The sequence below is a fragment of the Triturus cristatus genome, chromosome 8 (assembly GCF_964204655.1).
Source record: "Triturus cristatus chromosome 8, aTriCri1.1, whole genome shotgun sequence".
Lineage (NCBI taxonomy): Eukaryota > Metazoa > Chordata > Amphibia > Caudata > Salamandridae > Triturus > Triturus cristatus.
This window is the reverse complement of record NC_140591.1, coordinates 850,249,910-850,394,088: the sequence shown is the minus strand read 5'-3', so window position 1 is coordinate 850,394,088 and position 144,179 is coordinate 850,249,910. Positions and strand designations below refer to the sequence as shown.

The window sequence follows — 144,179 nt, the reverse complement described above, 5'->3', positions numbered from 1 at the left end:
GTCCCGCTACCCCGTCCCTACCAAAGACTTTGAGACTCTTGCGGATCCCTCGATCCCCCCTTGTATATATCGATAACCGTAACTTCCTAAATGCTGATAAAGAATTGCTCGTCTTGATAAACATCCTCGAGTCCTGTGTGGTGGTGTTACTGTGCTAGTACGGAATAGGAGAAGGACCTCTCCTAGGAGGCTTCTCAGCAGCGCTCGGCTACTTCGTGCAGTGTGGGGGCCCCTCTGGGTTGTCTCTCTGACTCCCCCGAGGTCCGCCTTCCAACACTCGGTATGGCAACAGCTGTATGATGGATACCGCTCATGATTAATACCTAGCCCTGCTGAGACAGTCCCTCTATAGGCAAGTGCAATAGACGCCCGCACATGGCCGGGGAGTTGATACGTGGGCTACCTCCTCCGCACCTACCCCTTCATTGCATTCGCCCACCAACTCATTAGATCAACCAAACAAACCTTCATCCAGTGGAAGATCACCTCCAACTCCAGCATCTCAAAGGAACTCTTCTGCATCATCCAAGAATTCACCAAACCCCCCCATCGAGGCCACGGACATCACCCCCTCCCAGGACGTCTGCAACAAGTTCAGCTCCAACTTCCATCTGAAAATCAAGTCCCTCTACGACAACATCAATGAACAGACACCGGACTCCGAAACCACTCCCCCTCCAACAATGCCAGCCAACCCACCATCTCCTTCTGGACCCCAGCCACCACTGAAGACACCAAATCGACCATGAAAAGCATACACTCAGGAGCACCCACGGACCCCTGCCCTCCGCACATCTTCTATAGAGCTGCTGCACTCATCGCACCGGAACTACGACGCACCATCAACACCACCTTCGAAACCGGCACCTTCCCTAATGACTGGAAATGTGCAGAAGTCAAGCGCCTGCTCAAAAGTCCCTCAGCAGACCATTTGGACCTCAAGAACTACCAACCCATCTCCCTCCTCCCCTCCGCAACCAAAGTCACTCAGAAGACCCTCAACCCCAACTAACGAAATTCATCAACGAGAACTCCATCCTCGACCCCTCCCAATCCGGATTCTGCTGCAACTACAGCACCGAGAGCGCTCTACTCGCCGCCAGAGATGACATCCGGACCCTCCTCGACCAAGGTCATACCGCAGCCCTGATCCTACTCGACCTCTTGGCAGCCTTCGACACGTCTCCCACCGCACACTCGCCGCCAGACTCCATGACGCCGGCATACAGGGAACCTACCTCAAATGACTCCGCTTCTTCCTCACCGGCACAACCCAAAGAATCAGACTGCCACCCTTCCTCTCTGAACCCACAGACATCAACTGCGGAGTACCCCAAGGATCATCACTTAGCCCAATGCTCTTCAACATCTACATGGCCCCGCTTCCTGCCATCGTCAGACAGCATGGACTCAACATAGTCTCCTACGCCGATGACACCCAGATCATCCTCCCACTCACCAAGGATCCCATCACCATCAGACTCAGCTTCCAGGAAGGAATGAAGGATGTTTCATGCTGGATGAGCAGCAGCTGCCTGAAGCTCAACTCGAAGAAGACAGGGGTCCTCGTCCTCAGACCCTCTGCCACCACATGGGACAACACCTGGTGGCCCACCACCCTCGGAAGCCCCCCCACCTCCACGGACCATTCCTGGAACCTCGGCATCACACTTGACTCCTCCCTCGCTATGACCTGGCAATTCAACACCGTCACCTCCACCTGCTTCAACACCCTCAGCATCCTTCTCAAGACCTTCAAATGGACACACACACTTATAACCAGCAGACTGGACTACGGAAACACCCTCTAAGCCGGAATCAACAAGTCTCTGCTCTGCAAACTCCAGATCACACAGAACACTGGTGCCAGATTCGTCCTCGGCATCCCTCGACATGAACACATCACCCAACAACTGCAAGACCTCCACTGACTCCCCGTCGAGAAGAGGGTCACCTTCAAGATACTCACCCATGCCTACAAATGCCTCCACAACACCTGACCCCAATACATCAACGAAAGAATTTCCTTCCACGTACTCAAGAGAAACCTCTCAGCCGCAGGACCTCGCGCTCACCAAAACCCCACGTATCCACAGAGCCAGAATGGGTGGAAGAGCCTTCTCCCACATCGCGGCCAAGACCTGGACCCAGCTCTGGATCAACATCAGGCACGTCCCCTCTCTGAACATGTTCAGGAAGACCTTCAAGATCTGGCTCTTCAACTGAACGGATCTGCTTATCCCCCCCAGCACCTTGAGACCCTCATGGGTGAGTAGAGCGCATGACAATTCCCTGATTGAATGATGCCCTGGGTACCACTGGTACCATATACTAGGAACTTATATGGGGGTGGGGTATAGTCCTTGTTAATTGGGATTTCCAACTCACACATAACAGGTTTAGGGAGCGAGAACTGGCACTGGGGGTCTTGACAGCAGACTCCAGTGCACTATCAGAGTCATAATCATTGAGGCAAAATGTGGGGAGACCATACAAAAAGGGCACTTTCCTACAGGAGATTCTTCAGCTTTAATGTCCCTTGTACTGTTCCTGGGGGCCAGCCAACTGACCCTTGGAGTCATTGATTTGGTCTGGGGCTGGAGAGCGCCTTTTCCCCGAACCAGGAGCCACAGGCACAGTCCTAACTTCACTAGCCCAGAAGCACAGCAGGTGCAGTCCAGCAGATGGCGCAGCCTCTCTTTGTGCAGTCCAGGGGCAGCAGGGCAGTCTTTCTTCAGTCCTTGTTCCAATTCTGACATGATCCGAAGTTCAGGGTCTCATGTTTAACTCAGGAAGGAACCCTGAGGGGAAAATGCAGTCACTATCCAATTAGTTGCCAGGTCCCCTCCCTCTTGGTGATGATTTTCCAGTAATGCATGGCATCTGGCAGTCCTAGATTGCACAATTCCTGCCACTCTCAAGATGTCTGAACCGACTGTGAGGAGCTTGGTAAACCACTCTAGAGGTGTGGCTACCTGTGGGCTACACGCACATAGGAAAACCAGTGTTGGCACTGGTCCTCCTGCTCTGGCCCTGTCTCTAGCCTGTCCATTTAAACAAAGGGCAGCCCCTCAGGAGTGTTATCTTCATTTGCCCACCAGTCGACTTCGTTTTTAAAGATCGCCTTTTGGGCTAATACCCTGAGTGACTGCCTGCAAGGGAGAGGTGACACCTCTTCCTGCCGTGGGCTGCTATTGTTTACTAGCCTGGGAGTTGTTCACAAGACTCTCCAGGTGGGCAGAACGCTGTTTGTAGGCCAGTGCCCGTGTGAGGCCATTAGATCAGCTGGGCTACGGAGTGGCAATTTTCTAAAAGTTGGTTTACTTTAATAGTGATATTAAATTTGACCTGGGCATTAGGTTGGGTTTAATGCCGTGATTAATTTGATACCTTACATGCTTAGGTAGTCGCATTCAGCAGTTGGCCAGACTGGGCTGCCAGCAAGCAAACCTGTGTTAGATAATTGGGTTACTTACTGTTCCACAACCAAACAAAAATCTGAGGCGGTTTGCTGCAACGACATATATAAACATACATGTCCCACTTAATATACAGCTCACTGCTGTAGGGCTCTATAGGTGTTCCTTGGGGGAGACTTACATATATTGTTCGGGAAAAGGGTTGCTTTGCCATTAATGGTACTGGCAAAGTCGAACTGGCAGTGTGACAACTGCCCTTCCAGTCTGCAGTGGCAGGTTGGGAGCCATTTTGTACTTTGGCACATAGAGGGTGGCACAATCAGTTCTGCAGCCCTAGGTGGACACTCTGCCTTACATGCCCTTGGTACAATATAATAGGGACTTATAAGTAAGTCAGTACTTGCCAACTGGAGACAGCCTATTCAACATACACTTTGTAATGAATATAAACACTTGCACTGAGGTCTGGTTAGCAGGTCTCAGTGCACCCTCAGAGTCGCAAAATTAGCTGCTAGAAGTCCAAATGGGGCAAAAAGTGGGAGGATCTGCAAAAAGCCTGTTTCCTTATACATGTTATAACCCCTACATAATCTTTCCTGGTATGTTTCTAGTGAACAATTGTGGAGCCATTAGTGTAATAGATGTCTTTCCTAACTTTCTGGATAGAACTTTTAGTAGTTGGATGTATCTCCTTTTCTGTGTGATAGGAAGACCAACTTCCTGTTGTAGTTTTGGAAATGTTTTTGTGCAATCTTAGGAGAGGAAATCGTTAATGTGTTGTAGCTTATGCAACTTCTAAGTCGACCAGTTGATTTTCTCCCCTCCTATTGTAATGTTTACATGAAGCCATAAGGGTGCTTTAGAATAGAGGCGGTATGGGACTTTTAGGACACTATAGGCTTATTTCATGCATGTAGAGAATTGTATGTGATAGGATTGGTTGAATGAGGTGATTTGCGACTGATTCATGTAGTGCACTGCAAGATTGCCTTGTGTATTTAAAGATATTTTTCAAGTGCAATCCAAGAAGGTGTACTCCTTGTCCATCATATATAGTGAATGAGTAAGCTGTTGTTTCAGCCAGTATATTTCTATATGTGCTAGGTGTAGGCCTCCCTGCTCAGCAGTTGTGTATACTTTGGAACCCTTCAGGCTTGGGCTACCCTTTCTGCATATGAACTGCGAGATGTTGTGTGTAATATCCTTAAAAAGGAGTTTGGGTATGAGAATTGGTGACATACCAAAGATGTAATCAAACTCAGATATTTTATTAATTTTAATGATTATTACTCTACCCCACAATAAGAGGTTCAAAGTTGCCCATTACGGAACATTTTGATTCATTCTATCCATATTTAGACAAACATTATCCTGTAACATGTTTCGTAACCACTGTTTTATGTACAACCCCAAATACTTCAGTTTGTTATTTACCTCAGGAACACCTTTGTGGTGGTCTAGTTAGTGGTATGGCATCCCACTTAGATCAAACTATTTCATAGGCTGAGAATTTGGAAAATGAGTTTAATTGGGTTACTAATGACAAAGTTGAAGTGAATGGGTGGGAGAAAGTTAGCAGGATGTGATCTGCATAGCAGAGGTCCTTCATTTCCCCTGCCATCGCCACCATACCGTTGATCTGTTTGTTATCCTGGATGGCAATCGCCAGGGGTTCTAATTCTAAGAGGGACAGTGATGGTTACAGGGGGCAACCATGTGAGATTCCACAATGTATCTAAATGTAGAGAAAGCTGAATCCACCACAATAGACCAATGCCGTGGGATTATGGTACATTCCCTTAGTTAATGTTAAGAAAGTCTTTCCAATGCGCATCCTTTCCATTGTTCGAAATAAGTAGTTCCGGTCCACCTGATCAAACACCTTCTCGGCATCCACAGAGAGAAGAACTTTATAATCCTGGTCGTCCGTCACCTTCCAGGGAAATTGGGAGAGTGTGTGAAAATGGTTAGTAGAGAAGCGTCTCAGTACAAAACCCATATGCGAGGGATAGATCAGTAAAGACATAACCTTTTTAAATCAGTTGGCTAGTACCTTGCCTAGAATCTTTACATCTGCATTTATATGCCATATAGGTCTGTAACTTGGGCATTCTAAGGGATCCTTTACCAGTTTTGAGGTGACTGATATAATAACTCTGATAAAATTGTCATTCAAGAAACCCTTTCTCAGGGGTTCATTAAATGCCAAGGCTAGGATGGAAATATTCAGTGGTTTAATTGTCGAATAAAATATGACAGGAAAGTCATCTTCTCCAGGTCCTTCAAGGTTGCCATGTCAGCTTCACAATATCATCGGAGGTTATTTTCCCTTTCAACAAGTCAGACTTGGCTTGTGTGAGTTTGAGCATCTGTATCTGATCCGTCAGTCTGTTCAACTATTAGTGGGAAGTTGTCGGATGTATATAAAGTCTAGTAGTACTTCTGGAATGATGTTGTGATATAAGCTAGATTCATGAGGAGGACCTTACTGTGTCACAAACAACCAGAATGGCTCAATGAGGAATCAATTTGTTGTAGCTGTCAGGCCAGTAATTGTCCATTTTACTTCTCTTGTTCATAGTGTCTCTGACAGATTTAATTTTAGTGGTCAGGAGTGGCCCGCACGTTGTCCTATGTGGGGGAGTGTAGGACTTGGCCTTCATGGCTAAAGTTCCCTAAAACGTTTTGCTTTCCCCCTAGACCGTTTTCCTGACATAGACTTGCCAAGCTAGATGCTTTGGGTGCTTTGCCACTGCTGATCAGTGTCAAAGTACAAGTGCTCCCTGTGTAAAGTGCAATGGCAATTGGTTGGCCATGATTGGTATGTTTGCCTTACTAGTAAAGTCCCTAGTGATGTGCACTGTGTGTGCAAGGGCTAGTAATGCAAAGGCGCGCAGAGAAGGAAGCTAGGCCTTCAGTGTGCTCAGTTAGCATGTTGTCCATACAAGTGTAACCACTTGTCAGGCCTTACTTTCCCTTTTGCGTATACCATGGGAACCCCTGTGGTAGGTCCCGGGTAACCCCTGGGCAGGGTGCAGTGTAAGTAAAAGGCAGGACATATACTGAGGTGTGTGTTATGTCCTGACAGTGAAAAACACTCAATTTTGTTTTTCACTGGTGAAAGGCCATTCTACCCATAGGACAGAATGGGGGAGGCTGGTTATTTTGTTTTGTTAGCCTAGTTTCCTATAAGTTTAAAATGGAGAGGTTAAGTTTAGTATGTATGAACTCAGTGTCATAACACATGTTTCTGTGAAAGTGGTTTTGTCACTGTGTGTTCAGAAACCACTCTTTTAGAAAGTGGCTGAGTTTTGTGCTTTAAGCATTTTTGTGTGCCTGCTGATTGTGGATTGACTTTCTGGATCTGAGAGGTGCAAGGAGGTGGGAGAGGTCTTGAGAGGGAGAGGGTTGAGATGGCACCAGGCTGCCCTGCATCTGGAGAGTAGGGGGTGGAGAAGCCCAGGAGGTGAAAAGGCCTGGGCTGGTGCTATAAACCAATTCACCCATCTCCTGCTGAGTGATTGAGGATCCAGATCCCCAGTATCAAAGGCAGAAAGGGGACACTGGGAGGGAGACACCCAGAACTGATTTAGGCAGGGGTCAGGGACCCCTGAGCACATACAAACTTCAAAGACTTTTAGGGGTATAACTATGAGAGCTGAGGCCCCTGAACGTTAGAATAGAAATGGATTGAGACTGAAAAGGCTTAGACCCATTTCGTGGTCAAGAGGAACCTCTGCTAAGGAAGGAACAACTGAAGAGACTGCTGGGAGGGATCAATCCCTGCTTCGTGATCTGGGGATGGTCTGCAGTTTGCTGTTTTAACCAAGGACGAGGCTGTTGGGACTGTGCTTCGTGCGCCTGGGTCCCCCTGCTTGAAGAAGACTGTGCTTTGTGCTGTGTCTTGTAACCTCAAGGGCCCGAGGTGAGCTGGCTCCCTGTTTGGAAACACAGGAACATAAAAGTTTCCGCAGAAGTTTCAAGTTACGCGGTGGGCGCGTGTTGTGGCAGCTTGAGAACCTTGGAAGGTGTGCCCTGTGATCTTGGACACATGGAAGAAAAGTGAGACTCGGACGTGCTGGGTGTGTGTTGCGTTGCACAGGAGGGGCTGGTGAAGAGCGCCTTTTCATCAAGTGCACTGGAGGAGAAGTGAGTCTCAGACGCGCAGGGTGCGTGTCGTGATGCACTGCAGGCGTTGGTGAGGAGCGCCTAGTCATTGAGTGCACCGGAGGTGAACTGAGACTCGGAGGCGCAGGGTGCGTGACGTGGTGCACAGGAGGCATTGGTGAGGAGCGCCTGGTCAATGTGTGCATTGAAGGTGAGGAGAGTCTCGGATGCGCTGGGTGCGTGTCAGGGTGCACCGGAGGCGCTGGTGAAGAGCACCTGGTCATCGAGTGCACCGGAGGAGAAGTGAGGCTCGGACACGGTGAGCGTGTCGAAGTGTGGCCGGAGGCGTTGGTGAAGAGCGCCTGTATATCCGAGCTCCGGAGTTGGAGTAAGTCTCAGTGAAGCAGTGTGCGTGCTTTGGTGCAACCTGGGAGTGTGGAGGTGATCGAATGATCATCGCGCGCATCGAAAGAAAGTGAGTCTTTGCAGCGCGGTGTGCGTGTCTTGGTGCCAATTGAGACCGCAAGAAGGAGTGACATATCAACAAGGAGCTACAGGGGAAAAGTACAAGATTGGGTCATCCCCCAATCAAATCAGTTTTCCAACAAATAGACCCAATCTACTTAGTACAGAAATACTTTCTACACTGTGTAAAGAAGGAATTGAGAAGTATCAAATTAACTTCTTCTAACCCACTCCCCACCATATAGACTTGTGAGGTGGGTTCCTTTTTTTTTTTTTTTATATATATTTATTAATTTCGCCATTGCACAGTTAGCACATATCATCGCACAATCTCCAATAGTACATTTAGATTCTTATAAGATATTACATATCAGAACGTTTCCAAAAAAAAAAAGAAGAAAAATAACATTCATCAAAGCATCCTACTTATTTCAATGGATTAATATCATCACAAGTTTCAACACCAGATGCCTCAAATTCATCCCAGCTCTCCTGAATTAACCTCTCAAACCCAGGCCCTCTTTCCATTTTATAATGGGGTCCCATATCCTTAACCCCAATTTTCTCCCTGTTCTGCCTTTCCGGGCATATATTTTTTTTTCCAGATTTTAAGTAGATAACAGGTTAGCGAGCCAGACTTGCATTACTGGGGGGTTTTTATCCAGCCAGGCCCTGGCTATGCAGAGCCTAAAGACTGCCATTGCGACAAAAATAAACTCCCTCTGAATAATATTGGTATCTGTGACTATCCCTAACAATATTTCTGGGGGATTTAAGGTAATCTGGATATTCAGGGAGGCATCAAGAAACTTCTCTATATCTTTTAACACTGTTTGTATTTGCGGGCAAACAGCAAATATATGGATTAGGTCTGCATCAGGGGAACTACATCTTGGGCATGTGGTACCTATGGTACCCCCCCATTTTGCTATCTTTGCTGGTGTGAAATATAGCGAGTAGAGGGTTTAATACTGCTGTGATTGCAGCGGCACTGAGCAGAGGAGAGTGCGCCCTAGGTCCAGTGACTCTTTAAACCAGCTAGCCTCACCTGCCAGCTTATCTGCCCACTTTTCACTATACTTATCCATATCATCTGGTTTTCCTGCTAACAGATTCGCGTAGAAACTCCTAATAGAGCAGTCCCCCCTAACCTTATTTTCTCCAGTATTTCTACCTTACCAAACCCGATCCTCCCACCCTGCTTATTCCCCAGAAAACTTCTTAACTGCAAAAATTTTAAAAAATCCCTCCTGTCTAATACAAAACTGTTCACTAAATCCATAAATTGAAAGACCTCCTCCGTATTCCTCAGATCCCCAATCTGTACTACCCCCTTCTCCATCCAGCCCGCCATTGTGGTATCCCAGAAAATCTGCATTGGGAGGGAGACATTTTTATACAACCTGGTGTATCTGTTATATCGGCCCAGACCAATTTTTTTCCTCACTGCATTCCAGATCTTAATTGCGGCTTGGACTGTCTTAAACCTGGTTCTTTTGTAATATGCAAAGTCAATACATTTAAGAAAAGAATTCTCCACCTCTGGTCCCAACACTATGGAGTATATCCTAGATGAATCATTTAGTGTTCTAACATCCAAACCGCCCCCGCCTATCAGCCCACGCATATATTGCAGTGCAGATGCCCAGTAATATAGTCTGAAATCAGGGGCTTCCCAGCCTCCTCTCTCTCTATGCAGAGACATGAAACGATATGCCCTGCGGGTCTTGCCATGGGCCCAAATAAATCTATTTAACATATTCTCAAGATCTTTAAACCATTTCACCTCAAACCATAGCGGTATTGTCCTATAGAAATACAAAAATTTTGGCAATATTAGCATTTTTATAACATTGGTGCAGCCCACTAGTGACAAATGCATATTATTCATTCGATCCAGATCTGTCTTAACTTTTAGCATCAGGGGCGCCAGGTTCTTCTGTATCAGTGAGTCTAAATCCGCTGTAATTGCAACCCCCGGATATACCGCTGAATCGATGACTCTTTGATCATTGAAAACAATATGATGGTTACATATTATTTGCGTTTTGGAGCTATTTAGACTGTACCCCGATATTTGCCCAAATCTTTGTGCTTCGGACTCAATTTCTCCTATGGCCATGCTGGGGTTGGGTGTCAAAATGGCCACGTCGTCGGCATAGGTTAAGGACTTTACCTCACATCCATTCAACCTTATTGGAGGAATCCTTACATTGCCCTCTATTTTCCTTATCAATGGATCCAGGTAAAGAGCAAATAGTAATGGGGAAGATGGGCAGCCCTGTCTAGTCCCTCTCCCAATGCTAACTGCTGCCGATTTACCCCTATTAACTCTAATCCTTCCTGACGGATTCTTATACAGAGTCTGCATTGCGGTTATAAAACTATTCCCCAATCCATTCCACTTTAGTGTTTGCCATAAGTATTCCCAGGAGACCCTATCGAACGCCTTTTCGGCGTCTAAGAAGAGTGCCGCAATAGGGTCCCCCAGGACACCCGCCGCATCAAAGGCTGTAATCACCTGTCTAATATGTTGTGTAGTGCCTTTGCCTGGAATAAACCCATGCTGAGTATGACTTACTAATCCCTCTATTACCTCTGCAAGTCTTATTGCTAGTATCTTGGAATACACCTTAGTATCTGCGTTCATCAGTGTAATAGGCCTATATGACCCTGGGAGTGTCGAATTTTTTCCTTTTTTTAAGATAACAATAATATCCGCTTCCCCCCATGATTCAGGGATCTTGTCCCCCTTCTGCGCTTCCAGCATGACATAAAACATGTCCATTCCCATGGCTTGATAAAACACTTTATAAAACTCCACCGGGAGCTGGTCTGGACCGGCTGCTTTACCTGATGGTAACATACTTAATGCCGTGAGAAATTCCTCCAGACTAAAGGGGGAATCCAACCTATCCTTTTCTTCCCTAGATATACCCGGAGGAATGATATCACTAAGATAGCTTTGAACCTCACTTATAGATCCTCCCCTACCCCTGGTATATAACTCTTCATAAAACTGCCTAAACACTTCCCTTACTTCAGTCATTTCAGTGACCCTAATTCCATTCCCGTCTGTAATCTCCTCAATATCTGATGCTACTAGTCTGGTGCGTACTGCTAATAAGTGGCCTACCTTCTCGCTTAGTTCGTAAGCAACTTCCCTCTTAGTTAGGTAATTCTCTGCTGCTTTTTTTGAGATGCTTTCTGCCGCCTCCGCCCTAAGAGCCACTATTTTTAATAAATGATCTTCTATTGGTGCCTTATCTCTTATATCCCGGACCAGTTCCTCCTCTATCCTTAACAGCTTTTGGTAAACCTCCTTAATTTTAAGTCTTGTCTTTTTCTGGGATGAAAACACATAGCTCATCGTCTCGCCCCGTACCCCGGCCTTAAAGGCATCCCATACTACTCCCGGGGGAGCCGTACCTTTATTAATTTCCCAATAGGCCCTGATCCAATCAGTCATGTAGACCCTGTATCCTTCATCCTTCAAAAGGGCTCTATCAAATGTCCACTGCATATCTTTTCGCTGTGTCTGACCCATTCTAATAGTTAAAATCAGAGGGCTATGGTCCGAAACAATTCGAGGTTGTTTTTCTATTTGTGCCTCTGACATCAGGGGAGTTGAAATCAAAAAGTAGTCCAATCTGACAAGTACCTTATGGGGGGCCGAATAGAAGGTACTACCATCGATACCTGGGTTCAACTTAATCCACGGATCCACTAAAGAATTATTTGACACCATATCTGACAATGCCCTATGGGTTCTCTTTTTTCTCCCTGCGTAGATCCTCCCCGACTGTACAAATGAACTACTGGGATCATGAATATTAAAGTCCCCACAGCATATAATTGGTTCGGGCCATAGTGCCAACTCAGTGTCTAAAAATTGGAAAAGTTCGGGGTCATCTTCTGTCGAACCATACACAGAAACTATGGTACATTTTTCCCCCTTAAAATTTATTTCCACTATTACCCACCTTCCCCATTGATCTTCCATTTTCCTTATCACCTCCACGTCAGTGGATCTCCCTAGTACAGCCACCCCCCTATGCTTCGTCCCTTGCTTAGTATTTGCTAACACGGCAAACCCTAGGTGGTCCATAAGATAGCCCTTAGAAGCTTCAACGTGTGTTTCTTGGAGGCAAACCAAATCCAACTTAAGTGTCCTAAGTAATGCCGCCACCCTAAGTCTTTTACCCGGGTCGTTGAGTCCACAGATATTAATAGTAGCGATCCTACAAGTCATTAAAATACATCATAGGTTTTGTCCAACTCTGCATACCTTGCTCGATCTATCACTTTGCTTTGAAAGTGTATCTGATAGTTATCACGTAACCTCCCCCTTATGTCTAGTACGTATTGTATAATGTGAACTCCCTGCGCGATAGACTGTGCTCTCCTGTGCTGCTTCTTAGACCCTACCTCACCTTTTTTTTTCGTTTTTCCCCCCCTAGTCCCCCTGACTCCACCCTGCCCTCCCTCTGTCCTCTGCCCCCCTCCCCCCCTTTACTGGCAAATAGATCCGTGAGACCTATGTGAAGCCGCAATAGCTTGCGGGGATCGCTCCTCACTCTCCCCCCTACACCTGACCCCCCATGCATCATATACCCCTCCTCTATGTCTTTATCTTAACTATTTCACTTTTTGTGTGTGCTATCCCCTTAATAATAATCCAGTCAGCGATATACCTATATCTAAAGTCTTCCTCTACCAGTGCATACACCCCGCTCCATCGCGTTCCAAGCCCTTGGCATTTAACATTTCTATATTTCTCAACCCCCTTTCTGTGATTTAATCTCCTCTAAAAACTGTTGGGCCTTGATCTCGGAAAGGAAGATATTCGTTCTACCCTTGGAAACCACCTTTAGCCTTGCGGGAAATAAGAGAAACGCCTCAGACCCTAGGGCCTGAAAAGGTTTGGTAAGCTGTCTGAGTCTCCATCTTCTCTCTACCGTTACGTGGCAGAAGTCTGGCCTGGCGAAGAAGATGGTTCCCTCAAAGGACCTTTTCCTGTCAGGTCTAGCCTTATCCATAATTTCCTCCCTGAGCAGGTAATTCCCAACATATATCAAGATGGCTCTAGGAAATGCCAGTTGACCTGCCTGCCCCTCGCCCCCTTGGCCTTTTCTGATGGTAAAGGGGAATCTGTGGGCTCGTTGAATCTCTCTTTCCCACTCCCACTGTGATTCAGGGAAAGCACCTCTCAACAAGTTAACCACAAAGTGCATAATGTCATCTCCCTTTTTTCCTTCCGCCACACCCAAAATGCGAATGTTGTTCCGCCTCTGACGGTTTTTGAACTCCTCCAACTTCCATTGCAAGTCGCTAGTCAGTTTTTCCTGCTCCAGTTTGAAATCCTTCCATGCCCCAAAGTCATCCTCTAGTTTTCCAGTCCGCTCCTCCACCTCAGTCACCCTCTCGACGACACCTTCATAGAGTTTATTGACCTTCTTGAGGGTATTGTGGATTTTTTTTGTGGCTTGTCTAGCCCTTCGACTTTCTGACCTTGCTTCCCCTTGCATCTGCTTAAGTGTGGTGCAAATCATGTCGAAGGGGGCCAGATACTGCGTAGGGATGGGGGTATTATCTAAGGGCTGTGAGTTACCCTCCTCTAAGTAAGATTGCGACGTTGCAGAATAGTCCCAATCTAGCTTCTTCCCCCCTACTGTAGGTGATTCCGATCTTCCACCGTGCCTTCTGCCCTTTACCCTTCTCTTTTTCTGCGTGGTCTCTTTCATAGATGAGTTTGATCCAGAGCTTGTTTCTCCATCTAACTCCCCCTCCTCTGAGGTGTCGTCGCTTGACTGGGTGGTATCCGTGTCTTCATTCACTGAGAAAAAACATTCCCCATCGGCTGAGGCTCCCTCTCTCTTCTCCGGCCCCAAAGTTTTGTTATCTGCGACCAACGCGGCACTTTTTCCTGCTGAGTGAAGATTGGTGGCATCATTGTTTGTTTCTTTTCCCCTTTTACTGCCCATCTCAGCTTCTAGTTGTATAAGCGCCTCCATCATGTCTGCGCTTCCAGCTGCCCCGGGTGTATATGACCCCCCAATTGAGTCCGGTATTGAGTTCTTACTAGGCCCCTTTGTCACTTTCAGCCCACTGTTGTTAAGGGATATGGGTTGCATTACCTTAATCGCTGTGGCTCCTGCGTTACCTTCTGTGCTACCTGCGCCACCGCCATAGCTACTGGCGAGTGCTGCTGCCAAGACTCGGGGTTGCCTAGCGACGGATGCCTCCGCGCCGGGAGCGTCTACCGTTGCGTCCTCGAGGAGGTTCATACTCCCGGATTGCTCTGTGTCCGGCTGGGGACTTTTTCTGGATGTGAACACCTCCTTCAGGGTAGGCTGCCTTAATGTCGCTTCTTTTCCTTTGGTTACACCTTGGCTTGCTCCTGTAGACGTGTCTTTGATTAAATGATCCGGGTCTTGCCCGGAACGGGGTCGATCGGTGTTTTCTGCTGACGCTGAGTCTGGTTTTGAACGTACCTCAGCGTTCTCCGCTTTCTCCGCTGCCTCTGGTTTTGCCGTTTTCTCAAATCTCTTCGTCCTTTGAGCAGGTATTACTTTCCGTACGGCACCTAACCCCCGCTGTTGTGATCCCGGGGGTAGATCATTGCCGCTTCTTTTTGGATCTGCATGAATGCCTCTGTCACCCGTCTCTCGCTGATTTGTTGGTATATCCTGCTGCGTTTTTGTTTTATCCTTCTCCTTATCTTTGTTGGCTTTCGTTAATCGTGCCGGCATCCTCGTCAGTTGTGCACGGACCGCAGCTTCCCACTTAGTTAATCTTAGGAAAAACCGGGTGATTTGGGCTTTAGAAGTAGGGTATTTTGTACAAATCCTGGTTAGTCCTGCCTGCAGCCAGATAGTCAAATCCATAGGAGAAGTATATAGTCTTTATACAACAGCCATCAGGGTATCTCGGGGAGAGAGATCTGGAGCGACTTCTCACCACAACCTCACGGCGGCCATCTTGCCATCAAGGTCCTGTGAGGTGGGTTCCTAATTCACCAGAGTCTGTACTGATATAAAATCTGCAAGAACCCTAGACCAATGTAGCAGTCACTGTGTTCAAAAAATCAATATGTGAAAAACCAGTATAATCACAGGGATACACAACCCACACCGTGAATATCAGTGAAAAATGTGTGCAAAACAAGGTAGAACCTCACGTGCGCAACACCACAGCGGGCTGACACTGGTTAGATCATCACCAGTACTGCCACGTTTCTCATCATAGGTTACTACCTTGGGCAAAAAAAAACGGGCAAATATACCAGAAAAAAATAATAATCAAAAAGGTGAAAATATGTGAACATCACACACCATAGTCCCGAATTAAAATTGATAGAGAGCCATGGCCACCATCATTTTATTCTTAGCTCATGGGTCAATTCAAAGATAAAAAGTGCTGTATTTTAACAGACAGAAAGCCATTAAGTCGACATGTTTCATTGCCTTACTCTTATGGCAATTTCTTCAGGGCAACAGGACTTCATTGACCTTATCAGCACACTTGCAATGAACTATTTGTGACTGCAAAAAACAAAAGAAAAGGGTTCTTGCCATTATGCACTGAGCGCCAAAACAGAATACCTCACGGCCACAATATTCAACCATTCACACATGTATAAAAACAACAACCACATAGGTTATCATTACCCTTTGTCAGCCAAGGTTTTTCATACCAGCTCGACACCGTGTCAAACAGGCACTGTGAATTTTTCAGTGATCCTGTATTTCACAAGCCCTCTTGTACTTTGGGCATTCTGTGGAGAAATTAATTAAAATCAGAAACCAACCCTATAACAAACGTATCAAAGAAGGTATCAGAAAGTCAATGACACGGGGAGCGTTTCACGTTTTAACATCCCCTTTGTTACTCAAGCATAGTAGCTAGGTGTATTCAAGCCAATCTCAACTTCGTGTTCCTTATCTGTTTCGAGATATACTCATACAAGTTACACTACCTAACGATGTCCCAGTAACTCTTATCGGACACTCTATTCCAAGGCAATGTTCTACGAAAACCATGTGGCCCCAGCTCACACTAAAGTGCATACTAGCCATAAACGCAAAGGTACCCATTCCTACATCACTCCCCACCATTACGTCTCACCGCAAAGCACTCGCGTCCCGAGCTTCGTCTCAGCCGCATCGGGATTCCCGTGCGTCCACCCAATATACACGCCGGTTCCTACGTGACGCACGTTTGTTTCTAAAAAATCACGTGATGTATGGGGCAAGGAGAGGTGCCATCTTGGAGTGAGCAGTTATTCAGTGCCCTTCCAGAAAACCACGGGCGCAGACCCAACCATCAGGAGATCCTACCCTCAAAATGTACCCATTTGTTGGTGTAAAAAAGATTTTTTCAATATACCAGGTGATTTACACCCATCCACCTCATATAAATGATATCATTGATTACCCCAGAAAAACCATTCACGCAAGCATGTTTGTTTCTAAAAAATCATGTGATGTATGGAGCAACGAGAGGCGCCTTGTTGGAGTGAGCAGTGATTCAATGCCTTTCCAGATAACAACTGGAAGCGGTATATTGACGATGTTCTTTGTATCTGGGCAGGCACTGAGGATGAGTTGTTGCTGGTATATTTGCCCAGTTTTTTTTGCCCAAGGTAGTAACCTATGATGAGAAACGTGGCAGTACTGGTGATGATCTAACCAGTGTCAGCCCGCTGTGGTGTTGCGCACGTGAGGTTCTACCTTGTTTTGCACACATTTTTCACTGATATTCACGGTGTGGGTTGTGTATCCCTGTGATTATACTGGTTTTTCACATATTGATTTTTTGAACACAGTGACTGCTACATTGGTTTAGGGTTCTTGCAGATTTTATATCAGTACAGACTCTGGTGAATTAGGAACCCACCTCACAAGTCTATAGGGTGGGGAGTGGGTTAGAAGAAGTTAATTTGATACTTCTCAATTCCTTCTTTACACAGTGTAGAAAGTATTTCTGTACTAAGTAGATTGGGTCTATTTGTTGGAAAACTGATTTGAGTGGGGGATGACCCAATCTTGTACTTTTCCCCTGTAGCTCCTTGTTGATATGTCATGTTAAGTACGGCGGCTCAGCCGTGAAAGCATTTAACGGTCCTTGAAAATTTGTTGGGACTTGTTTGCAGTTGTGTACTGTGTGGCCAAAACGGAATTTATTGACCCACAATCTTGGGTTTGAGGATTTTTTAAGTTGCAAAGGGTACAAGTTCATTAGCTTTGAGCCTCCTGTGTGGAGAGGTTTCATAGGTGATCCAACATGGATAGACACTGCCTAGCGTTCACAGATGAACAAATAGCTGCAATTTTATCTGGTCCGTCACTGTTCCCAGACACACCCCTTGCGAATTCCACCACTGCAAGGGAAGAATGGGAGAAGTTGAGCACACTTAAAAAGAAGCAAATCAGAATAGCCCTTCACGGGGCACTGATGACAGAGTATTTAAGAGCAGGGGCTGCCCCTGCGAGCCTTCTTGTACGAATTGAACCACGTATTTTTCTTGAGGACAACCAGTTCCAGATTGATTGGAGTTACATCGCAAATAAGTGCACCCGTGACTGGTTGATTTTAATTATCAATACGGCTAAGAGACTTAGTGAGGACCTCTTAAAAGAGATCTTGGAATTGGAAGAGAGTATTAAGAGGGATACCACACTTACTGACACAAAGGAGCAGTTATCTAGAATCCAGGAGGATCTCTCTGATTATAAAAACTACATGATAAATCAAAAAATAAGGGGTCTGAAATGCAATTTAGAACGCTTCACCCAGGAATGGGCATTCCCATATGTGGAAGACAGTTATTACCAGCAAAGAACTGATGTAAGACCCTGTGGTGGGTCCGCCAGGCGAGGCAGACAGCCCTTTAAACGATCACCCTACAATTGGACTTTCGACAACACATTTTCTGAAGAAGACGAGGTTAGTGGACCAAGTGGGCAGGGTGACAAGACCAACAGGGTAAGATTTAATCAACCTGAGCAATCTAATGAAGATCTAGGTTTACTCTTGAGGTCTTTTTTAGGACAAAATCAGAGAGGACACAGAGGGAGGGGAGACCAGAGGGGCAGAGGCCAGGCTCGACTCAATCAAGATCAAACTTGGCAAGGGTTTTATCCTCGAATAACACGGTGTCGAGGACGGAATCAACTCTGAATGACATTGTAGTGAATTTATCTGACTATAATTTGTCAGACGATGAAAGACGAGTTTTGAATAAAGGTTTGGGATTTGTGCCTACTCCGTTACATGACAAATTCAAATGCCGTATTGAACTTCACGAAACAATGAGGAAGATTAAAATCAAAAAATTATTTGCCAATAAGATACAGGACCCCCCTTCTCTGTTTTCTTCTGATTTACGTTGCCCCTCACATTTTTGTCCCCCATCAGCAAGTTTGGGTCCAGAGGTGGCGGTCTTTGAGAATAAAATTCTTCATGAAATTAACACTCTGGAAAATAAGAATGAGAATCATATTTTTAACAATATGAGTAAAAAAGACTGGGCAGCGGTTAAAAGTTTGCAGGACAACCCCCTTGTTACTATAAAATCTGTGGACAAGGGTTGTGCGATAGTCCTAATGAACACTAGGGATTATGAAGGAGAGGTCTTGAGACTTTTGAATAAACGTTAAAATTACCAACCCTTGACTCGTGATCCTCTGAATGAACTCCTGGTGATCATTAAGACTATGGTATCCGCGGCGAAAGAAAAGAAATGGATTACTGCAAAAGAAGCTGAATTTCTCGGGAATGTCAAATCTAGGACACCGGCATTCTATATTCTACCGAAAATTCACAAGGCCGCTAGGCCACCTCCTGGCCGTCCTATAGTCTCGAGAGTACAATCAGTCCTCAAGCCTCTCTCGCAATTTGCGGATTTTTTTCTGAGAGAGTCAGTCATCAAACAAACCTCCTTTGTGCAGGATACTAGAGATATTCTGAATGTACTAGAAACTGTGAGTTTTGACATACAATCTGAATTTTTTGTGACTATTGACATCGAGTCATTATACACTTGTATCCCCCAGGATGCGACGCTGGTGGCAGCAGCTCGTGCTCTGGAGGAACAAGAGTGGTTCTACGACACACCACAGTCGTTTGTATTACAATGCATTGAGATCGCACTAACTAGGAACTATTTTTGTTATAAAAATGATCTGTTCCTACAAGTCTCTGGTACTTCAATGGGCGCAACCTTTGCGCCCAGTCTGGCCTGCATATATGTGGCCAGTTTGAAGAACATCACATTTACCATCATGCTAATCCCTTCCAGAGAAATATTCTCCTCTGGAAGCGGTATATTGACGATGTTCTTTGTATCTGGGCAGGCACTGAGGATGAGTTGTTGCTCTTTCTGAACCGGTTGAACACATTAGATGCGAGCCTGAGATTTACTTGGACACACAGCCGCCAGTCTGTCACCTATTTGGATCTTGATATCCGTGCTGAACAGGGCCAATTGAGAACCACGGTGCATCAAAAAAACACTGATAGGAATTCCCTGTTACTGTTCAATTCCTTCCATCCACGGTCCCTCAAAGATAATTTGCCAGTGGGTCAATTCCTCCATTACAGGAGAAATTGTTCTTCCACAGCTGATTTTATGCAACAATCTGAGGGTCTGTGTGATAAATTGATTCAAAGACAATATCCTAAAATGGTGGTAAAAAATGCGAGAAAAAGAGCCGTGAACACACCACGCAGAGCATTATTGGATAAGAATCAAAAATCAAAAAGTGACTGTCTACCAGTTGTTATGACATATGATCCGTTAGCAAGCAAACTTAGACAACTGATGCGTAAAAACTGGAATCTGCTGTCTACAGCAGATTTCAAGATGCCGACCCCCAGGTTCGCATTTAAAAGAGCAGGCAACTTGAAGGATAAACTAGTGCACTCTTGTGCAAGAGTTGAACAACCCACATCTACATTACCTGCAGGCCATTACCCGTGTGGGTCATGCTCTGTATGTGGATTGACTTCCAAATCTGACAGAGTAACATTGACGGATGGTAGAATATGGCTTTTGACTCAGTTCACCAATTGTAACACAGCCAACGTTATTTATCGTATCACGTATAGATGCGGGCTGCATTACATTGGTTTGACTTTGAGGAAAGCTAAGATACGAATTCAGGAACATCTAAGCACTATTAGGATAGGGAAACTGACTACAAGATTCGTGCAGCATTTTGTTACTGAGAAACCTGATGCTAGATCTTTGACTTGGACAGTGTTGGAGAGAATTAAGGGTGAGGTTTCAAACATGGATACATTACTAGCTAATAAGGAAGCGCGCTGGATCTTTTCTGAAAGAGTTGATAAAATCGGATTAAATGACTGTATTGAATGGAATAGAATTTCCCTGTGAGGCTGGTTGCTGCTTCTTTGTGTCAGCATGACCTTTCTATGTGCTTTGAAATGAGCCCAGTTGCGATATCGAAAAAATGCTGCCCATTTATCACGATGGCACAGATAATTGGCAGGTGAGAGAGAAAGACATCTCAATAAAGTGTATTCCAAGGTTCATAGTGGAAAGTAATTTCCATTTCCAGAATTGGGGGGTCTGGTTTTAATTCCCTTCATGAGTTGAGATCTTGTTGAGTCTACTTGTGGACCTTTCCCCAATCCACGAATGGTTTGTCTGGGGCAATCAAGAATACCATTTATATGAGGTGGACGGGTGTAAATCACCTGGTATATTGAAAAAAACATTTTTACACCAACAAATGGGTACATTGTGAGGGTAGGATCTCCTGATGGCCGGGTTTGTGCCCGTTGTTATCTGGAAAGGCATTGAATCACTGCTCACTCCAACATGGCGCCTCTCGTTGCTCCATACATCACGTGATTTTTTAGAAACAAACATGCTTGCGTGAATGGTTTTTCTGGGGTTATCAATGAAGACTCCGGCTTCCAACAGGGAGTTTAAGTAACTAGTAGTCAGTGTTCAAAATTCGGTCTCTAGGTGGATTTGGGTGCAGTTGGCCTGTGTTTGTGCCAGTGCTAAGCCCCACATAAACAAAACCTCTAATGGTGGCCTTTCCCGCTCTCCATAGCCTATGTTCGGACAGAACGGAGTTCTAGTTCTCCTTTAAGTATTGATCCATGTAGTGTACTCCACCTGGAATCACTTGGGGCTGCATGACGCTTTCAAGGCACTCCGTGTCCACCAAGGCCTTTCTTGGCTCTCAGTTTACTGACACTTGTCGATGATAGGGGAGGGGAGGAGTTCATGCGCTATTGGTGCACAGTAAAGAGATCTTGTTAACCTTATCTCCATGGATACTTCCTTTTGGGAACACAGACGAGTAATGTGCCCAAACATACCACAGTGAAAGCACTGCGGTCCAGGACTCGAAGGAGGTTGTGTTGGTAGGGGCGGGGTCCAGGCATTAAGGTTACAGTTTCAGTCTTTTTTAGAGGTGGGACTTTGTGAGGTATTGATACTGCTTCCCCTGAATATTTCAGTTGTTTCTTCTCGTCCTTTTTGTGTGAACCCACTTTTTTTATGGATGACTGAAGGGTCAATAGGTATTGCTCTAAGTAAACTTTCTCCAATATTTCCTCTTTCGTAGAGGTAGGCGGCTTCCACCATCTTTCTCCCATGTCTCGCACCCTGTAATACAGGTCTCTTGGGGTTACTTGGGTTCCTCTCTGATTTGTCGGAGTCAAATCCTATAGGTTTCTTCGTCCACTCCCATTCGTTCCAGTATGCTTTTCTTGACCTCCTCGTATGGGGTCAGCTCAAAAGGATTAGCTGATTTATATGTGGCTTGGAGGTCTCCAGAGAGAAGAGGGCTGAGATATTGTCCCCATTTATCAAGAGGCCAGGCTACAGCTCTTGCCATTCGCTCAAAGTTTGGAAAAAATAAAAACAAATCTGGGTCTTCCCCATTTCTGCATAACCACCGAGAGAGTGGTGTGGCTTCCTTGCTGACTGAGTGTTTCGGCCAACTTGCCTATCACAGTCTCTTGGTTTTGGCTTTGTTCTGTAAGAGTTTTATGTAACTTTCTCGGTCTCTTCAGCCATGGCTAGGAATTTGTCCATTATTTTACCTAGTTTCTCCTGGTTTTCTGCCATTTTATACATAACAGCTTCCATATTGCCCGGATCCCATTTCTGACACTATCGGTATGACGGATAAGCGGAAACAGAATCTATGAGGCTTGATATGTTTCTCAATTTTTGCGCTCTTTATTGGGGGGATGAGGTGCACAAGCCAGGAATGACACTTAAAATCTTGCCTTTTGCACAATCACTCCCTTTTTCTTCTTCTTTTCTGGGGACAATTGCAGAAGTGAAAGGAGGGAGGAAAAGAAGAATTCTCTCAGTGCAATGTGGAATAGCGAAAATAAATAATAATAATAATAATAAAGGAAATATGACCCACCTTTACTTGGCAGCTGGTATCTTTGCCCTCAAACCTTAGATAAGCTATTGTGTATCTTGTATTTTAATACTTTGACTTGCTACCACATCTGGCAGTTCTGAATCAACACAATGTCGGACAGATTTAACCTAATACAAGCTCTCTCTCTCTCTGCAGGGTATAACTTTCTTTGCTGCGTGGTTTTCCCTCCCTTCCCCTGCTCGATGCACTCACCACCGATGCTGCAACTCGCTCACAGGCCTCTCCTGGGGGGTCCACCACTCCTCGCTCCAGTCCTCGGGAGTTTCAGCGCTGTCCTCCGGATCTCCAGTCCCGGCGTCCTTGCTCGCCTCTCCTGTCTCTCGGGTTGGAATCTTCTTCGAGCTATTCCTTCCGGCATCCACCAACTCTGCCCTCTGTTTTCTCGTTCCACCTCCCCTGTCCGGATCACGTCCTTTTTTCCAGGATAGGGTTTCCCTGATTGGTAGAGGGTTTGGTTGGGTTTGCCTTCTTCCTGCATGGGAGAATTCGTCATCATCAATTTAACCAGCAGCAGGAGGACGGGGTCATGAGAGGTGAGTGAGAGAGTTCAATGGGTGGCATGCCCCGGTCTTCCCCACAGGGCATTGATGCTAAACCAGAGGTGAGGCCTTTCAGTGTATACTCCAGTCGCAACATAACCTCCAATGGAACTGTAAATCTAAAAGATAAGCTAAGATAAGCACCTGAAAAGTTCCCTACAGAGGCATTGATCAAGTCTTAAGGGGTGATGTGGACTTGTCCCTCGCAGCCGTTGGTTTCCTTGATCATGGTTTACTTGCCTGTGACCACTTCTACGTGACTGTCTCCCATCGTCTGCATTGCCTGGTCACCCTCAGTCCTTGTGTATAGGCTGTTCCTTCATCTAACTTATTTAAAATGGATTCCAATACTCCTGGGCCAAAGTAGTCCGTTGTGTGAGATTGAAACCTAATCATCAAGACTGAAGTCTCTTAAACACTGCATTTAATGTCTTTCTTCGCAATCCAGGACGTGTTCTAAGAAATGTTTCGTATTGACGTTCGTAGAAGTGGAAAAGTCCACCATCAGGATAACTTGCCTGTTATTCATATTGATAAGTACCAGGTGTCTTCGTCATTAGGATAATCTGACTTGACTGGTTGGGTCTTACACAGCTGTGGAAATGTGCTTCTTAATGAGCGAACCAGTGCAGGGGTCACCCTTCTCTGTCCACGGGTCCTTAAACCAACAAAATAGAGATTGGCACTGAAGCTGGAATTCAAATAACAAGTTTATTAATCACTCATGAGTGAGACTACATCCACACAGCACTCTCAAGTGCTGCCTGAGGTAGTACATTGAAGTCACAGAACACAGGCCTTAGGCCTTATATACAGCTTTTTCTGCACTGGTAAGCATGTGGATACAAATAGAAGGTATAGGCCTACACAGGAATAGTTACCAACAAACATGGGCAGATGGGAAATCACTTAGTCAGCAAAGTGGGAGGGGGAGCAGGAGTGCTTATGGCAGTACTAAGAGATTGACAGTTGAGTCTAAGACCAGGTGTTCTGGCAGCTACAAACTCTTTATCATGCATATTGCTTTTAGCTGAGTCAGGAAGTCAACTAAAATAGACAGCACAGGCAGGGAAAAAGGCGAGCAGCAGAGGATGGGAGAACTACAAAGCCAACAAAATGGATGCCATAACCAAGATGGCTTCAGCTTATGCTAACAGAAATTATTTCAGATTTCCACACAGCAGGCAAGGATATGTTGGGAATGTGTACTTTGGGAGGTAGTGCAGGATTGGACTTGGTATGCCCTGTGAAACTGTAATAGTGGAAAGAATGTAGTATTCAGCAGGGTTTGGATTGGGGTGCCCACAAAGGCTACTGTGTCGTCATTTTGGGCATGTGATCCTTATGTTGTCTTATTGGTTCCAGTCCTCAAGGCCTATAGTTCTTTTATGTAGAGGCCCTCTATCTAGACCCCATTCTGGTTGGTTATCCATGCGGTTTTCCACCTCCGATATCCACCTCCCACAGTCGAGAGTTGCTTTTAGAAAGTGAGAATGTCCCCTCACAGGGATTGTAATTATGTTGTTGTAGTAACGGCTGAGTTCACAGTAGTGCTGGAACTCTTAATACCCACCTGTTCTTTCATGAGAATTGTTAGGGCAAAGTCGGGACGTTCAGGAGAATTCACCATGCCAGATCATGTAGACTTCTCTTGTGGTCAATTAGCCATGGCTTCCAAAAAATGAGAGCTGTCATACAGGCTTGGCCTTCAACATGATAGTGTTGGAGTACCCAAATGGGAGGGGTCTGCGGTTTCAGTGGGTCCTGGAGCCCAGCGATCTAGGAAGGATGGGGTTATGATTAATGGCATTGGGCTTGAAGTACGGCCCATGGCTAAAGAGACTTCTCTAGCCGATGCCTACCGGAAGAAATCATAGTCATTTTAATAGTCTAGGTACTTAAGCAGACTGGTATTATCCCCAAACTCAGTAACCTGGCTATGGAGTTTGTACTGTGTAGTTTCTGCAGTATGTATTCCTCCTCAAGGGTTAATGTTTGTTGATGCAGCACAGGGATTGTCTGCACTGGCCTATCCGAGGTCGCCTGGTTGAAGTAATCATACAAAGGCATCACCATGTCTTTTTTATGTTCATACCGGTGCTGGTCATTTGTCCGGTATCCTCAGAGCACTGTAGCATTGATTGTCAGCTGCAAGGCACAGGGTGTGTCACAAAGTTTTGAATTCAGCAAAGTACATCACATCATATTATCGAGACCTGGGCTAGGTCAACACTATCTTATTCTCATATGGGCCTGTGGCGGTGAAGGTCATAACTCTAACTATTGGCACAGTTATAGAAGATCTCTATGATTTATGTAGTTTGTAGCACAAATAACCCTTAAGAAAAGCATCTGGTAATGGATGTTCCTTGCCATGACTAATAAGGTTTTTCTAAGATGGCGGCTGGATTGTTAGTTTTCTTTTTATGGCAGTGTTCGAAGTTTTGAAATGGTAGCTCCAGTTCCAATCACCTGTACTACGGTTATCCGCTGTGCTCCCGCTTCTGTTCTTTGACTCTATTCTCTTTCTGCCTGTGGTGAATAATGCAGAGAAATATGCAAGGGGTCTCCTGCTGTCAGCAGCAGGATGAGTGCGGCGTCTTACCGTGTTGATGCAGTGATGGTTGAGTCTTGCGGAGTGGAACATGATGAGTGGTGCTTAATCTAGCAGCTTCCGTAAAGCTTTCCTCGCTTTTGCTGCAAGCATTTTCAGCCATCTCCAGGCCCTGACAGTTGGGTAGTTAGGCTGTGTAGTATCTGGGCAATGCAACGTTCCTCCAGGGTCAACATTACTTTCTGTAGGGCATCAGTGGATCATGTTGATTTTCCCATTCCAGTCCTACTGCCAGAAAAAAAAAATCACAAAAGAGGCCTGCAGCCCAACTTCCTCACTGGAGCTCTAGAGATGTGCAGCCATGCTTGCCTGCACCAAACCTCACCTCCCCCTCCCGAGGTGCCAGTTTTATCAGAAGACATGGGACGTAGGAAATTAGTGACTCCTCGCATTTTCCAGCATTTTCCTTCATAAAAATGTGCCAGAAATTAGTTTTTAGCCAAATTTTAAGGTTTGCAAAGACTTCTGGGCAAGAAAACTTCATGAGAGCCACACAAGTCATGCTACCCTGAGCTTTTGAGAGTGTCTAGCTTTTAGAAATGTGTGGGTTTGGTAGGTTTCCCTGGGTTCCAGCTGAGCTAGGGCCCAAAATCCACAGCTTCCTAAAATGCAAAAAATGGGTCGGCTTTGATCTATTCAGGTTGCGTTTCAGCCCTTTTCCTGATGTGGGCGCTAGGACCACCCACACAAGAGAGGTACCATTTTTATTGGGAGGCGATAGGGGAAGACGGGACACAATGGCAGGAAATGTATAGCTTCCTGCAGATTTCAGAACTTTCCCTCACAGAAATGTGAGGTAAATGTGTGTTTTAGCCAAAGTTTGGCATGCAAGAGCTTCTGGGTAAGAAAACCTCCTGAGAGCCATGCAAGTCACACCAACCTGATCTCCACCAGGTTTCTAGTTTTTAGAAATGTGCGGGTTTTTTAAAGCTTCCTAAGGTGTTGCTGAGCTAGGGCCCAAAATCCATACTTTCCAAAATGTAAAAAAGGGTCAGTTTTGAGTCAAATAATTTGATCAATGGTGCATTACAGTTCCTCTCATCACAGGTACTAGGCCCAACCACACCAATTAAACGCTGGGTTGTAGCAAACGTGGAGCTCCCAACTGATTTATGAACTTTCCCTCACAGAAATGTGAGAAAAATGTGTTTTTGGCCTAGTTTTAAGGTTTGCAAGAACTTCTCTGTACAAAAACCTTGCGAGAACCCTACAGGTCGCACCAACCTAGACACCCTGGGTGTGCAGTTTTCAGAAATGTCTGGGAATGGTAGGTTTCCTTGGATGCAGGCTGAGCTAGTGCCCAAAATACACAGCTACTCACAAAAAATGGATTCTGCTGGTTGAAATAAGTTGTCTCCAGCTCGTACTTCAGGGTTCTTTGTGTCACAGGCGCTAGATTCCGCAACACAAGTTAGGTACCGGTTTTAAATCTGCAGAAGTATGGGCACACAGAATAGCACTTGGATCTCTATGCATGTGTGGCTTCCAAACATAAGCCACTGTGCAAGGAAAGACATTTTGCAAAATGCCATCTGACTCATGATAAAAATGGGTAACCCCAAATACAGACTGTACAAATATCTACAGAACCTAAACTCTAACTTGTGAACATTTCAGAAATACCTAGTTTTCATTCTTTATATTTTATCATATGAATTGCTGTATAGTTCTTAAATAATTAAAAATCATTATAAGGTGCAGCTCAGTTTTCGAAGGATCTGTCGGACGTTAACTGTATATTCCTTTTGTAAAAGTCCATTGTGACAAGAATTTACAGATAAAAATGATGTCACAAATGTTTTTTCCAACTAATTTCCCCCCCTTGCTGAATCTAGAATTCTTCTACTTTTCAAGAATGGTATTGGGTCGCATCGTCGTTTTCATTGGGAGCTGGAAAAGAAGTGCTGCTGCCGGGAAGATGCGAAGTGTCCGAAGAGATCCAAGCCTGGATTGAAGATGTGAAGAACCTGAAAGCAGAGGGGACAGAGTCTGGGTCACTTGTCAGTGACCAGGGGCACGATAGACGAATGCCCACCGATGTCGGGTGTTTCAGGTGAAGACGGTGAAGCTTGACTCTTCAGCCACGAGGACCAGGAGGCGTCGAGGATGACCAGGAGCTGATTTGAGCTGTCTCACGAAGGATGTCGAGTGCTGCAGCGTTGGTTCCCGGATTGGACACAACAAGCCTTGGCAACAGCAAACCCCGCAGAAAGGAGAAAGATGCTTCGGTGCAGACCAGCAAGTTCTGAGGGACTCACCACTTGGTGGGGAGTCAGGGCACGTCTGGAGCAACCAGGGAAGCCCAAGGAAAATCAAATTTGCCTTCTCAGAGACCCACCAGTCGACGGACCAGGGATCGCGAAAGAGCTTTGAGAGGAAACACAAAATGGCGGCCGACGGGTCACTCGGGTTGACTAGGCCGACAATCTTCGGTGGATTCTCTCCTCGAGGTGGGGGCTACAAGTAACCCCAAGCACGACTTCAAGAGACGTCGAGAAGTCAATGCACTTGCAAAAGTGCGTGGTGACCAGGAGTTCCGGTTCCACGCTACTCACGAGGGCTGCGGTTCTCAGCTTTGCTGGGGACTCGGATCGGCCTCTGAGAAGTCTGGAAATCCTCTTCCTGGGCTGCAAAAACTTCGGAGTCTGGCGGGAGCTTCGGAGATGCAGGCCGGCAAAATGCTTTGTTGGTGCCTGCCAAGCAGGGGAGTCCCTCCTTGACTCCAAGTGAGATTGCTTCAGTCCTTTAGTCTTTTGTAGAGTGTCGAAGTTCCAGGATTCAGCTTCAGAATTTCGTCCAGTGATATCTAAAGTCCTGTTGCCAGGGGTTCCTAACTTATAACTAAGGAAGGGGTTGGACTAGCTCTAGGGACCCACCTATGGGAGGGTTTGGAATGAGGGGTGGCTACACCCATCTCCTTTGTCCAGTTTCTCGCCAGAGCAGGGGCTGGAAGCCCCTGAACCGGTTTGAGCTGGACTATGCACAGGGACACCAAATGTGCCCCCAGTGAAGGACTTCAAAGCACTCTGAGAGTGCTCCCACCCAGCCCCAATACACATCATCCTGTCTGGGAGGTGGTTACACCTTCCTGTGACAGGAATCCTATTGTCAAGGCCTCCCCTGCTGGAGTTTCGGTCAGCAGGAGGAGGCCAGACCCGTGTCTGTGGCTGCAGCATCCATTTTGTGATGCCATGGCTCTGTTAAGTTTCTACCGGGTATACTAGTACTGCCATTTCTCTCCCTCTAGAAGGGTGGGATCATATCCTCACATCAGGAATTGATGTGGGGGGTATGATTCCAAGGTGTTTGACACCAAACACAACATGTTTCTGTGCAGCCAGTCCAAAGTTAGCATTAAACGTTTTAGTTATAATGCACTTAAGAGTATATGGTCAGGCTGCACCACTGACAACCCCGGAGAAGAAATTCCGAAGGCTGCAGAGGGGCTCTGCTCATGCTTGGGCACCCTCTCACATTTAACCAAGCATCCTGCCTTCAAGATTGATAAGGCCTGCCATAGGGGTGACTGATAGGTTACTATATGCAGTGATAGGTGAGGTATAGTAAGGGGTGCATGCAACACCTTACCCAGGCTGCAGTAGCAGACCTGTGGTGTCATTTTAGAGGGCTTTCAAGGGGTGGAACAATAAATGCTTCAGCCCCGGGTAGGCCTCTGGGGTACCTATGCCCTGGGTACATAGTATACCATATACTAGGGACTCACAAGGGTACCCCAGAATCCAATCTGGAGTGTACCTAAAGTACATGCAATCAATTTAGAGAGGAAGCAGCTAGGCTGGAGCCATGAATAGCAGGGTCCCAGCCAGACTAAAATCGAAAAACAGTGAAACACCAGCAAAAAGTGGGGGTAACCATAAGAGGCAGATCCTACTCTCCTACAACATACTCATTGATTCTGCCTCCTAATCCAAAATGATCCTAGAATCTTATTGATTGTGGAGAGGCAGTTGGCACTCTAGGTATCGGTAGTACGAGGAAGGGTAGGTGGGAATTCCTGCCAGAGTGGTCAGTTCTGAAGACGTCTGCATGCCTACTGTACTGCTCTATGTCTGAACATTTTCAAAGTAGACAGTTTCTCACAACCAGAGTACAACATATTCTATTTCAGTCTTTCCAGGCCTTAAGAAATCAATAGTTTTGTTTTCCTTTGGTGGTTTCAATGCTAACAGAAAGCTGCCATGTTCTTTACAGAAAGCCCATGTTTTGCATTATTTTATAATATTTTAAGTGTGACGGCTTATGTGCATCAACCTCAGTATACACTATACCACTTATCCAATCGGTATTTGCAGATTAATGCCTGTATGTGGTATTACTAAGTTGAATATCCCTACTACTAAAAGTGATCTTCCAGAAGCTATCTGGGTAGTTTGATAAACCAGATGCTTTGACCACCACTGTGCATATTTGTTTGATTTTTTTCTGCTTAGGCAACATCACCGATTACAGGCCTGCATTCATTAGTGATAGAACTATTTTGTGCCAGTGATTTTGGCCACCCAGGTTAATCTAGCAGCTACTAAAGGTGTATTTTGAATAAAGAAGTATTCTTGCTGAACACCAAATGGCACAAATTAAAAAGCTGGGGAACCATGAGACACTGCACTCTACACCACACCACTCTTCTTCACTCTACGCTAGTCTGTGCCTCTCCATGCTACTCTACTCTGCGTCACTCTCCTCTATGCCACAAACTTTTAGCCATGCTGAACAGGAGCCAAGCTGGTGTGGAATATGGCCAAACTACATTGGCAAAGCCGTTAGCTTTTGCGTAGCCTAGACCAGGGGTCTCCAACCTTTTCTGTATTGAGAGCTACTTCTGAGCCAGGAAAAACCTCATGGGCCACTAGCATATTTTAGCATTGTAAAATAGTGACCAGATATGACTAAACATAAGCAAGATTATAAGTAGTGACCACCGAAGCAATACAGGTGCGTTACCACAAGAAATACCAGGATAAATGTTATTAGTATTAAATGCCTCTCCCTCATTAATGAAATAACAGTCAAAGCATCACATGCACTCCAGTACAAAGAACATAACCACAGCAATAGGTCACACCAACTCAGCTTGAACTATTGTTCAAATATCAATTATCAGGCATTGCCATTTGTATGCGATTGGCGGCCACCAGTGCCAGGGATGCCTACATGTTGGCCAGTCATCATGGCTTCCAGAATGACACAGCTAGACCAAGATTGCCCAAAATGGTCAAGGATAACACTTATTATGCCAAATGCACTATTATACATGAACTAACACAATTGTGCCACAGAGAAACCCGTTATGATGGGAGGGCGGGTAGCTTGTACTTCCGTTGTCTTGACACCAGGTAGCAATACTGTTTATTATGGAGGACACAATGTCACACACACAGACACGCATACATGTGCACACATGCCAATACACACTCAGATGGGGTGTCAGCTGTGTAACCATACCCTGTTCTTCTCCCCTCTTTGACTGATCATGCACCAAAATAAAATAAAAAATTCACTCCGACTCCTGTCGTCTGACACTTCAATGGGCCAGTACCAGCTACTGCTCAGGCTACTACTGTCACTCTTCTTTCATGGCCCATGCTTCACACACAGTGTGTGACTGATAGAGCAGGGCCTACACATGTTCAATCTCCTTGGAACTTAGCTAGAATGAACCTGGAGACAGATGGTGAATTTACAGACCCCATAAACTGGCAGTGTGTGTATCTGATTATCATGAGGCGTATCACTGGTTCGCCTGGCTGTCACTCTAAGGGTCTTGAGATTAGCAGTATTGTCTTCTTTAGAATACACAGATTCTCTGCATTAGATGCTTGGCTACACCCCTGAAAGCTACTTTGAGGGGGCTGGTGAACTACCAGTAGCTCCTGAGCTACTCGTTGGAGACACCGGGCCTAGACCTATTGGCTTTGCCAATGCTTTTTTTTTTTTGGTCCAACGTCTGCACACAATGGAGAGGCACGCAAGGAGCAGTGACATGATCTTCCTTGCACAGCGTTTGCACTGTGCTAGTCTACTTAATCATTCTACCCCTGGCTGCATACATTTCAAGAGTGCTTGTCAGGTCATTTTCTTTTGTCCTGCACACCGTGGAGAGGCAAGCAAGGAACAGTGACATCTGAACATGTACCAGCAAGACGTAACGTATACATGGCGCTGACACACCTGCTGCACTCAACAATTTCCATACATCGATTTGAAGTGAAACCCCTACATGAAGATTAAAAGTAACACGTGGCATGTAGACAGATAAGGAGATTATTTCTTCTTTTATTGAAAGTTAGTGTCCATTTTGTTTACAATCACTACACCATTAACAATGTTCCGTACTGTCATTCATGAGCACTATGGCATAACGAAAGCACTCCGCACTTAGGGCGCCTTTTGACCTGTGCTTTCTAACAGAAAATAACTGTGCCAGCTCGAGGAGCAATTGAAAGAAATGAAATGTGTTGCCATTGCTGATATTTGCTTTGCAGACAGCTGTCTCCGGCATATTAGGAGATAGCACGGATTTTCCTCATTTTGTAACTTTGCACAATATTTACATACCTTTCACCTACTCTGACACCACTCACTCACCAATTACTCTGCAGTCACCCGCACATTGTGCTGGCAGTTGGATATTACTCATTAACCACTCACACAGTGCTGACTGCACTCACACAGCATTGACATACCTCGCACCCTCCAGCCACACCTCTCACCATGCACTTACATTATTGACATACCGCTCACCCTATACTAGCACACCTCTTACCTTGTACAGGGTACCATCTCTCACCCTGTACACTCACACAAATCACATTTTGTGCTAAACAAACATCAATCACCATGCCTTGAGGCACTTTTACCCTGCACTCAGACACTTTTCAACCTTCATTCATGCACCACTCACTCTACACAGAGAGCACTTACCTCCACCTCTTATTATTAATCCCATAGGTGAAAACTAATGGGTTTTTTTGTTGCAGTTTTAAATAACGCAAACTGGAGCCACAGGTATCTGAGCACTTTACATGAGCAACAGTCGCATTACAGACTGACACATTCATTTTAGGCTGGGAGGGGTTAGGTGATTGTCCCAGAATCACAGGACGTTTGAACTTCTCACCAGACTCGAACCTGGTTACCCAGTTTCAAAATCGGCCACCCCAGCAGTTAAGCCACACCCTCTCCAATGATTAATACTGTGAGAAGTTGGCCTGGCATATGCTGGTCACTAGTTATAGTGGCCACCTTGCACCAGTCCAATTCGACTCTTAAGGTGATAGGTTTAAAAGACAACCTTTAAAGAAAGCTATCCTAGTGGTAGCTGTGGAGAGCAGCCTTCAGGCTAAGTCTTGAAGGAGTGTTAAGCTTATTGTTTTACCATAGATAACCTCTTGAATGACCAAATGAAAGAGTAGTCCACACAGGTATATATATAAAATATATGTATTTATTCTAAACAGAATCCCACAAGTCTCTTTATGAGGCTAGAGGTAAAGTTACAATTCAAACAAGCATTTATAGATACAATAAATAGCACTGGAATCACAGGGCTCCAGGGGGGGACCAAACCATATATTTCAAAAATGGTATAAGAACCACGACAATTCTACAGACAATGCCTAGGGCATTTAGGATCGCTGGCCCCTTAAGAATCCACCCCAGGTTATGAGGAAGGGGACCCACGGGAGGCGCGTGCAGTGGAAATAGCTGCTATTCGGGATCTCTATTAAAGCCTATGGAGAATGCCGCGGTTTGATTTAAACAGATTAAAGACACTTCTAGCAGGAGTTCAAAGTTAAAAACTTAGAGTTAAGCTTTTGAGGAGCCCACTACCACGGGAGTACCGAGGTACCACTGTTACCTGCCCCAGGGAAGCTGGGTGCATAGGTCGTTTTCGATGTCGGGTCGCGGGCTGATTTTCAATGGGAAAATGTACAAAACTGCTGCTAGCCAAAAGCGTGAAGATTGAAGTTGTAGATCTTCTAGAGAAGAACCTGAAAGCAGAGGGGACAGAGTCTGGGTCACGGCACAGTGACCAGGAGCTCAAGGAAAAGAGCCCTTCAATGTCGGGTGCTTCAAGTGGAAAAGGTGTAGCTTGAATCTGCAGCCACGGGCTCCGGGAGGCTTCAATGAAGGCCAGCTTCTGGAGGGCGACTGTCCCACGATGGATGAGGGTCGCTGCGGTGTTAGTGTCCGGATTGGATCCACTAAGCCTTGGCAACCGCAACCCATGCAAGGTGAACAAATCAGCTACTGGTGCAGACCCACGAGGTCTGTGAGAGGTCTCCTTCGAGGAGACTGTAGAGCAGGCCTGGAGCAACCGGGGGAACTCTTAAAAGTAAGGATTGTCCTCCGCCAGGGCCCACAAGTCGAGAGACAAGGGACCGCGGAAGGCAGCAATTTGGAGTACGTAAAAGGGTGCCCACGGGCCACCGGAGTGAGCTAGGGCGCTGATCTTTGGCACAGTTGCTGCTGAGAGGTTGGCTCAATATTGGGCCAAAGCACAACTTCCCCACTGGTCAAGGTCGTGTGCTACGCAAGAGGTGGCCGGTGTCCTGGGGTATCGGGGATCTCGGCACCCACGCGGTCCACGGTGCTCAGACTTGCTGGGCACGCTCACTGGCCTCTGGGATGCTAGGAAACCCACCTCAAGGTTGAGAGGAGTCGTCGATGTCCAAAGGAGCAGCGAAGTTCCAACCGGGTCACTTGCAGTGTTTCAGGTGCCTGCCAAGCAGGGGGGTAACTCCTTTACCCCAAGGGAGATTTCTTCAGTCAGCTGGGCAGCAGCTCGTCGAAGGTCAAGTCTGTGAATTCCAAGATTAATCTGATTCTCCGGGGACACGTTATTCACCTTTATCCACAAGATTAGGGGAGTGTCCAGATCAGTGTCCACCAATGGTAGTTGAGGCGGGAAAGGGTGGCTACACCCTCTCCCCTTTGTGTGTTTCCCGTCTGGGCGAGGGGCAGGATGCCCCTGAACCGGTTCCAGGCGGTGTATGCAGAATGTAGGCGCTGTAGCAGCCTACGTGCAACTCTGAAAGGTATCCTATGGTGCACCCACCCAGTTCCAATCCACATAGCCTGTCTGGGAAGGTGCTGGCACCTCCCTGCAACAGGATCCCTATTGTCCAGCTGCCGAGGCTGGGATTTTCCCCAGCAACAGGCAGCCAGAGTCGTGTGGGTGGCGAGTAGCATCCATTTTGTGATACGTGTGCACTTTTAAATTGGTGTCTAAATTCTGCCACTTTTCCCATATCGCCCCTCTAGCAGGGGGGAATCATGCCCTCATGCCCATGACTGGACTGGGGGTATGATTCCTACATGTTTGACATCAAACACGATATGGTTCTGTGTAGACATTCTCAAGTTATCACGCTATCGCGATATACTTATAATGCGGTTAAGAGTATGGTATGGCTACACTACAAACAACCCAGCAATGGTTTTACGTGGGTTGCAGAGGGGCCATACTCAGGTAGGGGTCCCCCCTCACAGATATCCCAGCACCCTGTCTTGTAGGATTAGCAAGGCCTGCTTGAGGGGTGACCAAATGAGAATACAGGTGTTGTACATAGGTGGGATACAGGGTACCTGTATCTCTGTAAGGGGGTGCAAGCACCACCTTACCCAGTCTACAGTAGTGGTCTGGTGGTGTCATTTGGTATGGCTGTCCCAGGGTGGCACAGTAAGTGCTGAAGCCCTTGGTAGGCCTCTGAGGGACCCATGCCCTGGGTACCTAGGGTACCATTTACAAGGGGCTGGTAGGGTGTCCTCAGTATCCAATTGGAATGTACCTAGGGTACTCATATCCTTTTTAGGGAGGAAGCAGATGGGCTGTGGTCCTGGATAGCAGGATCCCAGCCAGACTAGTCAAAAACCATCCAAATACCAGGCAAAAAGTTGGGGGCAACCATATAGTCAGATTCCACCTTCCTACATAACCCCCCCCCCCAAACGAAAGGAGATAAGGCTAACCTTGTCCAGATAAGCCTTTATTTCCTGAGTGGCCATATGAGGAAGAACCTGCACTAGCATGGTTGCTCCCTGTCTCATGGTCCACTTGGGAAATCCTACCCCAAGGGGTTTTAGAGTTTCTCCAAAGTCTAGGGAAATTACCTGTATTGGGTTTTGGTACAGAAGCAGGCTGGTGGGGTGTCTGAGTCTGGAAGTGAGGCCCTATCTGGGGTGGTCTCAACCTCCTCAGGTCACTGGTCACCATGGAAACCTTTCTGTCCATGACTGTGTCATATCTGGCCCTAAGGGTCAACCTCTGGCTGCCTACAGCTGGGGGTTGGGTCCCTCTGGTTGGAATGGTGGAGGGCACTGGATGGTTTGGGGCAACTATGCTCCAGGTTTCCCTGTGCCCCACAAAGTCCATCTGGGGGGTACCTGCACCTAGGGATAAAGGGGATCCCTCAGTTTGTGGAGGAGTGATCACCTGGCTAGAACTACTCTGCTGGGTGTCCCTAATCTGCTGATGAGGGGGTTCCTCTGGACAGGGGCCCATTAAGGGTCAACTGACCTCCCTGACCTCTGCAGCCCTGGGCTGACTGAGGCAGGGTAGAGAGGGGCAGGATACCTGCTCCAGACTGGATACCACCTTGGAAGGATCCCCTGCCATCAGAGCTGTGGCCAGGGAAGGCCTGGCCACCTCTGGGGCAGTTACTTCACAAGGGGCAGGATCAGTTCCCTTAGAAAGCCGACTCTTACCTTTAGCCTGGTGGGGGAGGACTGTTCCTCTTCCCCTATGCTCTCTGTTTGGGTAGAGTGATCCATAGTTTCAGGCTTCACTCCCTTTAATTTCTCCAGGGGTGGAGGTGAGGCCCTCAGGGTCCCATCCACTCTCTCAGGGATGCCTAACATTCTTAAATGGGCATTGTGGTCTACCTCAGCCCAGGCTGAGATTTCCAGGTCATTCCCCAGTAGACAATCTACAGGCAAGGTTGGGGACACTGCCACTCTCTTTGGGCCAGTGACCCCTCCCCAGCTGAGATTTACCACTGCCATGGGATGATCTGTCCTAACTCCATCAATATTGGTCACCTGGTAGCTAAACTCAGGTAAAAGCTGTTCTATGGGCACTAGTCTCTTTGTCACCATGGTGACACTAGCCTCTGTAGGCCACAGCCTTCTGACCATTGATCATGGGCTCTTGTCTGTACCTGCCCAAGATACTGGGACTCATGGTAAAGTTGGCAAACCCCATGCCACCATCACAGACTAGAGTTGCTTGAGTAGGGGACCTGGTTAGGCCAGAGTCCACCTGAGTTCCCCAAGAAAGCCCAACTAAATTTTTGGGTGCACTCCCACCACCTGGGGGATTACTACTAGTAGTAACAGGAGGTGTTGGAGCTGCAATAGGAGGAACATTTTCTTTATTGCCATTCTTTGGACAACTGGAGTCAGTTTTCCAGTGGCCATGTTGCTTACACACATGGCAATATGGTTTCTTATTGGTAGAGGAAAGATTTTGGGACCCACCCCCAGAACTGGATTTTTGGGGCCCTTCAGGGGATTTTTCTGTTTTGTTATCCCCACCTTTCTCTTTGGGCTTTGTGGAATCTTTCTTCTGGTCACCACCTTGGTTCTTGGGCCTAATCCTGGCTCTGACCCATTTGTCTGCCTTCTTACCCAATTCTTGGGGAGAGGTCAGATCAGAGTCCACCAGGTACTGGTGTAAGAGTTGGTTTTGACAATTATTAAGAATCTGCTCCCTCATTATGAGATTATACAATCCTTGGTAATCATTTACTTTACTGCCATTCAACCAACCTTCCAGAGCCCTGGTAGCACAATCCAGAAAGTCTACCCAATCTTGATCCTGTGCTTTCTGGGTGTCTCTGAACTTTAATCTATATTGATCGGTGGTTAAGCCAAACCCATCTATCAAAGCATCTCTCAAGATATAATAATCATCTGCATCCTCTTCTCTGACAGAAAGGAGCTTGTCTCTACCTTTGTCTGCAAAGGATAGCCATACGATTGCTGCCCACTGCTCTACTGGGACCCTCTGAACTTTACAGGCCCTCTCAAGTGCAGTGATCCATTTGTGGATATCATCCCCTGACTGATAGGGGGGCACAATCTTATGTAGGTTCCTACTGTCAGGAGCATTCTCTCTAACTCTAGGGGTATTACTGCCACCAGGGGTCTCTAGACCCCACTTTCTTGAAGCTTTCTGACGCTCCAGGGATTCCCTGTCCAATGCTAACTGTTCTCTCCTGAGCTGTAGTTTAGCCTGCTCAAACTGGATCAGTCTGCATTTCCTCTCTTGGGAGGATTCTCTTCTCTGGGAAGAGGCAGAGGTCCCTTTGGATCTCTCAGAATGGTTGGACCCCACTGAGGGGGATCTGTTCCTTCTGTTTGGATCCACCATTCTCCCTTTAGGGATGGAGAGAGTGCCTCTTGGGCCATCACCTCCATGTTGTGAATGGTTTTGTCCTTCCAGGTCAAGTTCATCTTCCTCTTCCTGGTCCTCATCAGAGTCCACCCCAGGGGTGTCCTCTTCTGGGGGTTGCCCACCCAACCCGTCTACCCCATCAGACATTATAGACTGCTTAAAGTCTGCTATGAGCAGGATTTCCCTGAGACGTTGAGTATTGGCACCTTTGTTTGTCTTAAATTGCCTAGTGGTGCACATCTCCCTAAGCTCAGCAAAGGAGAGATGATCATATTTGTCGACTGGGACCCTCTGGGGTCCTTCCAGAGCCTTATGGGCACCTGAACTTAAAGACATTTCTAGTGTAGTGGTACTGGTGTATCTACCTACACTAGGTGTGGCCTACTGAACCCTTTCTTGAGTTGTAGTCAAGGTGTGCTAAACCCTCTACACACAACTCCTAAGTTCAGTAGAACTTATTATATTCTAAGCTTGAATTTATATGTACCTTTAGTACCAAGTGGCTTCACTTTAGAAATTCAATTTGTTATCTGGTAAAACAATGGCAAGCTTGAATCCAACCGCTGCACACCAATGTGAGAAGTTGGCCTGGCATATGCTGGTCACTAGTTATAGTGGCCACCTTGCACCAGTCCAATTCGACTCTTAAGGTGATAGGTTTAAAAGACAACCTTTAAAGAAAGCTATCCTAGTGGTAGCTGTGGAGAGCAGCCTTCAGGCTACGTCTTGGAGTGTTAAGCTTATTGTTTTACCATAGATAACCTCTTGAATGACCAAATGAAAGAGTAGTCCACACAGGTATATATATAAAATATATGTATTTATTCTAAACAGAATCCCACAAGTCTCTTTATGAGGCTAGAGGTAAAGTTACAATTCAAACAAGCATTTATAGATACAATAAATAGCACTGGAATCACAGGCCCCAGGGGGGGCCAAACCATATATTTAAAAAATGGTATAAGAACCACAACAATTCTACAGACAATGCCTAGGGCATTTAGGATCGCTGGCCCCTTAAGAATCCACCCCAGGTTATGAGGAAGGGGACCCACAGGAGGCGCGTGCAGTGGAAATAGCTGCTATCGGGATCTCTATTAAAGCCTATGGAGAATGTCGCGGTTTGATTTAAACAGATTAAAGACACTTCTAGCAGGAGTTCAAAGTTAAAAACATAGAGTTAAGCTTTTGAGGAGCCCACTACCACGGGAGTACCGAGGTACCACTGTTAACTGCCCCAGGGAAGCCGGGTGCATAGGTCGTTTTCGATGTCGGGTCGCGGGCTGATTTTCAATGGGAAAATGTACAAAACTGCTGCTAGCCAAAAGCGTCGATGATGCTGTGAAGATTGAAGTTGTAGATCTTCTAGAGAAGAACCTGAAAGCAGAGGGGACAGAGTCTGGGTCACGGCACAGCGACCAGGGAGCTCAAGGAAAAGAGCCCTTCAATGTCGGGTTCTTCAAGTGGAAAAGTGTAGTTTGGATCTGCAGCCACGGGCTCCGGGAGGCTTCAAGGAAGGCCAGCTTCTGGAGGGGGACTGTCCCACGACGGATGAGGGTCGCTGCGGTGTTAGTGTCCGGATTGGATCCACTAAGCCTTGGCAACCGCAACCCACGCAAGATGAACAAATCAGCTACTGGTGCAGACCCACGAGGTCTGTGAGAGGTCTCCTTCGAGGAGACTGCAGAGCAGGTCTGGAGCAACCAGGGGAACTCTTAAAAGTAAGGACTGTCCTCCGCCAGGGCCCACAAGTCGAGAGACAAGGGACCGCGGAAGGCAGCAATTTGGAGTGCGTAAAAGGGTGCCCACGGGCCACCGGAGTGAGCTAGGGCGCTGATCTTTGGCACAGTTGCCGCTGAGAGGTTGGCTCAATATTGGGCCAAAGCACAACTTCCCCACTGGTCAGGGTCGTGTGCTACGCAAGAGGTGGCCGGTGTACTGGGGTATCGGGGATCTAGGCACCCACGCGGTCCACGGTGCTCAGACTTGCTGGGCACGCTCACTGGCCTCTGGGATGCTAGAAAACCCACCTCAAGGTTGAGAGGAGTCGTCGATGTCCGAAGGAGCAGCGAAGTTCCAACCGGGTCACTTGCAGTGTTTCAGGTGCTTGCCAAGCAGGGGGGTAACTCCTTTACCCCAAGGGAGATTTCTTCAGTCAGCTGGGCAGCAGCTCGTCGAAGGTCAAGTCTGTGAAGTCCAAGATGAATCTGATTCTCCGGGGACACGTTATTCACCTTTATCCACAAGATTAGGGGAGTGTCCAGATCAGTGTCCACCAATGGTGGTTGAGGCGGGAAAGGGTGGCTACACCCTCTCACCTTTGTGTGTTACCTGCGTGGGCGAGGGGCAGGATGCCCCTGAACCGGTTCCAGGCGGTGTATGCAGAATGTAGGCGCTGTAGCAGCCCACGTGCAACTCTGAAAGGTATCCTATGGTGCACCCACCCAGTTCCAATCCACGTAGCCTGTCTGGGAAGGTGCAGGCACCTCCCTGCAACAGGATCCCTATTGTCCAGCTGCCGAGGCTGGGATTTTCCCCAGCAACAGGCTGCCAGAGTCGTGTGGGTGGCGAGTAGCATCCATTTTGTGATACGTGTGCACTTTTAAATTGGTGTCTAAATTCTGCCGCTTTTCCCATATCGCCCCTCTAGCAGGGGGGAATCATGCCCTCATGCCCATGACTGGACTGGGGGTATGATTCCTACATGTTTGACACCAAACACGATATGGTTCTGTGTAGCCATTCTCAAGTCATCACGCTATTGCGATATACTTATAATGCGGTTAAGAGTATGGTATGGCTACACTTCAAACAACCCAGCAATTGTTTTACGAGGGTTGCAGAGGGGCCCTACTCAGGTAGGGGTCCCCCCTCACACATATCCCAGCACCCTGCCTTGTAGGATTAGCAAGGCCTGCTTGAGGGGTGACCAATGAGAATACATGTGTTGTACATAGGTGGGATACACGGTACCTGTATCCCTGTAAGGGGGTGCAAGCACCACCTTACCCAGTCTACAGTAGTGGTCTGGTGGTGTCATTTGGTATGGCTGTCCCAGGGTGGTACAATAAGTGCTGCAGCCCCTGGTAGGCTTCTGAGGGACCCATGCCCTGGGTACCTAGGGTACCATTTACAAGGGGCTGGTAGGGTGTCCTCAGTATCCAATTGGAATGTACCTAGGGTACTCACATCATTTTTAGGGAGGAAGCAGATAGGCCTGGGTCCTGGATAGCAGGATCCCAGCCAGACTAGTCAAAAACCATCCAAATACCAGGCAAAAAGTTGGGGGCAACCATATAGTCAGATTCCACCTTCCTACAAATACAATACTGTTATGTTATGTTAATTAGTCTTCTAACGCGCACAGCTACTCCAAGGAGTGTCCCGGCGTGAGCATAGAGAAACTGAGAGCATAACCAAAACTCAGAGAAAAAGATAAGTTTTTAACAACTTTTTAAAAACCACCGGATCTTCAACACTGCGAAGCGCCAGCGGTAGGGCATTCCAAGCCTGGGTCGCCAGAACGGCGAGGGAACCACCACCTAGTCGATGCCGGCAGAAGCGGGGAACCTTTGCCAACCTGAGAGCGGAGGAACGCAATAGCCTCCCTGGGACATAAAAGGAGAACCGTTTCTGCAGATAGAGTGGCCCCAGGCCGTGTAGACCACGATGGGCAATAGTGAGAGATTTAAACTTCACCCGAGCCATCATAGGAAGCCAGTGGAGAGAGCGTAGATAACCTTGCATGCTATTCCTTAAGGGAATTTCTCCCAAAAAAGAAGCAGCCGCATTCTGCACCACTTGAAGTTTATTAACAGAATATGCCGGGATCCCCACATACAGCGCATTGGCATAGTCCAGGCGGGAGAGAATGAGCACACGGACCACTGACTCTTTCGCCATCTGAGGAAGGAGTGGTAGAAATCTTCTCAGGACTCTAAGGAGGCCAAAACAGCATCCCGCGAGTCTCTTTACTTGAGTTGTAAAAGAGAGATTATTTTCAAACCACACTCCGAGGTTCTTAGCAACGCAGCTGCTGGACGATGGAGGCGGGGACTAAGATGGCCAAATCGTATCTTTAAAACCAGGGGAGAAATTACCGTACAAAAGTATCTTCATTGCATTTTAATTGGGCATTCGCAAGCCACTTGAATGCAGAAGACAGGCAGAACTGAACAGAGGCCACGGCTTCCTCATTTTTATTCCAGGTAAATAGTAGCTGGGTGTCATCGGCATATGCGATCACCTTAGCCCCCAAATCCTCCGCCAATGTGACTAGAGGAGTAAGATAGATGTTAAACAAAAGGGGGCTATGGGATGATCCCTGTGGCACCCCAGTGGAGACCGACCGAGATGAAGATGCAGCTGGAGGAAGCCAGACTTGCTGAACCCGGCCCTCCAAAAAGGACTTAATCCAACCCCAGGCTGATCCAGAGACGCCAATCTCTGCAAGTCGGTCAAGCAAGAAAGAATGGGGAATCGTATCAAATGCAGCCGACAGGTCGAGCAGCACTAAGGCTGCTCTCCCGCCGGCATCAAGGCATTCTTGAATCGCCTCAGTCACTTCTACCAACGCCCCATTGGTACTGTAAGAGGAACGAAAGCCCGACTGGGCTGGATGCAAGATCTCCTCTCTCTCCACAAACTCAGTCAGTTGTCTGTTCACTACCTTCTCACAAACCTTGGCAAGGCTAGGAAGAAGAGAAATGGGCCTATAATTCCCAGGAATCAAGGGATTGAGGGCAGGTTTTTTCAATAGGGGAAGAATTTTTGCCTGCTTCCAAACACTAGGGACACAAGCATCCAGCAAGGAACGATTAATAATACCATTAACCTCAAAGTTGACAACCTCCGCTACTGACGCCAATAGTCTTGCAGGGCAGGGGTCAACAGGTGAACCAGATTTCAGTCCCTTCAAAATCCTCAAAGTACAAGACAAGTCGACGGGGAAAAATTAGCCAGAGAGTGACTAGGGGAGATAGAATCGGAAATGGATGACCAGGGATTGGATGAAGGCAATATGAAACTATCTTCAATCCCTCGAATTTTATCCAAAAAGAAATTAGATAAAGTATCACACCAGGCATCCGTCGCTGGCCGGGAGCTACCGATGATACAATAATACCTTACTAATGCTTGTTTGATGGATTGCTGTTTGGAATAGCAATGATGGAGAAAGCACAATCCTCGTCTTGTGTTCTTAACAGAATCAAAAATTATTTTGCGCATATGCTAGATAACGTCATTTTCGGAACGGCGGTCCTTGTATGATAACCCGTTAACGTCATAATACACTCTCTATTACAGTTGGCTTGAAACGGACTGGCCCGCCACTTGGTCATTACTGAGGCTGAAAAGCAGACGCTTCGTGCTCGCGGGCAAAATAAATATTTGAATACTGTCAAAGCCACTTGCGTAGTCGCTAGGGTTTAAGTTTATTACAAAGGCTCATTTACCGTGAGATATTTAGTGGGTAAAGTACAGAGTTCCAGCAGCACTTCCGTGGTGGTCACTGAACTACAGTTGTTATTGGGTCAGGCGGAAGTTCACTTTAAAGTCTCAATCTCTTTCATTTGGTTTCTGAACGTTGGATTTGCCTGATTCGAAGATGACTGCCGAACAGGACGACGTGCAGTACCGCATGCGCCGTTGTAGGTGCGCACTGTAGCACAGCCAGCAGTCCACGCTTCTTCCACTTTGACAGCTCCCAGTTCATACAGCAGGTTCGCTCAGTCCAGCTGCGTAGTTCTTGCCTGTCGTGCGGTGGTAAGACTGTACTCTTTTTGTCATGTGCCTCCTGCGGGTGGGCGCCTCCAGGGCGCTGCAGCCCTTCTATTCCCGGAGTCTCTGTGGAGGCCCTTGGTTTGCTGTACACACCTCCCGATGCTGGCCCGTACGACCCCCGGTGTCTTCCCGGCGGGGTCTCTGCACTGTGGAGGGGTCAAGAATCGACGGTGCTGGACCCGGCAGAGGTTGCTGGGTCCTGACAGGGGCAGCCTTTTTGCTCGGGGGTGCACTGTTAGGAGGCGGGCTGCGACGAGCACATATGGCCCGACTGGAGAGTCCTGGAGAGGAGGAGAGGCTGCTCGAGCGCATGTCTGGTTTCATGGCTCCGCCGGTGTCCCCTCTGAACACCCTTCTTAGCGCCCCTCGGGACATGAAGACTCGAATGGAGTTGTTGATCCTGGATACCCAGGCCGAGGTGTGCCGAGCCCTCCAGGAGGCGGACGGCGGGACTGACTTCACCGTGCACCGCTGGCAGCGGGAAGAAGGTAAGCGGGCAATGGAGTTATCTCCTGCATGCCCTTTTTGTTAGCTCGCGCAGGGGCGTAGGAGACACTAAAATTCTGGGGGGGACAGGGACAACCTTGTGCACTTTCCAGTGACCCTATACAAATCGCTGCCCGTTAAATACAATCGCATACTTTAGAAGTGAAATATTGAGAAAAGCAGGCATGTAGTCACAGTTTGCATGTATGCTTTATTGTTATTTACATTCATATAGTAATGAGACCAAATGTTTAAAAAATACATATATATGAATCTTGCATCTTAATGCACAAAGCAAACAAAGGCCGCTGACTTAGGGTGGGGGCGTCGTGTTTGCAAGTGCATTAGGGTTTGAAAAGTACCTGCTGCTGCATTCCTGGTCTCCAGCAATTTTCAGGCAACAATAAAAATGTGAAGATAACTTTGGTGATTAATGTTCTTTTTTTGAGAGAGATCGAAGGCTTGTCTAGTGAAAGTTTTAATTCAATAGGTCAGTGAGTTACGGCTTTTGTCTGGGATATTCTTTTGGTATTTGAAGTTTATAAGTTAAAATCCTAACATTGAACAGTGAGCTATTAACCGTCATCAAAGAGCTGCATAAAAACTTCAATGTATAGATTAGAACGTTATGATTTTTCCCCAGTCTTTCCCTATCCTAATGTTGGAAAATGGGTTCATTAGGATAGAAATCAATTCTGATTATTGAAGAGAACCCCCCAACCATGGTGTTATGTTTTACATTCTGAGTTTGTGTTTCTCTAGTGTTGCAAAGCTGCCCTGGGCACTCCCCAACTTTTTGCTGACTGGTACTGGTGGTACCTGACTGACTGACCCTGGCCTCTGCCTAAACAGCCAGTGCTATTCTGAAAGAGGCACTTAAAAATACAGTGAAAACACCTACATACACTAGGGTGCACTATGGGTTAGGGTACCCCTATGATTGGCATGACGTCTCCTATAAGGCCCTAGTACATAATAGGGCAGGGGGATTAGAACTTCTTTTAAGTCCCTAGAATATAATAAGGCATGGCAGTTTAGAGGCCAGCAGCCCTTTCTGCGCTTGCATGTGTGCACTGCTGAAGCCTGAGGTCAGTTTAAAAGTAGCCCTGTGTTATAGGGCTGCTTTTAAAATGCAAATTGTGCCCAAACTCGAATTTTGGGTTTGGGGAACTTACAAATTGATCAACTACAATGTTGGGGCAAAATTAAGTGGAAAAATGTTTTCCACTTAACTATGGCTGTATCATATTTGCCACATAATACATCATCTGCTGCATAATCTAACGATTTCCTCCAAAACAATTTTGTAGCTCAAACGGATCCCAAATTACTAAAAGAAATGTGACTTGTGTTGCTGTGAAGTTTAGGGCCCTTTGCAAAGGTTAGTAAAGAAAACAATTCCTAAGAAATCAATTGGTCCCAGACACTCCTAATGACACTCAAATTAATACCTGTAGGAGAGTGTAGTATGCAATCAATTCATACAACCAAAAATGTATAATGTAAAGGCACATTCAACAGGGAAATCTCATAGATAAGAGGCCAACCAAAGTCAATTAAATTGCAAACATCAATTTATTTCCCGCTGAATCATATTCATAAAATGCAAACTTAGGGGCTGACTACGATGGCAGGCGGACTTCAGTACCACCGCCATCGAATCGGGGAATGGGACCGCTGGCCTTCAAGGTGGAGGCCCCACGATAGGCATTACAATGCGACTGCCACTACGGTGTTCGCAGTGCCTATCTTTTACATTGCAGCAGGTGCTGCTGGCTGCATCATCCGCCGCAAAGTAAAAAAAAAAAAGGAACATGTTAAATATATCGGTGCCTGCCACATGGTGCAGTGATATGTTGTGGGGCATCATAGATGCCCCCCAGGACCCATGTCTGAGGGCCAGGGGTAAAGGGGCCTGCTACGGGCCCCCAATGTCCCTTTCGCCAGCATTTCCATGGCAGGTGAACCGCCATTGATAAGCTGGCGGGTAAGGGACATCGTAATCCCTGCTGCGGTGCATGGTAGGCACCACCAGCATTGTAGGAACAACGAGCCCCTCCACCACACCGGCGGGCTCAAGAAGCCCGTCGGGTGCGTGGTGGTTGGTCTTTCCGACCGCCAGGTAACCACCCGCCATTGTAATATGGTGGGCTGTGATGCAGTCACCAATGGCGGTGGGACCGCCACCGACTGGGTGACGTGGCGGTCCCACTGCCATTATAATCACCTCCTAAGTTTGGTGTGCATGCAAATCCTACATTGCCAACCCCTGGCAAGTTGCACTGCTAGTGCTGGAAAAAGGCCAATGGGTGAGGTGAACTGGCCTCAAGGGTCTTGTGACCTCAGTGACAGATTCACTGTCGATCTAGGATGTGCTTCTTCATATGCCTGCCCGTAAGACTGGAAGTGAACTGCAGTATGGATTGTGGTGGACAGGTCCACCTGCGGGTGCTAAGACACCTGGGCTTCTAAGGTCTATCGGGCCTTCTAAGGTGTAGCATCGGAATAAGCTCTGTCAGGAGTGTGGTATGGTGAACTGGTCATGAAGGTCTGAACATGGTTCTCCAGTTCCAAATTCAGCAGCTCTGGCCAGAGTGCCACATTCTCTCCCACACTGAACACCATACTGCCCCACTGAGAGAAACTCGCACTGCCTTCAGCACAACTCAATTGTGCTGCGACTAAATTCAAATTATGCACTAGACAACAGTAAAATGCTGCCTGAAAAAAAATGAATAACACCCTGGAAAAAGCAAACACTCATAGGGAATGCAAGAATAAGCAAAGCATGTGAACTGTAATCAGAAAAAAACATGGTTACCTTAACGGTTTTAAACTCATTATTCAGAAATCAGTAAGTGATTTTGCCTGAAAAGTTCAAGACATGGCTACAGGACCAGGAAGGGACCCCTTTCAATGTCCATTGCTTATATCCTTTCAAAATGTATGCAGTTTGGTTTAAAAAAGACCACACCCCCAAACACAGAGCCGCATTTTATGAGCTAAAATAATTAAAAAGTTGAAAACGATCATATTAAACGTTTCCACTCTACCCATCAACCAGGTATTGCAGTCCCGCGCACTTACCCACCCTGGGAAAACAATGTTCAAAGAAAGAAGAAAAAAATAAAGTAGCGCTTTCACTGGCAAACTCTGTAAAGTGGCGCTAATGTGTGTGGGTGTAAATAACAGTCTGGCCTGTCTGCTGTCCACTCTGTATTGCTTTATTTAGGTATTTAACTATTTTTTCCTCTCCATTCCGAGGTTTTTCTTTTCAATAGAAAACGGTCAGAAAATGAGGACATTTACAGCCAAAGTGTTCAGCCTTTTTTGGATCAATTTCACAGGGGAACAAATAAAGAAAAGGAGAGGCAAGAGAGAGTACCTTAAGAGCTGCCTCTTGAAATCAGCACGTAAGCAGGAGCGAGACAGAGACAGAAAGAGATGGAGGAATAAAGAGAGGAGGGCAGCCGCCAGAGGCAGATCAGGAGTAGTGGACACGGTCCTTGCCATGAAGGAAGAGACAGCGTTTATTTTTTCTCCGTTCTCTGCCCTTCCCAGAACGGCTGAGCCTTCCTGCAGCATAACAAAAGGCAGAGGGCGGGTGGCCTCTGACGCCAGGCAGGTCAAGTGCAGGGCCATTAGGTAGCGCTTTCGCGTGCTAATGGCCCTGCGATAACAGAAGGGAGAGGGGAAATTCCTTTGTCCCCTCGTCCCCCCCACCCTTGTCCCCCGTGTCCCCCCCACTCCAAAATCTGGGGGGGATATATCCCCCGCGTCCCCCACACTTCCTACGCCCATGAGCTCGCGCCTGTGTCTCCGTAGTGTCTCAGAAATATCCCCACACTCTAATTCTAATTTCTAACCCCCAATCTATGCCCAAACATCTGTTTCTCACACTCTGCTCTCACATCAGTAGTTTTATTCCCATGCCTGCGCTCACTTCTGTATTTTCACTTTCCAGTCTTACCTCGCCGACCCATCTTTCCTTCTTCCAGTGTCGCCTCCTGTCCCTTTACTCCTTACTGTCCAAGTGCCATACGAACCATCCTCTTTCCTATCCACTTGGTATTTAGTGTTCACATCCATACAACCCTCTCTCATACCATCCTGAGTATTCCCTGACCATGCTAGGCAACCCTTGTAACACGAGCTACAGATCCCTTCACATTGTCCCCTCGGTCGTTTCATCACTAACTTTTTCAGGCATTGTTTCGAAACCTTCCGATGGGATTCTGACATTCTATTTCTTCCTCTCTGAATATCTCTAATGTAATGCTTGTCAGCTCTCTGAAGTACCTAAAAGGTTGCACATAGCACGTTACGAAACTCTTAAATAAACTGTGGAATCCAGGCAGGTTGAAGCCCCAGATCGATGCCATTGTTTCAACAGCAATATAACTCCGAAGTGAAGCATGATTCACTAGTGTGTAAGGCATTATCACCGAGTGAATGTTCACGATTCATAAGCACCTACCTTCCCAAGGCCAGTTTTATTCTAAATGCAACAGTATGCAATGCTCCTATCCTAGACCATTACCTAACAGATATCAGCATCTAAAATACCATGCACAAGCAGGTATCTGCAGTGTCCCAGTGTGTAATGCATAATAACACATTTCAGCTTTCGTTTTTCGGCCTCACCAGGACGAAGTCTACATAGGATCATGTGAAAAATATCCAAAGCCATTCATGATGCGGGTAATCGCTGCATTCCTTAATATCTATTCCTGCCATTTCCTGTGTGTAAGGGTACTGGTGATTTCTCTTATGTGTGTGTGACTGGAGGAAAAGTAACTGTGCAGTGCAGGCTGAAACACTTCAACACTTTATACGCTTGATTCCACTGGATGCACCTTTACAGCTTTGTTTTCGCTAAATCAATTTGTAATGAAATTTAAAGGATGCCCATTGGTTGGCTAGTACATTATAAGAACTGAATAATTAACACAAAGACATGTTGATATAATCCACCAGTAACTATATCGCTAACATGTTCACTTCTCAATTTCCATATTCCACTATACTAGTTCACCACTAATCCTTTATGGGTTCGAGTAGCGTGCTACTCTCCAATGAAGCGTTTCAACACCCCATCAGGGTTACCAGCGCTATATAAATGCAAACCTTTTTCCCTTTCCTACCCCTTCCCAACACTTCTCAATCCAAATAACTAACATATCCACCTGTGGTAAATAATTTAATTACCGGAACTTAATTTGATGCGGAAAATCTATAATAATAGCTCAGTAAAATAAGAGGCAGAATCCGTGGTATTAGAGGTTCGGAACGGGCTTTATTCCAAAATCAATTCGAATTGATGGACTCCATATTCCATCACCACGAAGGTTCAGGAAGTGAAGGACCATACTTTATTGACAAGCAATCATTTTTATACAATAGGCATTACAGTGAAACAGATGCAGGAGGCGTAACAGTTGATAACAAAGATAAAAACATACATGCGTAACTAAAATAGGTGTAACTGGGCGTAACTTAAAGAACGTCATCAGGTATGATGTCACAATAGGGTGGTTTCATGAAAGAATTTCGCAATGTCAGCAGAAATACTTGGCAGAGATGCGCGCGCAGCAGCATGACGTGTGATAGACGTGCAACTAGGGGGTGAAGGGGACTTGACATTTAGCTCTACATGTGGAGACAGAAGTCTGGGGTTATGTCAACCTAATCCCAAATCATATCTAACATCCTATGTTTAAAGAACTGTGTTATCCAAAAAGAGAGGTCTCTTAGGATAGAATCTTATTCTATACTGACTATACTGACTGTTAGTGCGTGTACAAGCGTCTAAGTGTCTACACTAGATGCGAGGGCAGAAATCTTCCATAGTAACAGGGCTATGAATTACTTGCATAAAGACAGAGAAGCCGGGCCTTTTGCTCGGTAGCTGGAAGAATGTTTACTTAAACTACTAGACAGGAATGCATTGGGTGGGGAGCGGAGCAGAGCAGATAATCTTGAAGGTGAAATACAGTTTTTGGCAAGCAGACAGGTCGAGTCAGGCACCGTTAGCCGCGCAGGGAGTAGGACAAAGTTCATGGATACAGATGCGAGCTCAGACTGGAGCTTTCAGAGGCAGAAGGCAGGAAAAGGCTTAATGGCAGAATCAGGGCCTACTCGCCTGGACTGTAAAATGGGATAAATGAACCATATAAAGCCGGTGGCCTTTCATACATAGGAATAGAATATCCGGCCCATTCATGGCGGATCTGAAAGAGGACATGTTGACGGTGGACGCACATGTGTTTGCGTCTTCATAACTGGGACTGGAGGAAACATACATGTACTTGTGATTTATACATGAAACCGTTGGGGTCCAAGATAGGGGACATAACTGACCATAAAAATCCATATTTCCACATTCCCTCCTTGTCCCCTACTTGCCCTTAAGAGATATCAATCTTCATTAATCCGTTGATCTGTTCATATAGCATCATTTGTTCTTCTTTCTTCTTCCGGGATGAATGAAATCTTGGTGGTGGAATACACGATGTGGCACACAGACCACAAATCGCTGGTCCACATTGTAGGCATAAGCAGCAACTGAATAGTATGAGAAAGCCAATACCTAGGAAGGATAGGACCCTCCATCCAAAGGTAGATAATACACTCCAAAACCAACCGGACCAAGTCCAAGTGCCTGGATTCTGGTGTATCTGGCTTACAATCTTATGAAGACGAGTTATGGCTTTATATACAGATGGCGAATTTTCTGGTATGAAAATGCAACAACTTGATCCGATGACCCTACAAGCTCCGCCCCTATCGGCCAGAATGACGTCAAGGACAAGACGATTTTGAAGCACAACAATCCGCATAGCAGACTGCTCTTCTGTTAAATTGCCTAAGGCGGAAATAGTTTCGTTCACTACTGCTTCAAGGGTTCTGGTTAATCTACGTATCAGTTTACTATTGGTAACTGTACCTATATAGGGAAAGAGACCTTTATTGAAATCTGTGTATTTTTCCCATGCTGTTTCAGTGTAATCGACGATTGGGAGATCTCTCCGTTCTCTATTGTGTACTAGATGAGTATTTCTATGATAATCAGGAGGAGCTAGGAAAACAGGTGGCAAAAGGAATCCGATGTAACAGGTACCATCCCAATCTAGAGGCAAACGTATATATGCAGTCTGACCACATATGAAGTAGGAATGGCGAGAAGCTCTAAATGTAGATTTGCCTTGATCACTGAATTCTATTACAGTGGTGCATTTACTATGGCCCATGTGTATGGAGCCATTCTTTTTTATACACAATTCACCTTTAACTGGAAATACTGACATAGCGGGCAAAATTGGTGCAGCTTCAGATTCAACATTCAGGATCATGAGATTAAGCGTGAAATTCCCTAATCCATATACCTCATTTTCTAGATCAGTTCCTGTTCTTTTGGGAAGTCCCTCCTTGTTAGGGTAGCAGACTTTAAGCAAAACTAAGTTCAGGTTTCCCCATACCCAGTTGTCTTGATAAGTTACTGAGTTTGAATCGAGGGAATTAATTAAACTAAACCATGCTCCACAGGAGCCATTGTGTGTGAACGGATATGGAAAGAGAGGCAGAATTCCCTTATAGTTCTGATAGGGAGGGAGTCGGCCACATATCCAACAATTTGTAGCATTGCTAACCTGATGGGAATGATGTAACATACTAATAAAAGTGTTATTGCGCAGCGCAAATCTATAGGACAACTCATGCGGGGGTAATTCACTAAAAGAATGTTCAGCAGTAACATTGTAAACATGTTTAGAGATAGGATAATATATGTGCAACAATATACTTGCAGCGATTATTAAAAGACTTAAGAAAAACAAAATTAATAACGTCACTGTGCAATGACTACGCAGTGATTTACAGTACGCATGTTGTTTCAACTTCATCTTTCCGTTTCTTTCTCTATTCAGGTCTAAGGGATACATGTCAGAGACAAATTCGACCGATTCACCTTGGAGAGGACTTAAACAATCAAATTGTCTGACTTGTTAGACCTCAATTTTAGTCTATATTGTTCCTTGTCATTCAGTTCAACCAAAGGAAGCTTTGAGTCAATCGGTGAAGACACGCGAGGTGTGTCGTTTACATCGGACGGTAGTCCATGAAATTTCTTGATATGACTTGAATGTATCCAGCCTTTGCGACCTTCGATCTTCACGGCTGTCCTCGTGGTTAACAGTACGAGTTGAGGCGATTTCCACCTAGGATCCAGCTGAGATTTCCGGTCAAAGTTCCTCACTAACACCAAGTCCCCGGGAATTACGTCATGGGGTTTCACCTCGGTGTTGTCGGGAAAAGCTGCAGCTACCTGTGAACGACAAGATTGTAGTGCAGACATCAAGGAAGCCAGGTAATCTGTCAGCATATTACAGTCAACATCAGTTATTTTGCGTGGTATAGGCGTCCCCCACATATTTGGTGGTCTACCGAAGATCACCTCATAAGGGGATAGCCCTGTTCGAGAGTGCGCTACCATTCTCATGTAAAAGAGTGCAACTGGTAAGGCTACTACCCAGTCGACACCTTTCTCTCTACATATTTTGGACAATCTAATTTTCAGGGTTTGATTATGTCGTTCCACGAGGCCTGCGGCCTCGGGGTGTCGGACACAGTGAAATCTCCACTGATAGCCTAACAAAAGTGAAACGTGTTTCATTAGTTCGGATGAGAACGGCTGGCCGTTATCTGAGTAGACAACACGTGGTAAACCGTACCGTGGGAAGAATTCTCGAACCAACTGTTTGGCCGTAGTCGGGGCAGTGTAATCTGAAACCGGGTATGCCTCTGTCCAACGGGAAAGAGCACAGACAACTACGAGAACATATTTGAATCCTCGACATCGTTCCATCTGGATATAATCCATCTGGAGGACTTCAAAAGGGTGATCAGGAGGTTGAAATCCACCCTGTTCTACGGGAATGCTTTTACCTGGGTTAAACTGACAGCAGATCATACAGGTACGGACCTTTTGTTTGGCTGCTGCTCGTAAATGTTTGTTGAACCAAATGTGTTGAATGCTGTCTAGCATAGCTTTTTCTCCTAGGTGCGCTGGACTATGTACAGTATTAATGATAACTTGGACCATTGAATCAGGAAGGAACCACACAGATTTTTCCTTCGTCATCCATCCTTGATCCGTTTGGATCCCTCCTAATTCAGTCCATTTCTTTATTTCATCTGGTGTAGCATGTGTCTGTATGTCAATTGCGTCAAGAGCGGGATCTTTAACCATCATGCAATGTGTTGGTGTCGGAACTATTGTCTTTGTCATGTCAGATGTGTGAGTTTGAGCAGTCTGTTTAGCTGTTCTGTCAGCTAGATCATTGCCTTGGGAAATGATATCAGTAACTTTCGTATGAGCTTTACATTTCATAATTGATATTGCAGTGGGTAGATGTATTGCATCTAATAAGGCATGAATGAGGGGTCCGTGCTGAATGTGGGCACCGTGAGAAGTTAAATAACCTCTCTCTCGCCACAGCACGCCGAAGTCATGTACAACTCCGAATGCATAACGTGAATCCGTGTATATGTTGACTTTTTTATTTGTGGCTTGAATACAGGCTTGTGTCAGAGCGATGAGCTCTGCTGCTTGAGCTGACAAGATATTTATGCAATTTGTTTCAATGATTTCAGTGTCTGTTGTGACTGCGTAAGCGGCTACTAACTCTCCTGTACTTGTTCTCATACATGAACCATCTACATACAACGTCAGGTCTGGGTCTGACAATGGGACGTCTGTCAAGTCTTGTCTGGGTTTCGTCGTGATAGTAATAACTTCAATACAATCATGTGCTAGTGGGTCTGTTCCGTTTACTGGTAACAGTGTGGCAGGATTCAATGTACTACAACGTCTGATTTCTATGTGTGGCTGAAACAATGTTAATTCGTAACCAGTGAGTCTTGCTATAGTCAAGTGTTGTGTTTGTGTGCGGTTCAAGAGAACCTCTACTGCATGTGGTACTTGTACCGTCAATTGGTGTCCTAACACTATGGCATCGCTTTGTCGGATTGCTAAAGCTGTCGCTGCCACTGATTTCAGGCACGCAGGCAGAGCCTGAGCTACGGGATCTAATGTACTAGAAAAATAAGCACATGGTTTGTGTGATCCTGCTTGTTCCTGTGTGAGTACTGACAAAGCAGTACCTTCGCGTTCTGTAACAAAGAGTGTAAACTGTTTATTATAACATGGTGTTGCTAAAACGGGTGCTTGACATAAAGCTTTCTTTAGGCTTTCAAAAGCTTGTGTATGTTCCTGAGTCCAAGGGAGAACAGTCGATGTGGCTGCCTCCTGTGTTGTCAACTGAATGAGTGGTTTTGCTAGAAATGCATACTGAGGGATCCACTGCCTACAATATGAAGTGAGGCCTATAAAAGCCCGCACCTCCTTTTGTGTCTTGGGTATTGGCATGTTGGCAATTAACTGGATGCGATCGGGTGTAAGCTGCCTTCCCTCCTTGGACAGCGAGTGACCAAGGTAAACAACTCGCTGGACACAGAATTGCAGCTTAGAAGGGGACACCTTGTGCCCCTTTTCGGCCAAGAATTGTAAAACCGTCAGTGAGGCTTTTTCACATTCAGGTTCGCTTCTAGCGGTGATCAACAGATCGTCGACATATTGAAGCAGGGCAGTGTTGACTGGCATGTGTATACTGTCAAGTTCTCGTTTCAGTGCTTGGCTATAGATGCTGGGGCTTTCTGTGAATCCTTGAGGTGCGCGTGTGAATTTAAAGCTTCGTCCATTTAAACTAAATCCGAACAAGTATTGGCTTTCCGGATCTATTGGGACGCTGAAAAAGGCATTCTTGAGATCAATTACAGTAAAGAATGTTGCTTCGGAATCAATGGCTGTCAGTAATGAAGAAATGTCTGGGACTACGGGGTATTGTGGTACAATACATTTATTTAATTCGCGCAGATCAATAACCAATCGATATACTGGCGGGCTTTTGGATCAGTTCGTTTAAGAATCGGAATTATCGGTGAATTACATACATTGGATTCTGTTTCCACAACCACTCCTTGGGTAATAAGCTCGTCAATGATTTGCAGTAAAGCCACTACAGCATCTGGGGGTAACTTGTATTGTCGCATTCGTGGTAGTACCACTCCTGCCTTTAGTGTGACTCGATATGGTGTAATGTTCATGCAACCAACATCTGTAGGGCCTTGTGCCCATAAATGTGTGGGTAAAGTCTGCAGTCGGTCATCCATGTCTCGGGACACATAGTGCCCTTTGAAATCACGTAAGAACAATCTTACTCCTTCCGGAGAACAACATATTATAGCTCCTAGAGCTTTCAAAGTTTTTATACCTAACAGGTTTTCTGGACATGATTTAGTAAGCAATAAATCTGTAGTTCGTGTCAAGGGACCAATCGTAAGGGGAAGAGGCTGTGATACCTCGTTAATGATAGGTTTTCCTGAAAAGCCAAGGGAAATATTCTGTGAGCCTGAGAGGGGTGCCCCTGGAACTTCACTACGTTTTATGGTTGTTCGGCTTGCCCCTGTATCAAGTAAAAATTTTCTATCTTGGCCTAATAGTTCACTGTGTACATAAGGTCCTTCTTGATCTACAGGGACCTCGATAAGGGGTAAGCCAACTTCCCTCTCTAGGCTGTTTCATGAGTATCGTTGATAATCAGGATAGTCATACTGTGCGGTCTGGTACATCTGTTGTGTCGTTGTCTGTGTGGCAGCAATAGGCTGCGATGGTGGAGCTGTCATAGATTGTTGCGGAGCTGGCATGGACTGTGCATGCTGCGGAGCTCCTTGTTGGTTCTGATCCTGTCTAAGGGGCCGTGGTCTTTCTTTTGTATTACCTATGGCGATATTATGTTTTAAAACTGGACAATCGTGTACATAATGACCTGGCTGTTTACAATAGTTGCATGTCCCTTTTACAGGACCTGTTGAAACACTGGACTGTGTCATACCCTTTTTATGACCGTCAGCTGGAACTGTCTGGGAAACTAGCATTTTCATTTTCGTGTCCTTCATGCGTCTTTGTTCATGTTCTTGTTCCTCTCTAATTCTATTGTGATGGTACTGTAGCATTTGTAACATTTGTGACGGAGTGTTACCTTGCCATGTGCTCTCGAATTTCAATACTCTATTCTTAACTTGGGGCAAGGAATTTTCAACTAATTTTGTCACAAACAGATGTGGATACGATTCGCTACTTGCTTTTATTCCACTATTTATACCAAAACATTTTTCGAATCGGGCATAGAAATCACTAGTGTCCTCATCGTGCTTTTGTTTACAGGCTGAGATTGCACCCCAGTCTTCCTTTTTCGTAGTTAATAAACGTGGCAGTACCTGTACTAGTAAACCTGGTAGTGTTTTGGTCTTTTCCCCAAGCCCTGAACCTGGACCTCGAGCCTTTTCTTCGTTTTCTAATGCTGTCCAATCTATCTTTTGGTCTCCCACCTCCCAATCCTTTTCCTTGAGTTTTTCGTAAATGCCCGCAGGCATTAATACCTTCAATATTGTCATAATGTCGGGATAGGTATACTCTCCCATGAGCAACATGTCTTTAATTTCACGGTGGAAACCCGCTGGGTCTTTGTTATGACTGGGTACCACTTTCTTCATTTCTAATAGTTCTATTTTAGATATGGGTGTGTATACAAACACACGTTTAAACTGATTGTCATCACCTTTTATCGGGTGCACTTCGCGTAAGGGATTCTGTCTATCCATGTAATACGTCGTTCTTTCCTTGATGGGCAGTGAGACATGTTCGGGACATACAAAAAGAATGTACTGCTTTCTGGATTCTAGTATTTCTCTAATTAACTCAGTACCTGAACCTCTCCATTTATTCGTGAGTAATTCAGTCAATATATCAGGTAATGGACCAGGATCGGAGTGTTGGCTTTTATATAATATAAGTAGTTGTTGAACCATATTGATACCAGCTAAACGCTGTTCATCTGGGGTGAGGTTCAAAAACGTGTGCGCTAATGTATCATCACTATGTTTTCCGGGACTATCAACCCAATGAACGGCTGACCTGGCTAATTCTTGTTCGTCCATAGAATCGAGTATATGATAACCCCTTCGTTCTCGGAGTAATTTGTCAGCGGCTTGGAACGAATGTTCGGGGGACCTTATATTTATTATAGGGGTTTGGAAATTTCTGCTATTATCTGGACGTATCGGACGTATCGGATCAGTGAAACATCTAGTATTATTGCAAGATCTTCCTCTACCTACATAGGCCATGGTTTCTAACTGTCCTGTGGGCAGTTCTAATTCTTCCTCCTCCTCGGTTTGTTCAGGCTCGTCTACTGCTAATCTTTCTTCGTGTATTCGTTCTACTTCTTTGCGGATCTTTCGGCACATAGCTACTATACATGATCGTTTATCATGTCTCCCCTCTGATATATTCCGACTCCGTGGTAAGAATTTGCATTTCTTCCGGATTTACCCCTGGTCGGTCTTGATTTCTGATCACACAGTTTATGAGGAAACGTAACAGTTCCCCCTGTATCTCCACTTTCTGGTACTCCAAGGCTCTATTAATACTTTCAGAATCTCGTCCTGACTGGACAAAGTGATATATATTTTCTAAATGTGTAGTCATTCCTGGTAGTCTCCCTAAATATATTGCAGCTCGTCGGATACGTAATGATGCCAGCAGCATTTCGTCCCCTTTTCCGGGCACAGGGTCATATCTACAATCTATTAGGAGTTCCTTAAGCATGTCGGGAGTTACTAGTTTGGGCGTACGTTGGTGGGCTAATTCTTGAAAGGAAAGTTTATTCACTCTGGGTGGCGTGGAAAAAATGTTTGCTGTACCTCCCGTAGCACCACCTGGGGTGCTGGATGTGAAAGGATTCGTTGAACGTGATATAGCAACCATAGGTGTGGATACAGATGTAGAAACAGATGTGCTTGCCGGAACTTGTGTCGGAGTTTGCTGTTGCGGAGGTACAGACGGAGGAGGGTCTTGGCGTTGAACCCCCTCGACAGGCGGTCTGTGTGGCGCAGTATTAGCATACTCGGGAGCTGCGTCGTCTAAATAAGAGGAAAGAAAAACATCTTCTGCGGTTCTGGGATGCCCTTTGGGATGTACTTTTATCGGAAACAATGGGGGTGGCAAGTCTTTTGGTATCTCCGGAGTAGCCTTAGGTAATCCTTCGGCCAGAAGAGGATACATACCATTCATAAGGGCATTTCTTTGTCTGTCTATTTGTTCTGATTTTACTCGAGTACCTTCTTCAATTAATAGATTTTCTCGAACTTTATTTGAATTTTCCTTACTCTTCTCTTCCTGTCTGAGCGCTTTTTCTGTACGTCTATATGATTCTTTACGCCATAATTCAATGGCATCTTTCTGTGATTGTCTAGCTTTCTTTTTCCATAATTCTTCCTCTACTTTCATGATGCAATCTGCATCCCAGGTCCCAGCTGCGGGCCACCTCTGACTTTCTGGTAATTCCTTGGTGTAGTCTACCCATAAATCAAGAAATAATATGGCGTCTAGGCCATGTTTATGATACATGAAGTACCCTGGAGTGTCCCTAGGAGGAATGGGAACAGCTTCTTCGAGTACCCCTTTTCTAGTTTTTATCTGTCTTAATTTCGAAAAGAGCGGCATATTGAGAACTGATCTGATACCTAATTCTGAACACGTTTAATACAACAAAACACAATAATGAACAGTCATTCACACCACAATATGCAGAACGTATTTAAAACATTTTAACATTTAACATTTAATGAACAACAATGATGGTCCTTTAGGGGACTAGTCACTAAACATAATACTCGACACTAACTAGGTAATTCTGGATTAGATACTAGACATACTTGATATACTGCTAAACAGTACAGATACACTGCTGAAACAGTGCAGACCGGATTTGTGTACCCAAACCCGTCTTGACCGGCACAACCTATGTGCACGTCAGAACGCCTCCCCGACAATGGTACTCACCGGGTAGCTCGGAACGGAAAGCCTCGGAACTGAACTGAACTGGACTCGGACCGGACTGGACTCGACTCGACACTTCGGAACTTCGGAACTGTTGGGCCTCTGTATACCTCGGATCTTGCTCTCTCAGCTAGGCTCTGGTCGGGATACTTCGCACTTCTCACCGCCTCGTCTGGGTGTTGATCGCAGCCTCAGTTACCCCCGCTCGGCAGGAGGGAGATACAGGAAATCCTGTGGGTACGCGTTGTTGTCCGTCCAGCTGTGACAGGAGACCGGGCCTGCAACGCACCTCCGGCGCGTGAGATGAGAAAGTGTCCCTATTCGGGCGCCATATATGTGGTAAATAATTTAATTACCGGGACTTAATTTGATGCGGAAAATCTATAATAATAGCTCAGTAAAATAAGAGGCAGAATCCGTGGTATTAGAGGTTCGGAACGGGCTTTATTCCAAAATCAATTCGAATTGATGGACTCCATATTCCATCACCACGAAGGTTCAGGAAGTGAAGGACCATACTTTATTGACAAGCAATCATTTTTATACAATAGGCATTAAAGTGAAACAGATGCAGGAGGCGTAACAGTTGATAACAAAGATAAAAACATACATGCGTAACTAAAATAGGTGTAACTGGGCGTAACTTAAAGAACGTCATCAGGTATGATGTCACAATAGGGTGGTTTCATGAAAGAATTTCGCAATGTCAGCAGAAATACTTGGCAGAGATGCGCGCGCAGCAGCATGACGTGTGATAGACGTGCAACTAGGGGGTGAAGGGGACTTGACATTTAGCTCTACATGTGGAGACAGAAGTCTGGGGTTATGTCAACCTAATCCCAAATCATATCTAACATCCTATGTTTAAAGAACTGTGTTATCCAAAAAGAGAGGTCTCTTAGGATAGAATCTTATTCTATACTGACTATACTGACTGTTAGTGCGTGTACAAGCGTCTAAGTGTCTACACTAGATGCGAGGGCAGAAATCTTCCATAGTAACAGGGCTATGAATTACTTGCATAAAGACAGAGAAGCCGGGCCTTTTGCTCGGTAGCTGGAAGAATGTTTACTTAAACTACTAGACAGGAATGCATTGGGTGGGGAGCGGAGCAGAGCAGATAATCTTGAAGGTGAAATACAGTTTTTGGCAAGCAGACAGGTCGAGTCAGGCACCGTTAGCCGCGCAGGGAGTAGGACAAAGTTCATGGATACAGATGCGAGCTCAGACTGGAGCTTTCAGAGGCAGAAGGCAGGAAAAGGCTTAATGGCAGAATCAGGGCCTACTCGCCTGGACTGTAAAATGGGATAAATGAACCATATAAAGCCGGTGGCCTTTCATACATAGGAATAGAATATCCGGCCCATTCATGGCGGATCTGAAAGAGGACATGTTGACGGTGGACGCACATGTGTTTGCGTCTTCATAACTGGGACTGGAGGAAACATACATGTACTTGTGATTTATACATGAAACCGTTGGGGTCCAAGATAGGGGACATAACTGACCATAAAAATCCATATTTCCACACACCACTCAAATTACTTTCATATTTCGCCATACTAATTCAACAGTAATGCTTATGGGTTCCAGACTAGCGTGCTACTCGCCAATAAAGCGCTTTGAAACCCCATCAAGGGGTAACCAGCGCTATAAAAAATACAAACCTCTTTCCCCCTTCGATCCCACAACCTACCCTTCTCTGTCCAAATAACTGAATAACATATCCACCACTCAAATTACTTCATACGTCACTAAACTAATTTTCAACAATCATCCTTTATGGGTTCCGGAGTAGCGTCCTACTCGCCAGAAAAGCGCATCAACATCCATCAGGGGTAACAGGTTCTACATGAATGCAAACCTTTCTTCCCTTTTTTCCATCCGCTACCCTTCTCACTGTAAATAACTGACTAATATCCACCATTCAAATTACTTTCATATTTCACCATACTAATTCAGCACTAATCCTTAATGGGTTTCCGTAGTAGCGTGCTTCAACACCCCATCAGGGGTAGCAAGCGCTATATAAATACAAACTTTTTTTCCTCTGCTATCCTTCAGAATCCAAATAACTGACTAACCTATCCACCACTTAAAATTTACTTGCATGTTTCACTATGCTAATTCAATACTAATTCTCTATGGGTCCCGGAGTAGCATGCTACTCGCCAAAAAGCGCCTTGACACCTCGTCTGGGGTAGTAAGCGCTATATAAATGCAATTACAATACAATACACACATTACTTAGATTAAATGCCCTTGACCTTTCCCTCAGGGGACTACATCTCTTTGATTATACCTTATGTATGCAGTATCCCCAACATTCTAGTATGTGCTGCACTAATCCTAGCTGTTCTTTAGGCCAGCGTCCACAGTGCCCCACTGTGTCCAGCTCTCTACTTGATCCTTTGTTGGAAAACACCACAGTAACCATTGACGTCTTGCAACCACTGTGGTACTTTCATGTCCTTTTTACATACAATATGTGTGATTATAGGAAGCTGTATGATGTTACAGATGTCTACCTGTGAGACTCTGCTGCTTCTTCTCTTTGGGCAGATTAAAGACAAAGGACACCAAAGGCAAGAGAAAGTGGTCCCAGGTTTGAGTGGGACAAGGAGTAGGAGCTGGGTTTTGGGTGATCAGAGTTTGAGCTGGTCTTTGGTAAAATGTTGGTGAATTTTATGAGTGAATCTTTTACTTTTTTTTAACAAGGTTTCTCATTCCTAGGACTCAGGCGACAAAGCTCTCACTGTTAGTGCATTGTGGGAGGGACCTTTCTCCGTATGACTAGAGCCTGAAATAGTCCCTACCTTTAGATATAAGCATGAGGCCAAACAATAACGACTTTCTTTCACCAGAATGTGGGATTTTAACACTATATTTAGAATGCATGAATACAATTAAATTAGTAATAAACAAATGTCAGCTTTGCTAAAAGGAATAGATTATCTGGCCGGATATAACCACACGAATCATAAAATGATATTGCTAATGTACACAGTGTAAATCCACAGTCATATGAAGGCTTTCAGAGAGTAATAGGATGCATTTAAAATGTGCCAAAGGAGTTGTGTATGTTAAGTGTCCTGGACTTTGAGTTGTTATCGTGAAGCTCTTTCGAGTCTTATTTAAACACAGTTAAACGGAAGATAGCACCACAGAACTAATACTAAGGCAAAAGCACATTCTTCATGCATGTATGTTTCTGGTTAAAATGTACCCAGTGACTCAGTTACTTAATACCGTTTGTTAATTTGTTGGCCGCTCGGATAATCCCCGAGTGAACTGTTATGTTTTATGAAGGAAATAGAAATGTGCCTAACTGGTGTGTGCTAACATGTGAACTGTTTGTTCTCTACTAAGTAACTACATGACTTTGGTGCCATTTGAAGCAAAATTTGTGATTGAAGCATAGTTTTCAAAGGAAAAAACCAAGCCAAATATCATTCAGCAGATATTGCTGTGGAATGACATCACATTAAAATAAATATGGTTCTGATTACAGCCCTCATTGTTAGTATACTCGGAGATTTGACTCCTCAACCAATACAAATAATGAAAAAAACATTGTAGCCAGTTCACATTCTTTTTTTAAACAATATGCATAAATCAGGTCAAATATTTCCACTTATTGAAAGAAGAAATATTTTGAATCCAGTAACTCATTTAAAACAATTTAAATTTCAGGTACAGTACATATAGATATATGCTTTGAAAATCAAACTATCTTCATGATGCGCAAAGTAATGATGCACAAGTACATACCAAATACCAGTCAAAGCTCAGCGGTTTCACACATTTCAAAATCCAGACTATATCAAAAAGCTTTAATTCAACCTGTGAGACTAGTGTTAGGTAATGGCACAATATAGAGTTGGTTTCAACAATTGGTGGCCAAACCAGTTTATATCTCCTAAACAGACCTTTATTTGATAGCAAGCATGGCTTATTCACAGGGCCATTGCAGGTTCAATTGCTAGAAATCCAGCATCATTTGCACAGCTGTTCAACCATTCATCTTCTGAATTGACTCCTCACTGCAAGTATTAGTGGAAGAAGAAATCCCTTTTTTCGGAGTAGGCAACGTTTGGATGCGCAATAAGGAGCTTAACCTCTTCTATGCCCATGACGAGATAGTCTCGTCATGGACCCCGCCCGCTAATACAATGCCCGGCACAGGAGGGGGAAAGGGCGGGGCACTCAAGGGGTTAAGAATCGGTTATTCATATATTGGTTTAGCCTGTGTACCCTAACTGCAGCTTAGAACATGTTTTCCTCCATACATTATGTTGAAGGACTATCTCAGTCCTAGCCAATAACAGTACCATCAGTTTGAAGTTGGCACTTAGTTGTTTTGGGCTCATTCGCAAAAGTAATCTGTAATGATTACCTACATCATAAATACTTAAGTTGAAGACAACTGGAGCTGGAACAAGTAAACCACTGGCACTACTGGTTTCTAAACATTAAATTAATTAGCTAATTGCACGTTTCAACACAACTTAAACAAAAATACGTTTTGATGGCGGCATGCAGTTTAAAAAAATCTTCGCTTGCATGCGTACCATATAATAGAAACCTTTGCTGGATTTTTATACAACTAATACAGGGGTATATATATCGAATTATGAATAGGACGAGATGTTTAAGAAATTCAGTCAAATCCACTTGTTCCATTTAGAGCCATGCAGTGAGGTGACGGATCATAGCAGCTTTCTCGTTAACTGATGGGTATGATAATAGCTTCTCTGATCACACCAAGGCTCATATTAAGTCAGGATTTGGATTCTAGCAAGGCTTTGATTCTGACTTTTTTCTGATTTAAACTGTAATCTCAATATACCAGTGCTTTAGATGTGTAGGATCTCAGAAATTTTACAGGCTCAGTAAATGCAGAGGCTCTGGTTTAGGAATGGGATCACTTTAGGCCAGATATCTTATCATGGTAGGGGTCTAAAATATTCAAGTTTTTTTCCTTATACCGGAAATCTGGTAATAGCATAGTTCGGAATATATCATTTTTCTATTTGTACCATTGCTTTTTTACTTGTTTAAGTTTCCAATAAATTGCTTTTATTTCCCGAAATTTACTTTAAATATAACCAGAATATACTTGATATCCAGTGCCCCTGTTCCCAGCTGAAGATTAATTCTACCGCTCAAAGTCTGACCTTCTTTACTTGACCATATTATTAGTGGTTGCTGGAAAATTCCTCTTTATTGGCAGAGTTCACGGAGTTCTGTCTACTCTGTGTTCCACTTGGAATGTCGAGTTCTGGCAAAAAAAATGCCAACCGCCATGCAGCAGATTTTTTTCTCGCGCTTGGCTTGCCAATATTAAGTTGGTGAGCGCAAGCGAGAAGTTCCATCCCCTAGTGCGATTCGTCGTGCGCTAGAACGCCTCTCGGCGAGATTTCCCAATGCAGGCGGTCGCGGCAGTTGGCGACCGTTTGCGTTGAGAAAGCTGCCGCTTGAGTAGAAAATGAGCACGAGCGGCAGAAAGAAGCAGCACCCTCTGGAGCGCTGCATGGTGCCATTCGCTCTGATTTTACAGTGCAGAACATGTTCCCCTAGTTTATTTTGGGGCAGAGAGCTTGAAGAAGCTAATTTTTTTCAAGGTGCAGATAAAAATTGCCTCTGATTGGGATCTAAATGTTTAGGCTTTTTTTATCTTTCTTGAATAAATTGTTAAAGCAATGGGCAAAAGTGAGGGACAATGGATTTAGGTGAATCTGTAGCTGCATTATTTACACCAAAGAAGTTACTACATTTGCCACATGATATGCAGATTTCACCCAAAAATGTTTTTCTATCTTCTGTGGATAAAAATGATATTGACAAAATGTGCAGTATCATTTCCATTTTTTTGCTCCATAATTTGGTCCTCCATGTTGCATAATCGGAGTAACCCTGACAGTGTTAAAGTTCTGTAGAACGGCTTGAGGGCTGTCATGATTATGAAATCTGTATTTCAGAGGCACCCATGAAATAGTTACCGTATTTCACAGTTCCCTGTGAAATATGGCATTTTACACCACTGGAATTTGTGCAATAAAACCACCAAAACACGTAATCTATTGTGATACAATTTTTGCCGTAGCTGGCAATCTTCTGTTTTACGACCTCTAACATAGTTAACTGTCAACCAAAGGTTTGTGCTGCAGGTGGTTGAGTCTGCTTGTCCACAGCACAAAATAAACATGACTTATTATTGTGGAACTAAACTACATGTCCTGGGCAACTGGTGATAAGATTTCACCAGTCCTGCAAATATATTCACCTGCAATCGAGCCCTATTTATGTGACTAAACACAACCTCCTTTTTAGATTTCATTGTTATTAACTCCATTGTTTGTTTAAATATTTCCATCCCATAGGTGTAATTCCCCTCTCAAATGTATCGCTCAAACACTGGTATCTCCCTATGAATTCACATTGGGCGGCATTATCACCCAATAAATATTGCTATAACTGTTTTTGTTTGCAATTGATCTTTCTAGGTGGTGGAGGCATCAGCTGTGTGCTTCAGGATGGAAATGTTTTTGAAAAGGCTGGCGTCAATGTCTCTGTAGTTCATGGATATCTTTCAGAGGAAGCCATTCAACAGATGAAAAGCCGTGGGAAATCGCTCAAAACAAAAGACGGTAAAGTATACGAAGTGTAAACATTTATGGCTTACAAATTTGGGAAACAAATTAGACCCATGACCCCAATAACGATTTTTAGCTTTTCCTTTCTCCCTGTGACTTATGCAAAGGATTCTGCTACTTGCAAAATATCCCAATTTACATGGGATTTATTCTTTATTTACTCGCTAATGGTATTTTTAAAACATCCTGCTGAGACTGTCTTGGAATGCTTTGGGAGGGGCAGTCATCATGCTTGTTTCACGCATAATTTCTTTAGTAGTGTCATAAAAGCAGTTGTACTCTAGGATGATCGCAATACTCCTTGAAGCCGCTGATGGAAAAGCATTAACTCGGACCAAAATGGGTATGAACAGTTTGTTGGCTAAGGAGTAAGGTCAGATGGGTTCTTTGCATATTAAAGTGTATGTGTCTGTGTTAATGCATTGAGGAGTCTAGAGCAATGTCTACTTATTTAACTGCTTTCTAGTAATATATTATCCTATATTATGGAGAACATAGAACAAATACATTTAGTAGCAGACATTTTCTCTTACAAATGGTGAAAACAATGAAGCTTTAACAACAAAGTCAGAGTAGGTAGGTGGCTGGGAAAAAGAAGCTTCTCAAAAGAGAGGAGACTAGGTTGTAATTACAGATTGCCAGCTAGAATAATCTAGGGTATGATCCACGGTTCCATTGGCTGAGTAAAGTAGGCGGGCCTACATGCTTTTCTGGAGTTCAATCAATATTTGTATATTTTCTTGGGAGAAGGCAGGTTGTTCCACAGTGAATATCTCTGTATAGCTGAGTGGCAAAAATGTTGTAATTGACTGATCTCATGCTCCTTGAAAGCTAATATAACTGCTGGGCCCTGGAGAGGGACCCTAGTGCATGGATTTTGAATGCTTTGTGGACCAGAGACTGTATTTTGAACTGTGATCTTTGACGAGAAGACAGTATGGCAGTTTGAGAATGGACTACACACACGCACAGACACACACCACCACCTCCACTCCCCCTTCCTGGCACCTTTGGAGTTCTGTGAGATCTATGTTTGTTTTTTGTCGATGGTTTAGCAGTACTCCAGTTGATTGGTGACCACCATGATAACCAGCATTGTTTTGTGAAGAAGGAACAACATGCGGTTAACTGTTTGGAAGGGCGGGGTTTATTATGAGTGGTGGTTGCTGCTCGCACAGCCTTCTGGTATCGGTAGTGCCCCAGTCTTACTTCCGTGAGTTGTTGTGCATCGCGGCAGAAATAAAACGAATAGAAGTCCAAGTGGATATATAACGGTCAGCCAGGGCCGTGGGAGGAGCCCTGCTGGTGGAGCGGACCCGAGGTAACGCCATCGGCGGGATCTACAATCGGGACAGGAGTTGCTGATGGAAGCGGGTACGTGTCTGCTGGGTGAAAGAAGGTGATAACAGCTACCCACTTGGACTTCTATTCGTTTTATTTCTGCCGCGATGCACAACAACTCACGGAAGTAAGACTGGGGCACTACCGATACCAGAAGGCTGTGCGAGCAGCAACGCCCACTTGAGCAGGTGTCAGAAGGTTTATTAGGAGTGCCTCGCAAACTGGTTGTGCACGCTGGCAGTTGTCATGCCTTTTGAGGAAGTGCTACGGCACGAAACGCGTCAGGCTGGACATTTAGACTAAGCTGTACCCCTCCTTTTTCCCTGCAGCAAGCTTCCATTAAAACATTGAGCATATTCTTCCTGTGTGGGCTCTCCCGTTTCGTGGCAACTTTATGATGGATATATATATATATATATATATATATATCAGCTCGGCGGGGAATGTCCACAAGATAAACCGCACTCAGCAACGAGAAGCTTTCCCCAAAGCTTTATTAACAGGTACGAACAGTCGATATCACCAGAAAAATGTTAAGGCATCAGGCCGCAGTCCGACGCGTTTCGAGTTGCCTCTTCTTCCAAGGAGATGCAGCCTTCAAGCGCTTAAATGACTCCGCCTCTTAAGTAGTGCTTCTATCGCCTGCCGAAATCGGCACACTGTATGTATGGCGTTGCATTATGGGAGACAGAGTCATAAATAATGTCCACAGATGGAAGCGCTTGTAATTACTTGCCAATAGAAAGCTCCACATGAGCCCCAGCGAGCTCGACTGTTCTTAATCCTTTTCTCGTTGTTCCACAAGCTGAGCCCTCTATTCAAAAAGGCCCGTGGCCCCCCAACAAGGGGTGGTGCAGGTTCAGCGGCAGGACGGCCGCTAAATACATCAGCTCGGCGGGGAATGTCCACAAGATAAACCGCACTCAGCAACGAGAAGCTTTCCCCAAAGCTTTATTAACAGGTACGAACAGTCGATATCACCAGAAAAATGTTAAGGCATCAGGCCGCAGTCCGACGCGTTTCGAGTTGCCTCTTCTTCCAAGGAGATGCAGCCTTCAAGCGCTTAAATGACTCCGCCTCTTAAGTAGTGCTTCTATCGCCTGCCGAAATCGGCACACTGTATGTATGGCGTTGCATTATGGGAGACAGAGTCATAAATAATGTCCACATGGATATATATATAGTCTCTCTCCCACCCCTCACCCTCCAGGTTAAGGGTGGGCGAAGACTTAAGCCATCTTGTAAATACCAAACGTGGGTAGGGTAACGCTAGTACGTCTGGTCTAGGTAGTACAGGGAGCACTCTAGTACGTCCGGTCTAGGTAGTACATGGAGCAGAACTCAAAATTGTCGAATCTAAATCTAGACAACTTCATTGACAATTCTGAGCTTTGTTCCTCATCCAACCTACACTGATTTTACCAGTATTAGACTTTGGCTCACAAAGACCTTCTTGCCTCTGACACTCAAACTATCTCTCGGTTTTCTGATTAATTCTGTAATACCACTTACAGGACCCTGGAATATACTTCTGAATCCATGGGTAAATTTGCCCTGTAAAAATCCCCAGGCTTGTGCACCGCTGGTGGCAAAACACGCATTGGCTGGCTCTGTTTAACTAACTTTTTGTAGCTGTCAAAAATGGCTGACCAACATTAAGGATTACAAGAATAAATTGCCAGCCAGATTAAGAAAGCTATTAATGCTTTGCTTCAATTTAACAAAATAACTCCACTGTTATTTGGACGATAACATACACATTGCCTCTAATTAAGCCTATACCCTTATTCACTGGCTCACCCATAGGTTTAGTCTCTTGGCGTATGTTAGAAATGGGGTACTCTAGTTGGCAGAGGAAGCACATTGTTCAAGTAGGGACCCTTCTTTCTTAGTCAGGGTAAGGAGGATTACACTCCCAAAATAACCCCTGCTCACCCCCTTGGCAGCTTGGTACAAGTAGTCAGACTTATCCCAGAGGCAATGTGTAAAGCATTTGCACATAACCCACAATAATACTGTGAAAACACTACAAAAGTACACAACACCAGTATTAGACAAATAGCCAATATTTATTTGTGTAAAACAAGACTAAAACAATAAAAATAAAACGTGCAGTTCTCCAAATACGAATGTGGTAAGAATAACTCCATCCGGGGCTATCACAGCGGTGTAAACTAACAAATCAAACAGTTCAGGCCGAATGTGGCATCGCGGGTCAGCTACGGTGTCGGGAAGTCCCGCAAATATTATCTTAAAAATGCAGGGCTTTGTGGACCTTGCAATGAGCTACGAAGAGCCGGCGTTGGCAGGTGTTGGTCCCAGAGTTCTGTGCAGGAGTCATCAGGCCCTTGAAGTCACACGTGTTACCGGTGGAACTCTGTGAGGTTGAAGTCCGGAGTGCCGGCAGGTGTCAGGGCTGCGGGGCAGTGTGTGGGGCCATCGGGTCACAATGCAGGCATCGGCTTGGTGGCGGCGTCGAGTGGTGTCGTCAGTGAGACCAGTGCTGTGGTGCTTCGTGGAACAGTGCTTGTTGCGGTGCTGGCAGATCACGGTGCAAGCAGCGCCGTCATCATTGCTGAAGCAATGTCATTGGTAGACGATCTGGAGTCGATGGCACTGGCGTCAGTAGGCCAAGGCTGTTGTATGGGACGGGGTGGTCCGTGAGTAATTTATGAGCAGTGCCCCCAGGCCACGTTGCAGGCAGTGACGTCAATGTCGGGGTGGAGCGGAGTCGCTGCGGGTACCAGTGCGGTGATGTGATGTGAAGCAAAGCGGTGCGAGGTGTGGTGCCTTCAGGTCTCGGTGCAAGCAGCGGCTCAGTGGCGGTGTCAGGTGGCCTTGTTGCTGAGACCAGGGTTTTGGTGAGAAGCGGGGTGGTGCTCTCTTTGGTGCCAACAGGTCAGGTGCTGGCAGAGGTGTCGTTGACTACATCGGGTTGCTTTTTTCCCTGTGGCAGATGAAACATGCAGTTCCAGATGAAGGTACCCAGAGAATGGTGAAGTCTTTGGTGTGCCTGAGACTTCCAACAGGAGGTAAGCTCTACTTCAAGCCGCTGGAGAAACTTTAACAGCAGGATTCACGAAAGTTCATTCCAGTCCTTTCTTTCGCTGCCCAAGACAGAAGCAGCAACTGCAGGCCAACCCATCAAGGCGACAAACGCCAGAGGGGCAGTACTCCTCCTGACAGCTCTTCCAGCTCTTCTTCTTGGCAGGGTCCTTAGTCCAAAAGTGTCCTAAAGTTCTGGTGTCAGGGCCCCAATATTTTGACTACTTTTCTTTTTGAAGTTTTAGGCGGCAAGTCCCTCTTTCACAGTAGAATCCAGTTCTATCCTCTCTAGTCCATCCTTACTACATGATTCAGAGACAGCATTGTGCAGAGACACAGCCTATTCAGGTGTTGGTGAAAAATCCTCCAACCGTTTTAATGCAGAGAGGTCTATTCAACCCGGCTATGAGCCCCCCTGAAAAGGCAGGACACACCTCAACCCCACTTGTGACATCCCCAGCTCCTTTCACTCCAAAGCGGTGAATACACAAAGAGGCAGATGTACACGGGATGTTTAAACAAGAAAATGCCCATTCTCTAAAAGTGGCATTTTCAACCACATTAATTTAAAAACCACCTTTACTATAAGATGTGTTATCAAATTTGAGCTCAGGGAACCCTAAACTCCATTTTTCTATTTGTTCCCACTTGAAAGTTACACTTGTAAAAGTTTACAAGGCAGCTCCAGTGATCAGCTATGGGAAAGACAGACTTTCAATAGTGAAAACGGATTGGCTGTATTTCACTATCAGCACATGTAAAACACACTACTACATGTCCTCCCTTTCACATACACTGCACCCTGCCCATGAGGGGTACCTTGGGCCTACTTTAGGGGTGCCTTACATGTAGCAAGAGGGAAGGTTAGGGCATGGGAAGTGGGTGCACTTGCCAGATCAATATGGCATGTGAAACTGCACGCTAACACTGCAGTGGCAGGTCTGAGACACCTTTGAAAGTCTACTTCCATGGGTGGCACAACCAGTGCTACAGTCCCACTAGTAGCATTTAATTTACAGGCCCTGGGCACACACAGTGCACTGTACTAGGGACTTTCTAGTAAACCCGATATGCCAATCATGAAAAAACAATCCTTATACAATGTAAAGTAGGAGCACTTGCAATTTAGCACTGAATAGCAGTGAAAAAGTGCGCAGAAACACAAACCCAGCAAAAATGAAGTCCAGCATACCTTAAAAACAGGCGGTCAGAAAGCAAAAAGACTGGGGAAACACGCCAAAAGATGCCAGGTCTAACAGCGTATCTCCTATAGCCCTGCCCAGGGGATGTAGACACCTAGGATTGCTACCCCGACCCTCATTATCTAAAATAAACAGCAGTGATATTGGAGTTGTGTTGATTCCATATTGCTTTAGAAAACTGTTATCGTGGAAAATCATTCAAATGGTTCCATGTATGGGAGGACTGAATGTATATCCAGTTACTGGACAATGGTTATTGTACCATTGGGATATCCATTTATCAAAGGGCGTTATCTGAGGTGGTCTTGATACTGTAGGGATCAGAGCTTTGGGCGATTATGTAACATCCATTGAAGCGTTCTGAAAGTCTCTGTAATATTATGATGTGTAGTTTCTTAGTTAAAAAGAGCTCATAGCCACTGGCTATCAAGAGATAAATTAGTTGTGCAAATTATTATTATGCAAGGAGCTCTGAATAGGTCATTGTTATCAAGTGCATAGCTCTTATGAAGTCCCGGAATCATAAGGAGCAGATATCTGATTGATTGTGGGTATTAAGAACAAAGCTGTGGTTCAGTCTGTCACTAATGAAAGCCAAACCTCAGAAGACTCCATAATCTGTATATTATCAGAAACATGAACTGTACAGTCAAGTAATTTTTTCAACTATATTTTTGATCTCTAATGCCAACAGCTGAATTCAGATCAATTGGTGTGATCACCCGTAAAGCTCTTTGCTAGTCTTTAGTTTTAGTAAGAGCAGAGTTCGGAGTTGCTGTCATATAATCGCAGACAGTTTTGAGGGACTTTTGGTTGATGCGAACCTGGGCTATATTGGCAACACAACTCTGAGCGAGGAGGTGTTCTCATTAGCAGATGCCTGAAGTATTTAATTTGTTTATAGAACAAAACTGCTAGCTTTGCTTCAGGTGGTCATGAGTGTCTCTGTGTGAATTACCAAGGCCAAATAACTGAAGCTAAAAGAACAAATGCACACAATATGCTTATAATGTAGTACCTTGCGGAGACTTGCCATTTATCTGACCTTTAAAATAAAAAAAAAAAGCAGGAATTCTCCATCAGTATGTCATGGCTTTTTTTAGACAGAATTTTATTTTCCATCCCTACAAACAACATAGTTACTGGCCTAAAGACCAAGTTACGTAAAAATCTACAGATGTCCTACATTAGTTTTCTGTTCCATTGCAATTATTAGAGATCCACATATCACTTTATAGTACATATCGCCAATAAGAAATCTGCCTGTCACATCTACAGTTACGTAACCTCCCTACCCCTCCTCCCCCAACCCATCCCTCTGTCCAATTTCTTTTGCAAGTTATAATATATCCACCCAGCGGAGAGCTATAGTGTACCTCATCCTACAGACCTGTGCGACCCACAATGCCCATCAGTGGCAAATTTCAAGACCCTAATGATCTTCACAGCCATGTACAGATACTAGGGAGCTGTCAGGGGTGTCCCCTTCTGGTTCTTTCAGACAATCCACCAGTTGGTACCAAGCCCGGGCCTTATCAATGGAACCACGACCCCTCTTCACTTCTTGAAACAGCACTGGACTTCCGTACCCCCTCAGAGGATGAGAACCTCCCTCCATTTACCCAGCTGACAGCCCCTGGCGGCCTTCTAGTGCAAAGTAATTTCTCGTTTTTCGAGAATCCGAGCCAGGTCCACAAACTTGGTGGTTATTTTATTTGTGCTCGGACATGGGAACCCCCCAGCAAATACGCCATAGGGGTGCAGGGGATCGTTCTCAGTGGGGTCCCATTAACACATTCTATCACTCCTCCCCAGAATTCCAGTAGAGTAGGGCTGGACCATAACATGTGGAGCATTTCAGCTCCATGTTCTCCGCATCTAGGGCAAGATGCTTCAGTCGCGCCGTAGGTCCCATTGATTTTATCAGGGTAAGGCGTGCTCTATGCATGAAGTAAAAGTTAATTAACTTAAATCTGGCGTTTTGTGAGACTGTGTATATGTTAGCTAGTATTATGGTCCATTCTGCCTCAGTGGTAGGGAGGACAAGGTATGACTTCTATTTTAAGCGCAACTCTTATAAGGGAGTAATGATGTCAGCCTGCAGTGCTTGATACAGACAAGTAACAGCCTTGATCCTTCCATTCGTAATGCAGAGGACCCTACAACATTGATGGACTGGGGGTTCAGTTGCTCCCTCCCCTGTGGTTTTGCAGAGTCGCCACCACCGCTCGGTGCACCAGAAACTGTCACCATATGAATTCAAAGGTCACCAAAAAGTCATTGAACTTTAGTAGCTCCACATCCCTACAGAGTTCTCCAGCCTGGCTTACTCCATATGCAAACCATTCAGTTAGTCTCCATAGTGCTCCCTCACCAGGTATTATCTCCAACCCTCATATTGCAAGGTCTTGTGAGTAAAGCAAGCAGACTCAGGTACCCTGTAGGCAGCGTTGCCAGCAGTCCCACCGGGAGCATCTCCCTCTGGGTGCACCCGCAAATTTATCCACTGGTTAAATCACTGAAGCTGTCTAGCCAAATATTATGCCTCCTGGTCTGGTGCCACAAGTCCCCCCTCCAACGTTTGACAGCGCAATTAGTTCATTGCCACTCTACGCCTGCAAGTTCCCCTGGTAAGTTTGATTAACAGCAAGTCCATTTCTCTGAACATTTGGCGGGGGATGATGATCAGCAGAGTGTAAAAGAAGTATTGCATTAGGGGGAGTGCCCTCATTTTTGTGACCGCAAATTGTCCAGCTACGGATAGAGGGCGAGATTTCCAAAAGTCCACTTTAGTGCAAAGCGCTCTTATGGCCGCCGCCCGAAGTTGCTGTCTAGGAGGTCCTCAGGATCATGACAGATTTTAACACCCAGGTATTTCTGACAAGTCACTTTCCAGGAAAACCTTTGCAGGTCTCTGGTTTGGGGCATGTTTCTGCAAAGGGGTATAGATTAGATTTCTGCCACGTAGTGCAGAGGCCTGACATGTTCCAAATTGCTCTACGAGTGATATTGCTTCTGGTGTGTCCTCTTCTGTGTCATGAAGGAACAGTAGCGTGTCGCCCACGTTTAGGGCGATCTGGTGTGAAGCCCTCAATAGAACAAACCCAAGTGCCACTAACAGCCAGTGGCTCAACAGTGATGGCTAACAACAACGGGGAGAGACGGCAACCCTGTCTAGTCTCCCTCCTTACAATGTATAAGTTGAAAATACTTCTTCCAGTATGAACTTGTGCAGTGGGCACCGAGTATAGGAGCTTAGTCCACCAGATTATCCAGGTCCCAAACCCATCTTAGACATCACTTGATATAGGTAGCCCCAGCTCAGGCTATCAAAAGCTTTTTCAACATAAATTGGCACTATCAATGCCCCCTCATTGTTGGAAAATGTGGCATCTAGGATTGAAAGAAGCTATCGAATATTAAGTGCTGTTTTGCACCTTGGAATGAAGCCAGTCTGGTCAACATGAATCAGTTTGGATACTCGTAGCAAGAGGCAGTTGTCCAGTATTCCACCAATATTCTTGTAGTCCATGTTAAGCATTGATAAGGGGTGGTATGCTCTTACACCATGGAGGGGTGGCCCGGTTTCAATAGGGGGACCATTAATGCTTCATTAGTGGTGGTTGGTAGATGGCCTGCCTCCTGGGCAGCAGCATAGAGGTCAACTAATTTCAGTGCCAGCTCCTCTGCATATGCGGCATAGAACTCAACTGGCATGCCATCTACCCCTGGAACTTTGCCTTGGGTCATTGCTTTGATGGCAGCTCGCAATTCCTGTATAATAAGAGTGCCTCCAAGCTCTTCTGCCTCATCCCATAGTAGGTATGGTTATTCCACTAATCTCAGGAATTCGGTTGAAACCAAGGGCTGAGGTAAATTGGGAAGGGGGGACATTTAAGGTGGTGATATATTTCTCAAATCTGTTATTAATATCGGTCTGTCCATACAGGTGCTCCCCCATGGCAGATTCCACCTCAAGGATTAGTGAGCTATTGGATGTGGAGTTGGCGAGTCATGCCAGCATTGTCCCTATCTTGTCCCTCTCAGCTTGAGCACGAATCATGTACTTGCTGTGGTTGACACACCGGAGCTTCTCTGTAAATCCGCCATCAACTCCCTAGCGTCAAGAGGCTGTTGTTTCGAGCTATTGCTTCAACCCCTGGTTCCAAGGTCTTGCTATTTCCTGGTCTCTCAGAGCACCATTCTGCATCTCTACTTCCCTCACTAGTTTGTGCCTCATTCCTGCTGTTTCAACAATACATCTCCCTCTGTTTACAGATTTAAAAGCATCCCATTCAATTAGGGGTGAGGAGGTGGAGGCCACATTGTCTATAAAGTAGTTCTGATTAGCTTTCCTAATGGAGTGTCAACACACAGGGTCACTCCGAGTTTCAACAAGCAGGTGCCAGTCCGTGATACGAGGGCGCTCCCTGTGTCAGTCTAGTGAAAGTAATATTGGGTTGTGGTCCGAGACCGTACGATAGATGTATTCCACATTGCAGAGCGCCCTATTTACCCCCAGCAAGCAAAGAAAGGCATTCAGGCGTACATGCAGTTTGTGCGTTCCTTAACAGAATGAATAGTCCCTGTCTCCAGGATGTAGGCTCCTCCAGGAATCAACTAAACCCCATCGCTGCTGCCAATCCAGGAACTTCCGTACTAGGTGCACAATGGGGGAATCACCTAATGGTGGATGAGATTGGTAAAGAATCGGATCACTGACACAATTATAATCCACACCCAGCAAGATATTCGGAGTCATGTATGGGGCCAGTATTTGGGACAAATAAGTGAGGAACCTACTCTGATCTGAGTTGGGGGCATAAATCCCCACAATAGTCAAGTCTTGACCCTCAAGACAACCTGATACTTGTACATATTTCCAGTTGGGGTCTCTTAATTTCCCCTTTTTGTGGTATGGTACCCCGGACGGATCCACACCAATACCCCTCTAGCAAAGGCTGAATGTGTCATGGCATATGTTTGGAGTGCATGAAGGAAAATTTAGTCTGTCAGATTAGGGTGGTTTGAAGGCATTTTTTTTTTTTTAAATAAGGTTGTACGGTTACGATTTTTTTAAATTCATTTTTCACAATGACTACACCTCATTATTATATTTTTTTCTGTTAATTCATAACTTACATGAAAACAAAGGTTAGATCGCAATTACAAAGTACAGCATTTTGTAAGAACAGCGCGATTATGAGCGGAATGTACTGGTGATTTATATGCTGCCAGAAATGCATTGGGTCCTACAACCAAAGTAACGCCTTCCTATAAAGAGGGGGGAATCCCCAGGCTTTGTTCAGAAAGGCTTGGATAGGCATTCGTTGAATATGGATTCAAATATTTGAATTGTGCATGGACATGAATTGAATTGATTACGAATCGATATTTGGAAGTAATAAAATGGATTCAATGAGGACAATTTTTGGAATTCATTTGTTTGTGAAATTCTCTCTTGGCAGCGCACCCTGTGCTGGGACCTGACGAGGCTCCACTATTATTTCAATATATTTGTCGCCACCAACTCTTGCGTATTGCTTCTCTCTCAGGAACAGTTAGATGGTTTTCCTGTAGAAAGGCGATATAGGCTCCCCTTCACTTGAGTGAAACTTGTAACTTTTAGCCATATTATTAAGGCCGCAAATGTTCCAGCTGATGAAATTATAGGTCAGGGGGACACCATGAGAGGGTGTCAAATTGGCGCCTTGGGTCACCAATCAAGGGACACCAGCATTTCCACTAAAACAAATAACAATAGCCCAACCCCAGGATAAGAAGAAAAAGACTCAATAACCAAATCAGTATTTAACATACGTCCACGCATCTTATGCACAACTTCATTATGGGGTTACGCCTGTCTGGACACTTCCTATCTTCACATCACACCATCCAGATGGCAGTCAGGATAACATGGTCCAATTTCAATCCAGGAAACAAAAAAATACATGTGAAAAATACATTTTCTACCCTTGGGATTACGCCAGTTATTCATTACTTAACTTCACCAACAAAAGTAAAGTCAAATAATTTCGGAGGTGCCAGGTGTAACCAGTGGGAGAGAGTCTTCTGAGTTTAGGGTGGAGACTGAAGCATGGTCAGAGTCTCTCATTTCATAATCACCCAGTACCGAAAGAGGGCCGGAATCTGCTCCACTGATAGATGCCACTATTCCATTACTCTCTGATATTCATTTAGTGCTTCGGAGCGTGATGGGATTGCACTAGCGCCATTTTTCGTTCACATCTTCGGTGGTCTCTGGGTCTTCCACTGGGGAGTTGTCTTCTTGTGAGATTAGCTTGAGCACCTCACCCAACAACAGAAGAGGTGAGGTGAAAAAGTGTACTTAATCCCCACAAGTTACTCAGTCTAGCAGGGAACAACATAGCGTATGCTGTCCCAAGCATCCTGAGTTGCTTTTTAGCTTCTATATTCAAGGCCTTTTGTTTTTGGACTTCCCTGATGAAGTCGTTAAATATCAATCTGATTTTTCACCATTATATCCCCTTTGAGGCAGGCCTGGTTTAGGATTGATCTCGATCTTTAAAGTGTAACAATTCGACCACCACTGGCCTGGGGCCTGGGACCTACTACTGGTAATGGAGGTCTCGCTGGCACACGGTGCGCAAGTTCGAGTACATAAAATGTGAAGGGACCTTCCAGAGCACCTCGTTGCGGAGCCATTGCTCTAAGAGTCTGGTCATGTTGGCCCCCGTGTCCTCTATGCGCTCCGGCAGTCCAATAATCTGAAGATTATTTCTTCTGGCCCTGTTTTCATCATCTTCCTCTTGAATTTCTAATGTCTGTACTTTGCCTTCCATGGTCGACGTTCACTCTCACGTGGTTGCCATTTCGGGGTTGATGCTGTCCAGGGCTTGCTCTGTGATGACCCTCTCTGCCAGTCCTTGTTGGTGACAGTAGGTCATGTTGAAATTGATAGCACAGTTAAAGAGCTACAGCCATGCTCAGTCTATAACTTTGAATAGGTCAATTAATTACACATGATTGTGAGCCAATATTCTAACGCCATGACCTGACATTCTAAAGATCGTTGTTTCTTGGCATTAGATCCCGAGACGCTCTATCCCATTCCACATCACTAGTATTATTTAAGAAAGAACTCTTTCCAAATTGAAGCTGTGAGGCAACTGTTCTCCGTTTGATTCACATGATTCTTGATCAGCACCAAGACATCATTGAGAAGAACTTGCTCACTAAGGCGACCTTGTGTTATCATACCACGTTTTAGTCATGTGTTTACCAATATGAGCTTCCAAATCTGTCTGTAGTCGACAAGACACAACAGCCATTGTGCTAAGGGGTTTTAGTTCCGCACCCCTTCAGCGTCCGTGGGCTAGATTGCAGCTGAGCTGCCAGGCTGAAGGTCCGTCTCATATGAAGTATTCCTCCTGCCTTCTCATGTCCATTAAAGCTGGATAAGGGTACTTGTATTTTGTCATTGCTTTCTGTGCCCCCTGCCACCCCATTCTCGGCCTGATTAGTCTCCTTGGATGGTAACCATATGCAAGGGGAGACCAGGATAGATGAAAGACAAAAATAAAAGCAGGGGTGCTCTGTAAGCTGTGAATACAACCAAACCAGACATGTAAACTCTCAGCAGATTGTTAAAAAAGCAAGACCGTAATAAGACAAAACCAAGCGGAGAACAATTTTGTCTATCAAAGTAAAAAATAAATAAGTAAAAATAACAGAAATGTAAGAAGAGGTTTATTTATTAATATAGCACTTTGAAGAGCTTCATAGCACAAGCCATGAAATTGTGAATTCTGATATCAAATTCTATAGTACTTATTAGTGTCAATGATATATCTGTTTATACAGTTGAATTTGTGTACTAGCTTTGTGCTTTCTGCAGTAATCTATGTGTATCCTGCTGGGAATCTCAAGCTTTCCTCCTGAAAATGATAAAATAGGTATCTAGGATTTGATGGAAATTTGCCATTTTAGCAACATAAATAGCAACATGTGCTATAGCAAGTGCTGCATAAAACTCAAATTATAATTTATTTGTTATATAAAGAATGATGAAACTGAAGGTTACAGTACAGAGAGAACAACAGCCAGATATGGTAGCTCAGTGTGGTAATGTATCCACTCCAGAAATGTGTGTTTAATGCAACAGGCATGCCTTCAAATCCTGGTTCAACCACTTAGTCTTTGTTCCCTCCGAGGTTGACAAAATGAGTAACATTGACTTGGGAAACTATTAACATCTGTTGTTTCACAGTGGTGCCAACAGACCTACTCTGGTGAACAGGCACCCTACAAATCTGCCAGTCATGCCTTTGTTAACACATAAAGTACCAACACTTAAAAAGAAGGTACCTTCAAAATAGGTGTTATATTCCTCTGCACAGTAGTATTTCCTTGTTGTTTTAACCCCGCCTCCAGTGGGGTAGACACTCTGTTACTCAAAGTATGATTTTGTTTTTTCACACACAAGTTGATAATTAACATCACATGCAATGGTGACTGTTCCTACCCTCTCCACTACACCCCATCCATACATGCACCAGCACTTGCCACTCCTTGCTTTCATCATCTTGTTCAAACCTCACTCAACATATCCAATATAATAACTTCAAAAAATATCTGTTTGGCCTTAAGACAACCTAAAACGTTGAGGCAAAATTAAGCATTACTGAAAGCAGGGAAAATGAACGGTGCTTCCGTTATTTAAAAAGGAAAGGTGTGGTTGATAAAGCTCTTTCCAAATCTTCAGATTATTAAAGTGAAATTATCATTCCCCCAACTGCAAGCCTTATTTATTCTGGGAAGCTGAAGAATAGAATGACCAGAAGATTTTGGGCGTCTTTCTGGATAGTAATGCTTTAGGTATTTATCCGCGTCTGATGGGGTTTTATCGTAGCAGAAATAATAAGTAAGGCAGAGGGACTTAACCTTACGCTTTGGTCCACGGACAACTAGTCAAGCCTATGCCTTACAGTTGTACGATGATCATATTTGGGTTTTTTTACTTTACAGACTGATAGTACTTACAAATTCTGGCTATTTTGTAGCCTAGCAGTTTTAGCTTCCGGTAAGCCTAAATTCAGGGAATTAAAGTATCAAACCTAGGTATAGGTATAAAAAGAAATTCCTATGTGCCTTCAATAACTCAAAGCAGAGGTTAACAGCTTAGGAAATATTATGGTAGATGGACACATTCTCATGAAGAATTACAATTCACAAATAGACCTTTGCTACCATGGGTATTGGTGGGTCATCCGTTCATGAAGGCTGTAAACCGTTGCTCCCGCTACGTTTTGTTACAGAAAAGTAGGAGCTCTTGCTCCTCAGTATTGAGGTTAGGGAATTGGGCTCCATCAACTGCTGAACATTGTCCAGGCAATCATAAAAGTTGGCTCAGAGGTTCAGTGCTTTTTGATTCAGCTGGACGATCATCTGTGTCATCTATATACGAAAATATTTGGCAGCCCAATGAGTGTATTAGTTGCAACATAGGTTGAACATAGAGATTAAATTGCATCACAGACCAGGAGGAGCCTTGCAGCCCACCTCAATCACATCCCTTGGTGACCAAAACTTAGCCAACCATATGAATTGATAAAGCCCAATCAAGAAGGACCTAAACCAATTACACAGCAGACCTTTGAACCCAGATCCTGCAAGTCTACTCAATAGCACCTTTTGATGTACCATATCAAAGGCGACAGAGATCCAGGAGCTTCATTCTAACTGCAACATCTTGATCTAGTATAGTGGTGATGCCATCGGTCATAGAGACAAGCACCATCTTTGTGCCCCTCGGTTGGCAAAGTCCATCTGCCAGCCTTCCAGCAGTTTGTCTTGTTCCATAACCATGGACAGTTGTTTAGCTACCAGCATTCCTAAAATGTTTCCTAAGGCTAGCAGAAGTGTTTTTTTTTAATGTTGGATACATTCAGCTTTGATTTTGTTCAGTAGTGGGGTGAATGCATCCTGCTTTCATGAGGCCTGATCCATGTCAGATAGAAGTAAGAGGGTAAACATTTCAATGATCTTTCCTGTCAGTTAAAGTCCAGGAATGTGGAGCACAGCAACTGTGTAGGGATGTTAAGTGGAACCCGGCTTAATGGAGGAAAAGAATAAGGCCACTACATCCTCTGATATCCGCCTGAAGCTGGACCTCTCTCAATAAAGGTCCCCTGCAGCACAGGGTACAGATTTTCCTTTCACTTTAAAGGAAATTCCTGCTGACATACACTCATTATGCCATCCAATGTAGACATTTCAAAGAGTTAAACTGTAGATGAGTTATTGTTTATGCAGATATTTTCACAGCTAGAACAGCTTTTGTTGTGTTCTACAACTGCCAGTGTTCATGGGCATGTTATGTTGTACATTTTATGCTTAATGTTATGTTGATTTATATGGTCGCGCTTCTCATCTGTCAGTGTCCAGCCGCTGCAGCAGGAACTTAGGCCGGCCGGAGATCCTAGTTGAGCAGCCAGTGCTTCAGTTCTTGTGGAAATTTGGCCATCTATTCTCTACTCCAGGCAAACCATGTATACTCACATCTTGTACTCAGTTTTTTTGCTTCGTGTTTGTTTTACATCCAATATTTTTCCAAACAGAAGCTGCATTTTTTTTTTTTGGCGTGCCTATGCATATCAAAATGAAGAATATATTATGTGAACTGGAACTTAAGGTTACCATGTAGTTTTTGAGAGCCTGGGCATAAGACACCTTGCACATGACAGCAAGACAGTTAACTTATATACTAGCCTCCCATCTTTGGAATAGTGTAAATGTATTTATGCTGATTGTTAAACCAGGTTATGTTGGTCTTCCGAAAATCCTAAGGCACTCAGAGGAGGGAGACTCCTCCTGTGTCACAAGGGCAGAGAGGAACTCTCTGGTGGCAGTACGTCCTCCCTTAGTAAACTTGAAGTCCCAATCGGTATCCCTCTGTATTTTGAGATAATAAGCCCGGGGTGTAGGACAAAGCAGGTTTAGAAGCGGGACAGGACCCTTGACGACTGTTTGACTAGTAGGCTACCCCTTCAACTACAATCCCCGTTATGATTTACCTCTCCCAAATCGGGATGGAGAAGAAGAAATAACCTCCTTAAGTACTGAAGATAAGTGTATCTTTATTCTTGCAAAAGGAGCAGCTATCTGCCTTTTTTCACAGGAGTAGCGTGTTAATTATCTTCTGCTTGCACCAGGGAGGGATCCTCTATATCCATATAGCCCTGAAGAAAGCCTAGGACCCCTGGTGGGCCAATAGATAGGCTGGAACATGTTGGCACTAGAGTCATAGGACCACTAAAACATCCAATTGACCCTTGTATATGCTTAATTATTTTTAACATCCCATACTGTTCCAAGAATAAAGGGATACTGGGAACAGTCTGAGGATTTTTATTCTGTAAGACCCCCTGGCCATATCTTTCAAGGGCTCCCTGAAACATGGTTGAGACCACCCTGACTTTTAGGGGACAGGGTGACCCGATGATGAAGCATGACACCACTAGGGTGTGTGAGGGTAATTAAAACAATAAGGAATTTTTTCCTTTCCCACAACCCAGTGGGTAACATCTAGGTCACTTCATGAATCATCTTCCCAGAGTTATTTCATGTTATCTCGACATACAGTGGGGTACTGATTGTGATTTTAGGTTGGTCTTCCCCCAAGCCTTTTGCTTGCTTACCTCCTCTTTTTGCTGATTCTTTTTCTTGGCCTTAGTCTGAGCACTTTATCACTGCCGACCTGTGCTAAAGTGCAGGTGCTTCTCCCCTAATCATAGTAACATTGCTGCATACACAATTGGCATGTTTAGTTTACTTATACGTCTCTTGTAAAGTGGTATACCATATTCCCAGGGCCTGTAAATTAAATGCTAATAGTGGGCTTGCAGCACTAATTCTGCCACCCGCACATGTAGCCATTCAAACTTGTCTCAGGCCTGCCACTGCAGGACCTGTGTGTGCAGTTTACTGCCACTTCGGCTTGGCATTTAAAACCCTTTGCCTAGCCTTAAACTCCTCTTTTATTACACACAACCCCAAAGGTAGGCCCTAGGTAGCCCATAGGGCAGGGTGCTGTGTAATCAAAAGGTAGGACATGTACTTCTCAGTTTTGCATGTCCTGGTAGTGACAAACACCCAAATTCATTTTTCACTACTGTGAGGCCTACTCCTCCCGTAGCTTAACATTAAGAATTCCTCATAAGACTTTTAAGCTGTAATTCCTGATCAGAAAGACTTCTTTTTTGTTTTATATCATTGGAATGGTGATGATAAATCTCCTTTACTAGTAAAGTTGGATTTAACATTACTATTTTAGAAATGCCACTTTTAGAAAGAGGGCAATTATTCTACTCTTACTGCTCTGTGTGCCTGCAGCCTGTCCCCATTACACATCTGGGGTGGGTGACAGCTTTACTTTGTGCATCCCCTCTAGACATCCACAAACACAGGAAGGTTAGGCGTGTCTGAGCACTCATCTGCATTCTGATGGCCCTTCCTGGGCAGAAAAGGAGGGGGGTGCTGACACTTGAAATTGAGTGGGTAATGTCCTGTCCCCATACAAAGGGCTGATTACCCCCTACTGATAGTCTGGAGCCAGGGCTGGGAAGAAAGAACACCTGTGCACTTCTAACACCCTTCTTTGAAGTCGTCCTCACTTCAAAGGCACAACTTATGGGTACTGGGTCTCTGACCCCTCCTAACCAGGCTCTTCTGGACCTACAACTGGACTCTGTCAGAAGAACTGCTGTGCTGCATTAAGGACTGACACTCTACTGGACTGCTGATATGAAAGGCCTACCGTTCTCTTGTAAAGAACTGCTGCCTGCTGCTCTCTGACCCCGGTAAGGAGAGCTGGATTCCTCCTTACTTCAGAATGATATCCAAGGGCTTGTTGGCTTGCCTCCTTTTGTTGAAACTCGGGGAAATCAAAGTCTCTACTCCTGCTCTTGTGCCTGGCTTACTGGAAGTGGGTCCTGATATTTGCTTCAGAGGCACTGCCAAATCCACTGACTGCGTGAGCAGGGGTCGGCGCATCACCCCTGGGGCAGGAGCAGAACCCAGTGCAGCGCATTGTGTCGGAACCGCCGCATTCCCTGCAGAGTCAATTGCACGAAACCACACAGCGCTGCCACAGCAGTCAACCAAGATTGCATCCTTCGACTTCATGGAGAAACCCAACACATCACACTTCTGAACCAACGCATCTCGGTGCTTCGTCTTCGGAACTGACTTATCGGCATCACTGCATGGAGAAGATCGATGCATCACCTGACTGCGGGCTCGATATCGGCGCATCGCTCGTCTGCACCCCGCATCTCGCTGTTGTGACCACAATCAAGGTACTCTGTTCACCGGGCCTGCATGGCTTTTGTCACCGGTCTGCGCTCCATCACGATCTGCTTGAACTGCTGACTTTGCCCTGATTCAGCGTGGCCAGATAACGCCTCCTAGGCTCTTACTGCTTCGGAGTGCTACAATTCTTTTGATTTTTTTAAAATTCATAACTCCGCTCCTACATTTTTGCCATTTGGTCTTGATTTATTTTGTGTGTGTCTGTGTGTCTGTCAGTCAAATTCTTTACACATTGCCTCTTTAAATAAGCCTGACTGCATATATACTACACCACAAGCCAGTCATGTTCAAAAATGTTTAAGCACTGTTTGTTGTCGCAGGAACTGAATCACAATGTTCTGCATCTCATTGAGTATTAAAATAAAACATTTCTTACTGAAGGGAGACCCTAAGTGTTATTGTGTCTCCAACTTTGATGATAGCTCTGCCCCCGCATTCAGATTTATAGCCCCCCCCTCGCCCCCCCCCCCCCCCCATAGTTCGGGTATTGTTGCACTTCCGATACTCGATATTTTCCCAAAAATAGTACTGGGGAACTGCCTTACTGCCCCTTGCAATACACACAAAATCGCATACTCTCAATTAGAAATGATCAATCGGTAATGCTAGCCCTTTATAATTTTGGAGAACCAGCACCCCGCTCTGAAAATTGTTCCAGCACCACTGTTAGCAACGCAGACTTTCACAAGCACTTTACAAAAATGTATTCAATTGCATTTGCGTTATACTCCCTATTAAAGTATCACACAAAAAAGGACTTGGAAGGAAGTTCTGGCGCGATATAGCTCACAATGGCTCATCCAGGTTGAGTTAAATATACTTTGAGAGCTGACAAATTTCAGTTTGTGCAACATTTTCCCATTTGCAGTATGTATAGGTAAGATATTTCATATTTCTGAGACTTTACCTGGCACTTAAAGCAACACAAGCAAGCACCATGCTGTCTTTTCTTGTTATGCCTAAAGTGGTGTCTTGTCATAATGACCTTGTGTTAGTTCCTGTTGGACTACATGTCATATGTACCTTACCTACATTTCTACTTGCTAAAATGCCTTTACAGGAATTTGCCTGGATCCATTCATCCATTACTGCAGCTACCAAAGCATATCCACATTTCAGTGTATTGTCCCCTTAAACAATGACATGCAGATTTGAATGCAGTAAACTCAACTCTCTTGTTGCTTTAAAGAATTTTGGAAAAAAAATTAAAAAGCTTGTAAGTGTGCACAATGTTAAGTGCCTGAGCCTCATTTCTAACGACCTGCAATCCTCTCCTGTCCTTGAGGGTCTGCTCACCTCTCCCTTTAACTTCTGGCTTGCCCCGTCAGAAGACTTGTATTTTTTTATAAATGAAGACCCTACAGTCCCATACAACTACGAAATAGTGTTAATTTCAGAACTTGCCCCTTTTTGTGGTCTTATTACAGGCCGCTTTAGACGTTTTTCACAAACAGCATTGCAACTAATACTTTGTCATATGTTTAGCATAAGCTTTGGGTCTGCTTCTTGCTTAAGATTGAATTTTTTTGTCTATTGCAGTTCCCTGCTTTTGATTCAGTGATTTTCCTATTTACTCTTGGGTTTGTCTTGCCTGTGTAAGCAGTTAGTTTTACTCGGTTTTTTATCAGATTGAGTGCATCTTTCCAGTGCTTTGCGTCAACTACTTTTCTTCCTGCTTTTTTCTGTGCCATTAAAGATTGTGTACTCTAAGTGCTACCAGCTTGTGTCCTTTTTCTTCCTCTTTTTCTGTTTTTTTGCCCCTCCTCCCTCTGCCACAGCCATCCTCTGCCTCTCCCCTCTATCTCCACTGTCTCCGTTACTGCTTGCTCCCTCTTCCGTGACATAGTTCACTGCTTTGGCTCGGTCTCTCTCATCCCTCTCCTGTCCCTCCATAGTCACTGCTTTTGGCTCTATCTGTACGTGTAGAATTGTATCAGCACTGGCAAAGCAAAAAGCAGAATATTATTCTGTTTACTTACAAGATGGATATCAGGTCCTGTATTACATAAGAGAACTCTGAGACCTCTGAGCAAGCCTTTCAAACCTGGCTTTGTGTGCTGCCTCCCATGTAAAATGATTGATACCCCTCAAACGTTGACTAGTCGAAGGGGCCTGTCGTCAGTGCACCAAGGTGCTGCAGCTCTGCTCCAAAACTATACTTTAGACTCCAAAAACGATATTGCAACGACCTGCATGATGCTAAACTTTGCACATAACAGACTATTCTACTATTCCTATCCATTTGCTGTTCATAGTGGTCAATTGCTGTTCGAGTCAAGTCCCTCTATGACTACCAATGTTTTTTTAATACTGTATGAGATTGTCCTCTGCCATGTGTTTTTTATTAATTTTAAGGCAACCTTATCTATGTGGCTTTATTTTTTTAATAGGAAAATTGCCTTTTTGCGCCATGGGAGTGAGTTCTGTTATCCATCCTAAGAATCCTCACATTCCAACAATCCACTTCAACTACAGATACTTTGAAATTGAGGACACTGATGGTAAGGAAAACAAATTGATGGTGAGGGGAGGGAAGAGTCAATTTTGAAACAGAAGCCAAAAGCAGCATATGTCGTAGGGGTGCCAAAATGTAACATGTGACATACATTCTGAGACCTTTAAATGCTTCAGACAAGGGGGTAAGTGCCTGGTATTGTACTGTAACATTTCTATATACTTTTCTGTACCACTTGTTGAGGTTTTGAAGTGCTATCTACGTGGGCGAACAATTGGAACCGAATCTTACATTGCATAGATTTGGAAGGGTGTGGTTGCCGGTTTAACTGAAGTGTAGAGATTTCATGTTGTGCGTGATATGCCAAAATAGTATGCTCTGAACATCTACAGCATAATCAAACGGTATCAATACGTTGGAGAGCCCAAGCCTTTGTTGGTTATCCGAGTACCAGTGTGTTTGACAATCCTAATTCATTATGGGGGCGAGTTTCATGTTTTGCATGGCAGCTCAAGAAAGGTTGCTTCCCACAAGGAACCATTTTTAAAGTCCAACTGCTGGCGGCACTGTTAAACCTCCGTAAATCACTTTAGGGAGTCCTCCCAGGAATGATTGGATCCCAACTTCTGAATTGACTGTAAACCTGTCCAGTAAACTATTATCTGGAGTCCATCCAGGAGTGGCAGAAGAGCAACATATGGCGGGCAGTGGTTACAGACTATTAGACAAATGTTCATTGGATCCATCCAAGAGCAACTGAGCAGCAGCAAATGAAATGCACTGGTCGGAGGCAGGCAGATAAATGTGCTCAACCCGCTGATGTGTTTACATGTGTTTTTACACATCCCATCATTTTTGATGACCTGGTGACACATGCCACATGCATGACAATCACACTAGTGGACTTGTTTGCACCTTGTCTCAACTCCATCAGTTAATTATTATTTATTCTGAACATATTGGGATTTTAACTCTTATGGCATACGGGTACATCCTTTATTACTCAAATTATGAGTGTGTGTTCAAATACATGGTTCATCAAAGCAGACCAAATAAGGCATAACTGATTCTTTCATTTATAATCATATGCCTTATATGTTCCTCATAGAAAATGTGCATACTCAAGAAGCACATTTCTGATTTGCTGGTCTTAGTGTCTGAGATCCCTTGCTTTGCTCGCTAACAATTTTGACGTGTATCTGCCAAGCAAGTTTTCCTTACAAGTGATTTTGGTGACTCATTTCTTGACTCGTTTTTATGTGCTTGATGTGGTTAAATAAGTATACATTTTCTTCTTCTGTCAAAGATTTGGTATTGAGATGTTAGTTCAGGGATTTTGACTGACTAGCTAAAGGTTATGATTTCACTCATGATTGCCTCTCACAGGTAACAAGCAATGGTGGTTTGGTGGTGGAACTGATCTTACTCCAACCTACTTGAATGAAGAAGATGCTGTGCATTTCCATAAAACATTAAAGGAAGCTTGTGATAAACATGATCCTGAACTGTATTTCAAGTTTAAAAAATGGTAGGTAGAAAACAGCACGAATTGTTAGCTACAATATATTTTTCTGTTTTGTATGTCCGCAATATTCAAAACGAATTGCCGGCCCAATCCACATGAATATACTATGGTATGTGTTTATATTAGCTATATTTTAAAGTTCATACTGTCGAACTCTTAAAGTGAATGTTTTCAGTTCTTTCTAAGCCGGTTTTTAAACAAGACACGGCCTCTTCTAAGTTTTACTTTTCTAAAGTTCTGTTTTTCGAAAAATTCTATTTTTTGTAAACATTTATTCCAGTCCATTATCAGTTATAATTAAATCGTTTTGAAACTAAATGCTCTTACAAATTTGAATTCTGATTGGATGTTATGATTGTTCTACCTATATCGACATTAGATTGGAATACTCTGCAATATCTGTTAAAATTACTTTATATGTAATTCAAAAGTAGGTCCTCTGGAAAGGTACAGCGAGTAAGAACCCATCTGAAAAAGTATTCTGCTATAATCCTGTAATCTCCGATTTAATTGTGTGAAACTATGGAGGCCTGCACTTTCAATTCTTGCGTGTTTGATTTGTACTTTATATTTGGGATTAATAATCTTTTTAACTCGACAAGCCTAAAATGGGGAGTTGGACTTTATTTCAAAGCCCCACGTTGTCTTGAAGACGTCTCTTGGCAAGTAAGGCATAAAAGCACTAATTACAAAGTTTGCCACCAGAGTCGCAGAAAGAGGAAAACCTGTTCTTACTAGATAAAGTGAGGCATACAGTGCAACAGACTGTAGTAAAATGTCGTTATACTTCAGAGGTAATGACGATGTCCAGAGATGCTTCTCATGGGCGCTACTTCCTGTGCCATTATCTCACAGATGCCTCGTTCCCCGTAGGCGAGGATGCCCTTTCTTTCATCGGTAAAATCGGCCGTTGTCCCGCCCTTTTGTCTGCATTTGAGAGATAACGAGGGTGGCGTCATTCGTGGCGGTAGGGCAAGCCCGGTTTTGCTGTTATCTGGTTCAGACAGGGGGCACGCCAGTAACCTGAAACGAGTTTTGCGTCCCCTTGCAGGGCCCCTTTTTTAAATGAAACAAATTTTAAAAATGCTACATTGTCATTTGGGGGTGTTTTGTAGAAATCCTTACATTATGCACATCTCTCGCCCATACTGAATTGGAAAGGGCTCGCATAGATAGAGGTTAAAAGCCGTCCATCTGAAGTCTTGTTCAACAGCAACCAGTGTTAGGTGACTATAAAGCTAGGCTAAACTTTTCCTGCCATTCATGGTGCATCCCAGATCTTATCCACGTGCCACGTCAGTTTACTTGTGCTCGAAATTTGCTTTTTTTTTTAATATCAACACGGACACTATACCTGTCTGTACTGTATTGTAAAACGCATCTGTACCTCATGTTTGTGCAACGCATCCCTTGCCTCTTTAAATCCACTTTAGCGCACCCTGCACAGTGTTTCAATCAGGATACCGGCAGCAGCCAAAACTCTATGGAGCAGGGGGCAACATTTTTCGGAAGGAAGTACCTGTGTCTTTATTTTCTCTCGAAATGCATTTAAGGCCACCTATTGCAAAAAGGTTTGCTACGTTTTGCATTATTCATTTTCGGCCATGCCGTTTTTGTTTTTAGAAACTATTTTCTAATTATCCGCGTGTTAATAGAAAGTGACGCATCTGTTATTTTTATATTGCACAGTGTATGTAGTGACTGAAGTCCCTTACTCTAAGCGATTGTGCTTCGAATTTTGTTTTTATTAATTATTTTTCTGTATCCTTGGTGACATACCCTACCCCTGGGCAACTCGAGAACGAAATAAAGTGCCCAATAGCCAAGCAGGTCACTTAAGTTCAGCGTCACAACTTTGTGAAATGGTGATCATCTAATAATTAGCGATACACCACTGGTGACTTGCTAAAAATGAAGTTTAATTTCCATCAAGTTCACAGAACCCTTAACCAGAGACGTCGCAATTGTGTGACAAATGAATACCATATTATGCTGCACAGTTGACTAACTTATTTCAAAAAGAATGGCAGGTTATAGAGCATAATATGCTATAAAAGGCAAATTATGTTGCACGTTCTGTGGCCCTGGAATTAATTTAGCATTTTAAGGCACTAATACAAAAGTGAACACAATACTATAAAATATTTTAAACAGTTAAGAAAAACGAAACGCTCAGCAGATCCTCTTCAAAATGTTCTTAAACAATATATTTTTTTCTTATAAGAAAGCACAGGAACACACTTTTAGTAATACCTGCCTTCTACCTCCCTAAGTTGAATAGATAGTGTTAAATATGCGCAGTGTACTACTGGGCAGAAAACATGGATACATCTACACACTTGTTATTCCATCCCTACAAATTATAGCTTAAAGCTAGACTTGAGGGCCTCTGGAAGCACTGCTCGCCCCGAGGAAATATCCATGCAGAACAATACAGTACATTCTATATTTATTATGCAGCTCTCAATCGGAGATACTTTAGAATTTGAGCAATTCGGCTGGGACACTTCTAAACTCGGATTGGCCGTTTGAAAAACCTAACGATTTTATAACAGTACATGCTGTGTAAATAATGAAGTACAAGAACAGTGTAAAAAAACCTGCTCCATTGTACAGAAGAATAATTCTTTTCTATGTGCATTATTGTAGGAAAGTGGAGAATTCTGTATAATGGCTGGTTAGGTTTCACTATGTAATACTCTCACAATACCCCAAAGATGGTCCTTGGATTCACGATAATAAATCCTTAGCTCAGTCCTGATAGCCCACCCTAGCGGTGTGTCTAGCCTTCTGGGGATGTACACCTCCTGACTTCATAATTTACTCACCTGACGGGGTAGAAATGTGCTTGGGGACAGGGGGCTGTTTCTTCCTTTGTGAGGTAGCCTAGTTGCATATCACAGGCGGTGTAAGCTTTGAAGCTCCCCGCCTTGATGTGCCACTTCACTAGTCATCCTGTCAGAGAGAGAGGTGTCACCTTCTTCCCATACAGGCCATTGTTTCCGGCTCCTGGCTGAGTTTGTACCTCCTGGCAGGGGGTCAGATTCCTGTCTTGGCAGCAGCAGTTGCGGGCTGCCAGCCAGTGCTCAGAAAAGGCTGTGGCAACAACATGAGAATCATGTCCAGTATAATGAGGCAGTTTGAGATCAAACATGATATATTATGCCGGTACCATAATGGATCTGGCAAAACTGAGTTTGCCGTGGTGCCAGCCCATGTTCTCCTATCGACCGCTGATCACTTGTAGTCGCCTTTAATGGAAAAGGCTACTAGTGTGCAATTTAAGATTGCACTTGTATGTCCTCACCTTTAATATAATGCACCCTGCCTCCCGGGCTCAGGAGGCCTTCCTTAGGGGTGAGTAGCATTTATTTAAAATAGTGCTCGTGCCTAGCCACACATGGCTCAGATTCAAGCAGTTTGCATAGGTCCTGCATTCTGCTAGGGCAGGGCTACTGCCATTTTTTTACTTGGGTCTCTCAGGGTGGCACAAACAGTGCTACTGGTCCTGGTGACCCCTTTAACTTCCATGCCGTAGGTACCATTTACCAGGGACTTCTAAGGGGGTTAAAGTCCTCGCCAATTGGGGCTACCAATTCACATGTATCAGTTTTACGGCAAGAAGACTGGCACAGGGGCCTGGTTAGCAGGACCCAGTGCAATTTCAGAGTCATAGCCATCAGCATTGGAGCAAAAAGTGGCCGGGGTGGTGGGGTAGGAACATACCAAAAGGACACTTGCCTACAATTATCTTGAGCATGTACTATTTTTTTTTCTTGCTGCACACAGAAACGTTTGCCAGAATCTGTTCAATGTGGCTGCTACTATTGTCAACTCTTTGGAAACCAGGCCAGAGCAATCAACTACTGAAAGGCGAAAAATAAATTTTTGTCACTTATCTAGCACAAGTTTGCACCCCATGTCCAAAGTACTAATTAACTTTAGATTTTGTTGTGTTCAAAAGTTTTTGTTAAATTGCAAATTGTTAAACAGAATTGATACTGTAGCATGTGAGGCAAAACAAGATTTATGTGAAAAATGCTGTGACTGCGGAATCAAGTAATTCCTCTGACCCTGCCCATAAACATAGCACGTTCCTTATGCAAACGAAGGGACATGCCATCTTCTGTGCCATCCATTAACACTGATGAAGACATGAGTCCGGATTCTCCAGTATAGTTGCTGTAGCAACAAATCTACCATGACACTGTTTTAAAGTGAATACCAGTCACTTCTCCCAACACATTTCATTTTATTCACTGGTTGAATGCGGCAATTTACATTTAATAACGCTGTTCATTGTTGGCTTCATCTTGTTTGTTTCTCTATAGGTGTGATGATTACTTTTTTATCAAGCATCGAGGAGAGCGAAGAGGACTGGGTGGCATCTTCTTTGATGACCTAGATTCACCATCGAAAGAAGAAGCCTTCGAGTTTGTCCAGAGTTGTGCTAAAGCCATTGTGCCTTGCTACATTCCTATTGTCGAAAAGCATCGCAATGATTCCTTTACACCAGAGGAAAAGTTATGGCAGCAGCTTCGAAGAGGGAGGTAAGGACATCGGACAAACTACTGAATACATGTTCATCTGGTGGTGCCAAAGTAGAGCAACAGTGTGTCCGAATTTCTTTAGTGGCAAATAGTGCCAATCGTTTTGTCACTAAATATACAGCTCAGCAAGGTAAGTCTAAAATAAAACAGATTTTTAGGTTTGACCTCAATGGCGCCTACTGCCATTATTTGCAAGGTAATGTATATCTTTAACAAAACAACTTGTATCAAGAGGAATATCCGATCTAGATCATTGACAAGGGAAAACTGAGTACTATTATCATGAATGGGAAGAAGAAAATCCTCCTGCTGGCATTGCTGCCAACTGCTGTTGCCTCCACTCTTTCCCATATAGGGCAAGTTTTTAAAAGCTCCAGTTCCGGAGGGTTGCAGGAATCAGTCGGAGAGTTCAAGATGGGGTTTGCCCTGCAGCTGTGTGCTCCCAGTGGCAGATTTGAAAATTTGTGAGCAGTAGATGTACCAAGTCAGTGGGATAGGATGGTGCACATGTTGAATGCATTCAAGTTAGGAAGGAGGTTGGGATATACAGTGCAGGAAAAAGCTCCTTTGGAGGATCTGTGAGGAAGTACACACCAGACAGCCGGCTCTGGTTGCCAGGCTGTGTGGTTCATCACTAACCCCACAGCGTGGCTCCAAGTCCGACCCTCACAGAGCCTTTCTCGAGCACTCCCATCTTGTGGGGATTAAATACTTGATCTTTTCCATCTAATGCATGCCCAATACAAGCCTTCAATATCTAATATAATTTGCTCTCAACCACTTTCCTCTACGAGCAGACTCATCTTTTTTTATTAACACATAGTAATTACATGAAACAGATCGGTAAATGGGCACATATCTAGAAGGGACTATTAATAAATATTGCAATACCGAGCTACCACAAAATGAAAAACGATGCTACTTGACTTTCTGTTAATCCATAACTCACCCTTGCCTAATAGGAAAAACCTGGTACATTTGTAATTCTTCACATAGTAAGGCATTTACAGTCTGATACTTATCTCTGCAATATATGCAAGGCGACCTGTGTACGCATATCTTTTTGGTTGTTGCAATAAGCAATTGTGCAGGTTATTTGGTTTAATATATGTGCAGACGAAGTTTAATTTCTAAATCTGTGTGGGTTGTCCAGGACTGGACTTTAGCATGAACTCGACTGCCCGTGAGACAAAACAGCTAGGCTACTCTTAACTGCATGCAATCCGAACCTCCTGGAGACAGGAGAGTGCGTGGACCACTTTGAAACAGTATTTGGGCATGTTGGAGAGGGACCCACTTTGCCTATCGTTCCACCGGTGTCCACCCTATAAGTCGTTTCACCATTTAGCCTTGAAGAAATGAACTATGCTTTGACAGTGCGCTAGGCTAAAAGCACTGGGACCTGATGGTGTCCCGGTAGATTTCTTCCTAGATAACCAGGAACTGTGGGCCCCACTTCTTACTAACGTTTTTAAAGTTATAGCAAAGACTGGTGTATTACCCCCTTGGAAAAAGACCGTCATAATACCTATTTTTAACAAGCATTGGCATAGCCGATGGGTCTCGCCTTTCGAAGTTTACAATTGTTTAGCCATGCAACAGTTGATGTTGTTGCACCAAGGATATTGTGCTGCATAACTAAATACTTATAAGGTCCCCAAAGCAAGACCTATTGGCTATGCCAATGCTTTTCCTTAGCGGCATCCGTAGTCGGCACCTTTCTTTGTCAAACGCTGACCAGGTCTACAATAGTGGAGCAGGTGTCATTTGGGCCTCTGTTAAGACTCTTGTTGCCCTGTATACATCCATCCAGCAGTAGAGATGGGGTGACTGCCAAGATTTCATTATGGAGGAGGTTAAAGTAGATAGCCTTAATGTCCTTGTTCTCTGCAGTGTCCTTGTTCTCTGCAGTAGGCACGCACTTTTTTGCCGGTAGAATGTATTACGACCAACTTGAAATGTTGAAAGACAAGCTGTCCATTTATTAGCCCACCCCCTTCCCCCAGCACCATCAACATTTTCATTGTGTTTTTCCCACTTTCCTTGTACATACCATTTGGCGCTGTATCAAACTCTGTAAATAAACAAAGTTGAAAAGGTCGGTATTCAAACCCATGACTTGTGGGTAAATGCTCTGTACAGACACATGCTGCAGATGTGATCTGCGGGTGGGCACCACTGTGCCATGTTGCTCTGCAGGTGCTGTAGCAGGGTGAGCATCTTGGTGCCATGTTCGGTACATACACCTATGCTACAGGTGTGGGTGGGCATCACTGTGCCGTGTGAGGACGGAGGCTTGGCCCCACTGTGCCAGGCTTGATACAGACCCTTGCACTGCAAATGCTGCTATGTGCTACATGTGTGAATCTCTGCTTTGAGCTGCATTGCTCGTAGTTGGGCGGCATGTCTGTACCATGCTCTGTACAGACACTCGAGCTGCAGGTGTGGGTGTGTAACACATTGCCATGCGTTGCGCGTGCACTTCTGACCCAGTACAGGCCCTCGTGCTGCAGGTGCGGATGGCGGGTGTACACCTCTGTGATATGTGATACCGCAAATGGTGGCGGGTAAGGACCCTTCTGCCATAACCCCCTGAGACTCTTGACCGGATGTGCATACCTGGGCCATGCTCAGTACAGGCACTCGCGCTGCAGGTGTGAATGGCGGCTGTACACCCCTGAACAATATGATACAGGTCCTGGTGAGGGATCTGTACCTCTGTGCCATGAGCCGCAAAGTCTGGGGGCTGAGTGGGCATATCTGTACCATGCTGCGTACAGGCGCTCTCGTTATAGGAGGTGTATATGGCGGGTGTGCGTCACTGTGCCATATGATACAGGTGATGGTGAGTGGTATGTACCTCTGTGCCATACGAGGCTGGTAACTGGGTGGGCACCTCTGCCTCTGTGCCATGCGTGTAAAGGCACTCGTACTGGCAGTGTGAGTGGAGAACTTACATCTCTGTGACATGTGATACAGGTGTTGATGGGTGTGAGCACATAATACAGGGCTTGGTGCAGGGTATGCACCTATGTGCCACGAGCCGCAGAGGCTGATGCGGGGTGGGCGCCTCCATACCACACCTGCTGCAGATGGTGCTGGCGGGTGTGCCCCACCACCGCCCGCGCACGCGCTAAAGCAAGGCAGCCTCTTCAAGGGCCACCGCTCCTCTCGCTGGTAATTTGGCCCTTTGTGCTAATTCCTGCCGGCCTGTCATTGAGAATTACTCATTACCGTATTAAAGGGGAATGGAGGGTCTCGACTTCACTTAACCAGCTCCGAACAAATTGGATTAAAGGGTTTTACACCAGAGGAGGTCAGGAGGGGAGGAAAACGCCATTTTGTAAATACCGCTTCAAACAAGGCTAATGCTATAATGGCACTCATCAGCGCCCCTGCCAGCTTCCGCGACTCCTTTAAAGCCTGGCTCTGGAAATGTGTAGACAGTTTTTAATATAATGCGCTGTTTAAGTAGATACCAGGCTTTTCTGCTACGTCTAACGCAAGTAATGTGGAAAGCCGCAGTCACACGTTCGCTGAACAGAACAAAAGCGCCCAATTATGTTCAAATGTGTTTTGCAGAATTTAGAATTTTATGCCTCAAAGTGACGAACGTTTCGTAACTCGGCATGTCCGGGCACGATAAATATAATGCAGTGTGCCTCTGATACTCTGTGCCAACGGCTGATTAACGATGTTGAGGGTAAACAAAAACATTGATTACAAAATGGGAGTGGTGCTTCAGAATGTTCTGGTCCATGTTGTGTGGAGGACTCTGATTCATTCAACTAAATCGAGATCTCGCATTTCAGCTTTTTATTTTTTTATTTCTGTTACATTTTAACCTGGATTATAGGCGTGTTGTGGTTAACGTTGCGGGCATAAAGGACCACAATGCTGAATAGTCTGTAAAAATATTTTCAACACCAAGAATGAAAATGTTTTTAACTGAAAAGGCAGAAGACTAGACGACGATTTTCACAATATTTTCAGTGCCTTTTTCTGTACATAAAAAAAAGAATTTTTCGATATCAAAGTAAATATTTACTTTGCATATTTTTGTGGTGAAAATGAATTGAAGCAGATCTGAAGATGACCTGGGCGCTTGGGACTGGAGCTCTGTGAGGACTGAGGCTGCTAGGGGACGGGGTCTCTAATAGGGCTGGGACTGCTAGGGGATGAGAGCTGCTCAGGAGTCAGGAGCATTAAGGGACCGGAAGCTCTAGGACTGCTATGGGACAAGAGCTAAGAATGCCGAGTGTTCCGGGGAAGACCTAGGCTGCTAGGCGAAGGGAGTTCTGATACGACTGGTGCTGCTAGGGCGTGGTAGCTTTAGAGCCTCGACAGGAGCTGTGAGGGCGCCTAGCTGTAAAGACAAAGGGGGGTTTCGAGAAGACCAGGACTGCGTGAGGACAGAAACTAAGGTGACTGGGCTGCTAGGAGACATGTCCTCTGGGAGGACTGGGTCTGCTAGGGGGTGGCAGCAGCTAGAGGAAGGGATTCATGAGAGGGCTGGTCGTAGCTCTGAGAGACAACCCCGGGGCACAGGGTGGTCCAAGGGGCAGAGTGTTGCTAGAGGCAGCGAGCACCAGGAAGGCCAGAGCCACTAGGTGATGTGAGGTCTGAGAACACAGGCTGGGTGTTCAGGACATGGATACATCTCAGAATGCACTGTGTCTCTGCCTCCCATGGGCTGAGATTTGAACTCTCAGTGCTGTCTAAGCTCCTGTTACGGGTTTGAGAGTGCTTGTTCTCCAAGGAACCTGTCCCTACCTTCCAGGCCCTACCGTCGAGTGCTCTAGCTTGGCGCGAGTGCAGTGAAGCGCACAAGGCCTCGTCTCTGCACAGCCTTGCGCTCACCACCTCATTCTCACCACGAGCCACCTTCAAAGCAGGCATCAGCATCTACAAAACAGGGCTAGCTGATGAGGCACGCGTACTGCTAAAAGCGACCGTGAAAGCAGCTGCAGCGTCCCTCGTGCGCATAGTTCGCAAGTCCCGTGAGTGGTGCGCGCGCACTCTGGAGCTGACCGCCATCTGTTTCCAATTGTGATAATTGGAAACAGATGGCGCTCATGCTTGCTCCCGAGGACCCTAGGCCAAGGACCAGCGAAGGCGGGACATGCACCCTCCTTAAGCCAATTGCATGCTGTCTTTCTTAGAAAGATGCATGCAAAGGCCAATAAGGGGAGATAAAAAAAAAAAAGCGCGCGTGTGTTTGCAGTTTTAAAGCCCTTTCTAAAGCCTAGCTGAGCAGCGCATGCGCGCTGGCTCAGGCGAGATCTAAAAAGGGGGACAGGGCCAATCCAAAAAATGACAGACACATTTCCTTATTGGACTCCTGCCAAACTAATGGGCCAGCTCCTTTTAGATAGATTGGAGGAATGGACCACTGAAAGGAACATTATAATACCGTCACAATATGGGTTCAAACAAGGAAAGGGGACAATAGATAAATGCTTAAATCTTAATTTGGTTATAGCCAAATATACCACGGCTAAGACAGGAAACTTGTATATATCCTTTATGGACCTGTCTGCGTTCGATTGCGTAGACCATTCTAAGTTGTGGACCATTATGCAAGAAATGGGTGCTGATATAACGATAATAAATTTTATTCGTGGGACGTACGCTAACGCTTCCGCTTGTGTCTGGTATGGCAGAGAGGGTGAATGCACGAGACACTTTAACATCACTCTGGGAGTAAGACAGGGATTTGTCCTTGACCCTTTTTTATTTGCCTTAGATACGAATGCCATAGAGCGGGCCCTAGAGGAATCCATTAGGGACGTTCCCATTGTCAACTCATCCCCTATTTCCATCTTCATTTATGCAGATGACACAGTGCTGCTGGCACGTACCGGCAACGCACTCCAAAAACTTATAGGGAGAATGCAACCTTTATTGGGAACTTGGCCCTAAAAGTAAATGAATGAAAGTCTTTTGTACTCATGGCAGGCAAAAAACTAAACAAATATCCTAAAATGCACATTGAAGGCTGAACGCTTGAGGTCGAGGATACTTTTAATTATCTGGGGGTTACCTTTGATAGGGAGAATAATTGGCAAAGTATGGCAATTAATAAAAGTTTGCAAATGAAAAGAACTATTGAAGGGCTTTTTAGCTTTGTATAAAAGCTTGGATCAAAACCAGTCGACACTACAAACAAGCATTTGCAATGCAATAGGTCTCGCATTTACGTGAATTTGAGCTATTGGCATTGTAAATGTCACTACCTTTTATTTATGTTTTAGTTTTTAAAACATAAATGAAAGGCAATGTGATTTACAATGTCAATAGCTTAAACTATTGCAAATGAGACACCTATTGCATTGCAAATGCTTGTTCTTTTCTTCTAGCAGGACAATTAATTTTCTAGGAGTAGAATACAGCAAAAAATATGGGAAAAATTCTATAGGAAGAATTTCTGCTCTTTTCTCTATAAATGTCCACTATTCCAAAATAATCAGTTTATGTTTGAGAATTATGAAATCGTTGTTAGCATCTGTGGCATTATGAGTTTCCTCGTCTTTTATGACGATCTCTTCTGGAGAATCCTTGAATTGTGGCTCAAGTGGCCGGTGTGGAACGGGGAGTACAAGATTGTCATCACTCATGAGAGGAATGCTCCTTGCAGTGGCATTTAACAGAGCTAATGTGATGTGCAACGGCCCCTTTCCAAACGTCTGAACCAGAATCCACCATCCGGATGTGTCCATGCAAAGGAGGTAGAGCTCATTTGAGGACAAATGGAGCGAGAGAGAATGGATGCATGTAAAGAAAGAGATTAAGGGAGAAGATGAAGTGAGCGGGAATGGTTTAAACATATTGCCCGGACTGCTTTTGGTAAGGAGGGAGGGCTAAAATTAGTTTTTGACGATAAGGACACACAGTTGACGGTTTCATCGACATTAAGAAAAGTGACATGGTAATGAAAGGTATACACATTATCATATAAGTTGACTCCTGCTAAAGACGTTAATACTCTTGCTCAATTTTTTATCGCACCCCTTACTGGAAAGGAACCTTCTTAGAATCTAACATTGATGGAACAACGCCCTAGTAATACACTTTGAAAACACCAACATGTACTTTACTGGCAACAAAACGCTCTCCAGAATGTACCCTTGAAAATTCAGATATCAGAGACGGAGTTTTGTTTTTTGTGCATGCTGTAAAACTTAGCTCCGCTTTTTGAAGCCACACAGCTATCACAGCAGCACAGACTTAATGTGATATAAACATGAAGGTGGAGCTGACTGAATAAAGTATGCGCGCACTTGAAAGCACGAACCAGTAATTGCCTATGGCGACAAGTACCTCTAATTCATACAAGGAAAGTGCCTTAAGTGAGTCGCATCCGTACGTCAAGTGAAATGAAAAAAGTAAACACATTAGTGAAGCCCTACTTGGCGACAAAGCCGTGTCCTATCCTTCTCAAATACACTGTAAGAGTGACCTCGGCGATTAATTAATATTGGTTGTGGTGTCATTTCTGTGGAGAATATGAGGGATCCACTTAGCGCCATTTCCCTTTGTTGGTGCGAGCGACCAAACGCTGTCACAGGTAGCGCCTCCTCCTCACTTTATTCCTTAGATTTGATTGAAAGCTGTTCCACTGTTGTTCATCGAGGAAGGATTACATTTCCTCTTGTTTGAAGCACAAAATGCAAAATTTGCTTATGCAAAGGGAGGCTCGCGCAGGGGCGTATCTTGTTTGAGAATGCGAGGGAGGTGAGTCTGGGGTTTGCCAGCAGGCAAAGCAGTGTACCCAAGACAAAAGGAACCAGCATTCCACACCCCAAAGAAAAACAAATGCGATATCTGGGAATAGTTTAGATTAATCAAAGGTGCATGCGCCTTGCTGCACATCCACCCATGCAGCGGCTGCCATGATTTACTGAAATAAAAAACAAGCCAGCCACAAAGTGAACAAAACAGGGGAGGGTCTTCTCCACGAAGCGGGTCTTAATTTTAAAGTAAGCGCGCCTCCTCGCACCGTATGCAGCCGGAACAGCGAGCGCACTTCCGGCCAGCATGTGTTTCCTGCCACTGATTGGGGAAGCAGCGCCGCTGCTGAACAGTGTGCGCCTGAAAGCGCGCGCGGGCTTGCTAAAGCAGAATGAGCACAAAAGAGTGCTTACCCACTAATAAAGGAGACAGTGTAACGCAGCAAGTGAAAGATCCAGTCCGGATGGGCTGGCCGAGAAGGAGACAGGGCGGTAACAAAGAAGCCTCATTTTCAATCTGAGGCCAGCGTTTATCATAAACGATGATGCCAGCCAATGAAAATGATGGGTGTGGCTTCAACCCCACTTCTGAAATTTCCTTGATTACAAAAAGCCTCGCAGAGCGAGCAGAGCATGCGCTCTGCAACACAGGTCTGCGAGACCTAAAAAGATTTACCAGGCAAAGGTAGTGTCAGTTGCAAAGTATAAGGTAGCTTCATGGGGTCTAATCCATATATCTACACTTTTAGAGGACAGCTTTCTGAGGAGACTGGATTCTCTTCCGCAAACCTGTTCCTCATATAATATCCACAGCGAACTTCAGCTTGCCTATATCACGGACCAGATCTGAATTGCGCACATTTTACTATGGTATTCAGTCTGGAAAAATAATGAAACACTTAAATTAACCAGGGACATCATAAAATATTGCCTGAAACTACATGGGGCATTAAGAATATGGTGGGTAAAATATATACAATCCAATTTAATAGCCATCACCTTTGGGAATCTGTTTACAGACCCCAACTCATGCGTGGAACTACCCAGGACAGAGTTGTAATATATAGTATATAAACTATTGGACAGATTGACCAGAGATAGATGGCAGAGGAACGGCAAAAAGTTAATGGTTAATCAATACCTTTTAACACCAAGCATAGATAATTCTGTGTTCTCATATTTAACATCCGTTTCCAATTATCAACTCCGAACTGAATTACTGCGATTCCGGTTGCAACATATTCCCTTGATGATAGGCCACTCTGCTAACATATATTCTATCAGTGCACTCACACCTTGTCCATGTCCATGTGATGGTCAATCCCCCCAGAATAACCTCCATTTTTTGTTCTTTTGTAATATTTATGCAGACGAAAGGAAAAGATACATTTTACCACTGATGCGTAAACTTAATTTTAGTCAATGCCGCTCAGCATTTTATTACCTCCCATCACTTGTCTGTTATTGTGTAGCCTCATTCCTCCTGTCTGCCATAAGAAGGAAATTAACTGTACATTAACTGTATAAGGATGACTGTATGTTTACATATAGAGAGGGGGGAAATGTTTATTCTTTGGTATTTTTAATGTTTAAATTCTAATTGACTGATTGTTTTTAGAATACTTTTTATGCCATATGTATGGGTGGAATAAAGTTATTATGACTGACTGACTGGCTTCCCATAGTAAGGCATTTACAGTCTGATAATTATATCTGAAATAAATGCAGTGCGACCTGTGTACAATCTGTGCATGTATATATTTTCGGTTGTTGCAATAAGCAATTTTGCAGGTTATTTGGTTTAATATATGTGCAGGCAAGTTTAATTTCTACATAATGGAGACATCTGTGTGGTTTGTCCAGGACTTGAGTTTAGCAAGAACCTGACATCCCGCTAGACAAAACAGCTAGGCTACTCTTAACTGCACGTGATCTGAACCTCCTGGAGCCAGGAGAGTGATATGGTATTGCCATGCTACATCAAGATATGTCATTGATCTGCTTAGTAACTCCAGTGAGGGAAATGCAGCATGACCCCTTTCCAAACTTAAATGAAAGCAAGAAAGTGCACTAAGAAAGCAGATTTAGTCCATTGTAATTCCTTAAGAAAATTCTTTATTCAAAAGTTCGTGCACATTCAATTAACAACCAGCCAACGTGTTTCGTTCCCAAGATGCATTCATGGAACTTCGTCAGGGCTCTATAATGAAAAAGGCTAGTGCACCGTAAAAATACATCATGAATCTGTTGTCGCCTTATGATAATAGGAACATTCCAGGCATATAGCCTGACACCTTGCTACGTGTCTAAACGTCTCTTCGTCTTTCCGTGGAGTTTAGCAAGAACCCGACAGCCCGTGAGATAAAACAACAGGTAGGCTTCTCTTAACTGCACGCGATCCGAACCTCCTGGAGCCAGGAGAGTGATATTGTATTGCCATGCTGCATCAAGATAGGTCATTGATCTGCTTAGTAACTCCAATGAGGGAAATGCAGCATGACCCATTTCCGAACTTACGCCTTGAATTTCAGAGAAATATCTTAATCGTGCTTCCGAATTATAAACATCCATTATAAGTATCGTAAGTTTAATGTTGCCTCTAATAGTGATCCTTTCAAACGGAATCATAGTGGGAATGAAGGTAGGTGAACCATTTGAGAAGTAGCTCTGTTTACATAATAGTGTAAAACTGCCTTTTTAAATGACGCAGCCCTCCCCTTGACCTTTGTTTACCTATAATCCCAGTTGGTCTTTCAGTTAATTTTTAAAGAACAGCCAGCACCTTGCATGGTGGTTATGTTGTTTCAATGGTCACATTACAATAAGGGAGTAGCAGCATGTAAACTCCCAATCTGGCTTTTTTGGCATTCATGACGTGAGGCCTGTTGACAGCCTTGTATTTATAATTTTCTAGGAACGGGGTAGCCAGAAAAATAAAGTAGCCATTGCATTTAACCATGTCTCAAACGGCAGTGAGTGAGCGAGTGAGCCTGTGCTTGTTCAGGTGGTTGCTCCCAGAGAGAATTCGGAAAGAACTGTGGCCAAATGGTGTATTTTACACCTCCATGTGCCAAAACATGATGAAAAAGATAGACGCTTTTCCTGGTCTCCGTCATTGTCTTTTTCCTTCTTTCTTACTTTTTAGGTTGAGTCTAGCGGCAGCACGCATGCGCTGCTCGCTCTGCAAGACTGCTGTAGTAGAGTATGGGAGAGAAACCAGCGCCCACTCTCCTCCCATATTTTTCATTGGCTTGTGTCATTATCTTTCGTAAATGCTGCCTTCGGATTCGTTAATAGGCTTGTTAGTCCCTCTTTAGTACGGCCTTGTATTCATTTGTAACCTCCCATGGCTACTGGCCCCTTTACTTTGGTTGTTAAACGGGACCTGTTATTTAGTCTGTAAGCACTATTTACTTTTGAGTTTCTCTTACTGCAGGCCGGACATGCGCTGCTTCAGCTGAAGCCACTTGTGTTTTTTTAAGCAGCACGGCCGCCCCGTATCACGGACGCCCACTTTCAATCACTTTAACCCGGCATTTTCTTCTGTCTGTTTCAATCCCCCAAGTAAAATGGATTTAGAAATGATTAGCAAATTAAGTCATGTGAATTCCAGGTAGCACATAATCGTGTGCTAATGGGCTGAAGCTGATAACAGCACATCTGTTACATGTCATCTGCACTAAAGCCACCTGACAGGGTTGTTTTCAAAAGCCTGTTTTAGTAACCACACTACCACCACCACCAATCCAATACCACCTCCACCAATCCAATACCTCCACCAATCCAATACCACTACTACCACCACCACCTCCACCACCTCCACCAATACCACCACCACCAATCCCAACACTACCACCAATCCCACCACCTCCACCAATCCAATACCACCAATTCCACTGCCAATACCACCACCACGAATACCAGCAATAACAATACCACCACCACCAATACCGCAAGTACCACCACCACCACCAATACCACCACCACCAATACACACATAATCGTTAGCTAATGGGCTGAAGCTGACAACAATGTCATCTGCACTAAAGCCACCTGACCGGGTTGTTTTCAAAAGCCTGTTTTATTAACACCAATACCACCACTTCCAATACCACTACCACCACCACTAATCCAATACCTATACTACTGCCAATACCACCACCACCAATACCACCACTGATCCAGCGGTAATTTCACTGTAATTTCCCAATGCAAAACCTCATTTACCTCTAGTTTACTGCTTTCAAGGTGATGGACCTTTGCCACCGTGTATCACCTTCAGGAGACTTTACATAAACATGAAGAATCAAAATGCAATTAATATTTAAGTCAATAAAGAGAATTGTGAGTATTTTTAAAGGGTTTTATTTTCTAGATAAAAGTTAAGGTTCTCTGACCCTTTATTCATTTGTCAAATTTCAATCAGATTACAGAATTGAAAATAGGAAAAATAGAATGAATACAGAACATATTACAGACTGAATACAAGGCATTCCATAAAGGAAGGGAATGAGGCATTAAATGTCAGTCAGAATTCTTTGAAGAGTTCAGGAAAATATAATTCAAGAGTGAGTTTGCAAGGCTAATCAATAATTAATAATTGGCAAAAATCTCCCATAAAGAGAAATAAATGCATAAGACAAATACATCTTTTTAAAACTAGTTAATTAGTCAAAGCATAAACTTAGAGTTTTAGCATTTAAATCTAATCCTTTTCTATCAGCTGCACTCTCTGCCCTGGTCTGTTCATCTGCGTCTCTGTGCTTTACAGAGAGAGAGAGAGAGAGAGAGAGAGAGAGAGAGAGAGAGAGAGAGAGAGAGAGAGAGAGAGACCACCCTTCACAAGACCACAGAGAAATGTGATCTGCCTTGCCAAAAATATGACGTGCAAGGACTCTCTGAAAAAATCTGAGCAAAGGCCCCCACCTCACTCTCTCTCCTCGGACGCAATCTCCTCCGAGGCTGCACCCGCGACGTTCATGTGCCTAACCCATATGATGTCTGGCCTCATGTGCTCCCTCTCCTATCTCTTCTAGTTCCAAAAAGCTCACACACCCCTATAGCTTCTAAAGCTAACCCGCTTCCAAAGAGGTCATTACTATATACTCTAATTCTTGGCTGACTACACAAATAATGTTGCAGTTTCCTTAGAAACTCGCACTGTGATTGGTTAGCATAGATGACATGAGGGTCTCACCATCCTGTTCTCATTGCAAAACCAGTTTTAACAAACGAAGCGTTAATGCTTAATACAATCCTATATTTCACCATCAATAATTATACAAATATGCAAGGAAGAAAAATGTATCGGTCCATTTCTTCCTTCCTTTCACATCCCATAACCACTGGTACATTGGCATGATAACAAGAATTTACAGTTCACTGTGGCCTTGACCCATTGTGTCTTCACTTGAGGCACTTGGCAATATGTAGCTGGTTCTGCGCATGCGTTTCTCATTCAGCACAATTCTCAGCCATGCTGGATTCCCAGGCAGCCATTTTATGGTGGGCCAAAAACAAAACAAACAAAAAAAAATTATTAATTTATGAAATAAAATCCATTATGTTTACCTTTCCCCATACTATTGCCCTATATTATTTATTACCTAGCAAAAGCTATTCATTAAAAGCAGCTTTTCTATTATTTGTACACAACGTGCAAAAATGTGCAATGTACAACATAGCATAAAACATGCACCAGTGCAAATTTTCAAAGCGCAAACAGTTAATACATCAACATGCTCTAATGTTTTAGATAGATTTTCATGCAAAATGCTTTTGCCCCATGTGTAGTGTTATTGAATTAATTAATACCCATTATAAAAAGATGTGTTATGAACTGAATATGTATTGTCTAAATATTCAACATAGCCAGTCCATTGAGACAGGAACAGGGAGTGTAGATTATAAGGGAAAGGAGCTGGGAGGAGAGAACACATTCCATTTTATCTTTAAAGCAAAAAAAACGGAAACTGCAGTCAAGAGTTTCTCTACACTGCAAAAACATGTTAATTCAGCACAAGCATTTCAGACTGTAAGCATTTTGACCAGGCCTCATTTTATGTCTTTCACTTTGCAAGCACCAAAAGTGCCCCTTTTAAAAAGCATTTGACTAGTCCTCATTTCATTTTTCATGTGCCGTGTGTTTTACTTGCACCAAAATCTGCGTGCCATTTTTAAATGCAGTCTGTCTGAAACACAAAACAGAGCAATGCTTAATCTTGAGAAATCTAGCTCTATCAATACCACCACCATCAATACCGCCACCACCAATACCGCCACCATCAATACCACCACCACCTCACTGCCTCTCACACACTAGTAATAGCGGGGCACTGAATGAGGCCGGAGCTGCAACCAAGACCATCTCTCCCTCCCTCTATGCCTGCCATAAGCACTGCACGCCCTGCACCAGGACGTGAAGACAGGGCCCTACTACAGTCTGAGTGTTTGTTATTACGCCAAAGATAGCAATGACATAACGCAATGCCACACTGCACACTCAAATCATGGAGAGCGCAGGAAATAGCCACCCAGCTCTTCCTCCTGAGCTGCGACAGTGTAATCACAGAGCAAAAGGTGTTGGAGCGCTTTGCTAGTGTTTACAGCTCGGATCATATGTAACTCTTACTTCACACTTTGTGTCTGTGTAATTTACAACACGTGAAAACATCTTCTTCACAGCACTATCACTATCACTTCTTTGAAGATGTCGCAGGCTGGTCTCTTCCTCGGATATTTACAATCTAACAAGCGGTCGAGAACGCCCTTTATTACAATGCAATAGGTCTCTAATTTGCGAGAGTTTAAGCTATTAGTATTGTAAATGACTATGCCTGTAATTTATGTTTTACAACCCAAACCATAAATAAAAGGCATTGTCATTTACAATGCGAATAGCTCAAACTCGCGTGAATGCGAGACCTATTGCATTGCAAATGCTTGTTAATTGAGTACCCTGCCAAACTCCGTGGCCTGCTGTAACTCCAAGGCCTTGGAAAAACACAAACCTGATGCAATTTGGTGGTGTCCTTGTGCACTGTGATTTCTTCTCTGGACAGGCTGCCACTTCTTGGCCTGCTCTGCTGCGAAGAGTGTGACAGTGTTTTCACTCAGCTTGTGTTTTTTAAACGCAGCACTGATGACAAACAGTTTTACACTCTTGCATGATGCAGGAAGCGATGTGGCAGAAAAATGCACGCTTAGCAATAGTGTCTCCGCGGTGGGGGAAGGAAGGGTGCGCACGCGCACCCTTACCTGCACCTTACAGGGAACATTGCTCACCACCAAACTCAGGCTGTGAAGTGCCATACTGGAGCAGTAGTCTGCACCCACTAGTTCAAGCACAGGAACGCACCTGCACAGTGGTTTTCAATCCCCTCCACATCGAATCGCTAAAGTAGCCTCATAACAAAACTGTACTCGAGCTACCCTTATGGCTTCATGTTTCATGTTTACATTTTTACTTAAGTGCCGTATTTTTTTTGGACAACTAATTGTATTCATTTAAATGAGATAAACAATGGTGCTCATTCTAGTGCCAGTTCATAACAGTATTAACATAAATAATCATGAATAGGTAACTTCCCACAGTCCATGAGGAATTTGTAATACATGTGTGTTAGCAATGGCCATCAACTGTGGTTCATTCGTTGGTAAAGTGGCGGGTGCATGTTTCAGTTTGTGTTTTTATTTCCCCGTAGTGCTGGCTGCCCCAGTCCGGTTCATCTAACTTATGTTGCACTATCTTAAGAAAGTTCAAAAATCCACTTGCTAATTGCATATGTTGAATTGAAGAATTCTTTTACTGCATGTGCGCATGATCTTAACTCCAAGTGTCTTCAGTATTCCACTATAAATGTTAACCTCTCTGCTTTAAAGTCCTGACAGCTGCTGATTACATGAGAAAGCAATTCTTTCCAGTATTGACAAAGCAACATTTTTGCTGTTGCCTGGTGTACATCTAAGTTTTTTGTATCGCTCCTAAGTGAAATAGGCTGAATCTCAATCTTATGAGCTCCTTTTTTGTAAACGTTATTGTGCCCTTCAGGAATTGTGGACTTTTGTGTAGATTGCAGGGGTTCAGTAAAGTGGCAAGGTGCGTTCTAGTGGAAACAAAGCTCATCAAATGCAAAAGGACATAGTTGTTGCTGTTTTTCACTGTAGCTTTTAACTGACTCTATATTCTCCCATTTTCTTCAGTTACAAAATCCAACTTCTCTCCATAGTGCTCACTTAAGTGTGTTCTGAGGGGCTTATTTGCAGTTGTACCAAAATTTTAGAACGCACCAAGATCGATATAGAAACTGATGTTTTAATAGGATGGCGAACATTGCCATTTTGTAAACACCATGTTGCATGGTGAAGGGTAGCTTCTTTTCTTGGAAATCTGGGGTGTAGCAAATCTCCCTGCAACTGGAGAGGCTTAGTCAAAGTACCACCAGACGCTCCATCTCCACAATATTGTGACATCCTAAAAAGATATCTGTTGGCCGGTAAGCAAGGGCTTATATGGAGGCAGCAATGTGAAGCTTGGGGAGTAGTGGCCCATCCGCAACTCACGTGTCCTTGTCCTCATGGTATTCAGCCTTTTCAGTCTAAATACACAAAAGTTGAGCGTTATTTAAAAAACTGATTAAACAGCAATAGAAAGAAAGACAGTTTTGCAAGGAAAATGAATGACCGAACAAGGAATTGAAGGGAAGATAATTTAAATAGGAAGTGCTGGGATTCTCCATTTAGGGCGCTTATCTTTTGACTTTGGCCAGCACAGAGCCTTTTGGTAGATACCTTTCATAGTCCCATCTACCTGCTTAAAGGCGACAAATTTTAGGCTTGTATTGGTTCTTTGATTTTGAAATTATGTGATTTAGTGTATGACAAAGGGGGGGGGGGGAATTATCATATATATCGAGGGAAATGGAATTTGGAGACAATAAGGTGAAACATTTAATCTTCAGCAGTACTTGCCTTTTTCAGTCTCCTGCTGGTTCTTAGCATTTTTTTGAAAACTAGTGTAATTCTGACACCGGTGTTGGTGAGGTTTTGATCATTATTTCAACTTGATCACCTAAAGATTGACTTCCTTGCAGTAAGACTGGTACACTTTGTTAAATTTCTGCAAAGTAGTTATCGATATAGAACTGATTTTATTCAGTTCTCTCAATTAACAAGACACCTTTTCAAGTGTCCTGTTGAGGGTTGACTGATGACCCTTCTCCAACCAAATTATCTTGTAGCCAAGTCTTAGATATTTGAAGCATTGTACAAAAAGGCTGCTCTCAGCAGGTGCCTGGTTGTCTCTTCATATTCCAGGATACACGAAGATTTCCTACTTATGTAGCTGATTTATTCATCAGCATACATGGACAGAAATCTGTATGTGTTCTGTAGTATTTGTATTTTTGCGTTTTTTCGTATACCATCCACCAATTGTTTTTGTATTATATCCACCAAGTTTGATTCTGAAAATGAATACTTCCTTCTCATATGTGTATTTTGAATGTAAGCAAGGTATGTCTGAGCAAAGTTCTCCTAAAGTAACTTATGTATTTTAAAGTTCACCCACCCGTACATTTCGGTTTAACAGTGTGATCTTGTTAGATTGAAATTCCCAGCTGCTCCTTCTTCTTGGATAGTATGGTCTTTGTCTGCGACAGATATTAACTATTCCCAACAGACAGTTTGTCTCAAGTTGCTTTAATCATGTCCTTTGTCTCTTAATCACTTATTTTACAGAGTACTGTATTGTGAAGTTTCTTATTTGGTATTCCCTTTTGCAATGTGCACAGTCAGCCTCGAACACTCCTTACCTCAGGGCTATTGAAGTATTGTCGTACATATTCCTCCTGGGTTACATCTATTGGGATGCCCAGGACTGCTCCTGGCTTTTTTCATATCATTTCATATTATATGATTGAAATCAAGTCTAACTGGCACTTTTTTAAAGTTTCTTGTAAGATTTTGGGTCCAGCACATCTGGAACTAACATGAGAAGCGAAGATAAAAATGAGAGAATACACTTTCCAGCGGTTCCTGGTTGGGAAAGAGATTCATTTTTTTCTTGCCTCTGTGGCGTGTGCTTTGCAAACCATTACTATAAACTTTGGATCAACAATGTCCATAAACTGTCTATGTTATAATTGTCATGATAATTTTGAATATACCGTCTAAAACTTTTAAAACCTAATACAGTTCTTTAAATTTGGCAAATTATGTTTGGTTACAGGTGAAACATTGCAATATAAACGGTATGACACTAAAATTAGAGAAAACCAATGTGATATTTGGATGGAAAAAGAAGAAACTGGGTACATGGTACTTTAACAATCACCGTCTGTCTACCGCTTCCAGATATAAGTACCTCGGCTGTTGGTTAGATGATAAGGGTGGGCATGTAACTTGCGAGAATTCCCTTAACCCAAAGTGCGCGTCACTACTATTTGCATTCCAAACCATTCTTTAACATACTAAACAACCATCCTTAGATCCCTTGCTGAAAATAGTCAAAGCCAAGCTAATTCCTATGTTAGCATACGGTTCGGAAGCCTTTCCCAGGAAACTGGGCTCCTTTTTTAACAAATCCCAGAGCCAAGTATCTAGATCCCTATTTAAACTCCCAAATCATTCCGCAGCTGCTCAAACTAGATTAGAATCTGCATTGTGCGACCAAGTTTTAGCCCAAAAGGCCTGCACTCTTAAATATTTACATTTTACACGTGCTGCCAAAGAAGGAATGCTGTAAAGTGTAATTTGGAAATAAGTATCATCAACAAACCATACAGTAGCCCAAAATTCTGGGCGAACTACCTTCATGAAGACCTGAAACTTAAACAACTACAAGATTATGGAATCTGAATCTTCCAAATCAGAATTGTAAAAATGTGCTAAACCGTTTAACCCAAAAGGCTTCATTTTGTACAAGATCATTGGATCCTTATGGCTCAAACATGCGCATCTGATACAAAGAAGCTACAACAACAGAGGTATTCAAAAATACTTAACAGATACTTTTGCTGTGCACTATAAAACTAAGTTCTCTCTTATTAGGATGGGATATTTTTCATCACTCAACCTTTTTACCTCAATGGTCGATAGGTCCAGTATCAACTATGTGTCGGCTGTTTGCTCAATCCCAAGAGAACCTATCTCATCTTCTCTGTACTTGTCCGGTTTTAATCAATGGCCGCTGGAAATTTCTAAGCAAGTTTTGGATTTTACAATATTCTTGTACTATTCAAGCTGCAGTAGACTTCCTGCTCGATGACGCTCATCCACAGGCCATTTGTAATTTGATTAAATTCCTACATAATACAGAAAAGTTGTTAAGTGCTGCTAATTTGTAAGACACTTACAGAGTATAATTGGCACCCACCATCCCCTTTCCTATTCGTGCTTGGTACTTGAAGTTTGATTGCATGCACTTTATATAGAATTTTCTCTATTAAATATGTATCATTATTAATTCATTTAAAAGTCAATGACCGCTTTTGTAATGGATTTTATAATTGTTTCCAAACCATTTTTCTACATTTGCTTTTATCATATGCAAACATGTTTTTATATATGTGTCTTGAATCTATAACAATAGTTTTAAAATCATTCTGAATTATTTTTTTATGATATGTTTAGTATTGAAAACTAATTTATTTGTTTTATAAGGTCTTATCATCTGTCGTAATGGCTTTTATTAGCTGTGCAAAAAACAAATAAACTTGAGGTTGAACATTGGCACAAGGCTTGGCTTTCGACACTAGGGGAGAGTTATGGTTTGTTTCTAAAAAATAAACCTCTAATTTCAGTGCTTTTTATTTTGTTAACTTCTGGAATGAAATATATATATATCAAACCTTTGAAGGCCATGAGGTGAAAATTAATGATAGAATTACTTGCAATACCGATTATGTGATCTATGTCCTCAAATGTGGATGTGATAAGCTCTTTGTGGGCAGCACCATCAATAAGTTAAAATTGAGAATATTGCGTCATATTTGAGCAATAAAGAATGGTGACACAATTTAACCCATGGCCTGCTCCTTTGAACAATATCACAACTGATCATTAACAACTTTCAGTTACTTTGGAGCTATACACATTCGGGCCCACCGAAGGGGAGGTGATTGAGAAAAGGAATTGAGGAAGCAGGAATCATGTTTAATATTATCAATAGGAATGGATATACCTTGTCGCCACAATGCTGATGCTTAGCTGTATGTACATCTGTGATTAGGTCATTGAATGAAACCTTGGTCTCCTATTACTTCTTTCATTATCTTTTTAAAGTAATAAGTGGGCTCAGGATGAACATGGGTCGGTCTTATGCCCAAGAAAAATGGAATGGATATTTTGGTTTGAATTGGGGTATTACGTATGATTTTGTTATCAGACCTGACCTGCCCTCCGTTGAGTATATTCAGCTCTGTGAAGATAATGCACTTTATATAGAACTGGATTGAACAATTTGGTGTTATGCATTTTATGGATAATTGGCACTTTTTTTAAAATATGTCGTATCATGTTTTTATGGATTATAAGGTGCCTGTTAACCGGTTGAAAGTTGCTGAGTGTAGGAAGTGTCATGATTAGGTACTGTGCATCACACAAGTGTCAAGCGTTCTAGATTTGTGAATTACATCATGATCTTATTTTAGGTAGAAGGGTATTGTACATTGAATGTTGTTGTTATGAATAGCATGTTTCTTTCATATCTGGGAAAATCTGACATTATTAGGTCCCTTGGATTCAGGCATTATGCACTTTAGATATGTGAATCATATTATGACACATTATGTATTCTTCAAGAACTTAAGAGGTTTGGAGTGAATAAATATATAAAAGGTAGTCATGAATTATTTTATATTAGGTGAGGAAATCTAACATATTCAGGTCACTCGGGATCTTGCTCTGTGCACTTTATTAGCATTACGCACTTTAAATAATTGAATTATGAGGCGCACTTTGCGTTTAGAGTAGCCTTATATGTGACAATTCTATATGTGACATTTATACAATAAACACAATTTATATTGAATATCATTATGAATTTAATCACATCTGAAAACCTTGAAGAGATATGGGATTGTAAGACTCCTTAGGATCATACATTATGCGCTTTGAAAGTAATATGTACATTAGAAAATAGATTTATATAACGACGCACCATGCACTTTACAATTGCCTAGAAGATGATATTAGGGTTTACTGGCACAGACGGAATTCATAAATAAATAGTTAAGCATTTAATGGTGATTTAAATGCTTAAATTGACGTTTTTGTACTATGTGGGAGACAATAGGGTAAAAACATATTTGGATATGGATTAGAGTGTTTAAAGGGGTATTTTATACTCCTACCATGATATGCTCAGAACAAGAAAGGGTCTTGATGCCAGTTTCTCCTAAATTCCTTAAAACAGTGATGTATTGTGAACAGGAAAACTATAAATAAAAATATATAAAATTACTGTGCATAACATAAAGAATTGGCTCATTAAATTTTAGCATGGTAATGAATGTATAATATAAAGTGACAAGATAATCATGTGGAGATAGGGAATTTTAGTATAAATGGGTATGGAGTTGCTGATACCTTCATTTTAAGAAGAGGACAATCAGAAATTGTCTCTTATGTTTGTTGTAGTGTGTTGCACATTAACAATTAAACCTCTCATTTCCAGGTACGTTGAGTTTAATCTGGTCTATGATCGAGGTACTAAGTTTGGCCTTGCAACTTCAGGGTCTAGGATCGAAAGTATACTTATGTCCTTGCCACTGACTGCAAGGTAAGATTCAGTGATTATTAACTGAAATTACATCCAATACATAGTTTTATGTCTGTACCCAACCTCCTTTGTGTTTACTATTATTTTCAGTAGCCTAACACTATTTAAGTAGTGAAGCAATAAACACATATTTGTTGTTTTGATTGCCACGCATAAACACACTCTTACAGTATCCACCTATACTCTGACAGAAAATGTTATCAATATGTTCCAATCCCATAGTCCTCAGTCTAGATCTATTTCATACAGTGTCCTTTTGCTGCTTTAGCCTTTCTGTAATAGAGACCCTAAAAGCAGACCAGAAACAGGCTTTGGACAACCGGTTTAATGGGTCACTATTTAAGCTTTGAATGTCAACAGTTAAAACACTTATTCAAACTATGTGTATGTGCCGTTATCACTTTGGCAATATACATAATGTCTGTAAGCCCCTAAAGCCCTTATTCATCAAAATCGTTTTACCATTTTACTATATTGAAACTTCCCTAGTAGTGGGGGAAAAAAGAGGAAAAGTTAATTGAGAAAGGGTAAGTTTTTAGCAGTTTCTAGAAGGTACTATACAACTCAGTAGCCCAAAGAAAAGGGTGGGAGGGATTGCCAGAATTTTGCAGTGAGAAACTGAGAAGAATGAACCACCTTTCTGGAACATCAAATACGAAAAACTACTAGAAGGTTGACAGTTGCAGAGCGTAAAAGTCTTGCAAGGGCAATTTAGTGTGGAGATTTGACAGATAAGCCAGCCCGAAAATATAAACGGCCCTAAGACACAGGCAGATAGCCCTAAATCAGCAACATGTTTCCATGGGAAACCAGTGAAGGGTGGCATAAGAGGGAGAGATGTGGCAACATTTCCTGTTTTCGACAACAAGGCTTGCAGCCGCATTCTTAATAAACATAAGTCATTTGAGTGAACTTTAGGGAGACTGATGAAAAGAGAATTACGGTAGCCCAGTCGAGAAATTACAGTAGGTTACTATGCTTTCACAGTGTTAAAGGGGAAGAAATAACTTTTTATTTTAAGAGATGTGAGGTAGAGAATAGCAAGGAAATTAATTTAGAATGTAAAGCTTGGAAGAGAGATTTGTATCATAGAGGACACCAAGATTCTTGGTTGCTGACACAGGTAATGGAGGTCTTCATTCACAATGCCACCAATGAGAATTCCTGAAGGTGAACGGCCCAAAATTAGTTTTTCATTCTTGGATGAGTCATGACTGAGATGGTTGGTATTTATCCAGTTGGCAATGGTTACCATATAGTGTTTAACCTGATCCTGCAGGATGGAGCTGCTGCCATCAAATCTAAGAATAAGTTGTGTTTCTTCAGCAAAGCCTATAAATGATTTGGTTAGAAATTATTTAAATCACTCAAGGGCCCTGCCTCCTGCTCTAGTTTTACTTGGTCAATCAGTCAGAAGGGAGTGTTTCACAAGCTGCAGAGAAATAGAGTATTATGAAAGCAACACTGTACTGCATCTTGTTGCATTAAAATGTTGTTGAGGACTAACACCAGGATGGTTTCAGTGCTTAACTTCACTATGAAATTTGATTGGTAGGAGTTTAAGATTTCTATAGCTTTCAGATGAGCTGAGAGTTGTATGATTAAAAAAGATCAAATTATTTTATAACGTTGCAGTTGAAGAGAGATAGGCCAAACATTTATGTCTTTTTGTCTTTTAAATCTTTATTTCGATTATGTAAATCATAAAAGAACATACAAATACATTGAAGTCACAAAGGTTATCTTTCAAAAAAGAAAGTCATTCATAAGTAAAAGATACACAAAACCTAGGGAAAATACAATTGCAAATAGATAATAATAAATGGATTGGAACATAAGCCTAGTGTATGATAAACAATTACATTTCATTCCGTAAGATGGATTCTTCTAATATGCCATATTGCTGCCAAATACTTGCTGATAGCAAAGACAGTGCGAGAAGATAGATCACTTTTTAGCAGCCTATAGGCATCTAAATATCGTCTGAATCCCCAGCTCCTACAGATGGGAACAATCCATTTATTCCTTGATTTCGTGTACATAGGGCAAAAAAACATTAAATGAATATCGTCCTCCAGCTCACTAGAGCATGTAGGACAATTTTTTACAGTAGGGGGATGCCATCTACTGGTAAGTGCTCTAACTGGGAGTGCATTATATCGCCATTGTAAGAATAATTTTCTCAGGGCGACAGGATTAATGTCATTCAGGACAGTTTCTAGTAAATAGTGGTCCTTGATAGTTAAAAATGTAGTTGTCATAGATCCCAAATTCTCATTAGCAATAGTAACCGAGAGATTAAACATTTATGAGGACTGAGATCTCTATAAAGCTTTTTGTTAGGAGGGGTTTAATCAGGGCTTGTTAAAGCAAAGGGGAGGGCTTGCTAAATCGGATGAGAGATTAGGAAATCTGGTAACATGATACTTATGCGGGGCAGAAGATTACAGATCCTGACAGAATAGGGATTGAGTAGAGAACAATGGGACAAATAGAAGATTTTAGAATGAACATTGGTGTGCTCCAAGGAAGAAAATTGGTCAGCATGAGCTTTGATTCAAAACTTTACATCCATATCCAACACACCATTAGTTGTTTATAGCCTATGTTATCTCTGCCACAATTTCTTTCATTCGTCATTGAATTTAGTTTTTTTGCAGAACCAGTGACCAAATCCAGAGTGCCCTGTAGTCCATGCATTGTTGTTATATTCATAACAAGAAGAGCTATGAAAGATGCAAAATCATATCCCATTTTGTGAAACTCTAATCTAATTTCCTGCTAAAACAATCTTTCTGTGACTTATGTCTTTGACTTAAATAGATGATTTTGTGTTTCATTGACTTTTCGGTCCCTTCTGTTGGAGTTTATTGACATATTTGTATGTTTTTGTTTCTTATTCTTCTCTGTAGGTGGGAGTACATGCACATACCACCGAAGAATTCAAAGGAAGCTGAAATTCTTGAAGTCTTGCGCCATCCTATAGACTGGGTGCATTGATCAACCCTATGACCAAATGAGTTACTTCTTCTGTCAGCTGCTAAGGATTATCAGATACTGCCTATTGGATAATTGCCACTAGATGTTGGACACCATCTTTGTGTTGAACCCTTACACGCCTTAACAAACGGGAATAGTTTTGATTAGCACATCCATTGTCGGGTCTATTTGCTAAGTGTAAAGAAGAATGAGTACAGTAAAGTGTTTACATGTTGTGTGTTTCAGTGTAGACTGAATTTGAAAACAAATACTAAAGATTTTCTATGATTCTCCAGCTATTGCTTTGGAAAATCTGTACATAAAAATATTTTAATGCCTTATACTCAAAATGAGATTGAGGTTGCTTGCGAAGGTAGCAGCATTTTTATTGTCTGTTTATAGTATCCTCGAGTTGCATTATTCCAGGGAGATGTGATTTGGTATTAATTTGTTGTGGAAAATGTTGCAGTCATGGGTTGCCTTGCTCTATGTGCAGTAGCCTCCCACAGGAGCTGTCCTAATAGCAATTTGATTCTTTTTTCTTCATGCTTCTCCATGCAGACTTGGGTAAAAATTCCATCTTCAAGTGCACTTGGGTCTCAGATTTTTGCAGTTCATAGCTGCTTTGGGTAAGCATGGTGAATTATGGATCGTGTCCATTTATCTACATGGGCTGTTATCCAGGCATTTGTAATATTTATTATATGATACTACTTCCATTGATTCTATGCAATAGTTGTGAAATAGAAATTCAAATATATTTTTCTACTTGTCAATCATTAAATCATTTTATTCTATTGAAGTGTACCTACGGGACTAATACGATCAATAATGTAATCATAATCAGCAGTATGACGATCACGAGAGAAATGCGGCTTTAAAATGTGAGATAATAGAAAAACATTTTTTCCTCCCTTTATAAAATATGCAGGCATTTCAGTGTTTCAATTGCTATTGCATTTTTTGTGAACATGTTGCATTATATTGAGTTATTTACTGCTGACTAAAATAAATGTGTATGCGCCTTTCAAAAATAAATATGATGTGCATACCAAACTTCTTCCTTATACTTCTAAATAGAAAGTATTGTGAATTATGGGCTTGGACAGATTTAGTGCATATCTATATATGTAGTAGTAATATACTTTATTTGGTTATAATTAACCATGAAAGTGTACACAAACAGAAGTACAATAACACAAACATGTGCTTTAAAAATACAATATCAGTCCATTTATACTTCATCCAACTTCAAAGAGAGAATATATAAAATAATCATCTCCTATAATAAAATTTAATAGAAATGCATTATCAATCCCTTAAAATAGAAACATCCAAGCAGCATCATACCAATTCATTCAACAAAATTCCTGCAGGAGCAATATTAAAAAAAAACAGTACAATAGATCCAAAAGGTGACCGTGCATAATGTGACCAGCATTCATGTGGAAAAAGGCAAAAGGTTTACAATTGCTGCATCCCAATACAAGTTCTCACTATGAATATGTTATATAAAAAAGATACTTAAAAAAAAATAAAAGGGTGTTTATAAATACTTGTACAGTAGGCACAACGTTAAATGGTGACCTTTAGAATTTTGTTTCTCTGAAAACATATTGCTTGTAGGAACTTGCTCACTGCAAATACTATTTTTGGAGTAGTATCGCTTTTTAAAATTCTGAAGGCTACCAAGTGTCTGTAAGTTCCCATGTCACGGCAGGTGGGCACAATCAATTTGCGACATAGATTATAGTACTCAGGACAAAAAAACATTAATGGCAACTAATTTTTATCATTCAAACCACATGCTGGGCAAGTAATAAAGTCTTGTTTGAAATAAAATTTGCAGGTAAAAGATCTTAAAAGGGAGGGTTCCATGACACAAACGTATATACAAGCTCCTAGCTAGAGGTGAGAATATGAGATCTAGGAATTGCTCAAAAACAGGAAAGCGCTTAAAATCTAAAAACAAATTAGTCAGAGGGCCATTTGAGCTATTTGTTATATATCCCTCATTTATGTGAGCCCAATAACTAGCTTTCATAATCTTAAGGTCATCTTTACAAATTACAGTTGGATCGTCCCAGTGGCTCTGTAACCCGATGTTACCCAGCCATGCCGGAAGAACTTTAACCCAAGGAAGATTCCTAGCTCCTGGAAATTTTAAGTCTCAAAGTGAATCTTTAAAAACTCCAAAATCTGGTATAGTTCAAAGGCGGATCCAGTAAACTAGAAATTTTAAAACAGCCAGGTCAGCGATTCTTTTCAAACCCACATCAAAATATAATGGTAAGGGGTGAGCTAGATGGAACAGAAAGCATCTTCCTAATAAAAGTGTTTTCTGCTATTGTCAGCAGGTGAGTATCAACACAGCCCCAAATCTCTGCGCCAAAAAGCCCAGCATACTTAGCTTTAGCACAATAGATTTCCAGGGCAGGTGAGACAACACGCAATGTTGTTTGCTTATAAAATCTGATAATAGCATTAGATCTGTGCTCTATTGTTAGGGTGCTCTTATTCAGTTGACTTGTCCACCTATATAAGTCTGACACCTAGATAATCAAAATTGTGTACTCTTTCCAAAATCTCACTACCTACATGAACAAAGGGATTCTTCCTCTTATGTTTCCCAAACACCATATATTTGGTTTTATTCATGTTTAGCTCCAAAACCCTAGAATTGCAAAAGCTTAGGAATTAGTCAATTTAAATTTGGAGCAACATGGGTGTCTTTGAAATAAGAAGGAAATCATCAGCAAAGAGAGGAATTAGTATCTTTCTATTGTTCAGAACAGGGGAATCATTACTGCATTCTTCCATGGCTTCTACAACGTCATTATAATATAAGGAGAACAGCATAGGTGTGAGAACACAGCCCTGACGTAAACCTCGCTCAATGGGGATTTGGTCCGTTTGTTCTCCATTAGGACCCCAACGAACTTGAGCATAGTTATTATACTGTAATTTGGTAATTAGGTGGACAGGATTTCCTGAGACCCCATTTTTTTCAATACTCGCCATAAATTTGAGCTTTTGGTTTTGTATTAAAACATATTTCCAATATAAAATTGTAAACCTAAAAATCTGATCAATTGTGCTAACCTTTGCTCTAAAGCCTGCCTGAAGAGGGGACAACATTTTAATTGTATCAGCCCAGTCACGGAGTTTCTCTAAGATTTGTTTAGCAAATATTTTTTGAGCGTTATCAATCAGGCTGGTCGGCCTATAGTTTGAGGAATCACTTGCATCACCCTTTTTAAATATTGTTATAATTTCTGCCCCAAGCCAAGAGTCGGGCACTTTGCCCCTACTACTGCATTTGTTATAATGAAGTGACTTAACCATATCTGACTTAGTTTGAGCCACAAGACGCCAGAATAACCTTGTGTCATTTGTTTTACTAACGGCTAGCAGTTCTTGCCAGAGTTTTTCGTCACAATTCCTTTTTGCCTTATTCAGGAGTGCCTTATAAATACATCTTACTTTGCTAATTTTAGACCGATCACCTCTTATGATAGCCAATCTTAGTGAGGTCTTAACTAATTTACATCCTTATAAAATGCCTTTTGCAACTCTTCAAACAGCCTGTTCTGTAGATTTAAAATCTAAATTTCTGTTTCAATAAATCCCACACATTTCGCCAAATGTTTAACAAAAAGACTATAAATCTGTGAATATAGTTTTGGATTAGACATTACATCTGGCCAGGAAACAGCGGCAATTATTGGTTACAAGAGGAGCTGGTAATATAGTTATGCAAATATTATTTACTTGTCTCAAGGATTCTCCCACCAAAGTTACTTTTAACGAGTTATGGTCACCATCAGATCGTGTTGTCATTTTCATATTGGTCAGAAGTGACCACAATCTTACGTCAACAAGAGCATAATCTATGACACTAGTACACTCTCCTCTCTTAAAAGTTGGTGCTCTATTAGGATCGGAGACTGTGCGCCCATTGCATGCTTTAAGTTTCCTGCTGACTGTTAAAGAGGCTAGTTTTAGTGCAAGACTGGAAAGGTTTTTTAGGTCTCACCTATGCAGCGCGCAAGCATTGCTTAGGAGGGGACCTCTTGGAATCACTCTGTACTTTCTTGGAAACTCGTGCATGTTTTGCACTGTATCCAATGAGTACTCGTGCATGCAGAGCATTTGCCTTGCGGAAGCGAGCAGCGGCGCCATCCTTTTGCAATTATCGCGCCTTGCTACTCGTTCCCGCAAGGCAAACGCTCAGCATGCACCAGTACTCTTTAGCTTTTGCTTTTTTTTTTTTTTAGAAGGTCCATGTGTGGCTGCCGCGTACAGGAGATGCCGCTCTGTCTGAGTGGGTGGATGTGTGCTTTGATGAGAAGCGGTGCACTTTACCATCCATGGCACCCTTTCCGGCAGCAACATGTATTGTGCCTACCCCGTGCCCAGGATTGGGACCAACTCGCTGATGTATTACTACAACGGGAAGACGGTAAGGCCGCTTTTCAGTCTTCCTCGCGATGCAGCACTTTCTTTTGAACTTGAAAATTGAGCTGCCACCGGATCTACACACTGTTACCAGCTCACAGTAATAAAAGGGCGGGCTCCCCTACAAATTCGTCACAATATGCAGTGAATGTTCAGTGTAAAGGGCAGCAGTTGGCAAAAAGACGGTCCAGACAAAGCCAACTACGTTTTTCGCTAAGGGACGTTTTATTGAAACTCTGCATTTTTCCTTCCGGGGGTTAGCGGGAAACCTAGAGAATGAAGCTTGCACTCGTGGGATGACTTCGGGCTTCAGGGCTATCAGTTCTTTACTTTTTCGTGAGATCAACGTCAATACCCAACATTCTTCGATCTGCCAAAATAAGTCTGTGCATTACACAACGGAACTAGCATACCCACATGTTGGCAAGTTCTCCAAGGCCTTAAAATGTGCCTTAATAACTGTACAAAACTAGACGCTTGTAACGGTTTGACTCTGTTGGAGCTCTTCATGATTGCTGACTCATGGTTGGCCACAGTCTCTGGTGATAAAAAGTCATTCCTTTGCAGTGTCTGTGACGCAGTGCTTAATTCATAACAAAACATTTCAAATATACGTAAATATACATAAGTGGAGGGTTTTCGTAAGAGCTGCCCACTCACACCGCTTTAGTCCATTTCATACAGGTTCTTTTTCATCTCTGCTTTCGCCCTCTGTCACTGTTTTTCTCTTGCTCTTTCTTTCTCGCTATTCTGACTTTCTCTCTCTGTTGCGCTGGCTCAAAGCAGATGATGAGAAATCATCAAACATGGTCCCCATAAAGAACTGTCAGCGGGCACCACCTGCACTCACTGGCACAAATTGAGTACTCTGCGTTAGCGTGTATGAAACAAGCTTGTTGGACTCAATCAAGCTCCTGTTTGCTAAAATATAGAATCTCACAAGTTTGCCATAACGCGCACTGTTTTCTCAGCTTTGTCTTCTCCTAGTTTCTATGAGTTTCATTCTTACAGAATTTAAATTATCTTCTTAGATTTACAGGCTGCGCAAGTCTACTGTTAGTCCTTTAAGTTAATATTAAAAAGCTACTGAAACAAACACGTGTCTTTTTCTGGGAATGTTAATCATGCCGGTAGTTTTGTCAAACAATAGATCATGCCTTTCCTGCTTTTTTTTTGTTGCTTAAAATGTCTTCCTCTTGCTGGTTTAGAAATACATACCTATTGGCCACAGGAGGAATACTCAGCCTAAGCTTTCTGCCACTGTACATTAGGCTTCCTGTTGTGCCCCAGTGCCACGGCTCGACATTCCATTACAAAAGAAACCAGCATTGGCATAGCCAATAGGTCTCGCCTTGGGGACATTATAAGTGTTTAGCCATGCAACAATTGATGTTGTTGCACCAAGGATATTGTGCTGCATAACTAAATACTTATAGGTCCCAAAAGCGAGACCTATTGGATATGCCAATGCTTGTCTTAGGTTGCCCTAGTAAAGGCGGGATACCGCAAATGTAATCATCTTCGCCTATAATCTCACTTGGACAAATTGAAGGTTGATAAGAAGTGTTAAAATACCCCTGCTACTATAATTTTTGTATTTAGCTGTACAGTGTCCATAACTTCTTCCAGAAGAAGTAATGGAGATGATTTATCTGATACCCTTATGGTTCTGACGTAAGTATTAAAAAGTGACAAAGTCCTGTTGCAAAAGTCACAGTGATCCCCATTAGATCAGGGCAATCTATGTCCATTAATGTTAATGTACTAATACATCCATGAGAGATATGTGAAACATATTATGGATTTTAATGAGATGACACTATGAATTTTGTCACACATTTGTATATATATATTTTTATTTTTAACCACATTTTTTAATATTAGTACACAAAAGGTTTTATGAATGTTTCTCACATGTTTTTATATTTAACATACAGTGTTATGGTTTTAAGAAAACTAAACACTAATACATCCATTCCTAATTAGAATCGTAAGCCCCCAATTGCTCTCCCAAACTGCTCTGCTGGTTTTGCCTCTACGCTAAGTGGTGAACCCATCGACAAACACTTTTTCTGTGGCCCAGGTTTCTTGAAACATGCAGATATCATGTTCTTCTATGTTTGCCACCCAATCTGGATCAATCAGCTTTGAACCTAGTCCAGCTACATTCCACGATAATAATCTAATGCTGGGTGGGGAGCAATTGAATCTGCTGGACCTGTGTCCAAATGGTGGACCTGGCATCCCATCTGAACATGCATTCTCATTCGTATCTATCATGGAATGCAAGATATACTTGCGTATGTACACTGCTTGGGTGTCACTTAAATTGGCTGTGAGTGACTGTATTGGTGTATTTTCAATAGTACAACAATTTCTTGAAGAATTGTTTATATTAGCAATATCTCAACTAACCCTATCCTTAATCTCCGAAACATTTCCTATAGTGCAACAGTTTGTAAACTAGTTACTCATATTAGTAACTACCAGACTAAACCCATCCTTACTCCCAGGAATAGTACCAGTTCTAATCACTTTGGGGTTTTCAACAGATAATTCACAGATTATACACCTTGACAACAAAAGCATGTTTTAGCTAGCAAACTGGTAACCTGGGTGGACAGACAACAAATTAAGCTTTTAAGATGATCCAATTTGCAGTCCAATGTGTCAAAGATACTCATCCCTCCGTGAACATTGTGTATAGTTCCAGTTGACTGAATTTGGTTACTTTTAGATGTAGAAACCTTATGAGCAGGAATTTCTTCATTTTGATCACTTAAGTGTAATGGATCAAAGCGATTATGGCAAGGCACATTAGAGACTACATTTATATTAGGGTATAATGAGCACAGGCCATAGCCGCCTTTTCAGAACCACTGGATTCATCAAAACTAGACAGAACTTGCTCTGAGGATAAGAAGGGAACGGCGAGTTATGCACTTGTCACAAGAGATTCTTCAGCCACATCTGGCCGGTTGAAAGCTTTAGATTTTTAAAACATTGCCGGAATTTTTGGTAGTTTACGCTTCCCTTTTTTCTCGTTAGTGGTCAGGAGTATCTCCACTTCCTCTATTAAAGTGTCAATTTCAGCCAGTGTGTGCAAATCAGGTAAGGGTGCCCCTGCTCTTCCTTTCCCTGGTCTCCGTGTTTTTTTAGCATGGGTTTCAGTGTTTTTTTAGCATGGGTTTCAATTTTCGCAGGGTCACCTGCCTTACGTTTTCCCATATTATATAACAGTAGCAGAAGAACCCAGGTGACTAATTAATAAAAAAAGAAATACAAATATCAAGGCTATAAGCCAGGCTTTGTTGTTGTATGCGTAATTGTGGCGTGAATAAAAGAGAGTGGGCCCAGCCCAGCCTCCTACATTCGATGACTGGCGAAGACGGGCCTGGTTGGGTCCCGTACTGCGGGAGCCCACAGATCAATTTAATCAAGCGCCTCCGGGCACGGACGTGACCGCGGTGGACAGGTGTTGACGCAAAGCTCCCTGGAGCTTGTGGTCTGCCCTTCTGGCCGCAACAAGGACTCCCTATCTATATATGCACATAATGTCTAATTTGCTGACCTCCTAAACTGTTCTGATTCCCATCTACATTTTCTCTCAGTGGTCCAATGGGAATCTTCTTCTTTAGTTTAAAAATAGATTTCCCTGCTGGTACCACCTATGTCTGTGCGCATTGTATATTGAAAAATCCTATGTCTGCGCAGATGTGCATCCTAGCCAGCTCCCTGTTTTCCTCTGTACAGTGTGGATCGGAACTTGCTTCTGTCATCCCTAGCAAATTTCTAACAAGAGATGTAGCACAGAACACTTAGATATTTTCATGCATCTTTTTGCTGATATTTACTTCGCTTTTCTACTTCCTTGAAATTGGATAGCCAATGTTGTAACATGCTGAATTTGGCCACAGAAGCTATATCATCTTATCAAGAACTGACTCCCCTACCTTCTATGTATGCATTAATCTAGATTATTAATGAAGGTCCAAACATGCCTTTAATTGTGTTTTTTACATATTTCATGTACCTTCCATTGGTCCTTGTTTATATTGATGCCTGTTCAGGGAAAACCCCTTTAATTGAAGACGGGGCTTGTGTCAAATAAGTGGTTGCCAACCATCTAACTTGAGCTTTCAAACATTCAATTAACATATGCGATTCAGCCCATACCAAGGCAGTTTCTTGTTAATCAATCACACATCTTTCGTCTTTTGAGGCAAGAGCAGAATAACTGTATATGTGCTGCAGTCTATAGCTAGGACCCTTTTTGTTCCCAACTGACCTTTTAAAGGACTTAACAAGGTGTGTTTGTGTACCCTTCTTGTTAATGAAACCACCTATTCATTTCTGCCAACCTTGTCAAACGTCCTGAGCCCTTGCTGCTGTATTCTTCACCATTTGCAGTGAATGCTGGGAATATTGTTTTGTATGCAAGACCATTAATGCAATCTGCAAGAATGGCTTTTACCTCCTGTAATTTCAATAAAGTGGGAATACAATTACATAATTAGTCTAAGATAATAGAAGGAAAACTGGGTAACCAGTTAATTTGAGATCGATGAGATAAGTCAGTATAAAAGATGATTCCAATACTGTTGAGTTTACAGGTGCAGCCAGGGTCCCTAGCTCGCAAGTCACAAACTGCAGGCAACAAATGTAATAATCCCCCAGTCAGAAGTTTGGGATTGCTGGTGTTGAGCTTCAGGTGGTTTCAGGTCATTCCGGTGTTTATTGTGATGAGTTGGGACCCAAGCACTGAAGAATCTGGGCCCACCTGTAGTTTAAATTAGAAGGTTATTTAGCATAATTATAGTAGGTCAAACCAAAATATTCGGTCTGGAGAGATGCTTGAGATATACATTAGATAGGATAAAACAATGGCAGATCCCTGCAGGATAGCCAGTGGGAGGTCTTGGTAAAGATAACAGGTTTGGTGTAGCGATCATCTGGAGGCAATTTTTCTGGAAGAAAGATATTCAAATGTCTTGAAAGCCCACGTCTCATAGACTAAGGAGGAGGGATGGGTCATGATCCATTTGAAAAACTGCTGATATCTTAAGCAGAATGATGGCATCAGCTCCATTCTCCTCAACATGGATTTTAAGGTTATGATGTAATGATTGAATTGCTGGAAGGTGTCCCTTCCAGGTAGTTCATACAACAGGGGCCTGTTAACAAGAAGTCTGTAGTTAGCCACATTCTTGCCATCAAGCAAAGGTTTCTTCCGAAATGACTTGAAGTAGACAATTTTGGGTTGCTGGGATAAATTCTATGTTGAATTAAAGAGTTCAGCATGGTTCATGCAGCCAGAATGGCAGACACTAGTTGATGGCAGAAATTCCAGAGGAACAAACTCTAAGAAATTAGAAGAGACAACTGATAATAGCACAGTAGTAGTAGCAGAGGATGGAGGGGAAAGGCAGGTCATACACTATTTTATTCAGGACTGCCCTATAAAACATTGAACATTGTACATGAGTTGCTAGGGTAGAAGTTCAACTTATTTTGATGTCAGCTAATTAAATTCTGACCGATTCCTCAGAAAGTTAGTCTACATGGATGATGCATGCAGCCTAGTTGCTGTTCTTAGCTTACCCAAATTGAGATCCTGTAAAACATCGGATGCTGTATATATAGAGCTGCTTGTCAGCTGGATTTGAGCTATCCCTGAAGGGTAAAATTGTAGGATTTGAGAGAGTAGAGTTCTGTGATGTGCCATTTGTTAAGAAGAAATTAATATTGTTTATGAAGTAATCTAGTTCTCATAATACCTGTTCTCTGTGCCGGAAAATCGAGCTGTGATGTGCTGTTTATCGAAGACTTGAGATTGGATTTGCTATTCCTTCTTCCGTGGTCAGGTGCAATAACCAACAGAGCAAGGCAGGTTATTTGAAGAACACCTTAGGTTATTGAATCAGAAGTTATAATGGTCACTAGAGAGAATTGTAAGGCCTCCAAACTGTGATCGGACCGAGGTTTAAATAAGATGTTATCCAAAGTATGTCCTGCCAGTTGATTTGTTCCGATGACATTCTGCAGATATGCAGAGGTCAAGAGTACAGTCTGGAAGATTAAATAAAACTTTATAGTTTCAGAAGTTATTATTGCCTGGGATATGATATGATGGTCAAGAACAATGGCAGAGATATAGTCACTGATTCTACAAAAAAGGATTGCAAGGGAGATGGTAATAAGACCACGCTGGGAAGATTCATTCTTGCAGAGGAGATTTACATTCTAAAGCAGATGCATACATGCTTGTATGAGGTGTTTTAGTTGTGCAAACCTCCCCACAGACAGAACGTTAAAAGTTATACATAAGGAACTTAAATGCAAGTTGCACTATTCAAAGGCAGCATCAATATACAAAGTATAGCTTCCACAGTGAAGCAGAGTTGGACTGCATACAGGTACCTTCCTATTAGTTCGCATCCAGATGCAAGAAAAATACAAACATATTGCACTGAGATGGAAATAGGACTATACACAGGAAGGACCTAGGTGCATCTATCAATACATGTAGTAGCGTGCCAATGCAAAGTAAGTCTGTGTACAGATCTCTTTTGGGATTTTTGGGCAGATCACTTGTTCATCCGGCTAATAACTTATATTTTTCCTGTTTAAGGAACAGTAAAAACAGTCTGAATATCCATATTAAGCACTACATTAATATTCACTGGGTAGAGAAAATTCAAAGCAGGGTTCAATTATTGGTTTATCAACTTGGCTGCTATAAGCCTATCCCCTGTAGAGTCTTAAGCCCTTTTTTTGGTATTTGATGTACTTCATGCTTGCGCCTTCAATTTATTTATTTATTTATTTATTTATCTTGAAGGTTTTGTATATTGCTAGCTCCACCCGAGGATATCCGAGCGCTTTACATCAGCAAAGTACATACGCAAGAATACAATCATAGCATTTGAACGAACAGGTTATACAGGTGGTCGAACAAAGTAAAGGGAACAATTTAGGGGACATCGTGGGCAGAGGTACATGTAGGATAAACAGATTGAAAGAAGCAGAATGTTCTTGAAAATACTGATCTCACAGTTTGCCAAGGTGGACTCATTGGACATAGTAGGGAGTGGGGGGGTGTAAAATGAGGGGGATGGAGGTGAGGAGGGTGTCAGGAGGGGGGTGGGTGAGTGTGGGGGGGTAGGAGGAGTTGCCTAAGGAAGGAGAAGGGGAAGTAGTCAGAAATAGTACCGGGATTTACTATCCCCAAAATTTAGTGAGAAAATGAATTTTAAGGTCTATTTTGAAGCTGGAATAGGAGGGGTTGCATCGAAGGTCTTTGGGAGGGCGTTCCAAATGGTTGGGGCCTTGCCAGAGAAAGAGCGGGTTCTTCGAGGCGTTTTTTTTTAGTAGGGGGGTATGAGGAGAAGAGTGTTTCTGCTATTTATTAACAAACAATTTAACATTTAATAATACAATATTTACAAATTTGCGCAGAAAATCATACAATTGACATTGATTACATTTGATATATACAGATCTCAGATGGCTATCCTTAACATAACTCTAATTTACGTTCTTCCTATCCGAATCTAAGCATAACATCATTCATAATCATAATGGCAATTATTTTTCTGCGTATCCATGCTTGAGCCTACGGCAAGGTCGATAACTGGTGTCAGATCCTTCATAACTTTTTTAATTTTCATCCTGTTTTTCAAATATCTTGGGGATTCTAAAGGTACCCAGGGTTTGTGGATGCCCTGAAAGGGACCATGAAAATAGCCAAAATATTGCAATTTTTTTTTGGTTTTCTCTGAAAAAGTGCTGCACAAGAAAGCATATGTTTATTTTTTGTTTTTCTCAAAACAGCATCAACAATCGTTTTGCTGTGCTTGGACCACCATCTTCGCAGGTCTCTGGAACAAGCACAGTTATATCAAAAAACATTTCTTTTTTTTACCACAGATTACATTTTTTCTGAGATTACCTATTGCTCCTAATTTTTGTCGTTTCAATGTACGTGTAGTTTGTGTTGGAAATGGAGTGACACTCCAGGGTGATCCCAGGAATCCAAAAGGCTATACATTCTTGAAAAGTAGAAATAATTTTAGATTAAGCAAGGGGGGAGGGATTATTTGGAGAAAACATTTGGGACAACATGTTTATCTGTAACTTCTTGTCACAATGGCCTTTTACAAAAGAAATATACAGTTAACGTCCAACAGCTCCTTCGAAAACTAAGCTGCACCTTATAATGATTTTTAATTATTTAAGAACTATACAGCAATTCATATGCTAAAATATAAAGAATGAAAACTAGGTATTTCTGAAATGTTCACAAGTTAGAGTTTAGGCTCTGTGGATATGTGTACTGTCTTTATTTGGGGTTACCCATATTTATCATGAGTCAGATGGCATTTTGCAAAATGTCTTTCCTTGCACAGTGGCTTACGTTTGAAAGCCACACATGCATAGAAATACAAGTTCTATTCTGTGTGTCCATACTTCTGCAGATTTAAAACTGGTACCTCTTGTGTTGCGGAGTCTAGCGCCTGTGACACAAAGAGCCCCGAAATATGAGCTGAGACAACGTATTTCAACCAGCAGAATCCATTTTTTTGTGAGTAGCTGCTTATTTTGGACACTAGCTCAGCCTGCACCCAAGGAAACCTACCATTCCCAGACATTTCTGAAAACTGCACAGCCAGGTGTCTAGGTTGGTGCGACCTGTAGGGTTCTCGCAAAGTTTTCCTACCGAGAAGTTCTTGCAAACCTTAACCTTAGGCCAAAAACACGTTTTTCCCACATTTCTGTGAGGGAAAGTTCAGAAATCAGTGGGGAGCCCCACGTTTGCTACCACCCAGCGTTTCATTGGTGTGGTTGGGCCTAGTACCTGTGATGAGAGGGACTGTAATGCACCATTGATCAAATTATTTGACTCAAAACTGACCCTTTTTTACATTTTGGAAAGTGTGGATTTTGGGCCCTAGCTCAGCGACACCTTAGGAAGCTTAAAAAACCCACTCATTTCTAAAAACTAGAAACCTGGTGGAGATCAGGGTGGTGTGACTTGCATGGCTCTCAGGAGGTTTTCTTACCCAGAAGCTCTTGCATGCCAAATGTTGGCTGAAACACACATTTACCTCACATTTCTGTGAGGGAAAGTTCTGAAATCTGCAGGAAGCTATACATTTCCTGCTATTGTGTCCCGTATTCCCCTACTGCCTCCCGATAAAATGGTACCTCTCTTGTGTGGTTGGTCCTAGCGCCCACAAAAGGAAAAGGGCTGAAACGCAACTTGAATAGATCCTAGCTGACCCATTTTGTGCATTTTAGGAAGCTGTGGATTTTGGGCCCCAGCTCAGCTGGAACCCAGGGAAACCTACCAAACCCACACATTTCTGAAAGCTAGACACTCTCAAAAGCTCAGGGTGGCATGACTTACGTGGCTCTCTTGACGTTTTTTTGCCCAGAAGCCTTTGCAAACCTTAAAATTTGGATAAAAAATAATTTCTGGCACATTTTTATGAGGGAAAATGCTGGAAAATGCGGGGAGTCACTAATTTCCTACCTCCCATGTCTTCTGATAAAAATGGCACCTCGGGAGGGGGAGGTGAGGTTTGGTGCAGGCAAGTATGGCAGCACATCTCTAGAGCTCCAGCGAGGAAGTTGGGCTGCAGGCCTCTTTTGTGATTTTCTTTTTCTGGCAGTAGGACTGGAATGGGGAAATCAACATGATCCACTGATGCCCTACAGAACGTAATGTTGACCATGGAGGAACGTTGCATTTCCCCGGATACTACACAGCCTAACTACCCAACTGTCGAGGCCTGGAGATTTCTGAAAATACTTGCAGCAAAAGGGAGGAAAGCTTTACGGAAGCTGCCAGATTCAGCACCACTCATCATGTACCGCTCTGCAAGACTCAACCATCACTGCATCAACACGGTAAGACACTGAACTCATCCTGCCGCTGACAGCAGGAGACGCCTTGCAACAAAATGCCAAACCTTGCATATTTCGCTGCATTATGATAAGTACTGGAGCTACCATTTCAAAACTGTGAACACTGCCATAAAAAGAAAACTAACAATCCAGCCGCCATCTTAGAAAAGCCTAACCTTATTAGTCATGGCAAGGAACATCCATTACCAGATGCTTTTCTTAAGGGGTATTTGTGCTGCAAATCCTAGATGTCTTCTATAACTGTGCCAATAGATAGTGTTATGACCTTCACCGCCACAGGCCCATATGAGAATAAGATAGTGTTGACCTAGCCCAGGTCTCGATAATATGATGTGACGTACTTTGCTGAATTCACAACTTTGTGTCCCACCCTGTGCCTTGGAGCTGACAATCAATGCTACAGTGCTGTGAGGCTACCGGACAAATGACCAGCACCGGTATGAACATAAAAAAAGACTGGGTGATGCCTGTGTATGATCACTTCAACCAGGCGACCTCGGATAGGCCGTTGAAGACAATCCCTGTGCTGCATCAACAAACATTAACCCTTGAGGAGGAATACATACTGCAGAACCTACAAAGTACAAACTCCATAGCCAGGTTACTGAGTTTGGGGATAATACCAGTCTGCTTAAGTAACTAGACTATTTCCTCCGGTAGGCATCAGCTAGAGAAGTCCCTTTAACCATGTGCCGTACTTCAAGCCCAATGCAATTAATCATAACCCCATCCTTCCTAGATCGCTGGGCCCCAGGACCCACTGAAACCGCAGACCCTTCCCATTTGGGTACTCCAACACTATCCTGTCGAAGGTCAAGCCTGTATGACAGCTCTAATTTTTTAGAAGCCATGGCTAATTGACCACAAGTGAAGTCTACATCATCTGGCATCGTGAATTCTCCTGAACTCCCCGACTTTGCCCTAACAATGCTCATGAAAGAACATGTGGGTATTAAGAGCTCCAGCACTACTGTGAACTCAGCCGTTACTACAACAACATAATTACAATCCCTATGAGGGGACATTCTCACTTTCTAGAAGCAACTCTCGACTGTGGAAGGTGGATATCGGACATGGATAACCGCATGGATAACCAACCAGAATGGGACCTCTACATAAAAAAAACTATAGACCTTGAGGACTGGAACCAATAGGACAACATAAGGATCACATGCCCAAAATGACGACACAGTAGCCTTTGTGGGTACCCCAATCCAAACCCTGCTGAATACTACATTTTTCCATTATTACGGTTTCACAGGGCATACCAAGTCCAATCCCGCACTATCTCCCAAAGTACACATTCACAACATATCCTGGCCTGCTGTGTGGAAATCCGAAATAATTTCTGTTAGCATAAGTTGAAAACAAAGCTGTTCCTATAAGTGAGATAAGAAAAAAGGGGGGAAAAAAATGTGTGTTCACGGACACTTAAAATATTGGATATTGAGGCCCTCACACAAACTCAAGGGTATCGTAATTTACGTTACCCCTTCGAATGTATTGCATCATCATCGGGCTGCTCCTGCGTCGAGTCGGCTGGTGCAATACCCGACGGGCTCTTGTTTAAGGAGCACTTTTATGGAAGGGGGATATGTCGACCTGTACCGAGTTCTGTGATTGGATCAACACCCTTGACCCACACCTCAAGTTTTCACAAACAGTGTCCGACAACATCATTCCTTTCCTAGATTTAAACATCAGTCTACATAGGGGCACTTTATCCACCTCCCTATACAAGAAACCAACAGATCGTAATAGTCTATTACTATACACAAGTCATCATCCCCGCAGTCTGAGGGATAATCTACCCATCGGACAGTTCCTTAGGGTAAGACGAAATTGTAGTGACTTGGCAGACTACAGAGTAGAAGCGAAGAAATTGGCCAATAATCTTCGGGCACGTGACTACCCTACCAAACAGATAGCCCTGGCCAGGAAGAGAGCCCGAAACAACAACCGTGAAGCCCTTCTAGAACCCAAAGTGACAACTCCAAACGAAACCCTGACCTGTGTCACATCATTTACTCCATTGTCAAATCAGATTACTAAAACAATCAAAAAACATTGGAACATTTTGAACACAGGTACCATGCAACTTGAAATTCCTAGATTTGCATTCAAACGTACAAAAAACTTAAAAGACACCTTGATTCACACTCGACCACGTCCGCAGGGGCAAACAACCCAGAGACAATTATGGGATTTGCCACCTGTAACTGGACACTACCCTTGTGGCTCGTGCTCAGTGTGTCCCATGACCACAACACACAAGTCTGTCCTCTTTAACAACAATTTTAAATGGGAGCTACGTCGCCATACAAATTGCAACACAGCGAACTGCATATATCTCATCACATGCCCCTGTAGACTGCAATATATTGGCATGACCACTCGCCCCATCAAAATACGCATGACTGAACACCGCAGCAATTTTCGCTGCAAAAAAATCACCACTAGAATGTGCACCCACTTTCTAGAAAAAGGACATCTTCCAGAGTCATTCACCTGGCTCATATTGGAATCATTTTCGAGCATCACCAAGGATGCTTTACTTACAAAAGAACAGAGGTGGGTGTACAGGTTGGGCACTCATGTGACAGGATTGAATGACGCTATTCCTTGGGCTTCCATCAAACATCCTTGAATTACGTACCCATTAACACCATCCCCTGACACACTGCACTCTCCTATACTGATATAGAGGCTCATATAGCGAACTTCGGATGTAAAGCCTGAAGAAATGATTTAGAGTGAATCATATAGACCCACAATGCAGACTATGCAACTTAGGATGGCGGCCTCTAAATATACTTCTACATCAATCACCTTTTTAATAAAATATGTCTCCCCCTTAGATGTTTTTGACAACAATGTAATTAAGCAGACTCGCAAAATACAACCGGGTCTCAAAGGCGATATGTCGTAACGATTAAATAATGAGAGCAACAATACTTGAAGAGCCGGTGTACGACAAAAAGTTAAAGTACTATGACCCTCACCTAAGATGGCGACCGCATTCGCCACCGGCCGCTGTTAAGCCATACAATTTCGAGTGTTCCTATCACTTCCGGGTCCACGTCAAACGCCGTCTTCAAATACGGCAACGAGAATCTACACACCGCCGCCCAGTCCTGGTAGAACGGGGTAGGTGTGTACGAGACACGGACTCGGCGTGTCAGTAAGTAGACTTCTTTTTTATTTTATTTTCTGATCTTTATTGTTTTAACTTTGAAACACAAAGAAGGGGTTTTAGAGGATTTTACTCGATACTACGGGACCCATTTAGTTAACAAATAAACGGACACCTTGTAGAATTAGGGATAAGCTTTAATGAGGACGCTAGCCGATCGCTCGTCATGACCCCATACTATATGTGATATTTATCCCTGAGCTTCACACAATTAGCAGTCAGCATTGACTACGAGACCTTGTAGAGTCAAAACATTAGCTTTAACGAGGACATGAGTCGAACGTTCATGACGACCCCTCCGAAGCTTAAAGATTTTACACCCAAGGTGATATTTATCCGTGAGCTCCACACAATAAGCAGTTAGTATTGACTATAAGAGCTAGCCTCTAATAAGATATCTCTACACGCCAACCCAGTTTGCATAGTTTACATAGTGCTTTACCATGGGGTTCTTTCAATGTAATCACAGCAAACAGCGACCCAGATATAAAGGTTGGGGCAGCCATTTCGGCAAATACATGCTTTAATTAAAAGACTAAGGATAGTACCTTCACCAAGCATTAGGGTCAGAGCCATAGTTTTCATTGAATGCAACTCTCTACAAAAAAATGAACCATCCTTACCTTCACGATTATACAAAAAGGAGTGTTTTTAAATCAGAAAATATGAGTGTCCCAAGCATTTTTTCAGAATTCAGGATGTATCTACAACAATAAGAGAAGGGGCCACCATGACCCTGGAGTTTTTCATTTTTAACAACCCCCGTTCCTCTAGCTGTGTTCATATATGATTACAGAACGCGAGGAACTCCTTGCGTTCATCTACCAGGAACTGCAGTGGAATATCCTCATGAATTGTTAGGGTAAGTCCATTTATGAATTTTACCAACACCGTGTTTAATAGAAGTCACTTCACAGGGTTCAGTCTTCACTTAGTTTCTTTTCACCTTTCACGTTTAGAGTGCACTTTCACCACATTTGCACTCAGTGGTTCACGAGATATTTAATGTAAACAAACAGTGACTATACTATGCTTTCTGTAACCTCCTTGGCCTTTATCCCCCTACAGGTAGACCGAGCTGCAGGTAACACTAAATTTGTGACAGAGACTGCGTACTGTTTATTCAGATATTATTTTAGATGTAGATAGATAAACATCTTTTTGGTCCTGAAGAATCGCCAGAGTACTTCTCTAAATGGAGCGAGAAACATGTCGACCCAACTGAGGCAGTGTATATAACTTAGTTAATAACTCTAGGTTAATAACACTTAACCTCAGAATTTTTTAACTAGGGGAGAAGACTTCCTAATAAATTAGTTGAGTAAGTACTTCGACCCCTATTTTTAAATATCAACGCATTTTTCATCTACATCACTTTAGAGCCTCACACACGCACGCATCCACCGGCTTCATTGGATTTAAAAGATCTCCATAAAAGTGCTCCTTAAACAAGAGCCCGTCGGGTATTGCACCAGCCGACTCGACGCAGGAGCAGCCCGATGATGATGCAATACATTCGAAGGGGTAACGTAAATTACGATACCCTTGAGTTTGTGTGAGGGCCTCAATATCCAATATTTTAAGTGTCCATGAACACACATTTTTTTCCCCCCTTTTTTCTTATCTCACTTATAGGAACAGCTTTGTTTTCGTTGTATCTTCTGAGGGCACACATAGCTGGACCTTCTTTCATAAAGCGCCCTTACGCCCCCCCTGTTCATTTTGTGGATATATTATGCAAGGATCTCTATCCGTGGGGCATCTTCCGGTGGGTTAACCTGTGCATATCCCCCATTTTTAAGGTTTCCATGTCCTTTTCCCCCCCCCTTTTTTAGTACAAAAAGGACTTCTTTTTGTCAGTCCACCTGAACCCTGTAACTGGCCTCTACAGTCGATAACATCAATACTATAAAGAGAGTATCTCATAACCAGAGACCATTACTCAGATCATCATCATAATGGAAGGTCAAGGGCTAAGTTTTGGGGATGATTTTGTTGACGAGATACTCAATGCCCCCTCAATTCTGGGAGCTGATGGTGGGGCAGCCACAGGGAGCCAATCAGAAGACTGGCAGTCCTTATCCTCACTAAAAAGAGACTGGGTGAAGATCACACTCCATGGCGCCCTGATGACAGAATACCTGAGGGCAAACATCGCCCCTAATGGCTTAATAGTGAAAATCTTCCCACGTATTTTTCTAGAGGACGGAACATTCAAGACCGATTGGTCACAGGTGTCATGGAAATGCACCAGAGATCTCCTCATATTGATTATTAAGACAGCCAAGAGACTAGCGGATACTCTCTTGGCAAGGATCCAATTGGCAGAAAGCACGTTGAAAAGTGCAACATCTACGACTCTTTTTAAATCTAAGTTGTCGGAAATCAATAACGAGATCGCAGAACATCGCGAATACTTGATGCGACAAAAGGTTAAGAAGTTACAAAAAGATGTGAACAACTTCAACAAAGAGAAAATGTACCCCTATTTAAAAGAAGATTTTGTACCTCCAAGTTCCAACAATTCTGGAGATTCCGATACAAATTCTAACTCCACTAGAAGAGGCTCTTCGAGCAACAGTAACTCGAGCACTGACTCAACTAACTATGGTACTTCACGTAAGGGGAATCGCCAAACCTACCCTACTTTCCAACCGCCTGCTTTTCAATATCCAACTTTTTGGCAATACCCTATGAATTTGCACGGCCAACCTCAATATCCAATACCACCACAGGGCCCGCCACAGCTCTACCCCCCGGTATACAACCAGCCTTTTTTAGGCAGAGGTTGGGGCAGAGGGCGCGGGCGAAGAAGAGGAAACAATCAACAAACCCAACAAGGAACCAGAGTCCAGTGGGAAGACACTCCGAGAACAATGGAAACCAGGAGCCACACCAACACCAGGAAGAAGACCTAGTTGTCAACCTTTCTCAAAGAACTCTTACTGAAATCGAACACAGAGTACTCCAAAAAGGGTTGGGCTTTGTACCAACACCTCAGATCGATGAATTCAAACAGCAGTGCGAAATTCAACAATTTTTTCGCAAAATCAGGTTAAGATCCTTTTTTGATGGAACCGAGACCACAGAACAAACAGACAGTGGTTTGCACATTAAGTCTTCCTTCACTCCCAATATGTCAATGATTCCACCAGAAGTATTGACTTTCGAACAAGCCGTATTAAAAGACCTGGCCAACATAACCAAACCCAAGAAATACAACAACTTGTGTAAAGTGGAGATTGAGGCTATTAGGAACTTGTCCAACGATACATCAATAACCATTAAGCAAGCAGATAAAGGAGGGGCCACGGTCATAATGGATACATCAGAATATGACCTGGAATGCAGACGACAATTGAGTGACAGAACTTACTACACTCCGGTCTCCGCCAACCCCACCCAAAACCTACTTGCTACTATCACAGCCTTAGTCTTCTCGGCTGAGAGTGAAGGCTGGATTAGCAAGAAAGAGGCTACATTTCTGGTGAAGAAGAATCCACGCACTCCATACTTTTATACCCTACCAAAAATCCATAAGGGTATTTCACCTGTCCCCGGAAGGCCCATCGTATCAGGGATAGATTCAGTCTTAGAACCGTTGTCCCAATTCTGTGACTACTTTTTGCAACCTCTAGTCAAGAAGACTGCGTCTTACATACAGGACACCGCAGACTTATTAAGACTCTTGAATGAACTACCATCCACGGATGAGATCACACTATTGGTGACCCTAGATGTACAAGCACTGTACACAAATATACCACAAAGGGCTACTCTGAATGTGGTAGAAGAAGTCCTGAATCAGGGAGTCTGGGAACATAACACCCCCACTGGTTTCATTATGGAATGTGCCACCCTAACATTGACGGAGAACTTCTTTGAATTCAAAGGCCAGATTTACAAGCAGACACAAGGAACTTGCATGGGGAGCACGGTTGCTCCTAGTCTGGCTTGCTTATATATGTCTGATTTTGAGACCCGGTACATCTACCACGAGTCCAACCCTTTCAGCACAGACATATACCTCTGGAAGAGGTTTATTGATGATATCCTCATCCTTTGGAAGGGGGATATGTCGACCTGTACCGAGTTCTGTGATTGGATCAACACCCTTGACCCACACCTCAAGTTTTCACAAACAGTGTCCGACAACATCATTCCTTTCCTAGATTTAAACATCAGTCTACATAGGGGCACTTTATCCACCTCCCTATACAAGAAACCAACAGATCGTAATAGTCTATTACTATACACAAGTCATCATCCCCGCAGTCTGAGGGATAATCTACCCATCGGACAGTTCCTTAGGGTAAGACGAAATTGTAGTGACTTGGCAGACTACAGAGTAGAAGCGAAGAAATTGGCCAATAATCTTCGGGCACGTGACTACCCTACCAAACAGATAGCCCTGGCCAGGAAGAGAGCCCGAAACAACAACCGTGAAGCCCTTCTAGAACCCAAAGTGACAACTCCAAACGAAACCCTGACCTGTGTCACATCATTTACTCCATTGTCAAATCAGATTACTAAAACAATCAAAAAACATTGGAACATTTTGAACACAGGTACCATGCAACTTGAAATTCCTAGATTTGCATTCAAACGTACAAAAAACTTAAAAGACACCTTGATTCACACTCGACCACGTCCGCAGGGGCAAACAACCCAGAGACAATTATGGGATTTGCCACCTGTAACTGGACACTACCCTTGTGGCTCGTGCTCAGTGTGTCCCATGACCACAACACACAAGTCTGTCCTCTTTAACAACAATTTTAAATGGGAGCTACGTCGCCATACAAATTGCAACACAGCGAACTGCATATATCTCATCACATGCCCCTGTAGACTGCAATATATTGGCATGACCACTCGCCCCATCAAAATACGCATGACTGAACACCGCAGCAATTTTCGCTGCAAAAAAATCACCACTAGAATGTGCACCCACTTTCTAGAAAAAGGACATCTTCCAGAGTCATTCACCTGGCTCATATTGGAATCATTTTCGAGCATCACCAAGGATGCTTTACTTACAAAAGAACAGAGGTGGGTGTACAGGTTGGGCACTCATGTGACAGGATTGAATGACGCTATTCCTTGGGCTTCCATCAAACCTCCTTGAATTACGTACCCATTAACACCATCCCCTGACACACTGCACTCTCCTATACTGATATAGAGGCTCATATAGCGAACTTCGGATGTAAAGCCTGAAGAAATGATTTAGAGTGAATCATATAGACCCACAATGCAGACTATGCAACTTAGGATGGCGGCCTCTAAATATACTTCTACATCAATCACCTTTTTAATAAAATATGTCTCCCCCTTAGATGTTTTTGACAACAATGTAATTAAGCAGACTCGCAAAATACAACCGGGTCTCAAAGGCGATATGTCGTAACGATTAAATAATGAGAGCAACAATACTTGAAGAGCCGGTGTACGACAAAAAGTTAAAGTACTATGACCCTCACCTAAGATGGCGACCGCATTCGCCACCGGCCGCTGTTAAGCCATACAATTCCGAGTGTTCCTATCACTTCCGGGTCCACGTCAAACGCCGTCTTCAAATACGGCAACGAGAATCTACACACCGCCGCCCAGTCCTGGTAGAACGGGGTAGGTGTGTACGAGACACGGACTCGGCGTGTCAGTAAGTAGACTTATTTTTTATTTTATTTTCTGATCTTTATTGTTTTAACTTTGAAACACAAAGAAGGGGTTTTAGAGGATTTTACTCGATACTACGGGACCCATTTAGTTAACAAATAAACGGACACCTTGTAGAATTAGGGATAAGCTTTAATGAGGACGCTAGACGATCGCTCGTCATGACCCCATACTATATGTGATATTTATCCCTGAGCTTCACACAATTAGCAGTCAGCATTGACTACGAGACCTTGTAGAGTCAAAACATTAGCTTTAACAAGACATGAGTCGAACGTTCATGACGACCCCTCCGAAGCTTAAAGATTTTACACCCAAGGTGATATTTATCCGTGAGCTCCACACAATAAGCAGTTAGTATTGACTATAAGAGCTAGCCTCTAATAAGATATCTCTACACGCCAACCCAGTTTGCATAGTTTACATAGTGCTTTACCATGGGGTTCTTTCAATGTAATCACAGCAAACAGCGACCCAGATATAAAGGTTGGGGCAGCCATTTCGGCAAATACATGCTTTAATTAAAAGACTAAGGATAGTACCTTCACCAAGCATTAGGGTCAGAGCCATAGTTTTCATTGAATGCAACTCTCTACAAAAAAATGAACCATCCTTACCTTCACGATTATACAAAAAGGAGTGTTTTTAAATCAGAAAATATGAGTGTCCCAAGCATTTTTTCAGAATTCAGGATGTATCTACAACAATAAGAGAAGGGGCCACCATGACCCTGGAGTTTTTCATTTTTAACAACCCCCGTTCCTCTAGCTGTGTTCATATATGATTACAGAACGCGAGGAACTCCTTGCGTTCATCTACCAGGAACTGCAGTGGAATATCCTTATGAATTGTTAGGGTAAGTCCATTTATGAATTTTACCAACACCGTGTTTAATAGAAGTCACTTCACAGGGTTCAGTCTTCACTTAGTTTCTTTTCACCTTTCACGTTTAGAGTGCACTTTCACCACATTTGCACTCAGTGGTTCACGAGATATTTAATGTAAACAAACAGTGACTATACTATGCTTTCTGTAACCTCCTTGGCCTTTATCCCCCTACAGGTAGACCGAGCTGCAGGTAACACTAAATTTGTGACAGACTGCGTACTGTTTATTCAGATATTATTTTAGATGTAGATAGATAAACATCTTTTTGGTCCTGAAGAATCGCCAGAGTACTTCTCTAAATGGAGCGAGAAACATGTCGACCCAACTGAGGCAGTGTATATAACTTAGTTAATAACTCTAGGTTAATAACACTTAACCTCAGAATTTTTTAACTAGGGGAGAAGACTTCCTAATAAATTAGTTGAGTAAGTACTTCGACCCCTATTTTTAAATACCAACGCATTTTTCATCTACATCACTTTAGAGCCTCACACACGCACGCATCCACCGGCTTCATTGGATTTAAAAGATCTCCATAAAAGTGCTCCTTAAACAAGAGCCCGTCGGGTATTGCACCAGCCGACTCGACGCAGGAGCAGCCCGATGATGATGCAATACATTCGAAGGGGTAACGTAAATTACGATACCCTTGAGTTTGTGTGAGGGCCTCAATATCCAATATTTTAAGTGTCCGTGAACACACATTTTTTTCCCCCCTTTTTTCTTATCTCACTTATAGGAACAGCTTTGTTTTCGTTGTTGTATCTTCTGAGGGCACACATAGCTGGACCTTCTTTCATAAAGCGCCCTTACGCCCCCCCTGTTCATTTTGTGGATATAGCATAAGTTGAAGCCATCTTGGTTATGGCATCCATTTTGCTGGCTTTGTAATTCTCCCATCCTCTGCTGCTCATCTTTTTCCTTGCCTGTGCTGTATATTTTAGTTGACTTCCTGACTCCGCTAAAAACAATATGCATGCTAAAGAGTTTGTAGCTGCCAGAACACCTGGTCTCAGACTCAACTGTCAATCTCTTAGTGCTGCCATAAGCACTCCTGCTCCCCCTCCCACTTTGCTGACTAAGTGATTTCCCATCTGCCCATGTTTGTTGGTAACTATTCCTGTGTAGGCCTGTACCTTCTATTTGTTACCAGTGCAGAAAAAGCTGAATATAAGGCCTGTGTTCTGTGACTTCAATGTATTAACTCAGGCAGCACTTGAGAGTGCTGTGTGGCTGTAGTCCCACTCATGAGTGATTATTAAACTTGTTATTTGAATTCCAGCTTCAGTGCCAATCTCCATTTTGTTGGTCTAAGGACCCGTGGACAGAGAAGGGTGATCCCTGCACTGGTGTGCTCATTAAGAAGCACATTTCCACAGCTGTGTAAGACCCAACCAGTCAAGTCAGAATATCCTAATGACGAAGACACCTGGTACTTATCAATAAGAATAACAGCCAAGTTATCCTGATGGTGGACTTTTCCACTGCTACGCACATCAATAGGAAACATTTCATAGAACACGTCCTAGATTGCGACGAAAGACATTAAATGCAGTGTTCAAGAGACTTCAGTCTTGATCATTAGGTTTCAATCTCACACAGCAGACTACTTTGGCCCTGGAGCATTGGAATCCATTTTAAATAAGTTAGATGTAGGAACAGCCTAGACACAAGGATCGAGGGCGACCAGACAATGCCGATGATGGGAGACTGTCACGTAGAAGTAGTCACAGGCAAGTAAACCATGAGGAAGGAAAACAACAGCTGCGAGGGACAAGTCCACATCACCCCTCAAGACTTGATCATGGCCTCTTTAGGGAACTTTTCAGGTGCTTACCTTACCTTACAGATTTACAGTTCCAATGGAGGTTATCTTGCGACTAGAGTATACACTGAAAGGTCTCACCTCTGGTTTAGCATCAGTGCCCTGTGGGGAAGACCGGGGCATGCCACCCATTGAACCCTCTCACCCACCTCTCGGGACTCCGTCCTCCTGCTGCTGGTTAAATTGATGATGACGGATTCTTCCATGCAGGAAGAAGGCAAACCCTCTACCAATCAGGGAAACCCTATCCCGGAAAAAAGGACGTGATCCGGACAGGGGAGGAGGAACGAGAAAACAGAGGGCGGAGTTGGTGGACGCCGGAAGGAATAGCTCGAAGAAGATTCTGACCCTAGAG

General features: G+C 43.5%; 1 protein-coding gene across 1 annotated transcript; it reads left to right on the top strand.

Annotated features, from left to right (window-relative positions):
- The first annotated feature begins 43,588 nt into the window (after window positions 1–43,588).
- CPOX (coproporphyrinogen oxidase) lies at window positions 43,589–118,907 on the top strand. The gene is made up of 7 exons (XM_085622347.1): window positions 43,589–44,278; window positions 65,742–65,885; window positions 87,223–87,333; window positions 88,674–88,815; window positions 93,144–93,362; window positions 114,768–114,872; window positions 117,785–118,907. The coding sequence occupies exons 1-7, from the start codon at window positions 43,795–43,797 to the stop codon at window positions 117,870–117,872; spliced, it is 1,293 nt and encodes a 430-aa protein (XP_085478473.1). The 5' UTR covers window positions 43,589–43,794; the 3' UTR covers window positions 117,873–118,907.
- Window positions 118,908–144,179: the final 25,272 nt, after the last annotated feature.

Coding starts and splice junctions, on each gene's coding strand:
- CPOX (XM_085622347.1), top strand. CDS start 43,795: ATGTGCCTCCTGCGGGTGGGCGCCTCCAGGGCGCTGCAGCCCTTCTAT. Junction 88,816..93,143: donor TATTTCAAGTTTAAAAAATG/GTAGGTAGAAAA, acceptor GTTTCTCTATAG/GTGTGATGATTACTTTTTTA. Junction 93,363..114,767: donor CAGCAGCTTCGAAGAGGGAG/GTAAGGACATCG, acceptor TCTCATTTCCAG/GTACGTTGAGTTTAATCTGG.